This window comes from Diadema antillarum, unplaced genomic scaffold (assembly GCF_040938485.1).
Source record: "Diadema antillarum isolate AM-2024a unplaced genomic scaffold, OU_Dant_1.0 seq00000089_RagTag, whole genome shotgun sequence".
NCBI classification, from domain to species: Eukaryota; Metazoa; Echinodermata; class Echinoidea; order Diadematoida; family Diadematidae; genus Diadema; species Diadema antillarum.
The window spans coordinates 475,811-619,989 of record NW_027271179.1 but is presented as its reverse complement, the minus strand read 5'-3'; the positions used below and the strand labels follow the sequence as shown (position 1 = coordinate 619,989).

At 38.3% G+C, this 144,179-nt stretch overlaps 3 protein-coding genes across 3 annotated transcripts; 2 read left to right on the top strand and 1 right to left on the bottom strand.

Moving 5' to 3' along the window:
- The first annotated feature begins 69,468 nt into the window (after positions 1-69,468).
- On the top strand, positions 69,469-73,701 carry LOC139726565 (uncharacterized). Its single transcript, XM_071637557.1, has 3 exons — positions 69,469-69,622; positions 72,242-72,948; positions 73,552-73,701. The coding sequence occupies exons 1-3, from the start codon at positions 69,469-69,471 to the stop codon at positions 73,699-73,701; spliced, it is 1,011 nt and encodes a 336-aa protein (XP_071493658.1).
- A 22,804-nt stretch (positions 73,702-96,505) lies between these two features.
- LOC139726564 (uncharacterized) lies at positions 96,506-106,518 on the top strand. Its single transcript, XM_071637556.1, has 2 exons — positions 96,506-96,623; positions 104,212-106,518. Exon 2 carries the CDS (start codon positions 104,296-104,298, stop codon positions 106,516-106,518), a length of 2,223 nt encoding a protein of 740 aa, XP_071493657.1. The 5' UTR covers positions 96,506-96,623; positions 104,212-104,295.
- A 6,055-nt stretch (positions 106,519-112,573) lies between these two features.
- LOC139726563 (uncharacterized) lies at positions 112,574-138,570 on the bottom strand. Its single transcript, XM_071637554.1, has 4 exons — positions 138,175-138,570; positions 115,062-115,272; positions 114,491-114,493; positions 112,574-112,833 (listed from the first exon to the last, which is right to left on the bottom strand). The coding sequence occupies exons 1-4, from the start codon at positions 138,175-138,177 to the stop codon at positions 112,574-112,576; spliced, it is 477 nt and encodes a 158-aa protein (XP_071493655.1). The 5' UTR covers positions 138,178-138,570.
- Positions 138,571-144,179: the final 5,609 nt, after the last annotated feature.

The window sequence follows — 144,179 nt, the reverse complement described above, 5'->3', positions numbered from 1 at the left end:
CAATCATCTTTGCTCTCGGTCACATTCCCATGCCTGTGTTCTGGCAATCATTTCCGTGAAGAGCTAAAATTGAAACGTCACATATCTGAGATCCCTAATGTCATTTCGATTTTTTTTTCTATGAATCATTGTAAACACCACTAAACATGCCAGACTTGCTCGGGGCAAAGTGGCAATACGGATACAAGCTTAATAAAAGGGAAAACTGTGACATTTCGACTTTATAGGCTGCGACAAAGTGAAAATGTTTCTCTTTATCTGCAAAATTGAACAACAATTTGTTGGCAAAATCCACACAATAATCACTGTTGTATGTGTTTTTGTGTTCTTTTATTCTTTTCGTTTAAAATCAGTATTAGTCACAGCTTTGTCACCAAAGCTAGGAGTGATAAATCACTCTTAGCTGGTATTATGGCTGATAACAGAATGGGCTAGAAATCATCCTAAGAGTAATTTGTAACATTGCTCTTCCTTCTCTTCACCCTCTTTCTCTCTTACTTACTTTTTATCTGGTAAAATAAAGACATATAGGAATCATTATTTCTACTCTGCGGGGCAAGTCTATTCAGTGATTAATTTCAGTTTCCTTGGGTTGTAATGAAGTTCTTGTGTCCGCAATATCTATGCCTAGTGAAGTCATTGCACATTCCTCTCTAACTCAAGGTTTCACAGGTATGGGACTAATTAAGAAACTCCATAGTGCTGAATGACTCAGAAGCGACAACGCTAACATTTTCCATTTCGTATATCCTGGTTTGATTGTCAGACGGAGCGTTTCGGAGGGGTGGGTGGGGGAGCCCCCAACCAACTAGAGAAATTACTGCGTTGTTTTGATTGAGTTGAGCTAAATTTTGTTACATAAATCATCACCAATGTGTGAAGTTCTAATGAGGAATATAACTATCAATGGATTTCACTTTGCTAATTCTTCTTCGGAAATATAACCTAGGCGTCGGGTATGATACCACAGGCTTAAGCATTAGAGTGTTGACGTGCTTAATCATGCAAATCATATGTTACGTTCAATGTATCTCTTCATCTCATAGTGTACTATTTGCCAACCTGGGTAATTCTGGATACTAGTATATTCTAATATGGGTTAGGACTTGACTGCCTCTCATCGTGAAATAAATGCGAATTGAACTTTTTACTCCCATTCATATCACCATACCAATGTCCATAAAGCTAGGTATAGGAACAACAAGTGACCAGGAATTCCAAATTTATAATCGACAATTATCTTAGGTAAACGATGGGTAGGTCGATGTAAAAATCCCCAACATCTCAAGGTTTCAGAGATGAAGTATACAGTTATAATTGTTTTATCACAAGGCACACGTTCGATGTATATAGAAGATGGTCTGTGTTTCAAGGAGCTTTTGTTTTTCGCGAAGATTTAGGAGATCGAAATTCTCCCCTCCCCAATTGAGGACTTCGGGATATTATGTAAGCTAATCACATTTACTATCCTGGCTATCATACATGAAACACATTCGATCATTCCTTTTTGTTCTTTGTTTTTCTAATACACATCCACTCATATTGCACACATACAATTAACATCGCTTGGTTAAAAAAAGAGCAAAACAAAACAAAACAAAACAAAAACACCTGCCGATAGTTCGAAGGCGCCACTTGGCATTATATTGCTTTGTGTTCGGCTGTGATGTTACTATGTGTCGTACATCTTTCCTATGCAAATTGGAATAGCTAGAATCTCCAAGAAGATTAACAAGCGCCTGACAACTTTTGTTCCGCTCATTAGTGAGGAAGTGACTTGTAATAACCTCTCTGGAAGTTTGCTGGCAAAACGATTTGCCAGTGTAATAACCTTACCAATTTCTCCTTATGTTTTTCATGTTGTATTTGGAGAGCAATAGGAACCAACAAGGGACATTGAATAATCAAAGAATCAATTAATTACTCCAAATGCGATGAGATTCCCTGCACTGGTGCAAATTGGAGTTAGCAAAGGCACAATACTGGTGCAGACACTTTATTTGATTCTCTGTTCTATAGAATGGAAATTTAGAATGCGAATGTCATAGCCCACTGAGAAGAGTTTATCAACATTGTGTATGGATGTACTAGGATCATTTTTGTCTAAGTTTTGCAATCTACTTGAATTTGTCGTCGAAACATCCTCCTCAAACAGCACAGCAATAACGAATACATGAATGATATAACAAAGCCTTTACCAGCCTTTTATTTGTCTTGTTTTATTTTATGAGGAATGACCACATTGACGGAATTATATCTCAAAATTTGACCTGATCTAAACATTTTATCAAAGTATGCTTATCATCCTTCATATGCAAAATATTATCATGTATTTTCTTTTTAGAGCTAAATGTAATGTCTTTGGTTCAAAGTAAATGCTTAGAGTATACAGATCAGTATCTGCTAGTATTGAGTTCATGAAATTAGCAGCATCCCGCGTATAACAGCAGTGCTAACACTACAGAGGCTAGGGAAAAGATAGGGTAATAAAATGATTTCAAAATGCAACAGATTAGCGTGATATTCATAAAATAATCTGTAAGCTATACAAGTAGTAACCTTTATCTGCTTATGGTTTCAAAAATAAACGAATTCATGTGACTTGTTATATATTGAACGAGTGTCCAATGCTAGAGTGAAGTTGGGGTTAGTTTTCATATAATGCCATTGTCAATAAACCTCGTATCAAGTTACCTGACCGATATTTGATGCACTTATAGGAAATTCTACAATTGCAACCTGGAAAGAGATGTCAAACCAAGTGAAGATCTAACTCGCATTGCAGAAGTGCAGGATACCAACATGGCAAGTTAGATATGATAATATTTTAGGGAGTCTGAAACTAACAACCAGTGGACCGAAAATTTTCAAAACCACGCGTCGTCAACGGCGACGATATGGCACGTGGGGTTTACCCTTGTCCCTAATTATCATTTCGTTTCCAGGGCCATAGAAACGTTTACCCGTCCCTCCAACAATGTCCAACAAAGATTTATCTGAAACTCCTTGCCAAGTAAATGCGCTGACTATTCGAGTCGTAATTTCCTTTCTTTTCTGCACTGATGACAAAGCAGGTTAGATATGACCTAAAGTAAACTAAAGAACTGTAAATGGAAGAAGCAGGGGCAAGAAAAAAAAAACACTTTTCGCAAACCCCTGACCACTTTTAAGGACAAGACAAACGAAACCATATTACGATAAACAGTCTCATCAAAGTAAGTGTTTATTCATCAGCAGTGTATGACAATAGCGACTTTCACATCGGACAAATCAATTATCGATGTAAATTGAAGGCGGGTGGAATAGGTTTGCTCAACATGAAAAGGCACGACTCCGGGGAACGCGGGGAAAGAAAAGCAATTCTTGGCAACGAAATAAGATATAATGTCAAAATCAAGGTGGATAAGCGTGAGAAAGAAAACAGATTTTTGAAAAAATAAGGAGATGTAGGGTAGAGCGGAAATATCACATAAGGCAATGATAAAAACCCAGAAGAGAAAGTATGGATGAGAGAGGGTAAAAAAGAAAGGAAGAGGGAGGTTAGACAGAAAGTGAGAAAGTGTGTGTGTGTGTGTGTGTGTGTGTGTGTGCTTGTATCCGAATCTTTATGCATGTCAGCAGATTCAACGAAATCGGCGCAAAAATACATTAACATTCTAAATTACGGATTTACCATTGGAGGGAAAAGTTATACTTGCTTAAACCCGTTGACTACTACAGACCACCCTCCTTCTCATTGTGTATACCTTCAAAGCATATCATAGTAGAAACGCTACGGAATATCATCATTTAAATCAAGATTAGCAATCGTTCTGAACAACCTGTCCAACAGTCGACCAGATGAGTGCCATGGCCAGAGCGGTGTGTCATCATCTTAGTTATACATACACCGTCTGCTCTTTGCCTATTGGCGGGAAATATGACTAGGATGATGTGGTCGGAGGTGATGGAGCGGATTTCACAAAATAATTCAGGATAGTTTCGATAAATCAAATGGATAATTTGAATTGCTTCTGACGGGATTTTATCATTAACGCCTGTGCTAAAAGTAGTGGTATCATATTACTTGGCAGAAAATTGAAATCAGATTTGAACAATCCAGTTGAGAATACAAGAGAAATTTTATCCCGTGCCTATGATTTCACATATTGATTATAGATATTGAGAATAAGGCTGTCTCGTTGGCAGGGTGGTTTAAAATTAATTTAGTATCAGTGGTATAATTATTTCTGTTGTTTCAACCCATTACTTGTGAACCAAGATTTACAATAAACCCTAGACAACATACATGGTATTACTTATGACCCGTCATCTCTTTGCAATTTGCACTCATCAAATTGGTAGGCATTCAATCCGAGAAGCTTGCAAATTATGTTACTTGACCGGAAATATGAAACCCTGGTAAATTTTTGCTAAACATCCGGAATTTGACGTTTTATTGCCTCCTGTCAATATTTCAAAGCCTAAAATGTCTCGAAATGATTCTACTGCCCAAATTACTTTATTTCAAATGAGGACCTCATAGATTTGTGTACAGGTCAATTGGAGACTTTTGAGATGACGCCTTCATTACCTCAGTTAATTTTCATTATTTTGTGTGGATGGGCCTGATATCACCATTTCACTCAGAGAGAAAGGTGAAACTTTGAATCCCAAGACATTTTTACCTTAGAGGCATTATCTACCATTTGAAGATAAAACAAAAACCCAGCTTTAGTGCGTCAAAATAGTTCTAAAATGTGAGTTACGGACAGAAACAACCAATGTAAAAAACTAGTCAGTATTAACAATGTTAAGTGTTGTTCAATATACAAAGTGAACAATGGTTATAATAAGATTGTTGATAGAATAAACCGTGTACAGTTATGGTTTATTAAGAAAAATAGTGATATCTCCTTAATTTTCAGGATTTATTGCGAAATGTTATACGTTAGGATGTTTTGTGATACAACTGACCTACACATATGCATCACATGTGATAACTCGAACATTTTTAAAATCACTGCTCCCAATGAAAAACAGTACCTTTCATTACGGTTTTTTATAAAACTCCAACTATTCTGCTTCTTTTATTTTTGTTTTATTTTCTTTCATCTATTTGAGTTTTTTATTTGATCATAAAGTGAAATTGCACTCCAAGCATCGTTAAATGATGCAAAGTGATCTAAAAGAGGACCAAAGACACTTTATGGGGGGGGGGGGGGAAAGTATTATTTTTTTTGGTTAAGAATTGTTTTCTCGTGTTCTCAAAGGTCATGATGACTGGGCAATAGAAAAGGAAGAGCAAAGTAACACAATCAATACCTGCAGCTACAAACGCGGATGCGTGCGTATTACTAAACTAAAGTGACTAGTAATGTTCCTTTGAATGAAAAAAAAAAGTTGCTTACTATAAACGATAATGTGCGTGATGATAACATTCGTGTCGAATGAAAAGCTTGCTCCAACTCCCCACGGTATTAGTATACGAGACGGGTTTCTCTAGGATAGAACCTTATGATAAATCATCACTGTCAATATACACTGATGCCAGCTCATATAATGATTCCTTCTTCCGCGATCCGCTTTCCCTCTGCTGTCGCCAGGTATCAAATTTCAGCATCGGGGACAGTGAATATTCATTCCCGTTTTTGCACAATATCTCATGATCAATGACTCGGCGAAATCTTCAAAGACTCCCCGCGATGAGAGGACATGGCCAGCGCGTTTTCACCATGGCAGTGACGTCACGGCGAGAGCAAGAAAACTGACGGCTCACACATCCGATATTGGTGTTTCTTTTAATGGATGCTAAAGAGTGACCCTTCTCTCTTGCACCCCTCCCCACAATCTTAATAATTCTCTTCAATGGTCTCTACTTGGGAGTACCTGTGACATTGTCTGCTATAGACTTGACACAAATTGTGAAGGACTGACTTAACACAAGAAGTTAAAAATAACATGTGGAGAATTCAAGGTCACAAACCCCTGAAAACAGAAATGAAATGTGTTATGAATTTCCTTTTATTTACTTCGAATTCCCACAGCATTATGTGTACAACTCTCTCATCATTAATGACAAAATGTTTTCTAAACAGATTTTACATCTGTCATATCCCCCTGCTGTGATGTATTTGCTAAGGTTATTTTGAGTTCCATCCAAGCAAATCATATCATATCTCCTCCCTGGGATTTTCGGAGAAGAAAGCCAAAGTTAATTAGCCGATACTGTGATTGCGGACAACGCGAAAAAATAGTTTCATTTTTATAATCTTTTTGATTGGTCCTTTTATTTGTTTATTCTTCCTTTATCGCAGATCTACCCATATTTACTCTTTTTCCTGTTTGATTTATAACGTCTATGCACGCATCTTTTAGCAGTTATTCTTTCTTGCAAGACCTCACTATTAACTCTACACTCTAGAGCGTACACTTTGAATCTTTGATGAGAATGTCGTATATATATACTTATCAAAACAACGCTTAATTATTGCTGTTTAAAAGATGATTAAAACTTACCTGACCTTCTTTTTTGCCATGTAGCGTGTGAATTGTTTGCAACCCCAGATTCGTTTCAATAGAAAATGTCCATAAAATGGTAATGATGGTCGGTGTGTGTTACGGAAAATAAAAGTTACTCGTCAATTTTGTTTTACTTCCTAATAGCGCTTATTTACATCAGCTTATCACATTGAATTCCTCTTTTTTTCGATTTGGTCTCCTGAAAATGTACTTTATGGTAGAATCATTTTCCTTCTTCTACTACACTTGTAGGACATGATTCTTTTTCTTCATAACGTCGTAAAAATCGTGAGTTTTAATAAAATTTCTCAGTCTGTAGTTATACTTCAGTTCACATATTGTCACAAAATGTTTTTTAATATCAAGATTTTTTCTTTGTATTTTGAAATGAAAACGACGAACACGAAATCTTGTCTTCTGTATAGAGTATGTAGAAATCTAATTATTGGATAAAAGCGTGAATGCATTATAGAAATTTCTCATAGATGCAAGGAAAAGGACATTAGAAAGGGAGATGACCTTAAGAAGTTAATAAGATTGCATGGCAATGTCTCGTCTTCAGTTGACCGTGTCTATGAAGTAGGTGTCCATCTAAGTTACGAATGACAAAATATTTACGCCATTGAAGTTGTATTTGTGTCATCATATTCTTGGCACATGCTAAGTAGGGAGGGCGAATTAAGGGAATTGGGTCCAGCCCGGATAAGGCTTGGTTCAGAAGACGGAGACAGGCTCAAAGGCTGAAGTGGGTGTCTCGTTACCAGGCGGGGAAGTCCTGGAACAGTGACCACAAAGTGAACAAACACCACATCGACACTCCGTCATCGCCGCCCTTCAAGCTGCCGGGAGGGACCTTAGTGGATCAACCAGGGGGTCGGTACAGTCTTCTTGCAAGGAGCTCCGTGTCCCCTGCGACTAGGAGGCGGTGTGAGAGGTGAAGAGTACACTATGGGTGACGTGATGGCGAGCATAAGAAGGGGTGGTGATAAGGTGGGGTGGGGGTGGGCAGATGGGAGGGGATAGCCGTATCAACCACTTCAACGCATGACTTAGAAATGCCAGGATGATATCGACCAACATTAAGCGTTGTTGCAGAAGTATATGAAACACCTGAAGTGCACTCCTGTTCACTCCGCTCCAACTTCATCATAAGTATTCCTTGACTGTCTCATATGACTTGTATGACATGAGTTCATATATTTCATTCATCGCTATGATATGGTATTGTATTTTTGTTCAGCACATAACGGCAATGTATCACTTCCCTACATCTTTCGTAGAGCTTTCAAGTTTCCATGATTCCCTTCCAAGTCATGTTTTTTTTTTTCTTTTTTTGCCAACAGGCCTAACATTGTTGGTCATGCACATGCAGCTGCCGTCTGACCCACAGGAGCACCCCGTCCAAACAAAGCAAAGTTTGAATGGTTTCTGTGCCCATCACAGTTTTTTTTTAAAAATATTCACAGGCATCAACCAAGGTACTTCTCTTGGCAGATGTTCGGCATACTACTGATATCACCTTTGCAAAGCACCGAGGACATTGAGATTGAAAGTGATAATCAAATTTTCCCAATTGCGCTGATATTCAAGCCTTATAAAGATGTTTAAATGTGAAGAAAAAAATGTCATACATATACATGCAAATGTCTAAAGTGTGCCGTTACAAACAAGTTTTGTAGCCAAAATCGATGCATGAGTTTCTGAGAAAAGTGTTCTGGCTGATTGTCTCGCGGTTATCCCAGACTTCTATTTTTTGATTGTCTTCTTGTCTTGTTTGTCTCGAATTTGAACTGTTGTTGTATATTTCTGATAAATCCCACGTACCCTGAACGGCACAACAATCAGTTTGTTCTGTGATTAATCTTATCCTATCGTTTTCGAAGCGAGGAGCAAAAAGTCTTAAAATGCGTAATGAACATTAGACTGTGGTATGTCATCGCAGCTGAAGACTGGCTTGGCTAGCACTCATCGATTGCAAAATATTCAAGCGCTCTTTTCTCAAAAACTGGTTCGCCTTTCTCCTCGTGCGGTTGCAACATAATCGCGGAGATTTGGCGGCATCCGAAGCGGCCTGCGAATTGAATCGTTTTACAAGGGGCTGCTGGAAAACTGGGGCATGATTAGACTCCCTAATCTTGAGCGTCTTCCAGGTTTATCTATTGGCTGAGCGAGGGGTAACCTAGAGCGCACTCAACGCCCTGTAGAAAATGGTAGATGAACAGTAGGGATCCTCTTTGTCGTTCAAAATATGCTTCGTCACAAATTTGAAACCTTTCAAAAGGATACAGAAATAACAAACAGTCAAAATGCCCTCTTTAGGTATACTTGGAAGTTTGGTAGAAACATTATTAGAAAGGGTTCTTAGTTGTCACATTTGTGTTACCTCTTGTATTATCACAAACGAACAGAGCTCAAGAAGAAAGAGAGAAAGAAAGAAATGTATTCATCGACTCCCATTTGCAGTCATCGCTTTGCATTGGTATAAACAACTCTTCAATGTTTCATGCCCAGTATTGCTACTACTGTCATGACTGCAGGACATACAACTTGAATGTGTATATCACAAGAAATGATTGCAATGATGTGCAATATTAGCGTCAGGAACTAAAAAGTCATTTGACGGAATGACGTGTTGCTTTTGATGACCCGACACTTTACGCTCACCTCAAACCAGCGGAATATCATTGACATATACATGTGCTGCGATAATTTCTGTTTTCTTCGTATCTTCGTTGATTTAGTTGTGTCTGTTCTTGACGTTGGCCGTCAAGCTGTTTATTTGGCCACGATAACCTACACTCCAAAGGCTATCAATGTCAGGAGATGTCTACAGCTGCTCTGTGGGGTAGGTCTTATACTTCCCCCTCCATGGCGAAAGGGATCAAGTCTTGCAAATTCTGCAATAGAACATGTTTCTTCAACGATTGAGTTATAATGACATAACTTTTATTGGTTGATGTTCCTTATTCCGAACGTTCGTTTATCCTAAAATGAAATTAGGGCGGTTATTCCGAAGGTTTGTTATTCCGCAACACATAAACTCCGCTTAACTAGATGTTCATTAATCCGAAAATAAATAGGACTTTTTAAATCGAACATTTGTTGTACTATTCCGAAGGTTCGTTAATCCGAAAGTGATATTCATGGTTCGTCATTTCGAAGGTTAGCTCGTCAATCCGAAAATGAAAAAAGAACAGACAAAAAAAAGTTCGTTTTAGGTTGTTTTCTAGCAACTCCACCTCGTGCAAGGTGAAACAATTCGAAAATTTGAATTTTGAATTTGAATTCCTTTCAACAACTCGAATTTAAACTTCAGCTTGAATTCATTTGTTTTACGTGACCACCACGGAAGCACTAAATGATTGTGAGGAAGCAACCACGGGACCAAGGCTTTTAAGTCCACTCTTAAGGACTAATAGGCGTTGAGGATAAAGTGTCTTGCCTAGGGGAACAGCCATTGCAGCCAGGGATTCGAACCAGTGACCTCGGGAATGATATGGTCTTATGCAGTATACCAAGCTTCAACAATTTCATCTTCTTCAGTCATGCCAAGGAGGTTCAAGAGAATGGAGTCACAACAGTCTTATATCTTTTGCTAGATGTCCGATACCGCCACTCGAAAATATTTGAAGAATGATTCATATGAGATCTCTCGCACGTATAGGAAGATAGTCGACTCGTGTCTCATTGCATAATCACCAGCCACTTTCTAGGGAAGATATATCTTCATGATTGTAATAAGGCTTACTTTTCACTATCCCTACTTATAAAAGATAGGTGATATATAATGGTAAAGACACGGGGATGAGTTAATAGAAATTGGGCAAAAAGTAATGAAATAAAAATGAGAATTACTCAACTGGGGATACCCGGGCACTAGCTAATCTGAAATATCTATCAATAAAGGATTATACTTGAAGAAAAGAAAGGAGAGAATACCGACACGCTGGTCACCGAGGTCATCCAGTCCAAGCTGGGTTATAGGTTATAGGACTTACTGAAACTTGATTAAATGATTTTTTTTTTCAGTTGAAGCTTATAATTTAGATGAATATAATCTATTTTGTAGTAATAGAATTAACAAACGAGGTGGTGGAACATGTGTATATGTTCATAATTATTTACATGCATTTATTAGACAAGAGTTTACAGTTATATCTGAGTCGTTTGAAAGTATTTTTGTTGAGTTAGTGAATAACAGTGCTAAATGTAAAAAAAAAAAAAACCAATTGTTGGTGTGGTATATCGTCCCCCGAATTGACGGTAATATTGATATTTCTTTCAATGAATTTGCAAATTTGTTACATAAGGTAAATCCACGTGTACGTAATTGTTTCATAATGGGTGATTTGAATTTAGATTTAGTGAAAATAGGTTTAAATTCCAAAAGTGATTATTATTTTATTTATTGACATTTTGTATGGATTTTATTTAGAACCTTTGATTAACAGTCCCACTCGGATAACTGCAACCTCTGCCACTTTGTTGGATAACATATTTACAAATGTTAATATTTGTACTCATTCAGGAATTTTGATTAGTGATGTAAGTGATCACCTGCCAATTTTTTTGTATGTACTCATCAATTGCCCATTGTACAAATAAATCATTTCCCATTTATGTAAAGCATAATATTACTCAGTCAAATATGACTCTTTTTTTAACACATTGAAAAATGTTGAATGGGAAAATTACATTAGTGAAGGAAGTGTTGATTTTAAGTATGACAGTTTTTATTGCAAGTATTTAAAGATATTTATGATGAATGTTTTCCTTATGAATCATATAATTTTAAGAAGAAGAAGAATAAGAATCCATGGTTGACTAAGGATTTTATTAAGCTTTGTCGTGAGAAATTAAGTTTGTATAAAAAAATATCTTAAGAAACCAACCCCTTATAGAAAAGAGGTGTATAACAAATTTCGGAATTATGTTACACTTCGATTAAGGCAAGCAAAAAAGAAATATTTTAATGAAAGATTTCATCAAGTGAAATATTATAATAAATCTACATGGGATATTATCAATGGTCTTTTAAAGGGTACAAGAAATACCAAAAGTAGTTTAATAGAAAGTGTTGAGATTGGGAATGAAAAAATAACAAATAATAAAAATATAGCTGATATTTTTAATGATTTTTTGTTAGTATTGGTAAGAAACTGCAGATCAGTAAAGATAAGAGAAATGAGAATTCATATGATAAATATTTGAAATTTTTGAATAAAAATAGTATATTTTTAAAGCCAATATCTGAAAGAGAAAGAATAATGATAGTGGAGGAAATAAAAAGTACTGTAAGTTCAGGTGTAGATGGTATAGATATAAAAGTAATAAAGTTTGTAATTCCTGTTGTATGTGAACCATTAAGTTTACTTTTCAATGACTGTATGTCTGTTGGATTTTTTCCATCAAAAATGAAAATTGCACGTGTAACACCTATTCATAAAAAGGGAAACCATAATGATATAAAAAATTACAGACCAATATCGGTTTTAACTATATTTTCAAAGATATTAGAGAAATGTATATCTAATAGATTGAATGAGTTTATAGATAAACAAAGTGTTTTGATAAAAAGTCAGTTTGGATTTAGAAGGGGTCATACCAACAGCCACAGCAATATCAGATCTTGTGAAAAAAATAAATGATGCTATAGATAATAAAGAATATGCTTTAACAATATTTATTGATCTTACTAAGGCTTTTGATGTTATAGATCATTTCATTTTATTACAAAAATTAAATTATTATGGTATACGGTACGTGGCCCCCCCACTCAAACTTTTAAGTAGTTATCTTAAAGACCGTCAACAGTTAACTGTAGTTAATGGAATTGAATCTGATACCAGAACAATTAATTGTGGTGTGCCACAAGGATCAATATTAGGCCCTCTTCTCTTTTAATATATATAAATGATTTACCTTTATCAACTCAACATTTAAGTTATGTTTTATTTGCTGATGATACCAGTGTATTTTGTAAAGGCTCAGATCCAAGTAAAATGTTTGATATTGTTAATAGAGAATTGCATAATATTAGTGATTGGATGGAAGCCAATAAGTTGATATTGAATATAGCTAAAACTCATTACATTTTATTTGGTATGCGAATTATAACAGATCACAATTTGCAATTGTATTTCAAGACTATGAAAATAGACAGAGTTGTAAGCACAAATTCTTAGGAGTAATTATAGATGAAAGACTATCTTGGAATTATCATATTGATCATATAGCTAGTATTATATCAAGAAACACAGGGGTTTTGTATAAATTACAGTATCTTCCTAGAAATGTTCTTAAAATGTTATACTATGCTTTGATTTTCATCACATACTAACTACTGCAATATTTTATGGGGTTTCACTTTTAATATGAATATTGACCGAATACATAAATTACAAAAACGGGGAATACGTTTAATAACCAATTCATTTTATGCTTCCCCCAGTTTACCTCTGTTTTTAGAAACAAAGATATTACTCATTCAAGATTTAATTTTATTAGAGTCTGCAATATTCATGTATAAACTTAATAATAGTCTTCTTCCTGATGTATTCTCTGATTATTTTACCCTGAATAGGTCAATTTATGATTATAATACCAGAAATGCTCAGAATATCCCTCTCCCATTAAATCGCACATCTTGTACGCAGTCTTCAATATTTTGTAAAGGTACTATTTTATGAAATATTTTGAATATAGTTTTCAGGATCTGTAAGACCGTAAGACAATTTAGAAGATTATACAAACAACATCTTTTTGATGCAATTCAGTTACAAGTTGATGAATAGTTGAATATGGAGTTTTCTTCTTCTTTTCTTTTCTTTCATATCTACACGTATCCGGTTTTTTTTTATTGATTTCAAGTTGTGAATCTTATCGCATTTTGTATTTACGTTTGTTTCAATTCAATTCAATAACTCAAATGATTATAAATGATTACACATATTTACATCACAATATTTCTTAAGGGATCATTTTCAATAAGTCTACTTTGTGCTTCTCATGATTCCGCCACTATCATATTTGACACCATGTATTTTTGTTTGTTTGTCTGTTTGTTTTTAATGCAAAGTTTGTAAACCAGTTATGAAAGTGGAAATAAATGAAATGAAATGAAATGAAATGAAATTATTCCATATCAGTTTTATTTGTGGGAAATGATGAATAAAAAAGTGATAAAGCCGGCTTTCCAGGATGGAAAACTTTCACATAATACAACTCTAATCTACACTTTTCACACATTTCTGGACGGGATTGACATTTGTTTTACATGCTTTATCACTAAGTGAGATTTTCATTTCATTTGATAAATAAACAAGCAAAACATAGCCAACATTATGTTAACGTTCAAAATTAATCTTCAGATAGCTCAGCAAGACGGCGGCATCGAACATCGATCATCAAAGACACAAGTGCACCTGTGGAATTCGTTTGTACATCGATGGAAAACTGACAACTGTTTGAATAATTACAGCCAGTTGGAACCCCAACTCTTAGACCTCCTTGGTCATCCAAAACGGTGATGAACGACCTCTGCTATCACAAGTTATCACTTGCGTGTACTCTGTGATCCTAATGCTAATGAAAATCATACTAATGAATTCATTGTCAGGAAATTATAAAAGTAACTAATATCAGAGGATATTAGAGCTAGGTTATGGTCATATGGATTTAAAGACAATATAAAGTTTTGGTACCTTAAAAGTTTCCCTAAGTTTCCTTGTCTTAGTTTGTGTTTCAGGTTAAAGTACCTTTCATATAACTAGCACTGTGAGACTTACTCGCCCCAAAGTGCTCTCATGTCTTAGTAATCATGCAATAATGGTTTCGTACAATACGTGTATATTGATTGTCGCAGTACCGCGTCGAGTCAAACTAACGGCTCGTTCGAATTTTTCAGAGCCCGCTCTGCTCTGGTACGAAACCATTATTGCATGATTACTAAGACATGAGAGCCCTCTGGGGCGAGTAAGTCTCACAGTGTTAGTTATATGAAAGGTACTTTAACCTGAAACACAAACTAAGACAAGGAAACTCAGGGAAACTTTTGAGGCACCAAAACTTTATATCTTTAAGTGAGAGCTAGACACTTTCGACTTTGCAAGTTTCACAAGTGATAGAAGCTCTGCGTACTTCGTAACGCACATTGACAAGCTACTTATGATTTTGCGTCAACTCCACTGAGGGCGTAGTTGGTCGCAGCTTTAAAGGTAAAAAACGCATCGCACTGCCTCAATTGTCGTTCAACAAAGGGGAAGTTTTCAGTTAAGTCTATGATGCAAAAGTTGTAGTACATCTTGATACTGCAGTTGATTTTTCCGAATATGACCCCAACATACGGCCTGCGTCATAAAAAGGTTCAATTGAAAACGACTAACAGACCAAAGCCTTACAAAGTAGTTATTTTTTCCCCTCTGGTTCTGTAATTGTCGAGTTTACACTGAACTTTCTCTAATCCGCGAATCCAAGCTGATTGAAGAGTAGACGGCAGGTGGAGAGAGTTATCGAAAGGTTCGACGGAGAGATAGTTTGTTTGCAAACCGACATAGTGAATACATTACCAGGGAGGTGAATCCCACCCCTGGATATTACAGAGGGATGGGGGGAACACAACTCGCTATCAGAAGACGCACAGGGTGGCAACCAGCAAAGGCGTGTCTACTGCTTAAACGTTAAAATGTGACGTTACCGTTTTGCTGCAAAAAAACAGAGGTCAACCAAACACAAGAATAGACAAGAACATTCATAACAAAATATTTGTGCTTTTTATAGTCTGTTATCTACCTAAAAGAACTAACTGGTGTATGTTAAAACTCATGCAGAACTGAATCCTGGTGCTGATATATAAAAAGGGGGTGAAACGGGAATTTTAAAAAATATATATAAAAAAGGAAGCAAAACCCTTTCTAATTTTTATGTCAGTGAGATAAGATAAGTGTGGCGTGCAAAAAAAAAAACAACAACAACAATAACCAAAAACAAGGGATTGTTTATCATCATCAGCTGCACAGTTCAAGATCGATCGAAAAAACATTTTTTATGATACACCTACAGAAAAAAAAAACTTTCCTACGTACAAGTGCATACTAGCACTCGATTTGTCACTTTGTGTTTGCTGTTTTTTGCTAGGGGCTCAAGCACAATTTTACTTTAAAGGAACACAAGTTGGGATCTTTTCTACTTTATGACTAGCCCTTGGCAATCACTTAAATCTATATTTATTACTTCTTTCATAAATACTTTTCCGTTTTGGACGTTCGGCGCGATACCATGAGGTTTAAAAGTACAATTCCATAAGAGTCACACCGGGATGTAAAATATTGACCTTATCATGCAGTAAATATTCCTTGCCAAAAAATCCTCTTTGACAAGGAATTAACTATCTTTTAAACGTTCATAAAGGAAATGATTACATTTTAAAAAATAATTATGAGAAGTACAATCATTGATACAATAGTTCAGAGTATTATCTATCTCTCAATATTGTCCATAATTCTCAGCAGTCATGTCTATGACAAAGCATACGATCGTCCATCGCGTAGCACTAGCGGTGTGTTCAGACGTGACTTGCTGCTCGTTTTCCGTCATCAGAGAAAAAAAGAGAGGAAGAATTCATGAGGAACAAATGCAAACGCAGAAAATAAAAGTCCTTTCCCGATTAATACATTCCCAATCGGATTACATCAAAAAGGATCTCACCTGGTGTGAGCTTGGTACAGTGCACGAGTTTATCCCACCGATCTTACATTCTTTCGACGTGATCTCCTGACAAGTATTCTAGCGTGGTTTATCAACCTCTAATCACTACATCGGCAAAGTGACATTGTACCGAGTGTTAGGGCTAACCCCAAAGACGACTTCTGGTTTTTGTGATTATACGTCTAATACCACGATGCTTCGCTGGTCTGCACATCCGGACGGTCGCGGAGAGTGCGGTCATTGAGAAATCTTGGCTTTTCGGCGTGACAAATGGCCGCTGGAATGTGAAGGCAGGTTTATTGTAACCACTGCGATGTCAGCAAACAATTCAACAAATAGCGCATCCAATCGCAACGAAAGAACAAATGTTTTATTCCAGTAGGCAAACAGCTATTTCACAATCCGATAAAGCATTGCTTTTCCCATTTATTGTTAATAAACTTGTTGTTATCCTTCCTGTGTCAGTGACCCATTGAAAGTTCTCTCAGGTCCATTTCACACACAGGAAGTAGCAACGCGATTGAATGCCACAGTAAATGATAATAAGGATGACAACTATGAAACTATCATTGAGCCATATAAGCAAACAATAAATGTATTTGAAGATAGCTACGGCAGCAATCTTTTAATTGTTGCCTACATAATTATATCAACTACACAGATTATCACATGGCTATATACTATACTGGTAAGGAATATAAAGCAGTAGCTTTATGTATCGGAACACAGTGTATCCAAATTGTATACCTTTGATTTATCGTAGCTAAAGGCCACGTTTCAAGTACTAGGTTAAACCCCGCCAATCCTACGACTGGTATATTGTTTAACGCTTGCTATATCACTGCATCACCTTCAGTGGTCTGGCGGTTAAACTGTCCATAGGTGGCTCACCCCGAACCTGTCGTGGCGCCTCTAATCTAAACTGACACAGCCGCACCTCCGCGCCTCTTCGCCAACAACACCCGATACCCCATCAGACAATTGCTCCGATGTTCTCCGAAGTCCTCTCGGGAATGGCTCCGATGTCTTCCGAATTCCCATCGGAAATAACCCTGTGATGATAATCGTTAAGCTCGCTGTCCGACAGGGGTTAATGCCCTATTTGGGATGACCCTCGGTAACAGATCGCTTTGACAGTGTTTACGGAACGAGGCGAAGACAGGTGAAGAAATTCCCCATAAGGATTCAATGTGTGAGATTTTGTCAATTGAGGAGGAAATACTGGTCATCAGTAGATCGAATATGGAATTGTTATATACGACGTAGGTAAAAATCGCCGCTACAGTCATATGCCAGGGAGGCGTTATTCTTTCATTTCCCCGTGATCAGTTATATTGTATACCGAGAGTGATATATTGAGATATGGATGTACAGACACACGAGTACATAATTATTACAAAGACTAGAAGATAGCGATATTTCAACAGACAAGAAAAGTTATTAGAGACAGAAAGATATATTAATAAAGAGCAGAGAGAGAGAGGGGGGCGTGTCTGTGTTTGTATGTGTGTGTAAGGGTGTGTGTGTGGTTTTCTTTTTCATTGCTGATTGTAGATTGTGTTTTTACATTCAAAATGAATGTTTTTGTTGAGTGAAATTATAGAAATCAAATAAAGATTACTGAAACACGGAGCTACGATCCCGGTCAAATCATCATCATGTATCTTGCCGATGACCGATCATCACCCTATATCTGACTCAACATATACCGACTTCCGTTCTAGCATTGCTTTTTACTGCTCATTGATTGCTTGTTCGCGGAATATCCGGCGAGTCATTCACTGATCGTGAAGAAGTAAGACAGTTGTTTCTTCCTCCTCCTCAGACTCTGCTGCCAAGTTGGGGGCATTATACCCGAGGTTAAGACTGCACTCTTTAAATCATCACATTGTTTCTCCATCTAGTCTTGTAAACATGTTAAAAGCTTTTTCAGATGGAGCAACTAGTAAGGGAATTAAACTTCACCCATCAAAGTACGCTCTTATAATATTTATCTCCATCTGGTATTTCTTTGCTTTCTTTACAGGGTTGTTAATGTATCAAAAGTGCTTTGCATTTTCTCTCATTGCGTTTTATCTACGGAAGAGTTGAAGAAATAACTTGATCTTGAACTTGAAAAATATGTGCATGTATTTTGAAGTGAGACCATTCACCCCAGTTAAGATCAAAAGCAATAGTATCACAGTCTGGAACGTCATTTTTAATTTTTGTTTTCAGCAAATGATTGAGATAAAGAACTGTCAAACACAAAGTCGGAGAGTGATCAAACATTCAATGAATATGAGGCAATGACAAATAACTCTGAAAAAAAGGTGTTTTTATAATGATGGATAGCATGATACACGGAAATCCGCCGTGGTCGTATTACTTCGAATGACGAGCAGAGGGATTTATTTATTTATTTATTTATTTATTCATTTATTTATTTATTCATTCATTCATCAATTACTAATTAATTAATTTATTTATTTATTCAGTCATCATTCGTTTATTTATTCATTCATTTTTTCCATATCCAGCAAAAAATGCAAATATTTCACAAAAATTGAATACATGAATTACATCACAATACACAATAAAAGATAAGTTTACAAAATATTTTAAGTATACGGAAATGCTGGAAATGGGGATGAGGGTTGATATACAATTGTAACTATAGATAGCCAAGATTTTTTAAAACTTTTTGTCAAGTCAGTGTATTGAAAACTTTCAAGAGTCTTGTATTAAATGAGATGATAATAAGATAAGATTCTAAATGGGTCAAGCTCTGCTTCATATAGTCAAATGAAAAAGTCATATGTAATGTTATTGGTTGCCTAGCAACTGTCACTGAATGCTTGTAGTTGGAAAGTCAACTCGAACCTGTCCAGCTTATTTGACAGGTCTGCATTAAACTGGAGCACCACAACGTCCGTTGCCAGGATCGAGTTGACGATGTGTGAATTATAATTAGTCATATCATAAGGTTGCCCATTCTCCTCTCTCTCATGTCACTCTCAATTTGAGATGAGGGTGGCTCGATGAAGTGCATCAGCCAATTACGTAATATTTATGACACAAGATGGTGTTCGGTGTCATCAATGGAAGCAAAGCTTTGACGCACTGGAGGAGCCCGATATGATCTTTCCTCGAATGCTGCCGATCCTGTTCCTCTAACTACGCTCCTGGGCACCGACGTCACTTGTACAGCGTGGGTCAAGAATCCACCGAGAGATGGAATACCGGTTACGTGATGATTACGTCTATGAGCTGAACTTGAGTCTCTCCCTCGTGCATACTTTGAAATCCGCCGGTATTGTGAGGGAGTATTTTCACTGCTTTAAGTAAACAGTGATGAAAGCTATTGCCTATCATGTTGAAGTATGTTGCATAAACGCGCATCTTTCAGTCTATTTCAAACCAGAATAGCTGGTTCTTTACCATGGTCTCGTAGATCACATTATACAAAGCGGTATGGCGTCGGTATAGGCAGTCCGAAGGGTAGAATGAAAACCAAACTGAGCACTGCTTTCTTTTCAATAAGTTGATAATACGCATTCAGTTGCCACGATAACTAATCATTGGGTCTATTACCAATGAACATACACGCAAGTATATATCATGCATTATAATTATATAGGTCGGAGAAAAAAAACGTATCTTGAGGTACGACAAGGATCTGCCATGTTCAGGGAAAATCTTTTTCACAGTACAGCCTATACAGTCTTCGCTGATGTGTGAAATAAAATGCGGTTTCGCATCCCAGCCTCTACTTAATCACACAATATTTCCTCAGAGGATTAGCGAAATGTTACGCTAGTCACAAGTGATTTTCGGCAGAGAGACGAAACAGTGCCCTTGTCGCAGGGATTTCAGTCCTCTGCCCGTCTCCAAAAACAAAAACAAAAAAGACTATCATCAGCTATGAAGGCTTCTATTTCAAAATGATTTCAATTAAGTTCTCTTTTCCCCTTCTTCCACTGATCTCGTTTAAGAACCAAGACGTAGTTCATTGCACTGTAAGAATTAGCACGCAATCATTAGCATATAAATCTGAACACTGGGCATTGTGATTGGAAACTTCGAAATACCCCAAAATGATCTTGAGGGAAAGAAGTCTTTGGAAACTAGGCCGTTATACCATACCGCCTTAGACGTTGACGGGGGAATATAAGGCGGACAAAATGTGACGTGGTGTGACGTTGTATGATGTTAAATGAAGTTGGGAGACAACTTCCAACGAAGGACAACTTTTACTGCTACACTGGCTCGAAAATGTTTTCTTCTAGCCTACGAGTCAAGTTTACGTGAAGATAGTTCAAGCCAATGAACTTTTGTGCAAATGTTGCTGTGAGAGATGCATGAATGCATGGTTGTGTTTTTGGTTTGTTTTTCGAAGAAGCAAGCTATATTGTTTATGTGCCAAACTATAAGAATTGTTTATAAACATTGTCTGCATTGTGACTTTCGGCAAACCCTTTCTTGAAACCAAGATCGAGCAAGGCAGATTATTGCAGTGCAAAATGTCAATTTTGCACATTTTTGATACTTTCCTATAGGTACACCGTGTTGGAAGAATTTAAAGTTCTTTTCAACTATGTCCATATTTATCATCAAAGACGCCATCATTTTAGGTGTGTTCATTCTAACATTACTCATTCCAATTCAATTCAATTAAACTTTATTTTCATTTCCATTAAATAAACATGCAGGGAAAATTATATACAACGCATTAGCAGAACATATTTGTAATAGTTTCAAAAACGTAGGTTAACAAAATACATGTGATCATGAGTAACAACATAATTGTATTTTTTCAGGTATGTACATATGCATAGTACAAATTAGATAAGGATGGGAACTCATTTGAGACAAGGACAATGAAAGCACAGACACACCCTCAAAGAAGAGTTTATGCAGCTTTCTTTTTAATAGAGCATCAACCTCCGTCTGCATGGTGTGGTTCCATTTAAATCTTTCCTCATTTTTCCGACTCGCGTACACAGGGTGGAAAACACATATGACCAAGTTCGTTTTCTTTGCTTTGACTTACAACAAAAAATATTAAATGATTATTTAGATATGACTTAGACATCGCTTTTAAAAAGAAAGTAGAGTCATCACATGTGCTCCTCATTTGTGTCCAAAAATATATCTATAGATATATATTTTCCAACACGGACGTACGCCTTTGGGTATTTCGTGAATAAATCATTTTTTATGCTAGCTGCTGCTCAAGGCGCTCCCGGGTTCAACGGTGACGATGTTAATGGACTAATTTCTTCTGAAAACAAATACAACTGTTCAAATGACAGTTCTAATCGTTGCGCCTGCTGATGAACCGAACCAGACTGTTCGTTGTTACGCGAATGTTCGTATATATACCTGAGCGACGATGTGAGAGGGAAAATGAAACCATGTGGCATATTGCTCTCCTATTAAAGAGTTAAAGTTCATATTAATCGAATGAATTGAGATAGCGTCTTGCAGATAAATGGAGAAGTTCCTGTGATCACTGATAATGTCAAATGAGTTTCAATATTCATTATGCGCTGATTTGTTTTATTTCTTCGTCACCTTTCTCTGTCGCTTTCTGTCTCTCTCTTTATCTCGCTGTCTGTGTCACGTGGCTATTGTATGACACATAAAATGATCGATTTACAACTTGTTTGGTGTGGGTGTTGTTTTTTTTTCAGACATTGAGAAGCAGAGGAGGGAACGAATTTACGTGGGAAAATTTCATGACTTCAAATAGTTGCAATAACTTTCACTGAATTATGTGTTTGTGTGTGTGTGTGTGTGTGTGTGTGTGTGTTTGCAAAAATCAGTCTTTTATTTTAGGTGGAAGTCAGTTCTTTCATTTTATTCATACGAATTGTAAAAAAAAAAAACAACCACCAAACACACTTAAAATGCACTACATTCAAGACAGTGAACGCATCATTAAGATATGTATTGAAAACCGTGTGCGTCTCAAGAATGTTCAAGACTCTTCCACTGACTTAATGATGATAATAGTCGTGGATATTTACGTGGCGCATTTTCCACTGGATACAAAGTACTCGTGAAATACCATTCTACAAATGTCTTAGGGTCAGCATTGAAGTTTAACAAAAAATGTACAAACTATAACCATGCAATTGCAGTGCAAGTTCAATGAGTACAAGATGTGGATAAAATAATAGAGTATGATACCACGGATGAAAAGAATAGCAAAGAGAATGGACAAGCATAACTACATTGATGATGTCCGCTCTTATTCATCCATGAGTGACGGAAAATAGCACTGGGTATCAGATAAAAACTTTTGATAGTAAGGGGATGTTTTCCTTGACGCGACCTGGCACTTCGCCTAGTGGGCGTCTGTCTGTCAGTGCATTGTGGGTTTTAAGAAGAATCCCATTCCAATGGGGAAGTGGTGGTTAAATGCCCCAACATTTTATTCGTTACTAGATTTATTTATGTATTTGCTACTATTTTTTATTCATTTTTGGTTCAGTGACAGGGTCACTGAGGTGAGGGAAGATATCCATCAAATCTGTCCTTTTTAGGAAGTCGCATCAGCTTTTTTTTTTTAAATGTATTTGTTCCACGTTATCTTTTGCATTTTTAGTAAATGCGGCAATTGGAATTACGGCGTTTGTGGGAGATGCGTCATGCAATGTGTTATCTTGATGTGACAGAGTAATAATGAATAGCAGAATGACGAACTTTAGAAATATGTGAGGATAAATGTTACCGTAAGTGATAAGCTATAAATGGTTCCAGCCAACGACTCTTTCTCCGTGTTATGTGATAAGGTAAGAAAGGAAAATGTATGGAATCAAGATTTCAAACACAAAGCATTGTTGTCAGGAAGAAGCCGACAATATGATGCGAAAAATCAAAATTATACCTTTAAAACGGAAGCAGTCATAGATGAATCAATGGAAATGTCTTCCGACAATTTGATCATCACAGCCGCACTGAATAGGCTCACCTCAAGAAGTTTCATTAAGATCTGAAAGAGAGGAGCCAGAGATATTAAGTACGTCTATCCTCACAATGTGCAAATCTCCACCCTTTCTCGGCCAAACCAATAAAAAAACAAAAGCAGCGTAAATCTACAAACTCGTCAAGCCCCGGCCCTCCCCCTAAAAAAAAGAAAGAAGAACAATCCCCTCCCCCCCCCCCCAAAAAAAAAAAAAAACAATAAAAGGGTAAAACCAAAAAAGAAATAAAAACAGCCAATGAGAAACATATTATTCACATAAAATATCATGCGCTTATACTTACAACAATTATACTCTTTTTTTTTCTGTCGTATGCCTTTAAGATTGGAGCACTTCAGCACTCAAGACTTAGATGCATAGATAATTTACAGATGACGCGCCTCTCCATGTTTAATTTCAATTAGGGTCAATCTAACAATCGAGCAAAACATTTATATAATATATTTTATAAAGTATCAGGGTATGAAAAATGATACAGATACATTCAAACTAAAAGATTCACATTAACACCAATGGCTCAAATGTCCATAATTTTGATCATGATGGAACTTATTTAAGTATAAAAGTTATTTTCCTGGAACACAGAATGATATTACATGTACTCCCATATTTTCTTGAAAAGACGCATATTCTTACAATGTCTCTGTTCTCAAAGTACATGGAACTCTCGGGATTCCGTCACTAACAAAGTAAACTTCTTTTTTTTCTCTCTCTCTTTTCACACACATTCTCACGAAATAGCGCTTTCTCTTGAAATTTATATACGTTCCCCGCCGCTGTAGGATGGTGTGAATTGTATACTATATGTTATCGTCTGCCAAATAAGAGGCAGAAGAAGAGCTCGATGAGAAGTATTTAAACAGGGAGAATATGACCAATGAGGAGGGGGAAGGGGGGGGGGGGGCATGGAACTATCGACTGCTTGGTAACCCAGGAAATAAGAAGTGACAACCATAAGATAATGACATCACTTTAGAATAAAATGACTAACACCACGATGCCAATGCCGAGTCCCGCCTTCCGATATGTTGTGTCGTGTCGTGTCATTGCGTCCATTTCGTGGCACTGAGATTACTATCAGTGTTTTTGTAAATTGGCAGCTATCCTTTCAGCACATGCATTATTATCTTGTTTCCCATGGCCGAGTCGCGGAAAGCGAGGGGGAAAGCACCCAACCACCGGCCCAATCTGCCCCAAAGGTATGCGTGAGACTTGTATCTCCACATGTTGAATTGATGTCGGGCTTAGGGAGTGACATCAATCAACAGTCCATACCCATCTTCTTTATATAAAAATAAAAAAAAAAAAACTCATTTGAATACTCTGGATTCACGGAAGCGAACTTGATTACCTACTTTTTATCTCAAATAATTCAGAAATCTCAAGGCACATCCCCCAGGAAAGTTGGTCAATGTCATATTTTGTTCAATAGTATGTGCACAAGCTTATTGATACCTTTTTAAACTTTTGTGACAGAAGAAAAAAACAACAACCAAAACCATCGTCTTCACAAAGCATTGACTGAGTCCACTCAAGCTGAAAACGGAAATACTCACCTCGGAAAGTTTACAAATAAACAGGCAAAGCAACATATATGAAGTGATATATCTTCCGTTGACAAATTTGCAAATGTAGACTCATGACACTGCAAAACAGATGTAAAATAACCGTAAAACAAGAAAATACTTCTAAAAGAAAACCATCGCAACCAGACAATAGGGTCGCAAGAATGTTTGCGAATTTGATCCTATCTGACACTGATGATGATTTGTGCCCTCCTTTTACATATACAGTGAGAATTCCCTTTCCTGATAAGATTTACTTGAAAAGGGGTAAAGTTTGTGCTCGTACTGTTGTAAAACACGATATGGGGATGAAAGAAAAGTTTTGTTACTGAAAAATCACGTTCTTTTTAAGTGCATTAATCTCCTCTGTATAAATCATCCGTTAAATTTTATGAATACTTTTAGAAACCACAATATGTGTGTGTTTCTTTAGACTCTTGCGAATGATGGGAATCTGAGAGTGTTACTTTCTCTTTAGAAGGATCTTATCTATTGGCCGATGCGCTTCTAATGGTTCTAATGGTTCTTCAGGTCACTGGCTATATGGCGACCTTTGTTCAAGTTCAAGAGGACAAAATCATTTTAGTGATATTCATACTATTTAAACCTTGTTTGTTCGATTTCGCTCAAACCTCGTTAACCCGAAGCTCTCTTAGTTACTTCTGAATTATTCAGCATAATCTTCTCATTTAAATGATTTCCCCCTTTAAGATTAGTCCACTTTCTCTTATCCAAGTAAACAGGTGCCCTTAACCTGTCCTCTACTTCCATTTATTCTAGCCATGGGATTATTCGATTAGTCCGATGAGTAAGGAGCTGACGAAACGAAACATTTAGAAAACACATGTTATCGTTAAAATCGCCGTCCATCAGGCAAATACGCCTGGTAAACAAACCGTGTCCAATTCATATACATTAATAATTTTTTGGTCCTAAAATTCGGATGTTGTTGTCAATTTGAATTTCGCATCATTAATGCGAAACGTATTGCGTAGATGGACACAAGTGACCCTCATTTGAGCTGTAACGCGGGCAATGAAAACACAGCCATGATCGGAAATATGACGATGTCAGAACGGGTGTTTCAATCGCAAACACCCCGGGTGGAGGACGGTAAGTGAACACCGTGACACTCCCCATTTCGTGTCCGAAAACATTAAACGCACAAAACGCGCACACACATACACATACACACTCACACACGCACACACACACACGCACAAACAAAAACACACAGACACACAATCATACCTATAGGTTGTGTTTTTGTAATAGAACAAAAGAAGCAAACATAAATGAATTGGAATGTTAACGATGGCCTCACATTTTCCAGTCATTTCAGTGGGAAGTGCGTCCAGGCACGTACCCCTACCGTCAACTGCCGGAATGATGCCGGCCCAGCGGTTCGGGTATTCCACCGGGCTCAATTCAGAAACCTTAATCTTGTCAAGACAAATTAAGACTTTCCGCTGAGGACGGTTTGTCACACTTATTTACGGAGGTGTTGATGTAAAAATCGCATATTTTGGTACAAGTATTCTCATGACGTTATTTCGCGGCCATTGCCAGTGGGCTCTCTATAGGCGGAGATCCTGGTTGTTGATGAAGAATTGATTAGAACTATTGCTAATTCATACATCATAACTGAATATATACGAGGCTTCTAACATTATGGACGCCTTCACCGAGACAGTCTAATCCAACCTAGCGTGAGACAAGAACTTGACTTTCCCGAAGAGTAATCGATATTCCGCCGATATATCCGCAGTGACATCTCCTTCTTATTACTTCCTTCAAAATTGGGCAAGTTTTATTCTGTTTATCGGGTTCTGATTGAGGATGTGTCTTACTCTTGTTACTCATTCATGACTCTTTGTGATGGGTGATAATGGACATACCTTGGGGGTAAGATATATTGTGCCTGATTCTATTAGCTAAGTCACCTCCTTCCAAGTCGGAGATGGGTTGCCATGGTTACAGCAACTCATGGTATGGTCGAAAAGACAACTCGAGGCAAGGCGAGGATGACGCTGTACTCATAGTCAAGTTGAAGGGCTCAACGTGTAAGGGGAAATGATTACCTGCTGAGTTTCCCACAGTGGCACATGAGCATAACGATGTTATATATCAAGATAGGTGCATATATTGTTTCGAGTAATTGCCACGAAATGAATGAGGGCGGTCGAAAACGCGTTTTAGACGAAAACTCGTAGGTCATGTTTAGTCATTTAGGTGCACGATACAGCACACCTATTATGATGCACGTATAGTGTAATTTTGGATTGACTATAATGATTTCTGAAAACACATGGATTTTGATTGAAACCACTGCAAAATGTCATTCCTTTTCTTTGCACAGCTTCTGTATAAGAAAGGATCAAACGGAGATAATCAAACATCTCAAAGGTTAATCAAAGGTTAATCAAAGAGGTTTAGTCAAAATGATACCTTGGATTCACTGAGGACGCAGCGGTATATGCGAGATGACAACTGGCTAGGTAAAAATTCAGCTATAAGTAAATGAATCGTTGACGAGAAACATCCGAGTTCGGATATTTTAATTCAATAAGATTCGAACAGATAAGATTATACGCCTTCATGGAGAAGCAACAAAAAGACAAGAAAAGAAAAAAGTTCAAATGCGAACGTATGACTGCAATCTTGGCAGGGTGGAATTCATTAAAAACACCTAAAATCGAAACCAAGCGCCTTAGTACTATTATTTGCAGGAGGGAAACGCCTATTCCACCGAAACCCTGCCTAGAATCTTTGTAATACAAAGCCATTATTCCGTCACCACCTTGGGAATAAAGATTTGCCGGTTCCGTGCGTTAATGATATTGCTCTTATATGTCTGTTACCTATTAGAAAACAAGACATTGTGCCAAGGTTTGCCATGGCCGATGCATCTGAAATAAGGCGTGTCAGGAGGATCCACCTCGAGACAACAAAGGAGTGGAATATCTTTCCATGTGTGAATAATCCACTTTCCCTCTCTCTTGGGAATAGATCACTGTTGACTCTCCTCGTAATTGGCTACGTGATATCCACGCTGTGCCTTTAATGTGCTGCTCATAGAACGCTAGATTAAGAATATGGCGATAAACGACCACGAAGTTTACCTTTCACGGGCTTTCATCATTCATGTTACTGGTTTAAGGAGGCGCGTTCTCTCGTTTGTCTTTTGTCTTAACGAAGTGTGTTTACAATGCTGTCGCACCGAACCTCCTAAATCGGCGGCAATTTCCGAGTAAAGCGAAACAATTTGGACAAACGCCTGCATTCAAAGTATGAAAGACGATTCAATGCGTGAGAGAAAGAGAAAGACAGAGACATAGCTAGCAAGTTTCATTTATATTGTGGAGGTGCCGCGGCCGAGTGGATAACAGCGCCCGTCGTGCATGGGTTCATGGGTTCGAGCCCATGCAAAGCCCGACACGTTGGCCCTTTAGCAAGGCACTTTCCCCACATTGCTGCTCTCCACCCCCACATCAATGAAAAAATGGGTACATGTACTCGGTAGGAAGAGAGTTTTATGTTGGTTGATCAGAATGTGCGCGTCTGTAAAATGGCGATTAGCTGGAATGTTCCCTCGGGAGTGGAGAGTGAGCACTGTCAGCGCTGAATGGAAATAACGTATCCAGTGACCGGGGTTATGATGTAAATTCTGAAATTCTATATAAAAACTAGTTATTGTTATTATCATTATTATCATTATTATTATTATTATTATTATTATTATCATTATTATTATTATTATGAATAATAATAGTCATGATAATAATAATAATAATATTACTATTCTTATTATCATTATTATCATCATTATTATTATTAGTAGTAGTAGTAGTATTATCATTGTTCTTATTATTATTATTACAATAACAGCATAAGTAATTGTAATAGTAATGATTATTATTACTTTTATTGTTATTACAATTATTATTATTGTTATTACCAGATTTGAATTTGAAATCATGACAATTTATGATGAATTTTTATTACAATTCATAATCATTCATAAACATTATATAAATCAAAAATTCACATCATTTCATTCAAGATCTTTTAATTCTCATATGTCACCGAGTTTATGTCACCGATTATCGAAGAAAATTTACAAGAAGTGATGAAGCCATCAATTAACATATCTTTCATTTGTTCGTGTACAAAAGTGAAAATATATGCATATGTATATGTATTTTACCTTCTGAAATTTAGCATTGCCAGGTTATTGCAAGACAACAAAGATTTGTTTCCAGGAATACATTTTTTTTTTCAACTGATTAATAAAATATTTGAACATTTTTGAACATTTGAACATTTTTTTCTTATTTGAAACTTCTTAAAAGTTTGCTGTCCTTCAAGCCAAATTGAATATGGTACAGGCGGGATTGCACTTTGCTGAAACATCACACCGTATCAAAGTACATTTGCTGTATGAATCAACAATAATAGATAAACACATTTTTTTTTTTTTTTTTTTTTCTGGTGGGATGCATGAAGCCAGGAGTTCAGACAAGTAGCGATGAGTGATTATGCTCTCAAGGATAAAGGTGCCTTTATGGTATTTCTCGAAGAGTGATAACTTACGAACTTCTCAATCCATATCCTGTCTATTTTCACTACATGCATCGTTTCTGTCACTCATGAAAGTGAGATTTATGTTTATATTACTTTATTGTGGAAAAACGAATAAATTCGAACTTGAACTTGAGCTTGAACTATCCATTTTCAGTATCTATACTGGGTTGTCAAAGATCTACCGGGTTACAAACTTTCATCATTTGTTCACAATTTGTTTGCTTAATCTTTACCTATATTCCATTGAGGAGAATTGAACGTTTTCAAAAGTTTGAGAAGATACACAATAAATAGTATTAATATCACGAAAGTTCACCTCCCTTTACCAGCCTTAACACATGTTTGGTTTCATGTTTTAATCATTGCTAATGTCTTCATCTGTTATGATGTAAACATCCACTACGTAAGGAAAGCAGACGTCGTTATCATTATCACTATAATTGTCATTGTCATTATCATTATCATTACCATTATCATCATCATTGCCAGCATTATGATATAATCAGCAGCATCATTAGAGATCAACTCTACAGTAATGGATGCATATTTGTAGCATGATAACAACTCAAAATCAAACAAAGAAGAAAGACTAGCATCACTCTCCACGGGTACACACAGGCATGAAAGCAGCTCTCTCGATCTGCGACGGTTCATCAACTCACGAAGGAGAACCATCATGGTGACTATTAAGTAATAATGATGATGATGATGATAATAATAATAATAATGATGATGATAATAATAATAATAATAAAAAAATAATAATAATATAAAACAATAATAATAATAATAATAATATTAATAATAATAATAATAATAATAATAATAATAATGATAATAATAATAATAATAATAATAGTAATAATAATGAAGCAGCTTACATCATCGTGCATGTGAATTACCTTCCCAATGTCACTGTTGATGTTATTATCAGTTTTATTAGTACACTTTGCCATTATCATTATTGTCATTAATACTATCATCGATATAATCAATATGTTAGAGACGCCCTGTGCGAAAAGTAATACGCCTACATTTTAGTACAAGTGCAAATATGTTCGCACAAATCTAATCTTGAACAAAATATTAAATGTTTATCTCGGGGTTGTTTGGGGTTCTTTTCGACTACTTTTTCGTTCATGTTGCGAAATCTTGGTCTGCTGACGATCATTCATTGATGCTCAGTCTATGCAGGTTAGGGCTTGTCATCATATTGTTTGGCATACTGACTCAGACGAGCCAAATAGTCGATGGGTTCGGACTTTATTGGGGGGGGGGGGGGGGGGAGGTTACTACCAAAAGGTTATATCCACTTTGGATCAAGTTGACTTTGATAAGTCTAGTGAAAAAAATCGAAATGTATTGAAATCTGTCATAACACTATAATATTGATTTGGCAGTTTTACACACCTTTCCGGAACTTGCACTTACATGGTAAGGATGTTTATTGTCGAATTGTTGTCACGGATTCAGCTATAACCTTCCCCCTTTATAGAGTCATTATTGAATAGTGAAAAAAAAATCCTGAACGATTTGACGCCTATGATCGAACTGCTTCTCTTGGGTATATTTACCATGAAGACATTCAGTGAAGACGGTGTGTAAGCGAAATGGAGACTTTTGAGACCATGACATGCTAACCTCATTTGATTTGCCTTTGTTATAGAGAACCATATCACTATTTCGAAATACCACAATTCCATATCTTTCTTTTGTTTTCTATCAAAGTTCAATAACAGGTGAATTGTTCTGTCTGCTTATTCTTCAGTCCATTCTTGAAATGGAATGGAGTTTTACTGAATCAGCATACTACAATGTCATTGTTATCATAGCCTGCTGAAAGTATCCCATCACAATGTCACCAAACTTTAAAGACCGTTCTATTCTAGTTTCAAAATAACTTTGATGCTGTCTTTTCGTAGCATTTCATTTATGAACGTCAGCATGAGTAGCGAAATATGCAAGTGTATTGATTTAAACTATTTCCCGACTCGTTGAAATAAGCCCCTCCCCCCCCCCCCAAAAAAAAAAGACGATTGAGGACATTAATTCACATTAGTAACTATTTTTTTGTCTGTAAAAACAAAAACAAACAAAACCTTGTCCGGTTAAATGTGATTAAACAGCAGCGGCACGCTAAAGACATTGGTTAGGGGTCATGGTGCAGATATGATATCATGGCACACACAAAAATGCATAATGGTGAAGCAATCTTAAATCCCACTTTCCCTCTGAGTCCTGTGCTATTGATGTCTTACGCGTTGAAATTCAAGAAAAAGACACCAACAAAGTCTTCCTTTTCTGCCGTGTTTCAGGCGTGATGCGACGATGTCGGCCTAAAGATTCAATGCTCACATGATATTTCAGCGGTTAAAGTTAATCTCAAGAAGTGGAAATCTGATGATGATTTTTCAAACTGTATAGTGCGTCATAAGCGCCTATTGTGGATGCATTTCGCTACCGAGTCTCGGGGCCGGAAGTCCGGGAAACGGAAACGGAAGTGAAAAAAAAAAGCGGAAGAGTCTCTGTGAATGTTAGAAACTGGCACAGTGTGGTTTGTTAAAGATGACCGGAACATAGTTGCAAATTCTTAAGTTTTACAAATTCGTATTACAAGTGCGTACGTGACCAACATCTGTGTTGATTCCCTTTTCTTCTCTCTGCCGAAGGGGGTAAGAATTTTCAGGGCCAAACAATGACCGTTTGTGAGAGAAAACACAATTTTTCCTTTCCACCAAGACCCTCCTCACTCGTCTTAAACTTTCATCATGTCAAAATCCAGTTTGGACGATCTGGGAGGGAAAAAAAAAGTGTAGTCTCCTGAAAGGGTGCAAAAGGATCGTTCAGATCCTCCAAGTTCTCTGCCAGCATACCCGCCGTCGTGTGTGTCCTCTTGTCAACGGTTTAAGTTTCGCAAGGGATTTGTAAAAGTGAAGGGAGAGAGATAGGGAGAGGGAGAGAAAGTTAGAGAGACAGCGAAAGAGATAGGCGCATGCGCTGAACGAGGAATATGATTGGGCACAGACCACGGCCAGCCCCCGCTGTGTGGCGAAGAGGCTTTGCGGTGGCAGATCACAACTTTTTGTGGCTAGCGTGTCGTTTCCTCCTTCTGCTCAAGTCGTAGAGGACATGAAGAAGGCTTCTTTCTCCAGGTATCTCTCTCCCTGACTCTCCCTGTCTCCTTCTTCTCTTTGCGTCATAAAGCACGGCTGCCCTACGCACGGAAGTAATAGTTCGCAGCGCGCTTTTGCCGTGGACACTTAAAAAGCTCTCTTGGAAACTTTCACTCAAGTTCGTGCTCTGCCACTACGATTTGCGCGAGCCACCCGAGCGAGCGTGGTTCAGAGTTGGGGAGCGAGCCGCACTGCTGGGATCGTCCATCTCGGACTTGGCACAGCGCTCTCTGCACAGCTAGGGATCAGATTATTCCGGCCAGTCCAGTCCAGCGAGCCATGCGGATTAACACGGCAAGGACCACAGCCACACCTCTCTTCTCCCATTGCGATTCATTATGTTGGACCTGCCAAAGGATATACTTCTAACGTGGAGCAGAGTTTTCGGCGAGTCAAACTGGAACGGGGATTCCCTTGAGGAGACCGAGTACGTAATGCATTTTTTTTCACTATTCCGCTACAAATTTACGTTTCCTTTGAGCATGAATGACTTATATTTTTTCCCTTCACAGATCGTGCATCGTTTTTCGCCAAGTTCATTCCTCGCGTGACAATAGCACCAACCTGTCTACTCTTATCACATATCCCAGGGCTTTGCATTACGAACCCTGGATAATATTCTGCCTCAAGGGTGATAAAGCTACCAAACCACATGACTTATCCCATGCGGTTTATGATGACAATGACAACGCTTTACTACTAACTATACAGGAGACAGCTGTCTATTTACTTTGGCGACAGCAGGTACCTGCAGGCCAATGTTAATGTCCATACCTTGTTTCTCTCATCATTTTGTACTTGTATATCATCGTCATTCATATATTACTTTCTCTTCGCAATTAAAGAGTGCACTCGGTGTGTTTGCCCAGTCTCACAGAAAGAATGTTTTGTAATTAAGTTTATAAAATCAAACATGAGTGATACCGTTACCATGTCCATCCCTATAGATCTGGCGTAATAAATGTAATTGTTCTAATATTTTCTGAAACGAACATCTTACCACACAATATTTTGTCAGTAACCTGTTTCAGATAAAGGCGTTGTGGAAAAAAAGAAGAAGTTTGATCCCCACCAAAGGCAGATGAACTCTGTCGAGATGAAATGACTGACCGCAGGGAGATGATTATGAGAGTGACTTAGTACTTACTTACCACCAGTATTATAAACATGCTAAACTCTCAAGTCTGTGGCTGTGATAGCAGCAGATCGGTGCCAGACTTACCCCGACACTTGCCGCCTGGACAGGCCAGGTCATGTGTTGCCGGTATAATGCCCGTATCCAAAGTGTCTGTACTCTTGATATCAACCAAACAGATCCTTTAATCAGGATACAAGGAGAAAACAAAAGACACATATCAGAGGCGCAAAATAACGTGTTTTTACCCTTTACAGCGTATCGGTGGCATATTGTACACATTGTCCTTGTCGTCAGCTAGATATTGTTTTGCAGTGTATATTATGACCGACAAATACATCAACAGGCATACTATCCTTTAAGTTTAAAGGTACAGTTTACTATTTGGAGCAGGGATTAAAAAAAGTGTTCAAGATATCACATTTGATGCATATGTGTAGGTCAGTTGTATCCTAAAACATCCTGCTATGTAAACATTTCGCAATAAAGCCTAAAATATAAGGAGATATATCACTTTTTTCTCACTAAACCATAACTATAGACGGTTTAGCCAGAAACATTTGTATTACAACTATTGTTCACATTTTGCATATTTAACAATTCTTAACATTAATCATACTGATTCAAATTGTTACACTGGTTGTTTCTATCCATAACTTACATTTAAGAACTATTTTGAAGCACTAAAGCTGGATTTTTGTTTCATCTGCAAATGGTAAATAATGCCTTTAAACGAGATTCAAGTTAACACGTAGTCACCCCACCTCGCTCTCGCCTCATTTCTTTGCGGTAAGTGATACCCATTGTCTCACCTCAAAGTCAGGTTCTCTTCATCAGGTCAAGGTAGCTCTTTGAAAACTGACCACACCCGTTGCAGAAAGTGGATTAAACTTCTGCCAAAAAAACACGGGAGTGCTACAATGGGCGAGAATGTAACAGACTGCTTTGCCGGGTTATAACACAGCTTTACACTTTTCGTTTGGGTATCATGGAAAGATGGCTATGGTGGTGTGTGTTGTGTGAAAGTCTAGGTTTGACACCTGACAGAAAGAGAAAGGGTCTTCTCCCAGGTGAACGTCCTCACGGATATGTCATCTTGTATATTACTCCAGCATGGCATATCAAATAATACAGACAATTGCACGGAGATTCCAGTGCTCCTGTTTAAACAATAATGGCATGTAATTTATATGACAATGTGACGAAAACTCGTTATTGAATAGGCCTACACTTTCCTCTGCTGTGGCTTCAAACCATATCATTGAAATGATACAATACATAATTATGTCACATTCATCTGCTGGAATATGTTGACTCCCTTGAAAAATGAAATGTTACACCCATGTTCTGTCGTGTTCATCTTTTATTTGTCATTTTCCCCCACCAATACAGATGATTGATGATTTCATGATTTATGATGCTACCGCCTTACAACCTGTCAGACGGTTTGTTCATGAAATCTTGAAATTTAGATTTATTTCTTAATTTCTACACAATGAATGAACAAAAATGTGAGGCGATTTGCTTTTTCATATCAACTGTTCAAGAACTGTTGTGCAAAACTTAGCAAAACTTCAGAATTTCATATCTTTTTCATAAGTTTTATCCGATTTCATTTCATTTCTTTATTTGTCCAAATTATGTGAAAAATTTTGATCAGATATTCACGGTTGTGGTTGTAAGTATTAATCTTTCTTTTCAAACCAACGTTGATTGGTACGGAATTCCCTTTTAAGGATGCTTTATATTCATTTGTTTCTTTCTCTCTTCCTCTCTTTTTTTTTGTGTGTATCATTTACTGGTGTCTGAACTGTACATTATGTGTTGAAATATTTTCGCCGATTTGCACAATATCCTTTAAAAATCCTAAAAGTGTACTTTAGGTTTCAATCAATATCAATGACGTTATTATTAGTGATTAACAAATAATGTTCTTTTACGAGGTCAATTACCAATTCAAGCGTTTACCATGTTTTTTGCTTTACATTTTTTATCATCCCTGTCCTCCTAGTCAATCATAACCAACTGATTCCAATCCCTGCCTGCCGAGTTAATTTAGACAAGCAAAGTATTTCTTTGATGTCGGCTATGGCGTATCTATTTGTTTATTTATATTTTTAGGACAGGAATTCAGAGGTCGAACTGACTTGAGATTGTGCAATCAATAGGAACATACCAAGAAATGTCCTGAATTTAAAGCTATGGAAGGCAACATGGGGGGATTTAAAGTGAGTACAGGGATATTACCCAGATGCGTTGATTAAATATTCCATGCTGGTTTATTAGTTTGGGCACACTGTTGTCTGTAAATTATACGTACATGTGAGACGAATAGCAGATATTCTATTTGGCAACATGCGACTACAATAACTTGCGCCGTAGAACATGTAAATGGAATGTGACGATGAATGACTGACGACCCAATATGAATGACGAGACTGACGTAGGAATTTGATTTCCAAGATCGAAAGTGATTTAAAACAGCGAAAAGAAGAAGGAGAAGGTATCTAATAAAACATTACAATACATTAAGGTTATTGCTATCTATCATGTAACCCATCTCATCACAGTAGTCGTAAATACCATCGCCCACATCCAAGATTATTCCAGTGATGATGAGGAAAACCACTCCCTCTTTGCGGTTATTATCACATACCCCTTCTACGTTTCATTACGAACTTCGTATTTCATGACAATTGCAACATAGAAAAGTATTTCTGTTTTCACTCATCTGTATTCCTGTTTCCCATGTCTTGACTCGCTTTTTCTCCCCCATCCCACCGGCTGAGTAAAATGGTTTATCGTTTCTTCCAAAAATTTCGACATCTTTGCCCCCCGTATTTACTTTCGCCTTTTCCTGTCACGTGACTTCTCACGTTGGTGATGATATACGCTCCTCACTTGTCCCAGCATGCTCTACGACTCTTCACAATCTTTTTTTCCCCCTCAAGATGGTACAAGACATCTCTCGTGTCTATTAAAGGACTCAGCGTTTGATCTTCGTTAAGAACTTTCATTGCTTATCAAACTTACACTGGTACAATGATTATTCCAGCGCCCCTTACATTGAACGCTGAAATATTTTTGTTGATGTAAATGCATTTAAATGCATATCAAAGAGGAAATATTTCGCATTTCGTCGGTCGAGTAGTGTCGAATGAAATCAAGATTTATACGATTGAAGTATCTCATATAAAGTATAACCAATTCATCAGATGAAGGGTTAATATTCTGTCATAACATTTGTATTATTACAAATTGCAAAATATGATTCCTACTCAAATTTGATTGTGCACAATATACACTCTAGATCGCCAGAGGTACCTCGTTAAAGGTCAGCAAAAGACAATAATTACATGATGGCAAATATGCTGACAATTTGAGTATTATAACTTGCCTGTAGATCGACATGTAAAGCAGCTTGGCGATGATACGGGTAAACAGTGAGAGACGTTTTCAAGCGGTAAATTTGGAGCAGTGACTTAGCGACTTCTGTTGCCTAATTGTTTCTCCCTCGCCACACTCCTTGGCTCCATGACTTTAGTCCTGGCAGTGCGAGGGGCTTCTTGCAAAACGGTTTGCAGTTATTGCATTTTTTAGCTCTGCCTCCTCTGGCAGGCGTTGGCACGTCAAGATGTGAATACAATTTTGACATACTATTGTGACTTTGCGAAACCTTTTGATGTGCATTTCTAGTGGAAACGTGTTTTTTTTTTTTCAACACCACAAGTTGGAACTTGTCAATGTTAGTACTCAACCGATAGTATTCCAGGTGATGTCATCCGATTGTCTTCATTCAACTGATATTTTTGTTTGTTTTTGTTTGTGAGATGTTAGTCCAGGGGAATATTCCTTCACAACATAGTATAACAGTTATTTGAAATGTTCCATAACGATAGAAGTCGGGATATAGATAGTACAGTGCAAAAGTCATCAGGTCAGGCACAAGTCCTCCTTTAAGTCGTTTCACGAGCTGAAGTTAAGACGTCTCCCCCAACAAGTACCGAAACTGTGAGAACGATACTGCACTCAGGGGACTGACGCGAGCCGCATAAATACGACGCGAAACCTGCGCCTCAGCTCCCCGCCTCCTGAACACTGCCGAGAGCTTGTTGTCGGCAGGAATTCGCCGGCTCGGAAATCAAACTCGCCCCCAACTTCTCTGTTTTGTTCTGTTTGTGAAATATGAATTACATTTTTACCTAATTGTGCTGACCAGGTTGAGATAAACAAGTTAAAGGAGAAGTCACGTTGACGTATGTCTGCACCACAGAATGTGAGCGATGCGTGTGAACGCTGAAGACCATTTTTATTTTGTGGTAGAATTAAGTTAAAAGTACAAAATCTATGTCGTTGAACGAAAATAACCGAGCCAATATGGATTAAGCAGAAGATTCAGCAAATCAATCGGTTAAGGAAAAGTTTTGAAAAACTCTCGCAAAGATGGTTTTGACTTGAATTGATTAGTGAAGTAGATGAGAAGGATGGTAGTAGACACGGAAAGCTACTCATGAATTGAAAAGTGTGCAAGCTTTTACTCAGCATGTCATGGGCCTACAGAAAGATGAAATGACGCATACATGACACAGAAAATATGAACTTCCCTTTAATTTTCAAGACATGAGTGAGCAAAAATCGCCCTCAGTACGTATTCGTGACATGCCAGTTGTCGAAAATTGAAATAGAGAGTGATTTTTTTCTTTTTCAACTGTGTGAGCATCGTATCCTGACAGCAAGACTGCAACAGCTACACATTGCGGACATCATTTCGATTTTCACCCTGAAACCGTCACTCTTTTTCGATCTGCTTTATAGATCCCTTAAAATGATTATTGTTTTGTGAGAAAACTTGCAAGCATGCCAGCCTTTACACAATGATGTGTCGATGTGATTTGTCAGGTGCTCTACTGCCTAGTTTGCAATAATCGGTTGTTTCTCTACAAAGGCGCGAATTAAGACCTACGTCTTACAGTATTGACTTCAAGTAAAATTGTTCGAAAGTTTCAAGGTGGATGGGAGGGGTTGACGTTTTAACTACTAGTATGTTGTTCAATTGTTCTGCCTTTATAATGTTTCATCACCTTAACTAGTGTGATGAGGATGACGACAGGCAAATGTGATGCACGACGGTCGGGAAAGTGGGAGGGGGGCTCCCGAGATATGGTCGAGCCTAGGAGAAAAGATCTAATTGTACCTCAGCTATAATTACTAATTCTTTAGTGTACGTCATTCTTGGAAATTTATGCGCCTGGCTGCCAAGCCTGTGCGTGTACAAGTAGCAAAATTGATATCCAAATCAACACGGAATCATAAACACGATTGGGAGCTAAAGGCGCCGTGTGGCGGTGGTATAGGTCTGCGCGGGGAATCGCTGTGGCACGGTGCCACAAAGCTCCGGTGCGGCGGAGGCACTCTGCCCTTTGGAAGGTCCTAGGACCAACTGTCGACAAAGTTTCGTCGACATATGCTTTATGGTGTCACAGTCTACAGGATATGACGAAGACATAATTATTTTGAAGTTAAAATGATCTTGAAAGAAGAAAAACCCCCACACAAATACTTCATTACCCGAGGGAAAAGTCAACGAGAGCAGTGAAGAAGAATTCATATCAAGGCGAGAGTGAGAATTTGATGACTTCTCACATTGTAGTTCCCACATCGAAAGCCTCATACTGTAAACACAATGACACTAGACGAACAAAGCAGAGATTGGTATGAAACCGAAGAGGTATATTCTTCTTATCTAGCTCGTTGATTGTCATTCCACACAGAGTGTGTTTAGGATTAAAGATATGAGATTAAAGCAGAAATGAAAGGAATTATGTTTGCCCGGGTGGTGAAAGAATTATTAGGCCTATATGATCTACTTTCTAGGGCATATTTCTAAGTTTTAGAGGGTAAAAACTTTCATGACTATTGAAACGACTCGATGTCGTTATTTCGGGGAAGAACTTTATTCCTTAAATAGGTGCGTATTTCTGGAATCATGTGCAAAGTATGTTGTCAAGAGATAGATGTTTTGAGTTACCTGAGCATGAGTATGATTTCATGATCCTCATGAGTATGATCCTCATGAGTATGATTTCATGAGTTTCAAATACAGCTACTACATTAATAAAGAGCAGCTTTCCGTTGTCGTTACAATATCACTGACTTGTACACAGACAAATGAAATCATCATACATTTCAAATTAGTGGTTGAGTAGATCTTTGTTTTATTTGTGTTCCATTCTGTTAATCTCACCAATAGTAGAGATTTGGCAACCATTTCGTCTCTGTACGGCTTTGATAAACTCGCAGGTTGTATATGTGTATAGAGACAAATCACTTACAGTCTCTATCCCACTCGACCCCCACTCGTGTAGAGGTGTGATGATTAGGCACGAATAATGAATTGATTTGATTAGTACACTGGCGGAATGTAATGCACTCTAGCTGTATACGGAGATATGTCCAGAGAATTCTCTCTCCCTTTCTCTCTCTTTCCCTCACTGTTTGTCATATAGTGGAGTTTGAAATCAGCAAAAATCTGATTGGGTGAATTTGCTGAGAGGAAACGTAACGATAATGGAGCTAACGAATGTGGAGATGTTTGCGATAAAAGTCTGCACACTCAACGATCAACACCCAATTAAGAGCTAGAGCTAGGACGACAGTATACACAGTGAGACAGTTCAAACAACAACAGTTGACTCTACAGCACTGCGAATTCATGATAGCTGCAAACGTGTGCGGCATCAATACATATACACACTGCACTTTAGAGATAAAGTCGGACAGCATGGATAAAGAAACTGCCACAAAAACAACGTTAAAATTATTACAAAATACAGAAAAAACAATTTTGACAATACTCTTTCATAAATAAATATCAATAAGCCATAAATTCGAACACAAAAAAAATGTTTTTTTTTTTCTACACTGAATCGCACTTTTTAGAGGCTAAATGATTTACCTTATATATGAGTTATAGTTATTTACCATTTGGTCACTGAAAAATGACGTAGGCACTCAAAGAAAATGACGGAAATGTGATATAATGGCATCAAATATATTATTCAAATAACGAAAGAAATGGTGTTTGGCCGTAAAGTAATTTCCCATGGCATACATGTTTACAATGCTCTAGGCAGCTTCATTACAAATTGTGCAACTATATTTGACTTTAAACATGACAACTTGGTAACTTATATAAACTTCACTTACGACAATCTTTAACACCGTTACAGACCGTTTCCTTTCCCAACGCTTCTGTGCTACAAGGACATCTAGGCTTTGAAAATTCGCGTCTGTCATGGATTGGAATGAAAAGAAATGAAAAATGAGAAGAAAGAGAGAGAGAGAGAGAGAGAGAGAGAGAGAGAGAGAAGGGGGGTGGGCAAGGGAAGATGGATCCTCAATGTCATCAAGATAATGCATACAGGCAGACTCAATGGAAAGTTAACTTGGGAGCAACTATTTTTGTGCGTTTAATAAAAAAGGGAGAAAAAAAAAGAGATGTCCGGTGAAAATTGATACGTGTTTCCTACTCACCCTTCTGCATCCATCCCAGTCTCCGTTATCATGGCCAGTCTTTCTTCCTCATCCCTCTCGAATCTCTCATCCGCAGTCATAACTCTTCATTTTCAGAACCACAACATGAAATTTCATAATGGAAGAGAACAAGCAGACGTTTAGAAATAATAACTCACATTTTGTGATTTCAGTGTTTCATCTGAGGAGCAGGTGGATGTATAGCACTTCACAGTCACGCGTGATTCGATGCAAGGGAACTCTGTTATCCATGGCTAACCAGGGATTTCATGCATTCTTTGAGGGTTTTAGAGGATGAACAAGGAGCTTAAACACGATAATCCCTGATATCACTGCATGTAGAATTCTATGCAAGCTCACTTTTTTTTCTCAATGTTTTACGAGATGGTAAACTTATTGAATGATGTAGAAGCAGTATTTTACAGGTTTAAACGCAAAGTGATTCCAGCGGTCAAAACCGTCTACAAATATAACGCGTCGTACAAACAAAAATGACAAAAAGAGGGTAAGAAATGCATAAAATCCATTGTCATCATGAAGGATACTAGGATGGAAATATGGCATAAACCATCGGTCTTCTACAAAGTTTATACTAGCCGCATTTGTTTTTGGTTAATTAGGACTGGTTCTGTTCCCAGAGCCTCGCCAATTCCTTACGAAGCTATGAAAAACCACCTAGTGCCGTATTAAATTCCTTTTCGCCGCAGGTATAGGTGGAGGGGAGCGTTGTGTGGCCAGGTAAGGAGGCTGGAGGTGGGTCATGTTCGAAATAAACCAGCCCTGGTTCACATCTGGCAGAAAGGAAAAAGATCACTCACAAATTTAGGGAAACATATCTCGACAATAACACTCGTTCTGACCTTTCACTTTGTTGTTACTTTTCTCTCTCTCCAACTCGTTCTTCACGAGAAGGCATGGACCAATAGAGACTGAACACTTGACCGGGAAGCTGGCATGTGCTCTGCTTGGGCACTGTTGATTTATCCTAATTTATGAAATAGAAACAACTGAGAGGCAGAAACGAAATATGTAGGTCATATTTTGACAGAAAAGCAGCTTTTGTTTCCCAATCGCAAGCGTTTTTGCGTTTATTAGTGAAGAATGGGAGCCAGATTGAAATTGAGCGATAGACGTTTTTTTTTGTTTGTTTTTTTTTTCCGCTGTCACCAATTACTGCATGGGTACGTTCTGCTGCATTAAGTAGTCTGAAGTAACTATATAGCAGTAAAGTTATAACAAAAAGGGTTTCAACGGAAAGATTATGCCATTGAAATACGGGACTATGACGTCGACAAGAGCCGAGGGAGATCTTTCGTCAGGAGCAGAAAAGTCAGATATTAAACAAAACAACACGCAAGGTATTATATAGATCACACCATAATTATTAAAAAAAAAATGAAAGTGTTTGGGGATGGGAGAAAAAGGGTGGCAGAGGTTAAAAAGTAGAGTGAAAGTTGAGAGTTGAAATACATTTCCACACACATCAACATTTATATCAAAATTTTGATGAATAATATCAGCGTTTATGATTGACAAAAAATGGTGAATAAAGACATAACTGTTTCTTGTAAACTGGATTCTTTAAATTCTCATAATGTCCTTAATCTCTCGGGCGTGAGCTGAAACCCTAGCATGTAAGTCAATCTGAACATAAGTATTGTGAAAAAGCTCCCTAAAACTAGCAATAGTAAGAGTGCTTTTCAAATTGAGAAGAGACTATCATAAACTAGCCTAAAATCTTAGTTTAAAGAATAGGGAGAAGGGCACACGGTATACAGTATAGACAAAGCATGAATCACGAAAGGTCGTCTGCCAGGGGCACATTTTAACGCGCACAGACGTAATCAAAAAGTGATAATTATGCAATTAGTTAATTAGTTGATTCTATCAGTGAGTGCGTTGGTGATGTGTGCGCTCTCTCTCTCGCACGTTTTGATTGACTGTGTGGCCATGGCGTCACAGTAGCAAAGTTCTGTGTTTTGCACATAATTCCGTTTACCTTCTTACTTGATTCTGTTTTGCTTCCAGCTGAATTCCCTAGAGCTGGGCATGAAAGACGCCTGGAGGTCGTAGTGTCAGCTGGGAAGTCTTTGGATTAACACCTTCCAATTGCTTCCTGAAGTAGCACAATCATCCACATTGCAAAGGTGTCACGTGACATAATTATTATATATGGAGGATACGTCTCCTATATCACTCACTTGCTTTATCTCTTTGCTCATCTATTTCTTTCTTTCTTTCTTCCTTTCTTTCTTTCTTTTTTTTCTTTCTTTCTGTCTGTCTGTCTGTCTTTCTTTCTATCTTTTTTGTCTTTCTCCCCCTTGCACACATGCAATTAACCACTTGAACTCGGCCTGTGTCTCTCTGTTTGTGTCTATATGTTTGTCTACTTATCCAAACATATTTTTTCTTCAGCCTCTTTTTATGTGGTGTCTATTTCGTCCCCACCGAACTTTAACACAGTTCAATTTGGAGCAAGAAATCAGTACCATACCAATCATTAGGTGTCAAAAGAACAAACAAGCAGACAAACAAACAAACAAACAAACAAACAAACAAACGTCTTTGTCTTACGTTAGAAAATTACCTCATGCATGTCCCATGACAGGAAAAATATCAATGGCCAAAAAACAGTCTCAAAAGTGTATTTTTTTTTGGTCGAAAGTATGATTCGAATTTCTGCAAGAAGAAGAGAAATCTTCATTGAGAACAGTATTCTATATCACTGCTCCTAGAATCAACGCAGATATGCTTTTTTTCTGCCGTGGCAGTTATATTCTACTACATTAGTGTACAATGATGGCGTGATATGCTGTGTCATTTACCCGTTCCTTCCCCAATAAATTTCTTTGCCTTGCTTTTCAGTTATGACAAATCTATTCAGCCAGCTATAACGCCGCTAGTTCCGGATTAAGTTTAGAATCCGACAGTTAGAAGATATGCTCGTGGTAACTAATTTCCGGAGATGGAAGCAGACTGCAAGTGGAAAAGAAGTGAACAATAAATTACGTCATATCTGACGATATCATCTCGGAGCGCTGTGAGACAGAATTGAAAGAACTCCTGCTCTGTATACATATCCCACCAAGAACCGGACGAAGAAAGTGTGTATAAATTCATTGTGGGAGTGAATGTTATCTAATCATGCCCAAAATGTCTCCAAAGGCACGCCAGGGGAGACGACACTCTCCGGTTTACAACTGATATCATTTAACTCCAAACGTGAAGAGGAAGAATTTGCGTCGCCAAGAGAGACATACGGGCTATTTGGCTAATGCCTAGATTTGCTAAATCATCGCGACACATCGATAGTTCCATGGTAAAGACCGCGCGATACTTTGTTGACTTGCCCGGGATCATGAGAAGAGGGATATTCTGAGCCCGTTCGTTTATATCGCTCCAAGTTATCTGCAAAGTCTAGATAGTAACAAACCTTTTTCGAACTTTGAATGTAATCATAGTAACGCTTCAACTGGTTATTGGAATTTTGATTTAATGTCACTGTCTGTTTTCATTCGTTTTTCTTTGTTTTTGTTACTTTGTTGTTGATATTTTTTGCTTATTGCTTTTGTCACTTCGTTCCTGCTCACGAGTTCATAGACAGCATTAAAAGCACCATCGACCAATATTGAATAGATTTAGGTATATGATGTTACCACGTTTCAGTATAGAACAATGCATTCAAATGTAGCCATATAATGTAATCATATAAGCGTCGTTGTTATATCAAACGGAAGAGATGCAACTGCTTTAATCTTTTTAATTTATGTATTTTCTTGTTCTGAATGTCTGCTATACATGATAGATTAAAGGAAACCGAAGCCCCCACAATTTTACTAAGTGAAATCAACAATATTAGTCGAACAAATTAGTGAAAATTTGAAGGGAAAAAATCGGACAATTGATGCAAAGGGTACGATTTTCTTTTCATAAGTTTCTGTGCCCGTCATCGCTGGATAAGGAGACTACTACGATTCATGACGGACACTGGAAAACAGTATAAAGAAAATACAGGGAAAATTTAACACATTTCATTTTTCTTCCATGACGAAAGAGCACATGACTTACCTCTTTCAGGAAGCACTGGGAATAATGTTACCCTTGACAATAATAACATGTCAGTAACAAGTCGATAGAATGTGTACATTTCATGAAAAATGCAATGTAGTGAAATTCCCTTTATATCTTCTTTACATTGTCGTCCAAAATGACGTCATTAAAGTGTGGTAGTCTCATTATCCAGCGATGACGGCACCGAAACTTTAAAAATTCATAACTTTTGATCCATTGTCCGATTTTCCTCAAACTTTCACTGATGTGCTCTATAAATATTGCTACTTTCACTCAGTACACATTTGTATTTCGGTTTTGGTTTTCTTTCAAAACAAAACAAACATACAAATAGTACAAACGTATCTGAGTAACAAGAAAAAATCTTTGCTGGGTAACCCTCCCCTCCCCCCCCCCCACGCACACACACACACACACACACACACACACACACACACACACACACACACACACACACACACACACTCACATACACGCCTTTAGTCAACGCAGCTATATACGTACAAACGAGGAGGATTCGCAATCAGCAGACGAAATTATCAAAGACAAAACCACCGGACAGAGGAAAGATTGAACTTTCACACGAGCCAGGCGCCCTGGGCCAACCGAACGTCTTAATGCTGACTTCCTCCAGTGGTTGCAGCAAAAGGAAAACGGGTAAATTATCAAGAATCACCTCAACCTACCCTAAAAATGCTTCCAATTAGTCGAGTTAACCGTTTCGGACGTGCGCTAAAACCAGCTGAGATCGATGTTGACATTGTATCATGACCTGATGATTCGTACTAACGGATATTTTTTTTTCCTTTTTTTCGTGCAATCTATCTTTTTGAATCTTCGAGGAAGAGTTAGCCAACATTTGATACTGAAGAGTCCAAGATATGGATTACAATTTAATATCACCAATTCTACGTTAATCATATTACAAACCAAATACAAATAGATAAAAGTAAACTTAAAATGAAAACACTTGTCATTATTATCTTCTACAGTCAAAGTAATTCTAAAAGTAGAACGACACTGCTGAGACATATTTTTTGCTTGTTTGTTTGTTTGTTTGCTTTTTTTTTCTTTGTGCAATGAAAGTGGATTAAAAATGCTGGGGGTGGGGTAACTTTTTTGCATTCCGTGAAATGATGGGAAAGTTTCATTTTCCTTCCTTTGGCCAAAAGCCCTCAAAATTACATTTAAAAAAATACTCATTGTTGATGATGTCACTAAAACAGTTTAATGAAAGGAAGCGTTGTCTTCAACATAAACGCATAAATGACGGAATTATAGTTTTCACCTTGCATAATCATGCATTTGATTTCACATAACAATTTACATCGCAGAAGAGTATGTAAAGAATAATATCCACCAGACGGGCCCGCCGCGTGCCACAAACGGAGCAACTAACGGTGTAGGGCGCCATCTGTCAACATCGGAAGTAAAGTCTTAGTTTGCGAGCTGCAACCCGGTCGTTACGCAGCAGAATTTGCTAATAGTTTGGCCTTTGGAAAAGTTACGGTTTAATCCGTTGTCATGTAATGTCCCGAGCATGTGAGCCATTCCTGAAAGACGATCACCTTCGTAAATTATGATTTCGCAACGATTTCTCTTAATCCGGAAGTGGTTCCTAGACATTATATACGAGCTAGAGAAAGAGGTAAACATCCTTTCGTCCTCCGACTCTTTTTGGGCCACAGCGATTCCAAAGCTAACCCCACCCCGCCCTTAACATGATCCTTAACAAATGAAGGTGATCTAATTCAATTAGCTGTACTTAACTCGTTGAAATCACAAAATTATCTAAATTAACCATAACATCTGCCGAAATCTAAAGAATCATATTTTATCTTGAACTGGATTATGAAAAGTACCTCTTTCATGTGTTTATTTTTCGTTTCCTTTCTTGTTACAGGGGGGGGGGGGGGTATCTATCAATTGTAGTGCATGATCGATATTTTTCGATACAGCAAGTGGTACAAAAGTTTTGAATGTTAACTTCATACAAACGTCCATGAAAAATGAAAATCGAAGTCCAATTAGACTAACAATCTTTACCGTTAAAACAAAGTAATATGGAACCGCAGGCCGAAGTAATCACCGTTGATTAGGAAAAAAAAATGTTTAAAGTATCGATAGATACCGAGTTAAATAGCAACAAACTTGTCAAGCACAATAATTACATTCCTCCTAAAATGTTCTGTTTGATCTAAGATAATACAATTTACCTTTGCAAACTGATATGGGCCTAGATCGTTTTCCCGGCAAATTTGGCGCTGTAAACATGCAGTTCTCACGGCACAGACTGTATAAAGATTTCTTGCAAGTCTCACATGTCTGAAACTTAATGTTAATATACTTTAAGAATATCGCCAGAAAAGTAATTAAATTGGTAAAAAAAAAAATGTCCATTGTAATGTAGGCCTATGATTTTAACAAATTCTTAGATCATATAGGCTGTCATACATAAAGTAAAACCTAGCAGACAGAATGGTGGTATTAAATCAAAACAGGACTTGCAAATATGCAGTGAAATCTAACAATTCCATAACGTTTTCTTATATCATCTAGTCTCATTTTAATGAAATCCCTACTACTCTTTTCGTATTCCTTATTTTGTTTATCAAAATCTACTTGACAATTGACAATTTTTTGAATGTTATATCAGCTGACAGATACTTAGCCGTAGTATCAATAAGCAGGAAAACATCAGTTTCTGTTGTTATTGTTGTTGTTGTTTTTGAGAGAGAGAAAAGTTGAGTAGTCTCCGTCGAAGTCTTCCTATTACATTTCATTCTCTTCGGGTGTGAGGATGATGAACTGGGGCTGAAGTGCAGACTCGTCTGTCATCGGAGAGATACGATCGAAGCTTCCTTTGTTGACGGTCTGATTCCAAATGTTAGTGTCGGTGGCAGTCGGCATGTGTGATAACAGCCCGCGATGATAGCGATTTTCTCTGATTCATGCGATGATTAATATCTCCCTAGTTCTCCCCATTCCCTCTTTCCCTCCCCCCCCCCACATGATATTTTGTTAAATCAAACTTGCATGTGTGGCAACCACCTCCAGCAACGACGACATTATGGCGCTATACGTTTGTGATTGTTGAATAATAATGCTGATTTATTTATGACGAAGAAGCAACGCTTGTTTCTTTTGTACACATATCCACACACTGCTCTGTGACAATTCGAATTAGCGGTAAAATTCACCAATTCCGGACAATAAATCCACTCCGAAGGGCCGGCAGTCCTGCCACTGAAGCATAGTTTAATTAGGATGAGTAATGTTTCTTTCTGTTTTCGTCGTATCATTTTTTGAGGGGGGATTACCCCTTAAACCAGACTTATAATGTTGCATAGAGAGACAATCATTTTGTTAATACTGTACAGAATTCACCCTTTATGTAGTGACCGTTCTATTGTGACATTCACGCTTTTGTATGTCTATGTCAAGCAAGCGTTATTTGAAGGAATCTAAGAATCGAAATGTACATACACTACTCAATTTACTCTACTTCACTTCACTTTACTTTACTTTACTTCACTTTACTTTAAGTTAATTTACATTTGAAAGGTGGAATGACCGTCGTCATAGAGACTTCAGCGCTTCCTCAGGTTCATGATTCATTCATGGTTTACTCTGATTGGGGAGACAAGCTGAGAAGAGCACCGTCCTTTCGCGAGAAGGATTAGAGATGTCAATTATTTTGGCGGGAGTTTTGGTCGCAGAGGCCACAATCTGGTATTTCACCTTCTCGGGGAGCTCTCGGGCCCGCTATGTTTTCATTCAAACGATTAATAGGAAGTGGACGGTGAATTCCCTCACAGTGAATAGCTTTTAATGACGCGGGTTAATTTGTTTGTCTTGTTATCGTGGTGGCACATGTACATATGCGCGGCACATGTCGCACTCAAGTTTTTATTATCATTATCGTTTTTTTTTTTTTTGGCAAAGTCATGACCAAGAGCGTCCCGACAAGTTTAATCTGTTTGACTCAGACTAAACGAAGAAGGAGATGGAGGAGAAGATGAAGCGAGGGATAAAGAAACGAAAAGGGGATGAAAATAAAGAGGAAATGGGCAAGTCGAGGGAAGGACATAGGGGGAAATAAACTAGAGATTAATGACAGGAACCAAAGGAGGAAGAAAGGTAGAAGTATAAGTCAGAGGTGGTGGAATCAAAGGAGACAAGCAGAGCAACGTAAACGCTCGGCCATGACCCGTTTGACGAAGTGGAAAATCTTTACTCAGCATTGAAAAGATGACAATGTTCGTCTTTTCTTTCAAATGTTATATCAACTATTTTGAATTATTTTAATACATGAACGAATGGGGACATAAGGGAGACAATGCATTGTCGTTTTCATATAGGGGTTGGGTTACGTTACGACGCTGAACGACAATGTCTGTGAAGTCATGACCTTACTGCACGAAGTACACTCGAATCAATTGTGATCATAGGTGACAATATTGTTAGTTTTGCCCTCTATCTACATAGCAATGAGCATCACTCGGGAGTACAAGACGAAATTGACTGAACTATGAACGCATTTGATGTCACTTATCGGATTACCGAGTACGGTGTCCGAAAATTACCCCAGTATGCGAGGGCGACCTCAAGAGACCAAACTTTGGGTGACAATGACCTACCTTTTCTGGGGAGAAGCAGAAATGGGAGGATATCAGGTTTCGCTCGGTTCGACTCGAAAAGTGATCGCTCAATTCCGGATTAATTACAGATGTCTTGTTGGTGACAAAGACAAATGAACATCTATAGGGAGAGAACAAGTGGTTAGTAATGTTTCCAAAGATCCACGTAAAAGCCCAAGTCATTGACCAGACACTCGTCTTACTACAATCATCTGGCCCGTATGTCCATGCAACCTCGGCTAACGAAGGACTGCTGTGCAAGAATATATATCAGAGGAGATCGTAATTCAATTTAGAGTGAGAAAGGGCTATCATCATTCTGCTAAGTTAATGAAAGCCTGTTACTGTTCCATTGTTTTTGCCCTAATTATTCGCAGGGGCACGAAAGCTTTTCTTTATTCATTCTCAGCGTGATTAGCTGATATATCTTCGACCTTGCGTGATTAGCTGATATATCTTCGACCTTGCGTGATTACTTCGTTTGCTTTCTTTGCCTTGTCACGGTCGGCAGGTATGTTTATGACCCCTCTTGGAAGAAAGAGTCATTTCATGTTTAAACTGTGGCACGAGGGACGGGACAGCAGCCCCCAGGGTTGTTGAGAAAACTGACCGGCTAGATTAAGGATTTAAAGACAGACGAAATTAGACCTTTCCATTTTCACAATCGTGATGCGAGGAGTGACAAAGAGAACAAGCTAGCTCACTGCTCGTGACTCGATATTTTGTTTGTCGGAATGATTTCTATTTGCTCAATTATCTTTGGCTCTGTTTTGATATTGTTGCTGCTATCCCATGGTCAGTGCAGTTCTAAATGTATGAGTTATTTGCCAATTGTGTCATTGAAATCTGTCCATGAACACCCAGCCATGTTGTATCGCTCAATGTGTCAGGAGATACAAATTATTCTGTTTACTCGGAACTCCCACCAAGGTCTATGAAATATGAATACACACTTGAGAACACTTATGTAACGTGCAAACACACGATGACGCAAAAACATAACCCCCCCCCCAAAAAAAAACAAAAACAAAAACAAAAACAAAAACAAAAACAAAACACACAAACAGACAAAACCAAAACGACACTTAGGTAATTTGTCAGAAACTATACAAAATTTCTAGCTAGGCTCAGGGCAGACTGCAAATTAAATGCATTATTACAAAGGCGCGTCATTCCTTTCATGTTCATTTCATAAACTGAACTAGTGTTACTTTTAGGGATTTATCAAGTGTTCCTTGACAGTTTGTAGGCGTCAAATCAAAGCCATGGTAGACTGGCTGACTTGAAAGAAAAAATACAATGTGTTTCTGGGTGTGTCAGTGATTTTTTTCTTCTTCTGTGAGATATAAAGTCGTCTCGCGTTAGACGGCTTAACACGAGATGACAGTCTGGAAACAAGTGAACGTGACCCTCTTTGACAGGTGATGTCGTGACAGTTCGAGTATGACGTTTGACGGACAGTGCTGTCTGACTGCGATGCCAAGAGCGTTGACTAATGCAGGGCTGTCAGTTATATACCGCCGACCCCGCTCGGCTACAGAGTCCGGGTCTGACTCGATGGAAGCGTTATGTCCCCTGCGTACGGCAGCCCATGACAGGGCTACTGTGAAGATGAGATAATTCCTCGCCATCTCGACGTTTTAACGTCCGAAAAGAAGAGAAGGCGAGATGTCAAATCTTGTCTTCTTGACTTTTAGGGTCCGAGAAGGAGAAAAGACGAGATCTTTAATCTCTTCTTTTTGTCTTTCCGGACACGATAAGTCACGAAGACGAGATTTCGGATCTCTTCTTCTCACCTTCTCGGACCCGAAAAGGTCGAGAAGGCTATAGGAATTATCCCGCATTCTCGATGGTATATATACAAGCTTCCGTACCCACGCAATGAGTGATCTGTGCCGCCGTGAGTCGCGAGATGGGAGGGGCACTAACTAGGCGTGAGCTGCTTGCTCGCGAGCCCCTGGGTTTTCAGAACAGAACTGATGAACGTACACTTCCAGCAGTTTTACAATACAACAGAGTAGAATCAGGAGTGTTCCTGTCCATCCGTCTTTTCCTCATTATTATCAGATCAACAGTGAAGTGAGTATGAACGATGAGACGTGAGACTGAAGAATTGCAACCTATAAGGAAAACAAGGGGGAAATAATCTCCTGCTTGGCATTTATATCAGTTTTTATAACCACGGCAGACTAAAGATGTATCGATCGTGAGAAGTGGGTGATCTTTGTTTTGTTTATAACTGAAAATGTTGCAACATTGACGAAAGAACACGACAAACAAAGGAATATTGTTTTTAAGACAGCTGTGCATGTAATTGAAGACATTGAATTGAAGACATAGAACGGTTGTAGTTGCTTTTACTCTCATTTTTTCTTAGCTCTTCCTCAACCTTGTCTAGACTTTCAGCTGACTCTTCGTTTAGTATTCAATGTGTCTGATCGGGGACGATGGTGCGGGCTGTCACTTTTTTTGAAAAAGAAAGAAAGAAGAAACAAACGTACGAACAACAACAAAAACTACAACAACAAAGCTCGTGTTTAGATTTGCCTTTCGGGTTTGTTTTGGGCCTTGTTTTGTTTTGTTTTTGTTTTTGTGTTTTGCTTAATTCACCTCCACACCACAACGACGTTCTCATTAGTTTGACATTTTTCTTCTTCTTTAAAGGGTGTGTACAGTTCTGGTTGAGGCGAGGATTTAGCGAGATATTCAGGAACCACTCTATGAGATGTCAAAGAGCATGCTTTTCTAAGGAATATCAAAAGTTTATTTGATGAAAAGCGGTTTTGAAATGGCTGAGATATCCAAAAAGAAGGTGAAACAAAGAGATCTCGATAAAAGGTGTGGCTTGTTGCCTTTTATTATTATCACTTTTTTTGATATTTCAGCCATTTGAAAACCAAGTTTCATCAAATAGACGTTGAATCCTTCTTAAGATGACATGCTCTTTCATATTTCATAAGAGGTTTCTCATTATCTCACTTAGGGATGTTCAAAACATGAATCCCCACCTCAACCAATACTGTACAGTCCCTTTAAGATGTCTAGTTGATGACACGTTCATCGTCTTTATTATTGTTGTTGTTGATAGCATTCGTCATTTCCAACTCAGAGGGTATCATGACCTGTGAGGAATTTCACTGAATGTATGCTTACTTTAATTTCCATCTATTCTCATGATAAGGGGGAGGGTACAGACACAACAGAAAAATGTATCGGTTATCTTTGAAGATTTTGGTTTTGATTACCAGAAGAAAAAAAATGGCTGAGTTTCAAGCATAGTCAAGGCACATTTCTGTACTGAAATCATAAAACGTAACTTATCAAGAAAGAAAATGATATTCCATAGAAAAGCATGACCTCTCCCAGCCACGGCAATGGGTATAGAACTGGATCTACCCAAATTGATCTTGTTCTAATGGCATCCATTATCGATACATTTTCCGCTTTATAAGTATTTACCCTGTAGTTCGTTCCCCGTCCTCAATCCCTGCTAAGCCTACTTGACTAAGCCTGTTGTACCAAATGCTGATCTGAAATATGCAAGCTTGTACCTGGTAAATTTTTGGCGGCTTGTGTGATTTTTTTTTTTCTGTTGTTAAATCTGAGTGGTAAAACAGCCATGCTGACACATCCCACACACACAGCCGCGGTTTTACTAACAGGATGTATTAATGTTGGCTCTAACACAAAATGTGTCTACCTCGGTCAATACCATAACAAAAACTGTAGTCTCCAATTAGGCGTTTTTACCGCCTGACGAATTGCATCAAGGGAGAAATAGAGAAAGCGTCGATATGTGATAATATACATATATAAATCTCTCCTAAAAAGCATCATGCCAACCGACGAATGTGTTTAAAAGAGAATTGTCGGGACTTGCTATTATTTTACAGAAGGGTTGTGTTTATTTTTTTTTTAAACCTTGTTGAATACTTTTTTTTTAATATACATGAAGGTGGCAAGTGAACAAACCTCGTTAATACAAAACAGCATTAAAAATGAGATTGAAGCTCTAAAGCCTTCACACACCCTTCACGCACGAGTAGCGTTAAAGTTAGCGGTATTTATCTCGCAGCATGTGTATTGTACCATCGTCTGTCTCGACCTATTTCCCCTATGAGTTTTCTGGTGAGTCGAATCCCGAGTTTAGCTTGCTCATCGACACTCCTGTCTCCCGAGACTCGATTGCGTCCTGGCGCCACGTCATGAACACTCACTTTGCCACGGGCGTGGATTACTAATGACGGAGGGAGGCAACTCCTGAGGTTGCCCCTACCTTCATTCTCTTAAAGGCACAATTTACCATTTGCAGATGAAATAAAAACCCATCATTAATCCTTTAAAATAGTTGTAAAATGTGAGTTAGGGATAGAAACAACCACTGTAAAAATATGAATCCGTATAATCGATGTTAAGTATTGTTAAATGCACAAAATATGAACAATAGATATAATAAGAATGTTTCCAGACTAAACCGTCTATAGTTATGGTTTATTGAGAAAAATATTGATATCTCCTTATATTCTAGGCTTATGAAATGTTATAGGGTACGATGTTTTGTGATACAACAGACCTACACATATGCATCAAATGTGATATCTTGAATTTTTGTTAAAATCACTGCTCCCAAAAGTAAACAGAACCTTTAAAGTAGAATGAATAGAAAATATACGATGTATGTGGAATGAGGGAATGCAACAATATACTAGTATCACACATCAGTGAGGTTTGAGGAAAATCGGACCATCCGTTCAAAAGTTATCAATTCTTACAGTTTGGCTTGATGAGAAGACTACTAAAGTTCGTGGCGTCACGTATGTACAACAATTTAAAGAAAATGTAGAGAGTTCAACATATTATTTTCACTTTTCTAGCATAATGCATGAGAACTTGTCTTGCCTTTTTCAGAAAGCAGGGAATAATATTGCCCTTAACATTTATGTCAGCAACAATTCGAGGGAATGTGTATTTTCCTTTAATAACAAAGTTTGTGGAATTCTCATTAAATGCTATTTATATTGATGCACATACGTGAAGTCACGATTTGAAGTAGCCTTCTCATCCAGCAATTTGATTGCTGCAACGAAACTGAAAAAAAAAAAACAAACAAATAAGCAAACAAACATAATTTGTTAACGGATTGTCCGATTTTCGTCAAACGAATATTTCTGCATTCACCCAATTCACATAATATATTTGGGTGTCATCCCCCTTTAACCCGTTACCTGCAAGATAATGCACCTTTTGCAGATTCCATACTCGCCATGCTATAATTGTTTCCCTCGGAAACGGCTTTATTTAGGTTTCAAAGGAGCACTGGTCTGATCCTGGCCCCTCCCCCTAGGAAAAAAAAAATTTGTGGATCCGAATGTGATGTACTTATTGATATTCAAGATATTGAATGAAATTATCCAGAAGTAACTTTTCATAAACCTTCAAAGTCTTCATTGCCATGAAGACCTCGAATTAACTAGAGTGATTTTCTGAAACGAATAAATGATAATGATAATAATAATAATAATAATAATGATAATAATAATAATAATAATAATAATAATAGATAATAATAAAAATAACAATAATATTAATGAATTATAATGATAATAATGATAATAATAATAATAATAATTAACAACAATATTAATAATAAAAATGATTATGATAATAAAACACGTAGGAAATTATGATGAGACACGTCAGCCAATAATATATTGTCGCACTGTACAGTGCTACAATATCAATATGTCGCTGCCATCTCAGATATACGTGAGTGAATCCCACCACATGATGCGAGATTCTGGCACTCGGAAATGCCAATGGGCAGTAACGATCTATAGGGGATAGGCGTGGCTGGCAGTAATTAGCGGACAAGTTCGAAATTTGCTGCGCGGTAACCCGGTTTTACCGCAAAACATGCAGTATTGAACGTGACTGCGTTATCTGTGATTGTCTCACGCCCCGGGTTTGCACACCGAGTAGTCTGGCGCTTAATTCGGGGAGATCACCTCGCATTAGACAGACGTATCCACGGCAAGTCGTTGAGGGAATCACAAAGTTTTGATAAGCTTTGGGCAATCTCGATCAGAGTAGCTTGACGCACTAATCTGGGTACTCACGGCGCTCGCAGTGTCTTTACTGGGTTACATTCTTCATATCATATCCCCAATGACTAGACGTCACATCAAGTCAGACTTGCTCTTTCAACTTTCTGTTTTGTTTTTTCTTTAACTCGTCTTTTGTCTTTGTCATTCCCAAAAGGGAATATAATTGCATTATACTATATATTTCGTACATATATACAATATTTTGCTTGTACACACTTTTGTATCGATGATGCTCACGTCTTTTTCCATTTCAATTTGAACACATAATCTTAGTCTTCTTCTTTTATGTTCAAAAGTTCCTCTTGATATTTACCTCTCTCTCTCAGCCCACATTAGAGATGTACAGGTACAGGTCGCAACCCTTCGGCTCACTGCTTTCAGAGCTTGAGTGAGGAGCGTTGCTGTCAGTGACAGATAAAAGCATGATCTCTCGGTGATTCACCCGACTCACTCTCTCTCCCTCTTCCTATTCCCGGTCGCTGACATTTCGACAAAGAAAATAAGATAAAGAAATAAAATAGATATAAAATAGGAATAATAGTATAACTGTGTTTCGAACAAAATGGTGTATGCAAATATGTGATGCACGTGCCAAAGTCTTTGCCAAATGGAGATGTACGTCCCTAGTGAGGAGAAAAAGTGCCGAGTGTGTTCAAGAGTGTAATCTTATCTGCATGCAATTTGTAGTACTATCTTATGAATTGATTAATGCCTGAGGCCCTTTAATGTTATATTGTTGTTTTGTGAATTGAGCTGTAAAATTTACAAATAAAATATGCTTTCATAGATATATGTTTGTAATGTTAGTTTATTTTATAAGCAAATTCTTCGTGTTATGTTGTTTCACTGTGTAAACTTCCTCAATTCGCCCATGGTAGTTGCTTTTTTAAACCATCAACGAATAAGTAAATGAATGAATAAATAAAAAAGGACCAAACAAACAATGAAAGGTACTGCTGAAGATCTAAATGAACTCTTTGAAGGTGGAGGGATATGGGGGGGGGATGGGAGAGCCAGAGAGGTTTGGGAAAGAGGAACGTCCTTTATAACCAATAAAAGGAGATAATCGAGAGACGATCGCTCGTTTGATATAAGTAACGTAGATGGAGTAGGAGCCCAAAATCATTCTGTCAGGGGAAGTCTTTATCTTCTTGAGATTTTTTTTTTTTTGGGGGGGGGGGAGTTTTCCTCGAATGAATACATTGACTATTCAGACTGACCAACAAAAGCAGTCCGCAGTGTAGTTCTGTGTTCTGAAATCAATGACCCGTCAATTTATCATCGGACTTTCCAGAATAAATTGGTCATGTTGGTACAGTTTGTGATCCACAGCCAATTGTTAAACGGCTCCATTGCGTATTTGCAGAGTGCGCATACGTAAGAGTAAAATCATCATGAATAAAGCAAGATTCTGAATTCTAGTAAATTCATGGGCAAATTGCCTGAATCATTTCTGTCGCAAATATATGATATGATATATATATATATATGATGTGATCACCAAACATCATGAGTTTGATGTTCCTGATATTCAGGCCAATTTATAGTCTCTGTTTTCATTTCTGCTGGCAAATACAGAGATGTAATGACAGAAAAAAGGAAACAATGGTTGAAAAGAACACTGCCGCTTTATGAGCGTGAAAACAGACGAAGAGCCCAGACACATGTTGTTAATGTCAATAAAGAGGTGTAGTTGTTTTTATCACTACCACAAAATTGTTTCCCGTGGTGTCAATCAATGATAGAGGAGTCTCCATGGGGACAGGTGGCTGATTTGTTTATAGAGCAATATTGGCTGTGATGATCCAGATTATGCAAACTAGCCTGATCACTTTATCATTAATGTAAACATGATACTCCCAGACGCCGCTTAAGGTCACATTCAGAGAGCGTTTGATCGATTATTGTCACATGATGCACGAAGACCGAAGAATAAGCCCGGTAACCATGGCAACACTCGCAAAAAAGATGGCGACTTCCGGTCTGCTGTCAGGTATCTGTCGTAGTGCATTCGGGAGCACCTGTTGCCACGTGTGATATGTGTCAGAATCAATTCTCCTGTCTGGCCTAAAATACTTCTCCTCGAGCAATTATCACGTTTTTCCTATTTTCTCTCCCCTCCCCCCATCTCCCCCAATCTCTCCCCCCCCCCCCTCTCTCTCTCTGTCTCACTTTTCCTCTCTCGACATACTGATGGGTGCTATTCACATGCTCGGTCTGCCCCTGATCCAGGGTCTCGTCTCTTGTATTGCAGATTCTATCTTGTCTATGACATTTGACTGCCAAACATTCTGTCCGGCAGAAATATGGCGTCACAATTTTGAGGCCGCCATGAGTTCTCCATGAGTTCACTCAACGTTTTTTAATTAAGTGCTCGTAATAATTTTAAACTACAATGCCATAGAGCTAGTGTTGAATAATGATAGGAACAATAAAAGACATGTATGTGTATGTATTTGATTATTCATTTATTTGTTTTTTAATTATCATTTAATGATTAATTTGCCTGGGGTCCTATCGTCGCAGTGGTCAATGGGATAAAACTACGTTCATTTACACTAAGTCTCCCATGATGGTTTGTCCCTGTGCTCAGGTTTTGTACTTTCCAGACAGTGTTGTGTATCCCTCATTTTTCATTTTAATACCTGTCTGAGAGTGATTATGTCTTACTAACCGCCATTTTACAGCAATGACAACAGTGATTTGGAAGTATTTAGCGGCAATTCCAGAGGGGCTTTCCGTGCGCGAGAGATGTGAAGAGGTATATAGGCCCAATAATCGGACTTAGAAGGAATTACTTTTGTCTCCGGCGTGCTTAGGTCGGTCTGAATCCATGCCATGTTGAGACATCGCAAGATAAAACCATTTGAAATGAAGTGTTGGAGAAGACATGACCTCCGCTAGTAAGTAAGCTGCTAGAGGTTGTTTCTATTGGGATGTGGCCAGCGATTCGTGTCCAGCTTAGCTCCTCTCTTTGTTCCGCTCAGATCGAAACCCCTGTTTGATGAAACTTTCACCCTATACCCCTCGCAGTACCAAATCGAAGGAGAGAAACCAGAGGGGGTCGCCAATATGTCACAATACAGCTTGTAATGATCTGTCGCAGATTCGAATACCCATCTTTGATTTCTAATCCATCGGATGATAGTCCAAAAACCATAGACGGATCACTACCCACACCTAAATCTCTTTTTCCAGCGCGCGTTCCTATGTCTCTTATCACCCCTTGGTCTCGATCCCCGTAAAATTCCCGGCTCTCTAGCTTTCCGCTTTGTACCTGGACAGAAGCCAGTAGAAGTTCTTTTATTTCAAAGCAAAAACACTCTAGAGCGGATTATCACTGCAAGCCTTAGTTAAATGGTTTTACGTCTACGTCTGTCGATTCGATTTGATTAAATTTCCAACGATGTTGGCTAGGATTTCGCCTTTTCCTGGTTGCAGTTGTTCGTTACTTTAGAGGACTGCATGGTGACTAGTTTCTCGTTTAAGATGACGTTTAAACGTGTTGAATTATTTTACATAAGATAGCCAGCATAACGCTACCAAAATTTTGATATGAAAGGTAATGTAGTATAGGCATTTGATAGTTTTAGTCATAGCTCACATGTTGAAAGCAAAGGATAGAAATACACAATGTCACGAACAAGACTAGGAGAACTGCACCATGCAGGTGCAATGGAACAAAATAAGCATATAATAACATTGTTACGAAGTCGGATTAATGATTATGCTCTAGGCAGCAAGCCTGAAATTTGCAGCGCTGTTCTGCGGCTTATAAAACGTGATAAGTCTCATTACTAGTTGAGAAACATCACAGTGTTGCTGCAGCTTCTGTACTCATCATTTCTTCGCTGAGCTAATAAGTGTGTGATACTGCTTTATCTGATGAATGCCCTTTAGGTTTATGTGAAGAATGGTTAAAGTTAAGAAATCAGACAACGTACATTAAACGTTTTGTGTGAGAATGTTGAAATGTAAAACCGCAAAAATTCCAATAGATTTAGTCTTCCGACATCAAGAGAAGATTTAAGATAGTGTGCATACCGCGTTACACTGTCAATCTTATTATCTTTCCTTTGAAATGTCCACTATGTTTTCACGACCACACTGCTCAATAGGATGAAGTGAGTCTATACAACTAGTGACGTCAATCAGAGACAGATTCAGACTGTTCATGGCAGGTGATTAGCTCAATTTATTGTCAGATGCCCTCGGTACCTGGATGTTCCCAATGCGATATGCGCATTAATTCTTAAGGGATCCCCCAAAATTTCCTTTGCAGATGCTTAAAACATCTAGTTCCTACTCATAACACGAACATTATATGTAGTTAAGTAACACATCAAGAAAGAATGACTCACATACTAACATAGATATCAAAATAAAACAAACAAACGTTTGTCTCGTTAACGATCGCCCCGTCACTGCACAGGCATGTCAACCTGGAAACGTTAAACTGCACATTACTTGAATATGAGACCATTCTGAAGCAAATAATTTTCACACAACAATAGATATATAATGTGCTCTTAAATGAATCCCACAAGGATTGGAACAATGATCCCCCAGCATTCCCACTGATTCCCACTGATCAGTTACTATCCATTCTCCCTTTAATAGCAAATGTTACATAGCTGTCAGAATTACCTCTTTTTCTGTTATCGCTGTAAGGTTCTGTCTAAATGCAGAAAAAGAATGACAGAGAGAGAAAGAGAGGGAGCCTAATGAATGTCCTGACGAGATGTTAAATCGACGAAATAGTTTAACACTCATAATGAAGTAACTTATCGAACGGCATACGCTAGATATTCAGAAAGAGCCGTTCGCACCTAGACAACGTATAGGCTTTGCTTTTACATGCGGGTCGAACGTAGACTGACCAACAGTTGTTCTTGAAGAATAAAATTTTGATGTGCTCACGAACACGCGCATCATTATCCAGAGAATATTAATCTCTTCAGACAAAGATACGTGTGACAAACATTGTAGAACCTAGGGGCCTTTTGGTGTAATACCTCAAGCACAGGTGTTCTTTGCTTTATTACGTTCTCGCTTGTTTATTTATATTTGTGTTTTTTTTTTCAATAATAAACAATTAATAAGTCAATGATACTATTAAGGATGAGGTTAAGAACGGATATAATTCTGACCATTTGGGCACTTTAGAGTCATGTGATATAGGGGCTTTATCACATGTCTGTGCCATATCACTTGGAGATATTATTCAACATTCGGAGCGTCCCCGGTTTTCACCAACTCACCTATTGTCAAACTGTCATAACTCTCTTATACCATACTGGTTCCTGAATACGCGTTCCTTGCCAGATTATAAAATTCTCATAAACCTATATAGACATTACACATGATTCATAAGGTTCCACTATGAGAGTGAATCGCTATAATTATAGCTGACTGGGTTTGTTTGCTTCTTGTTAGACTGTTTTATTCGTCTTCTTTTTTTCTTTCAAAAGTGATATTTCTCTAAAACTCGTTTAGCTTGTTCAAATTGTACACTGTAGACATGTTAGGTTAGCGGTGATGAAATTTATTTTGATATTGACCGTTATAACAGCACTCGTATTTAATAATAGTGATAGACCCATAATGCAATAAATAATGAATTACAATTACATGTATGCAGCGCTTTACACAAACGTTTCTATGAGCCTGTATTCCCAGTTTTTACTATTAAGAACATGTCTCGAATGGTGGTGGTTTAAAGTAAATGACTTGTATCATCCATAACATGCCGATTGACAACACTTGTACAACTATTTGATTTCATCATGTATCGTGTGGTACACACATTTCGAAGCCTAAGCGACCACCTTTAGAACTCCTATTGGTCTTGTCAGTGCATGCGACAAGTTATAGTTTAGGTAATATACACAGTTGTTGCAACAAACTGAAAATTTGTATAATTATGTCAAAAATGTTCAAATGTTTTCTGTTCGAACACTTGATGACATTCAGGGGTCAAATATCACCGGCTGCACATTGCACCAATGGGCTAAATAAAAAATCATGGCAAGTCAGTGAATCGTATAGCATGTCGTTTTGAATTGCAGTCAGTTTGTTTCTGGAAACTACTACCATTATTTTTTTTTTCTATGTCATTTTAGGAGAGGAGGCAACTACAGTCAATTGGAAGGCTGTCATCCACGTCAGAGAAATTGAAGCTTTAAATAGATTATCTGCAAGGAACATATTCTGAAAATGCCCTTATTTTATTATCATTATTTTTTTTAGGGGGTCCTGCTTTTTTAAAGCTGTCTTCGCAGCACTTAGAACATAACTTTCATGCGTTTGTACCATCAATCAGTTCTGGAAAATAGTGATCTTATATGTCTGAACTTTCACTGCTTAGCACTTAGACAAGTCATCAGCGGTAGCAAGCCGGTCTCTTACCACTATCGTTGTTTGTGAACTCCCGCTTAATAGCCTTGAATATACTCAAGAGATTAGAGTGGGACTGATGTAAATATTTGTTTCTTGAAGTTCACATCCGATGATCCCTTACCACTCTTCTAAGGGGCCTACAATGACTCGAGGAAAAAAATCAATCGGACGAAAGATTAAGCGTCTGTTGTTGTCTATTCAGATTCAAAAGGTATATGGCGATTGCAAATCAAAGCCTTGCGTGAGGGATAAGTGTTTGTTGCAGAAGTGTGCTGCCAATTGAATGATTATACAATTACTCACTGTCAACTGTACATTGTAGTCCACCCCCGTGTCCCATTGAACGAAATCAATGAACACTGCAGAAACCGCCATTATATGACATGCAATCATCCAATCTAAATTACAAAAAGAGTTCAAGGAATGAGCCTTGCGTGGAATGCTAACGCCAATACAAGTGTTACTCTGTGGAAGGCACCTTTCCCATTTACTTGCCTGAACACAACGCGAAATAGCAAAAGAATATGAAAGAGAGCGGAAACTGGGTGCAATGTCAGAAGGCCCTTGTGAGTATAGGATGGCATTACTATTGAGAGAATTTTGTGGAGCAGAATTGAGGAAACGACTGCTGTTTCGGAAGATCATCGAGTTTGGTCGAACGTTGGGATATTTCCCGAACCTGTCAGTCTCTTCTACCTAGTATTATACAGTCTGAAGGAGCACTTGTTACGCCTCAGCGCCCATTACAAAACGTTCAAATCGAGTTGAATTAAAATTCACTTAACAAAAAACACTCCCCGCTGTCAGATCGCCTCATACCTCTATTTGATAGGAAGAATAAAAACCTGGCAGATTCATCCATCCTGATCGAAGCTTCTGTTTGAAAGTTCCTATATGAAACCCAGGACAAAGGGAAGGAATCGAAGCGTTGACTTAATCCCTCCCTCGCTCCCCTCACTTTGCCCCTTTCCTTCGTTTCGGTTCTCTTTCCCTTTCTACCGTCTTGATAGAAACTTTGCTTCTTCTTCTCTTCTCTTCCGTCTTTTAGACCCTCTTATTGATGTGAAACGTAAATACGACGCATTGTACCCTTCCCGATCTGGACGTAATCGTATTATCCCCAAAGTTGGCTGCATTGAAATCCGTGTTTGTCGGGCGTCGCCAGCACCGAACCTCAGGACAAACCATTCGTTGGTCTTCCCCTGGTAGCCTAACCAAACCCTTTTGTTTCTTCTAGTTATTCTTACACACTCCACCATGTATAAGGGCGTGAAAAACAAGTTGCCATTAGATGTACAAACAGTCCTAATCCATTGGCTTCGTGTTTTCTTTTCAGCCACCGTACAACAGTCAAACGAGAAGACTGGGAAGCTTTTAACAGAATGTTGACCGAACACATTGGGCATCATGTGTGTTTATCTGTTTTTAGACGTCCTGATGATCAGCGAGCTTCGCGAAGCTGCTTCCGGACCGTTCAAGTGGGCGGTAATAATTATGTGATGGTAGTCGGAGATGGAAGTGAAAGGAAAAGACTATAGCTTTGGGAATAGTGAACTCAAGAGATAAATTTACTCTTAATCGGTTGTGTCCATACCAGTAGTGACGTCATCAGTGGGAAGAGAGACTCTACTGGCTCGGCGGCATTCCTGTCAGTGTCTTTGGTGAGGATGTGTTGTTGGCTTCACCATGGTGTCAAGGGTGTCTTCCACTAGCCCGCATCCCCATGCTAGCCATGCTCTTCAAGGTGTGATGACGTAGACAGGTGACGAGACGAGGAATTTTTTCAGAGAACTCACTCCTCTCTAGGAATTCGTCCTTCTCGGGCCAACCGATTCGGACCTAGTTTTCTGGTTTTCCAGGGACACGTATTAACACATACAGAGGATTATCCTATAGTCCCCGCATAGTTCCACGGATTCCGTCTGCAAACTTATGATTTAGGCTATGTTTCTACACTCTGGCCAGACCAACATTAGACTAGAATTGGTTCATGCGTTACATCAGGTGCTCCGCCGGGAGAGCATTACAACGTTTATACCGAGATCGAATACTTCAGTTCAATTGTTTCCTTCCTTCGAGGAAAGTATAGCCCTGGAATATTTTGTACACTGAATGCCGGGACGATTTTCTCAGAATTGTGCCAGTGTGGGAACCCACGTTGAGGAAAGAGTCGGTGAATTTTCTTGAATATTCGATCTATATTAACTCCCTTGGAAGTGGAATATGCTTGGACCTTCAACGAGAAATATGGCGTCACCAACAGACGGACCCTCTTTGTGATAAAACGAACTCCTTCGGTAAGGGGCCCAATCTTGTGACAATTATAGGGTAATTTTCCTGTCGTTTTCTTGTTTTGTCCCTTTATTATCCCCCACTATTGATTGACCCCGACTTTCACCATAACTGAGTTTGATATTTTGTCAATGATTATGCGAAAAGTGTTATTTATACATTATACTTGGACCTACTCTTACACATTGCACTGCTAGTTCCGTTAATGCACGTTGCAATTTCGTCGTGCCGTGCTTTCTAGAAAGTATGCCGTACAAGAGTTTTGGTCTGAGATTGAAATCTCTGCTGAATCAATCAGGTACTCTCAAGATCAATGTTCTCAAGGGATTGCTAGCACTTGAATAAAGATTGCTTTTTGTTCTTTTTTATTTGTCTTTGGTGGCTCCGAGACAATAATAATTTGCATTTATATAGTCAGAAACTGTTCTCTTCTATTTGATTTGGATAGTGATTACACATTCTGTTATGAATTCGAGAATTTGAGTACATGAGCTCCCTTACGTAGGCCATTTGCTGTGGGGTCCCAAATGTGACTGTTTACCTACAAACGTGTACTCGCTCTGGATATTATTTTTTACGTGTGCACAGTTTTCGACATTTGCAGACAGAGTTGCGTATCCGACATGATACACTTCGCAGAAAAATGTATCATGGGTATCATTGTACCCTTGAAAGTACTTTCTTGATTTTTGCGAGTGAGGATTTTCTTGACGCAGTTTTAAATTCACTCTTTCCTCTAACCTACTTCCAGTTCTCTCAACGGCACCATGGTATCGACAGTGTCGTCTCCCCCGCTCTCCTCCCATCCCCACCCGCCCTTCCCTTCCCCTATAAACCTCTAATCCACTTCGGAAGTTCGTATCATATTCGGCGTGTAATTCCAGGAGGCTTTTGATTAGCATTTTTCATCATAGTGAGTCTACTTGAAGCTACTTAATTATCGCCAAAGATACGTTGTTTTCGGGCTGACTTTTTGAGGCACTCTTTAAAGGTACCTGGAACGGTTCACTCACAAAACGACGAAATGACTTCGTTATTGTTAACATCACTTCGTTATTAACATAAATGATTACGTTAACAGTTTACAATTATGTTAATCGTGATATGACTTCGTTATCTCATTTCTGCAAACTTTATGTCTGCAAGGACATAGTTTTTATCAGGAGCTGACTCTAAAAAAACTCATTGTACATTCAAATCAATCAATTCATGTTATAAGTGAGTGAAATCAGATAAGTATGCCGGCAAAAGATGATGTCAGTCGATCTAAAAGTGTATCATCTTAAATGAAATGGCAAAACACGATAGGAGTGGATGTTATTTGAATCCCTACTTACGGCATTCATAACTATTGTGGTATTTGCTTTTCTCCAAATAGGAAAAGGTTACAAAGAAAATACTGCGAAATCACTTCCTAGCTTGATCAATGATGTTCGTCCCTCTGAATTCATCTTAACCGATCTGCCATGAACAAAGTCTTATTTTTGTCCCTGGCGCAAGTTTGATTTATAGTGAGCCCTCCTTTAATTCATCTTATTTGGGAGCGAAGTGCATTGACAGCGTGGGTTAGAGACGCAGTTTCCCGTGGCCGCCCCAAACCTGTCCATGCCGCGGAGTGTATGGGAGCGCCTTATAGCATTCAGCCGTCGGGTTCGGCTCCGCCAGGAAAAGGATGATCTAAGAATACGATGGCCCGCATTTTGAAGTCTGGTCAAACTTGTACCCATGCTTAAAGCAAGAAACTCTCATTTGGAAATCACCGATTCGGCTCTCAGACGGAAAAAATTCGCTTGCGACAATACATTTCAATGATACTCATAATCATCACAAATGTTAAGTTGTGATTATGATGTAACGCTTTCCCTTGGAAAATACATTTTCCAGCATCCTGAGGCTGCTGAGCTGATTCAACTAAGAAGGCTAACATTTTCATCACATACATAACAAACAAACAAACAAACAAACCAAAAGCAAACAAAATCTGATATGGTTTGAATGTGGTATATCATTCTGTGCAAATTTGCACACTCTTGGCACACTTGTATTACATGTACATATATTACTTCAATACAAATGCATCTTTTTGGAATATCACATTATATATATATATATATATATATATATATATATATATATATATATAATATAAATTATGATAAAAATTAGTCACTGCAGTCATGGTCTCTGGTATAGGCTATATTGGTTTGGTTCAGCATGTGGTGCTTTCAATTAATAACGATGGGGATTTTCTTTCCTGTGACATCCATGCACACTGGAACAGAGTGGTTGGTGGGCATATCATGATGACTTCTACAATGTGACTGAAATTTCATCTTACTCGTACAAAATGAGTTTAATTGCAAAGCTGACAAGCAGGTCCCTCTGAACTAGACATTAGCCATGTCATGTACGTATTCATTTTTATGGATAATTAGTGATCAGCGATGATAAGATTTGAAGTCTGACCGTCTGCTCTGGGTTGCTGCTGCATTTGCGTTCCTCTGTCATTTTACTACCTCCAATTATTATTGATGTTAATAGAGTTGATATTGAATATCGTATTGAATTATATTGATTAAAATTTCGTAGCAAAATTTCCCACTTGTCTGTAGTTTCTGTGCACAAGGATATATTTCTTACTCCCTTTTTTCAATCTCGAGAAAGACTTACCAGAGTGAAAATCACACGACACTCAACCTTTAAAGGATGTCGCTCTGACTTCAGTCAGGTGTAGGTGGATGTTTAAACGGACCGTACATAAACATGACATGGATGTGAGAATGCTGACGAGGCCCCAATTGGCTGTAATCACATATTTACCGTCTGGGTGTTGATCGCTCTCTCGTTCCTTGTAGTCGAGGTTGATTGGAAGGAATGCCACCAGTCCACCTCTTCCTCTTCTCTCCCGATTCCTCTCCCTTCCTCCCACTCTCTTCCTCTCTCTCTGACTCATGGTACAAGTCCTGTAATTGCATCATCCCATGTCGTCTTGAGTAAGTGCCATTCGTCAACATCATCGTTTTCGACATCGTCAACGCCATAAGAAAACATTCTCGGCTCGATTACCGACAAAATGGCGACGACGATGACCGACAATTGTTATTGAGGATGACTGGTATGGATTGTTGCCATAATTTCGTTTCTGACCCAGGTGCACTAACGTTCCTGTTCAAGGACTATAGTGATAATGGTGTTTGTTATGCCACATTGTTTCGCAAGCCCATGTCACCGTATAACTGTATGAATGGGTGTTTAGTAAAAGTTTCATCAATGGAAGATTCAGCACATATACAGATATAGGCTTATTCTAATTGAATGAGAAAACTTTGCCGGCCAGGATCAAGCAATTTTGATAGTCCATTGTTATCATAATGTTTTGTCCAAAGACTATCGACACTTCGGTCGGTAGGTGCCAAGAGTTTATTCTGCTTTCCCCAAAAACAATCAAGGATTGCCGCATCCCGCCAAAATGCAGAACCCCTCCCTCGTCCCTTCATAGCGTACTGCATCCCGCGTGCACACACAGCTTCTCACTGAGGCGCCTCATCAAACAACTTTTAACATGAGTGACTTGCACAGCAATGCGACGATATCTTAAAATCAGAGACTAACATTAATGGATTTACAAAAATTGTACTTTAGACAGACAAATGAAATAAAAGAAGATGAAAACATGGCAAATTAGATGATTCATCTATCTACTTCCGATCAGACAAGCGTATCCTGGCCGTATTTCCAAATTTCAAGAAACTTTGTCATGACACCGTCTGCGATGATCTGGTTTTGCAACCGGTTACAGAGTTTCCGAACCAGGAGCAAAATCGATTTTCAATTAAGAATCGGAAGTGAGCTCGTTTATCGAAGGTGACCTTGTAACATGATCGACAGAGCTTTAGAAAAAGTAGGGGAAGTGTAGCTTCTTACAGAAGACGATATGAGGATTCTAATATAGCAACCAGATTTCCGTCCACGCTTTCTTTCCCGGCGCACCTTCGATTCAATGGAAAGGGGGGGGGGGGGGGTGAATGGATTGATATTAAAGTGTAGATCTGTCTACTCCACTATAAAAGAGAGTCTTGTGGTGTGTTTGAAATAACGTTGGTCATGTACGTGGTGCTTGCTGGTCGCAGCCGCCGTTAACCTAGTACAGATTGTTGGTATGTTAAAGTACATTAAAGAGTTTCGTAATGCGTCCTGTTCGAGGATAGAATACCATCCTCTAATGCAAACTTTGGTGTTGCAAGCCGGTATAATCCAGGACTCTCAGAAAATGTCGTTACATAATTATGAAAGATTGTTAAACTTGTTTGCGCCGCTCTCATATATCACATAGCAATTAGCAATATTGTTATCTTATGATAAGTTGACGGATCACATTAATTGTTTGTTTCATCTACCGAATGTCGTGATATATGACTTATGAAATTCAAAGCTGTCATAACACTTTGCGAACAAAACCATAGTTATGTGTGTATACACATAATAAACCCATTTTGGGGTTTTTTTTTCGGGGGGCATTAGTGGCGGTAGCATACATAAGATATACATCCAATCTTGTCGATAATGTAGTGTCGCAATCAAAGGTGCATATTGAATATTCATCATAGCTGTATATTGAGAACTGACATTGATTTTTGCAGAGCTGGAAATATTGTGCTATCTATAGATGTCTTGACGTCCATCGCGAGATATCGACTTGTTCGTAAAATTATCCATACGATGTAAAAATGATAATTTGATGATTTTCATGATTATTTCGACTTTTCTGTTTTCTTGCTTCTTCAGAATCTGGATCATGGACCCTTGTAGGGTGCTCCTCTCACTGGTAATTTCGCTGCTGTCCGTGGCGGGACCAGCCTCATGCATCAGAGTGTGTGGTTCGGAACTCGCCGACGCTCTGCGATTGGTCTGCAAGGAAAGGGGCTACTATGCCGCCCAAACACCTCTTTGTAAGTAACCATGGCAATAACCAGACCTCTCTTTACTGTAGATGAGGTTCCAATGACGTCACCAAGCCATGTTGGGGCGAAAACTGCGTATGTGCTTGTATATATCTGTAAATAAACTGTATTATAATGTAAATAGCACAGTCTGCAAGAATCTTCAGCCTAATGAAGGAGGCAGACTTAATCAGAAGAAGCGTTGCATCCCACGTCCCATGATAGGCAGGCGGGTACTGGTATGCGGTACGCGTACGGCGCGCCAAAACAACGCGTTTAATACACACGTGATTTGTTCCCCACCCCCCCCCCCCCCCCCCACCCCCGGCAACGCGTCATTTGACGTCATGGAACTTCGTCTATTCGTCCTGCCTATCCCACCTCAGTAATGTTAAGAAATTCATTCCCATGGTTAGTTTGCAAGTAGATATTAGGTCTAATCCATTTTAACTTCTTATCCAAAGCAGAGTTGGTTAGTATGATCCCAAGAAGTAATGTTGATAACAAGCCCAGGCAAACTTGTCATGTGTTGTTTCGAACATAATTAATGACTACGCCCCTTAATCATACTGGCATCGTTCATCATTCCACAACGAGTCCTATCAGTTGTTAAATACCGAACATCAACTTGTGCAAATTCCTGCGGCGTTTCACTCACTATGCTCTGTTGATGGTGCATACTTATCCCTATGTAAAGGATTATTGAAATGTAAAACTCAGCTTAGAAGAGGGAAATCAGTGAAATTGCAGAAAATTTGCTTAAGACAGTCATCATCGATGATTTTTTTCACTGCTCGCAAAAATGTGACGTACTCGAAGAATCAACAGATTAGTCACCGTTGATAGTTCCGCCGCTATAAACGCCCCGCTCCTTGTGGCCGAAAGGTTATATTCTATAGTAGCCGTAAATGAAACGAGGTAACAAAGTTTACACAAAAAAAAAAAGAGAGAGGGAAAAATGCATGTCATCCGTTAGTTTTTATGGCAATCTGTGTGTTATTAACACACTCGCCCCGGTTCAGTGATGTTTTATTGGAAAGGGTCACCTTGATTCATGACACTTATTTCAGCGGGCAATCTCTCTCTTCCGACCCTATTCATGTTGCATCATTTTCTATCCCCCCCCCCACCCACGAGTTTCCTCGCCCGTTGTCTTCCCCCTTTCTGTGTCTTCCCCCTCGCCCGCCTCTTTTTATTTTCTTCTCTCTCCTATTCTTAATATTGCATGAGCTAATACGCCTCTTGTTCGAGCTATCTTGAGAGATCCCTCGCACTGCAAGTTTCAGATAATAATCCTAAAGTACGCACTCATGTCTTACTTTGGCACTCATATCACAATTTTGGTAGAAGGGACAATACATGGAGGTGTTATTCACACGACGTATCAATATTGAAAGATCAAACAGAGGCGGGCGAGAGCTATTAAAATATGAATATCTGGGCCACATTTCATAAAGAGTTGATGTGATAGCAAGTCTTGCTGGAACGACAATTGTCATGGTTACGACAAGAATCGAGGTTCCTGATTGGCTGTTGCTATGGGAAGTTGCCATTTCAGCAAGAGTTGCTATTGTAGCATCTTTTATGAAACTGGGCCCAGGAGTTCCAAATTTAAGCAAGCCTAAGACAACAACAACAACAAGATCCCATGCATTCGACACAGCGCCCAGGGAGTCCAGGGACTACCTTAGTAGTATCTTGATAGGATCAAAAATAACGTAGAAGCCATAGTAACGGTTAATGGCCGTCTTATTACAAGGTTAACGGGTGGCAGGTCGAATAGGGAAGAATCCCCGATCGGTGAATGAAAAAGGGAAGCACAGGAAGTCATTGCTGTGTCACCTTATTGAAATAGAAGCAAATCGAAGACACCGATATCGGCAAGGAAAACAAGGGAGGAGGAGGAGGAGGAGGAGGAGGAGGGGGGACGGGAAGGATAAAAATCAATGGTGGAAAATGACTCCTATTCTTTGTGCGAATAATTATGTTCCTAACCATCAACAGCTTTTTTTAAACGATATTTTCCGTACTTGAATTATTCATTGGAGCTAAATAAATGCTGAAGAAATCATTCAAACTCTGTATTTGCTCACGGTATTACGTGCCGTTGAACCCATTTGATTTTCGACACTGTACCGCGAGACTATTCCCATTCATCTCATCATGAATACTTCTCTCGCTTCTGTGCTTCACTTTATATAGTCTCGCATGGTAACTTTCATTGTATTAATGATTGTCTTTTTCCAAGTTTCCAAAGATCACGAACTTAAGCCGCTGAGCCGCCGAGACCTATTGTGCAAAACTGCTCACTAGATGGCAGCATTGCATTGTAGGGCAAAGGTATGCGGAAGAAGAAAGCTGATAAGCAAATACGATAGGGGAGAAAAAGTATATACAAAATCATATGTAGAGTCTTAGGGCCATTTAGATGGTATAAGATGTTTTTGAGTTATCTAATGTAAACCAAAAGCACATAGGCCTAATATTTAGCATTCATCTCTTACGAGTACATGTTTGATATTGACCGTTTTACTTTTATTCCTTTGTACTTGTTCGCTTATACGAACAGAGCGTAAATGATGTTTCACTAGAAACCAACTTTCTCTTCTTCTTGATTTAACTTGCCAGCTTCGCCGACAATACCAAGACATACAGCTGCAAGTTTCCTATCATCATCCATATCAACTGATCATCATCGAGAGAGACGGCGACCACGAACGGGATTGATTGTGACCGAGTGCTGCCATAATGATTGTTCCCGTGCAATCTTGGAAAGTTATTGTAACAAAAGGACCACAGAATCGCCCAATAAGTGCACGGTGGCGGCCAATGCGAACAACCACAGAACTGACGACTCGACATCACAACCGCAAGGCGAGTCGAGTGAAAGACTGACGGAGAGCAACACCAACACAGCGACAAATCTGGAGCAGCCTACTGCCGTCAGCTCGCCGGATGCATCCCCGTCGACAGGGGTCGAGCAACCGCCGTCGAGTGTCAATACGTCCAGTGTGGACAAGCCGAAAAGGAAGAAACCGAGGAAAGACTCGTCGGAAGGGCGTGGTACCTCCACTGTTTCGAACGGTGAGCGAGAAAGGACTCCAACAAGAGGAATGAGTAAGGAGGAGAGGAGGAGATTGAAGAGCGAAGAGAGGAAAGCGAGCCGGGAACGCAAGAAGGAGCTGAGTAGGGAAAGGCGGCGAAAGAAGAAAATCCAGAGGAAATTGGAGAGGAAGAAGAAGAAGCGGTTGGAGTCAGCTGAGCGTTCCCGCGGGACAGACATGCTGGGATTGAATGAAGAGACCACACTCATAAGAGAACCTCTGGGTGTAGATGTGAGTGTAATAAGGCATAGTAATGCATAGTAAAGCTAAGTAAAGCTTAATGCATAGTAAAGGTAACATCTCGAAAGAAGTAATAAAATCTTATTTTGCTCTTCAACGTTCAATTAATCTTGTAAATTTTTTGTTTGTTTGTTTGTCTGTATACATATGCTTTTGTTCAACTTTCAGTGCTTTTTGCCTTTAATTCAAAGGAAAGGGTCTTGTCCCCAGTGAAACCATTTTTTTTTTTCTGTAATAGAAATCAAAGATATTATTTTCTCTGCAACAGTTAAAAATAACTAAAATGTTGGTGTGGTTTTCACTGCAAATGTCGAACACTTACAGCAAGGACTGTTTTATGTTGAATTTCCACTCTCCAAGCGTTTCTAAGTGTTCATAAAGGGTAGTAGCTCCCATGAAAGAAGATTCTCTTTACTTTGTTTTGAGATAAAAATGATACCTGCAAAACAATGTATCTTGTCTTAACAGAGGAATTATGGCATTAAAAGCTTTTGCGCTGTCAACCTCATAGTTTCATTGTCAAATAATTACTCAATGAATGCTACAATTCTGATGATTCATGTTCTCTGTCTCATTGATTTGACAACCTTACAGACGCGGAGAACACGTTCGAATCTGCCAAGAGTGTCCAGAGAACTCTCCGTTGCTGCAACGCTAGCTCATGAGGCGACATCGGGCCAGTCGGAGCACGCAACACGACGCCGAAGGAATGTTTTGCAGCAGATCACCGATTTGTTTCTCTGACAGCTCCAGCGCACAATGAAAGCACAGTGGCGCGTTTGACGTGTGAACTATTCCTGTGTTTTCAAGCTACAAAGACAGAGTTGCCTACAATAGGGGAATCCGAGCAATCTACTCGTCTTCACTTTTCAGTAATGAGATTGACTAAACACGAGTGATGCTGAGTATGTGTATTCACCGTAGGACAGATAATGATTGCCCCGTGAAATCACTCCGATTTTGCCTGTACAGAGACCAGGTTGTAATGATGCGGACGCTAATACCGGTGGAAGAGGTGGCGTGGTTGTAAAACTGATGAGTCGCTGACCGACCGTGAGGGTAGCGCAAGATTAGGTCGAGTGCGTCGGAAGATGGAATGGCGTTAACTGTCGTCGTACACACGTGAGCACTACCCGTCCATTTGCAGCAATGCGAGAAAACAAATGATGACAGTGTGTCATAGGATACTTTCAGCGAAACTTTGGAGCTGTGCAAATCTCCTCTTTACGCTGCGTGGACTGCTACGGCCACATCTTCACCGAATCAAAGTCTGAATAGAAACAATTCTTCTAATGTAACATTCTTTAAACCGAAGAGGATGTCATATGAATTGTATGTGGTTCATGTGGGACCCCCGAATTCATTGAGAGACTTAGGGGTATGAAATACCCGAATATTGTATCTTTTAAGAAATACCAGGTGCGTTGACAGTCGAAGTTAGTTTCTTCGGAAAGACTTTAAATTGCAGTACCGAAGGAGAGCTGTCAAGCACATGACACCATTCAGGATTCAAATGTGCTGCACATGTCTGTGGTCTTACTATCATTTTCATTAGTTTATTTTTGACTGACTAACTTACTGACAACCAGGTTGGATGAAGTGAATCGGATAGCACGTGACCAGTCTGGGCATGCGTACTTCTTCAAGTCTCTCCCATTACAAGGACATTCTGTTTTCGGTGTTTATACAACATTACAGTAATGCTGCTGATTCAATTTTAATCTATTTATTTCACTGTGAACAAAAAAAAAAAAGTTTTTTTCACTCATATTTTCTCATTATGATCAGACAAAGTGTGTATTCATTTTGTCAAAGTTGACGGATTTCACCATTTTACAGTATAGCTCGTAAAATTGCACGTGGCCGAGATGTAGACGGCATCTTTTGATTTCATCATGCATTAAAACTCTTTGTATTTAGGAATAAAATGAATCGACGACGTCCTAATGAGATGGAGCTTTCTAACTGCCAATCTATTTATTATATCACCTACCTTAAAAAGGCCATAAACGATATGATTTCATAAGGAATCTAACTGTTTCACGATGGAGAGTTAATGGAGGTGCACAACAACGCTTTTACGAAAAGTCGCATCATGTAGACATTAACAACGGGATTCGTTTTATTCTATTATTTGCAACATTTCTTGTTGCTTTGTACAGACTATATGCCATTCATAAGTATTTCAGAGGCTGAGCTGTGGTATTTCAGAGTCCTGTATTCGACACAACGTGTAAATATTCCTTGAGGATGATCTTTACATTCTGATTTATTTTAACTTATAAGGCGGTGTGATTTACGTGCTTGTTTGTATTTATTGACAACATATTCTTTATTCAGTGAGTTTGATGTAGGAACAGGCTCAACTATTTAGCGAAGTCTATAATCACAGCATGGTAAATTCACGGGACTCTGCAATTTGTCTTAGCATGAGCAGGCATGCATGACAGTAATCGTAAACTTGCAAGCTTCAAACAGCAAAGTGCGATGCGACTGTTGCGTAATTGCACTAAGGACGTTCCTCATATTTGGCCGATATTCACTGAGGATTGTAGACATTCGATGGTTTACAAGTAATGGTAACAAATGGTAACAACAAATACAAAGAAAGAGAGAGAGAGAGAGGGGGGGGGGGAGGGAGAGAGGGAGAGAGGGGAGCACCTAAGATAGGCCCTGTTAATCATCAGAAGTGTCTATGTCATACATAATTATGCTATCGATATGAAATACCACACGAATTTTGATCATGTTCAATGGTACTTAACTAGTGTTAACTTAGTATTCATCTAAAGGCATGCATGAAATATCAACTTTCAGCTGTCGAAAGTTTAAGAACATTTTGAAACCCAAGGAAACCGAAACCGTAGAAGGACATTATTCATTTCAAGGACGAATAAATATTTTGTTTAAAATCACATTTTTGAACGGAAAACCTCCACTTGATTGAATTTTATTACGCCACAATAATAGAAGGAATACATTTCCCAGGAGAGTCAAAATTAATGTATATTCTTGACACTATGGCTGCTAATCTATTTAAACAAATGGGAGTGCAAGCGGTTTCTTCACTTTCTGACTGCCTGAGGTATTCATTTCGGAGATATCCTTTTATTCAGCACGTCTCATTCATCATTACAGTTCATACCATCAAATTATTCGTATTCACCATTATATAACTGTTGGTTGTTGTTTTTTACATTCATTGCCGTATTGCTGGTGATTCACAGAAAATGAAATCCTTGTGAAATGTTTTAATCCTATCTCTTAGGGCCTCCAAAGTTTTATGATAGGTATATATCCATTCCCCAAACCGGAATAATGTATTTGTTACCATGACAACCGTAACACTCGGTAAGCGTAGTGGGCAAGCATAACAGCTATATGTTATTTTCAGATGTAACGTACATGATATCAATTTTGACACGGAAAATTGATGACATTCTTTGCTCATACAGTTGTTTGCATTTCCGTTACTTGTCAACGATTACATCACAGTTACTTAGTTAAAAAGAAGTGTTAACTGAATTTTCCGTACAGACATGCGTAATGTAACTCTCATTGCATTTGATTAGATGAACATAATTGTTAAAATCTTTTAGTCAGTCAAAAACGTTGGACCTGAGACAACTCAGTTTCTTCTTTTCAGAAAAAAAAATGCCTTCAAAATTTATATACATGAAATAAGAATGGTGAAATATAATAGCTTGATTTTTATGCTTTCTGCCAACATTTTTAAATGGAAGTGATGCGATAAAACAATGACCAAAGAGTTATGCAGAAATGGATGCATCGCAAATTAACAAAGAGATTAGCGTAGAGTATTCTAGAAGTGTCACTGCCCTCCATTTGTCTTACGCTAAATGTTATGCATAAATAACGACTCAAAGAGTTAGAATGATAATAACTCAGCGACCAAGGTCATTATGGGCTATCTTGGGTAAGATATTATTGTTTTCCCTGTTTATATCCACGGAAACAGTTGTTACAATGAGCCAAAGATATGGCTGTATCATGCAACTGCCTAACGCACAAAACTCAATAAAGAGACAACCTACCTCGGATTTTATAAGTGGTCTTTTTACATAATTATACAAACTACGATGTCAAATATCTGTCCCAGATCAGACTCTGCTTAGGAAGGGAAGGAACTCTTTTTATAGTCTGTAGATTTGTTGGCTAAACTGAACATTATCTAGGAAAAAAGTCGTCCACTTGTTCTTTATTTAAATGCTTCCGTCTTTGCATTTCCAGTAATGAAATTTAGTCATATGATGCACAGATTAGTTTTGACGTGTATCCAGTTTTTGTACCATGTTTTCTATCGAATAACGTCATAGTCCGTTGTTTGAAAATGTTCGGCAATTGACCATGGGGAATCTCCAATTATAGAAACAATTATTGCAAAATAGATGTACCTTGTATCCTACGAACAGTCATTGTTGTATTTCTTTTGAGCACCACTGTAAACAGGAGAAAGAAGGGAATAAGATTATATATATATATATATATATATATATATATATATATATATATGTATTATTCCCTTCTTATATGTCATATCTATATTATATATCCCAAGCGAGAGAGAGACAGAGACAGATAGATAGATACAGACAGACAGAACTGTAAAAGACAGAGCGAGAGACGGGAGGGAATGAGGAATGTTATTGGTCATGCTGAGTTCCTGTTGTTGTTTTTTGTGGACGTGTAAATGCTTTTTTTTTATCGTTTATCAGTGCGATAAGGACGGTGCTTTGTTATGTCAAAATCCATCGAAAGAAATAAAACAATGTATTTGGACAAATTAAATGGAAAACATTCCAGGCAATCATGAATATTTAAACAAACAAATCAAGAAAATGGAGCATGTGACTTTATAAACAAAATTGTTAGATGAATCCTCTCAAATGCATAGTATTATCAAAATCGTTGGAACGAAATTAGAATAAGAGACTTTTTTCAAAGTTTTGAAAAAAAAAATGTGAGTATTCGCCAACAGAACTTTTTGTACCCACATTGAAGAAAAGAAAATAGGCAAAAACGTAGTAAAGAAGGTTGACTTCAACAGGCTTCTCATCCGTTATTATTTTCATTATTATACTTCACATTTTTAAAATTATATTAGTCTCTAAAGACGACATACATTATAATATCACCGATCATCATTTTTCGAAAAGTGTCAAAAAGCCAGAGAGAGAGAGAGAGAGGGGGGGGGAGTGAGAAGGAGAGAGGGAGAGAAAAACCACCAAATTTCGACCTACAGTACATTTGTGGGTCTTTTCACCATAAAATATTTGTTGCTGTTTCAGGTTGGATCACATGATGAAAAATCGTACAAGAAAAAGAAAGCACAACAACACAACACAAAACAAAACAAAACAAAACAAAACAAAACGCCAGAAACTGAAAACCAAGACAAGCAATGGCGGATCCAAGAATTCCATAAGGAGGGGGGGGGGGGGGGGGGGGGGGACGGGACGCAAAAATATTTCTGGCCCCACTTCCAGGTTAAGTCAATTGACAAGACAGGGGGGAAAAAAAGCTCATCCCCCTACCTCCCCCCATCTTCTTCTTCTTCTTCTTCTTCTTCTTCTTCTTCTTCTTCTTCTTCTTCTTCTTCTTCTTCTTCTATTTATACTCTGCATCCTTCAGTCCTGAAGATTACTGTCACTGACAAGTGTCCACCTGACAACCCGCAGTGTAAAATGCTTTGACAGTGCCAAAACGTAGCAGTTGCTGATCATCAATAGACCGGTTTATTAATAAACATAATCATTCAAATTTTATGCAAGTTTCTTAAGTCCTAACGTAACGACCTTTTCAACTAACACCTGACCTAACCACTTTGCATACATTTACGTCGTGAAGAAGTACCTTTGCCAGAAAGGCATGCAAAAAAATTTGAATATATTAGCAAACCAGTCTATTTGAAGGCACGACACCAACACAGTTCCAGCAAAAGTTCAAGCTACTTGTATCATGAATAGAGCCACTGACGTTGATGTATGCAGGAATTTCTCACAACTTTCATGTACGTTGCTGTAGTGTGTTGAAAACTGAATTATGCCCCAGTCACACAGTGCCTCGTCCGCCGCGGATAGATACTAATGAGTAGACGCAAAGGGAACGCAGCGTGGACGCAGGCATCTGCAGGGTCGTATGTAGACGTAACTGTCCGTAACTATTCCGTAAAGAAACACAAAATGAGGGCGCCAAGCCTACGAAATTTTGAAATGTGCAAAATTTCGCAGAGCGACTCCACGGATGCAGCCTTACGCATGCAAGTAACCGTAACTAAATGTAACTATCCGTAACTGAATGTAACTGTCGGTAGCCTGGACGCAGACCATCCGCAACCAAAAAAGAAAGAAAAAAAATGTTTACCTCCCGTCCATTTGCGTTCATTTGCGTCCACCGTAAGTATCCAAAATTAACCGCAAGTTAACGTATCACAACACTTACGACCGCTTACGGACATTTACGGACAGTTACGGATGCTACGGACAATTGCGTCCTTTGGGATTATCATTTTCCTCTCCCATGGGAATAGAGACTCATGGTAAACTACTAAATACACCACCCGTGTTGCTAAGCTGCAGCGCATTGTATCTGAAGGAATACTGCAACTCAGTCGGAGCGATGGAGTCTCAGAACGGCTGCATGGTCAAGTTATGAAATTTCTCCCGCAAATGGTCAATTTAGGTGGCACCCATATACAGATGACATTGTTGACCCCTGGTGCTGAACTTATTTCTCTTGCACTCTCTGAATGTATGTTATTCGAAAAAGGTAAATATCTTGGGAAGGGAATAGGGTAGCAGCATGTTATTTACTTTTCTGGCCGAGGAGGATGTGGGGCAGCGATAAACTATATAAAATGAGAACGACTGTATTTCTATAAAGTTTTAAAGGGAATGGCTAGTAACTGATCAGTGGGAATCAGTGGGAATGCTTGAAATGATTGTTCCAATCCTTGCGGGATTCATTTAAGGGTACATTATATATCTAATGTAGTGTGAAAATTATTTGCTTCAGAATGCTCTCATACCTGCTGGTGGAACACAGAGCACACAACTCTTGGAGAGCTCGTTCATTCCGCGTGGCTGCTGCAAAGATATGGAATGGCCTTCCACAGTCTATCCGTAGAGCTCTTACCACAGAATCTTTTAAAATAGCCCTCAAGACCCATCTCTTCAAATTGAAAAACTAGCCAATGTGTAAGAATGTATGTTTACACATTTGGAGACAATTACTTCCTGGAACTGTTTCTTTTTATTTTAACTGTCATATCACAAGCGGTGCACCCATGAAATTTAAGCTGAATTATGTATTTATTTTGGAGCAAGCGCCATGAGCGCCTGACTTGGCGGATACCGGCGCTATACAAGACTTCATCATCATCATCATTCAAGTAATGTGCGTGCCTGTACACTGTCGGGCGATAGTTAACGGGCCTTTAACGACCGCCCCGTCGCTGTAAAGGCATGGTAACCTGGAAACATTAAACTGCACATTACTTGAATATGAGGCCATTCTGAAGCAAGTAATTTTCACACAAGAGATATAATGTACTCTTAAATAAATCGCACAAGGATTGGAACAATCACCCCCAGCATTCCCATGCACTGACTCCCACTGATCAGGTACTCGCCATCCCCTTTAACCACTTTACATTCTATGGAATGTGTATTACATTTTTTATTTCATATTGTGGAAATGGAGGGGTGTTCTAAAGTCCGGATGTTTATTTTTCATATCTGGAAACTTATCAAGCATTACGGTAACTTTATTATATCAGTCTCCTTAACATAACGCAGTAGGTCATGACTATCCATGCACAATTACAGCTAAAGCAAAGCTTGTCTATTCCATGGCTGTAATGTATTCGTTCCGACTCTATTGTTTAACTTATCGATCTATATTACATAATACATGTTACATATTACATTGATGATGTATATATTCATGTTTGAGTTGCACAAAATCAATTCAAACTTAAAAATTTCATTTTTCCCCTATTGCTGTAAAACAAATTAAAGGAATGCGAAAAGTCTTCACAAGTTGTACATGACATAACTTCAGCTTTTCCCTATTGTACAATATAAGACAGTCCGATATGTGATAACCTTCTTGTCATAATACTAACTGAGCAGGGATCGTCAGAGAAAACCACATTGTCCATGATTATTCATAACAATCTGTAACTATGCGTAACTCTCCGCAAGTATTCAGAAGTATTCGGAAGTTTACGCAAGTCGAAAAAACAAACTTAATAATGCCCCAGTCACACAGTGCTTTACGATGGATTACGTCCGCCGCGGATAGATACGAATGAGTGGACGCAGGGGGACGCAGCGTGGACGCAGGCATCCGCAGGGACGTATGTAGACGTAACTGTCCGTAACTCATCCGTAAAGAAACGCAAAATGACGTCGCCGAACCTGCGAAATTTTGAAATGTTCAAAATTTCGCAGAGGGACGCCACGGACGCAAACTTACGCAAGTAACCGTAACCAAACGTAACTATCCGTAACTGAACGTAACTACCCGTGGCTTGGACGCAGACCATCCGCAAAAAAAATTTACCTTCCGTCCGTTTGCGTTCGCTTACGTCCACTGTAAGTATCCGAAATTAACCGCAAGTTAACGTATCACAACAGTTTTGCCCGCTTACGGATATTTACGGACAGCTACGGATGTTGCGGACAATTACGTCCTTCGACGTTTTCCGTTTTCCACTCGCATGGGAACACAGAGACTCGTGGGAAGGCACACTACTCCTGTTGCCAAGCTGCAGCGCCTTTACCTGAAGGAATGCTAAAACACAGTCGGAGCGGTGGAAAGGCAGAACTGCATGGTCAAATTATGAAATTTCTCCCACAATTAATGGTCATTTTAAGTGGCACCCATTAATATCATGTATACTCATGACATCGGTTGACTCTTGGTGCTGAACTTTTTTTTTTTCTTGTACTCTTCGAATGTATATTTTTGAAAAAAGCAATATTTTGGGTAGGGGATGGGGATAGCATTTTATCACTTTTCTGGCCGGGGAAGGTGTGGGACAGGGGCAACTATATAAAATGAGAACGAATTTAGTATTTCTCTATAGTCTTACCCATGCACTTTACGCTCCATCGAATGTGTATTACATTTTCTTTTTTGATAATAATAGTAATGATAATAATAATAATAATAATAATAATAATAATAATAATAATAATAATAATAATAAAGGACATTTATATTGCGCAGCTACTATAACAATATACTCAACTGCGCATTACAAAATGACATGCATACAAGAAATTCAAACAGAAAATACATTACTTCAAGAGATGACTTAATATTGTACTTGGGTGTGGGAGGGGTGTTTGAAAGTTTTGATGTCTTTTTTTTCTGTAAATTTAATAAACATTGCTTTATCATAAATATCTCCTTAACATAACCCAGTATAAGTCATGAATATCGCTGAGCAACGACAGCGTAATCACAGTTTGTCTATTCCATGACTGCAAGTAATATTTTCTTACTCTAATGTTTAACTTTTCGATCTAAATTGTATTTTATTTGTGGTATAGTGATGTTATATGTGACCCTGCACCACAAAACACACAAAACGTCGAAACACATGAAATTTTAGTTGAGAGCATATTCTGAAAGAGCAGACTTTAAGCTTTAAAATGATGTATCACTCAAATCAAATGGACTCTCCTAACCTATCTAAATAGTGGGAAGAATGCACACACTCAGGAAAAGTGTAAACTGAGAAAAGAGCCTCTGAAGTACAGTGTCTATTCAAGCGCTTTATCTTTATCAAGCCGTGCTGGTTGTGCGATGAATGGGACAAAAAACAAGATGGAAACCACCGGACTAACAACAATTAAGGGATTATCAGATTAAACTGAAATTGATAATAATGATAATAATGATGATAATAATGATAATAATAATAATAATAATAATAATAATAATAATAATAATAATAATCATCATCATCATCATCATCATCATAATAATAATGATAATAATAATAGTAGTAATAATGATAATAATAATAATAATAATAATAATGATAAGGCCTTATTTACCCAGGGTAGCCAAGTCAAGATCGGCTCGGTTGACCCATTTAACCTATTTTCAGTCCTCACACAAAATCAGTGTGTGCGACTTTTTGTTCGTTTTGTGATGCACGGTCACATAATTATATTCTTTACATTTATGACGTTTATTCATATTTGAGTTGCACAAGCAAAATTCAAACTTCAAGTTCAAAATTTCATATATCTTTTATTATTGTAAGGCAAATTAAAGGATTACGATTTTTTTCACAACTTGTACGTAATTCAATTTCAGTTTTCCCCAGTGTACAATGTAAGACAGTCCAAAATGTGATAACCTTGCTGTCATAATACACTGACTTAGCAGGAATCGTAAGAGAAAACCAAATTGTCCATAATTATTAATAACAATCTGTAACTATCCGTAACTATCCGAAAATATCCGCAACTCTACGCAAGCGTTCAGAACTATTATGTGCCAATTCGTAAGAATATCCGCAAGTGGACGCAAGTATTCGCATCTGGTCGTATCTGTCCGTATCGCCCGCATTTTTTGCCGGCATGTTTTGTACAAATTTCTGGTGACGGCAAAGGATCCGCGGGGGTCCGCGGAAAAAAATGACTCTTTTGGACGTAACGCCGGACGCAGAGCATTATGTGACTGGGGCTTAAGGTGTCAATTCGTAAGATTATTCGCAAGTGGACGCAGGTGCCCGCATCTGATCGTATCTGTCCGTATCGCCCGCATTTTTTCCGTATTTTTTTTTTTTTTGGTAAAAATTTCTTGTGACGGCAAGGGATCCGCGAGAGTCCGCAGGAAAAATGACTTTTTTGGACGTAACTCCGGACGCAGAGCATTATGTGACTGGGGCCTTACGCCAGAACAAACGGTAAATACTGATCATAACAATAAGAATTTCAACACGAGGGAATGTCGACCTGCTTCATCTATCAGAACAATTCGAATTGTTTCACTGCAATCCTGGGCCCTGTTTCATAAAAGATGTTAGGATGTCAACTCTTACTGGAATGGCAACTTTCCATAGCAACAACCAATCAGGAAGCTACATTCTTGTCGTTACCATGACAATTGACATTCCAGCTGAGCAAGAGTTGTTATCATATCGACTTTTTATGAAACCGGGCCTGAAGTTCGCAACTGTGCGTTTCCTAAAGGCAATCTATTGTATATCACTCAAAATTAGACAGTCTGAATTTTCAAGAACGCATGTCTAGCCAACAAAATAGATGTAGGATCTAATCCCCGTCAACAACATCTAACTAGTTTTTATATTTGAAATCAAAATTAATGATATCCTTCATCTAATGATTTTTCTCATTGCTTCTCTTATATCTCTGATTATGATACGACATACAGGGGCGGATCCAGGAATTCCGTAAAGAGGGGGCGCCTTTACAAAATTAAAGGGGGGGGGGGGCGCACCCCATCCCAAATGTTTCTTTTCATTTCTTTTGTTTTGACAAAAAATAAAGGGGGGGGGGGGCCGACGCACCCTGCCTGGATCCGCCACTGGCGTCGTAGAGTAACAACAGAAAGTGACAGAGTCCACTCTATGCTTACATGTATATGCTACGGCATTAAGACAAAACATAATTATAAAAGTCTCGTCGGTTTTGGAAGATGTTTTGTGCTATAATCACACTGAGAAGGGTGTTGGCACCTTTTATATGAATACATCTCATCACAAGCACGCTTGAACAGGAAACAGAGGGACATAAACGAGAAGCATAAAGACAGGGAGCAAAGGAGACCAGAGATATAGAGAATAGGACGCAGGAAAATGACAGGGAAATTAAAGTATAATTTTCGTTGAGATGGGATTTAGATTTTAACTTTTGCTATCTAGTCCGAGATGAGAAACAACTCTAATATTTGAAATATTAAAGAGCATGATAGCCAAGTATGTACAAGTTCATTGAAGATGAAAATATTTATGTGGCTTTGAAATGGCTGAAATATCCAAAGAGAAAGAGGTAATAATAAAAGGTAAGATGCAAACCACCTTTTATAGGACCACTTTCTTTTACTTTGTTTTTGACAACAATAACACTAACATTAATATATGTTATAATATGTTAATTTATAACATGCAATTTAAATGTTTCAATGGGAAATTCAAGATGAGATAATCCAAAGAGCTTGTAAGTTGCTTCATGTAATAGACTAACGGGTGTTATATTTTTGAATGGACGCATGGAACCTACCAGAGCGAGTAATTATACGATCCGGAACTAGACAAAGATTTTTTTTCTCTTTCCCAAAACTCTTTGGCACAAAATATTCAACATATTACCCTTCTTATCGCGTGCTGCTTTGCCGAGGTTGTGTAATGGCAGAAACAGAAACAATGACAATGTATTATCCCTCCACAACATCGCATCCACCACACGATTTCTCTCCTCACATTTTCAAGCCCCCTTTTTTGTTTAATTTTTGAACTCAAGTAATCACATAACAAAACATACTCTGCCTAATTTCGAGTTTCTGTTTAAAGGGATGCCGGTATATTTTGGTTGCGATGTGGCCTTAGGATTCTATTTTTTGTTGTTGAGATAATGACAAACATCTTACGAAATATGAAAGAGCATACAATTCCAAAAAGAATATAAAGTTCGTCAACGAAAATTGGTTTTGAAATGTCTGAGATATCCAAAAACAAAGAGGCCCTATCTAATGATCGTTTTTATCGTTTTTAGAACAATGAGTGCGCAAACGTTCAATTCTTGGAATGTCCTTGTAACGCCCAGACACTATTGGAAGCTTATGATTGAGGCAACGAAAACGTGTTAGACATTTCCTATTATTTTCATTAATACGAATCAGGTACTTTTCAAAGCATAATCGGTGCTTAAAATTCTATAAACAGTGCATTGATTGTTTGGCTCAACATCACTGTGCCTCTCCTGCTGACTCATATCTTTAATTTTTGTATATACTATTCTTTTGAATGTAGATAAAGACAGGTTACTTGCTTGACTCTTCCACACGTCAGAAAGGCCTAAGCTATCGAGAATATTCTTCACTTTGAGAATCCAACCCATCTGATTTTTCCCTTTCAAAAAGGAGAAAAATTTAAAGCTATAAATGATGCTTGATAATTTATCTGATTTCCCATTTACGAGACGATACCAGAACATTAGCATTCGACTAGTGACAGTTTTTTCTAGTTTGTAGTGCCCAAGTTCACCGTAAGTCATACAACTGGGAGTTCTCTTGTTCAGACCGAGCAATTCTTTACAGAACTTCAAATAAAACGTTTCAATTTGAATTACGTTTTCAAAACCCCGAACCTCACACCCATTCAGTATTGGCAATATCAATTGATTAAATAGCTCAAGTTGAATATCGACAGGTAGACAAAGAGATGCGATTTTGCTCTTCATGGAGTACATAGCTCTTTGTGCTTGAGTTACTTGTTTATTTATAGCTTTTTTTGAAGCTATTGTTGTAGTTGAAAGTTGTTCCTAAATTCACGTACATGTGTACTCATCAATTACACTTAACGGTTCATTGGCAGAATAAAACTTCAGAATATCTCTCACTTTTCCTCTAGAAAAAATAACGACCTTCGTCTTCGTGGTATTAACAGTAAGATGCCATAATTGGCAATAATCAGAAAGAGCGTTAAGAACATCTTGTATATCATTCGCACTTTCAGCAAGTACAATAGTATCGTCAGCGTACAAAAGAGCAAATAGATTCATATAAACATCTATTTCTTTCTCACAAAAGCAATCGTGAATTGATGTAGATAGAGAGCTCAGACCATTGTATCTCTCGTAAAAAAGATACAAAGTCATTCAGGTACAGTGCAAATAAGATTGGAGACAAATTTTCACCTTGCCTTACTCCTACGTTACTCTGAAAAAAAAACCACCGTATGAAAAGCAAGATTTAGAGTTGTCATAAATTTTGATTATTACAAATTGTACACGCAACAATTTTCCATCAATCCCGTTCTTCAGTAATTTAATCCAAAGCGAACTTCGATCAACTAAATCAAAGGCATTTTTATAATCCACAAAAGCACAATACAATTTTTTTTTGTAAATGTCAATCAACAACTGCGTGCAATGAAGAAATATGATCCATCGTAGAATATAACCTCACCGGAAACTCACTTGAACTTCACCAAGTAGATCATAAGAGTCAATGAACGAAGTAATGCGTTCATTTAGAATAGCAGTGAATAGCTTGCCAACGCAACTTAAAAGGGTGATATACCCCTCTAGTTATCAGCAGCATCAGGTGAGCCTTTACCTTTGAACAAAGGTTTAATCAAGCCTACCACCCAGCTTGAGGGTATAATGCCTGTATCAGGCACTACATTAAACAGTTTGGTAACAAGTTTCAAAAGAGATTTAGAACTATTCTTTAACAGTTCGTTTAAAATCATATCATCCCCAGGAACCTTGTTATTTTTAAGACGTTTAAGCTGCTGTATTACTTCAGTTCTTCGATTCCATTAATAATTCATACCAATGCCATAATCAAAATCTACGACATCAGTATTCGAAGCTTGATTGTTTAAGCTTTTAAAGTGTTCAAAGAAATCTCCTATTGAAATATCTGAAGACGCTGTAGTTCCTTTTGTTTCTACTTGTAATATTCCAGTAGTCTTTGGGATTTTTACTTTTCAAACTACTTATGTTAGTATGTAGGTCAGCAAAGTACTTTCTTCTCTTTGATCGTACAAAGTTTCTATAACTCTGGCCGATTGCTCTCTTTACATCCATATAACCTGATCTATTTTCTCGACATGTTTTTAATTTGCATGAATTTTTTCCTATATTTTTTGCACTCTTTGTCAAACCATGGCTGTGATCTTGAAAGAGTCGTTAAATATGCGATTTACTCTTCATTTCGTGCAGCATTCCACATGAAGAAGCCGCATTAACATACACGTCTTGCAATAGATTGGTTGCTCTGTCGATGTCCTCTTGACCAACATTATCAACATTCATGGACTCGATAAAGGAATCTAATTCGGATATAGCAAAAGCGTTCAAACCATTTACAACTCAGACTTCCTATCGTTATTCCATTTAATCCTTCTCATTTCTGTGTTATTATTGTTATTACCCTTCACGGAACTATCGACCGTATTGTCAATACTCTTCAAACAAGGAACAGTTGACGTTTTTGCATGGATACTTAAGACGATCGGGCAATGTTTGTCAGACAAGAGTTCATCAAACATATCCACATAAAAGTTACTGAAGTTCATAAACAGTTCAGATGAGGCTAAAATTGCGTAATCAATGGTGCTAACATCTGCACATGTATCGCTACCTTTACCTTGATCATCACCAACTCTACCGTTGACAATACGTAGATCTGAACATTTACCCAATTCTATCAATAAAGATTTGAATATGTTAGCAAACCAGTCTATTTGAAGGAACAACACCAACACAGTTCCAGTAAAAGTTCTACAGACTGGTATTATGGATAGCGCCACTTACGTTGATGTATGCAGGAACCGCTCACAACTTTCACCATGTAGTGTTTTGAAAATTTAGTATTTACGCCAGAACAAACTGATAACAAGAAGAATCCCAACACAAGGGAATGTCGACCTGCTTCATCAATCAGAATAATTCTAATTTATTACATTATTTCACTGCAGTCCTGAAGTTCGCAACTATGCGTTTCCTAAAAACAGTTTATTGTTTACCACTCAAAATTAGACAGTCTGAATTTTCAAGAACGCATGTCTAGTCTACAGAATAGTTGCAGTATCTGATCCCCGTCAGCGACAGCTAACTACTGTAGTTTTTACCTTTGAAATCAAAATAATATCTTTGATCTAATGATTTATTTCAACGTTTCTCTTACATCTCTTGATTATGATACTGCATGGTAGAGTGACGACAGAATCCACTTTATGCTTACATGTATGCTACGGCATTAAAACCAAAACATAAAAGTGCCGTCGGTTTAGGAAGATGTTTTGTGCTATAATCACACTGAGAAGGTTGTTGGCACCTTTGAGTTACATCTCCTCACAAGCACGCTTAAATATAAACAGGAAACAGAGGGATATGAGGGAGAGACATAAAGAGACTGGAGGGAGAGAGGGAGCAAAGGAGACCAGAGAAAAGAACAAGAGGATAATAGAGAATAGGACGCAGGAAAATTACAGGGATGTTAAAGTATAGTTTTCGTTGAGATGGGATTCAGATTTTAATTCTGCTATCTAGTCTGAGATGAGAAACAACTTACATGTATATGAAATATTAAAGAGCATAATAACTAGGAGGATTTACAATTTTACTGAAGATGAAAAAAAAAATAATCGGTTTTGAAATTGCTGAAATATCCAAAAAGAAAGAGGTCCTAATAAAAGATGGGATGGGATGCGGTCAACCTTTTATAGCACCACTTTCTTTTACTTTGTTTTGATATTGATAACACAAACATTGATAATGCTTTATGATAATTCATAACATGTAATTTGAATGTTTCAATGTGAAATTTCAAGATGAGATAATCCAAGGAGCTTACAGTCATGTTGCTTTCATGTAACAGACTCATCAGATGTGTTTCATTTTTGAATGGGCGCATGGAACCTACCAGGGCAAGTAATCATACGATTTGGAACTAGACAAAGAAATGTTTCTCCTTCCCAAAAGTCTTTAGCACTATTAGAGTGCTTTTTCACCAAATTACCCTCCTTATCGTGTGCTGCTTCGTCGAGATTGTGAAATGGCAGAGACAGAAACAGTGACAAAGTCGCGCCCTACTTCATAAGGTCACTGTAGGATCTCTCCTCAACATCGCATTAACCACACGACTTTTCTCCTCACATTTTCAAGTCCCCTTTTTTGTCTAATTTTTTGAGATCAAATATAAGGTTACAGTTCGTTATTCTGAAGGTTCGTTATTCCGAAGATCCGTTATTCCGAAGGTTCGTTAATCTGAAAATGTGATAAAGTTCATAAAAGGGAACCCGAACCCAAAGAGCAATGTGGATTGAGTGAGAGCAGCATCATTAGTAGAGCACATTAGTGAAAGTTAGAGGAAAATCGGACAATCGGTGCAAAAGTTATGAATTTTTAAAGTTTTGGTGTTGGAACCGCTGGATGAGGAGACTACTAGAGATTATGACGAATGAGTTGACAACAATATAAAGAAAATATAAAGGGAATTCCACAAAAAAAATCACTTTTCTTGCATAATGAAAGAGCACTTGACTAACCACTTTCAGAAAGCAGGGGGAACAATTGCTATACCCTTTACATAATGTCAGTATCAAGTTGATGGAATGTGTAATTTTCATGAAAAATAAAATTTTGTTGAATTCGCTCTATATTTTGTTAATATTGTTGTCCACACATACGTGATAACCTTTAGTAGTCTCCTCATCCAGCGGTTCCAACACCAAAACTTTGAAAATTCATAACTTTTGCATCGATTGTCCGATTTTCCTCAAACTTCCACTGGTGTTCTACTAACGTTGCTGCTTTCCCTCAATCCACATTGCTCTTTGGGTTTGGTTCCCTTTAATGCAAAAATGAAATAAGGTTCGTTATTCCGAAGGTTCGTTAATCCGAAAATCAAACAAAGTTCGTTATTTCGAAGGTTCGTTACAGACCCTATTTCATTTTCGGATAAACGAGCCTTCGGAATAGCGAACCCTATTTAATTTTCGGATAAACGAACCTTCGGAATAACGAACCTTCGGAATAACGCCACAAATGTTCGGATTAACGAATTATTCATAATCAACGAATCTTTTTTCATTTTCGGATTAACGAACTTTTGGTATAGAGAATTTGTGTGTTTTGGAGTAACGAACCTTCCGAATAAAGAACCTTCGGAATAACGAACCTTTGGAGTAACGAAGAGCACCCAAATAATAATAATAATATATCAATTTATAAAGCGCAAAAGCCTATAGACATTTATTCTTCTGCGCTGCAAAAGCTTCTGATGTGCTTAGTAATAACGAACAGTTAAATGAAAAGATGTGTTTTGAGTCGTGATTTAAAGACTGCTACAAATAATCATATAATAAAACATACTCTGCCCAATTTCGAGTTTCTGGTTAAAGTCGGACGATCGTCACCCCTAAATTGGTGCGTTATTTCGTAATCTCCCGAACGACCGAAGTTTGTGCACGCAATTTCGCAATGCCAGACTCGGTGCTATATCCATAAACGTGTGGGACAATGCTGCCACTGAGACACATGTGTGTGTGTGTGTGTGTGTGTGCGCGTGTGCGTGTACGCATCATACACAAATATTGTGCCCGCGAGCTGCGGTGAAATTGAGGAGAGAGGCCAGAAGACGCGTGGCTCTTTTGGCCTCTCTTAATGCGCATGCGCACTGAGAGTGTGCGTCCAATCGGAAGCTCTCGAGGCTCGGGCAGCCATTTCGGGTCAGGAGATTTGTAGTCTAAAGTGTTGTTCGCTGACCCATTGAGCCAGCGCTATTCTCATTCGGTGTCACTACACTTGGTAAGGAATGGGGAAGGCCAGTGGCGTACCGTGGGTCAAGACTTTGAGGGAGAGGGGGGCACCTCGTGGAAAAGTAATTTTGAGGGTGTGTATGCTTGTGCGTGCGTGCGTGTGTATGTGTGTGCGCGCGTATGCGCGAGCGCTGTCAGTCTGCAAACTTAATGGGGACTACAATACATAACCAGGGATGTGAATGACATAATGGAATGTGATACATTCCACAGCGCAGTCATTGAGAAACATTGTAAGTTTTCCTTACATGGATTATGGAATGACGGTGTGAAACGACAAATTACTGGCAGCAACATCAGGAGAATTACATAACAATCAAATGCGAGCGAGCGGAGCGAGCGAGCTTGAAAATTTTGACATTTTACAGTCCCCAATGCCGTTTGCAGCTATATTTTTTCGCTGTGGAAATTAAGGGGGAGGGTGGCGCACCGGGCGCAACTGCTGGCAATTATTGGCAGCAGCATCAGGAGAATAGCATAACGATTAAATGCGAGCGAGCGAAGCGGGCGAGCTTGAAAATTTTGACATTTTACAGTCCAAAAACTGCCGTTTGTATACCTATTTTTTTTTTTCGCTTTGGAAATTAAGGGGGGCGCAGAGGGTGCAACTGCTGGCAATTACTGGCAGCAACATCAGGAGAATGGCATAACGATTAGATGCGAGCGAGCTTGAAAATTTTGACATCTTACAGTTCAAAAACTGCCGTTTGTATCTATACTTTTTCGCTTCAAAAATTAAGGGAGGGGGGGGGGGGGGGGCGCACCGGGCGCAACTGCTGGTAGTTACTGGCAGCAACATCAGGAGAATGGTATATAGTCCATGGGCCAAGAGCCGAAAAATGGGTTGTTGGTACCACCCGAGGTGGCAAAACCTTTTTGGTGTCATTTTGTTTGTCGGACATAGATACGCTTATCAAGCTATGATAGCATTCCCAAATGAGTAGCTTAGTCATAATAAATGAATTTTTAACCAATTTGGTCTCGTTTTTATATCCCTATACTTCTGAATCGAAACTAACCGCTATACAAATACGAGCATTGCCTTCTGTATATCCACAGGTGTTCAGTTGTAAACGCGGTGCTTAGTCTTTATTCAAGGCAGCGAAGGGAATATCCAAAGGGTTATGATGTCCAAAACTGTCACGCGGTGCGCTTAGTCTTTATCTAGATCCTAGAACAATGTACCGTTATCATATCTAAAGTTCCTAATTATCTATACTGTTTTTATATCACCCTCTCAACACATTGGCGTGGTATTAGCGTTTTCAAACGTAGCGTTTTCACCGGAAAATGATAAATAATTGAAAAAGACGCTAAAATTCACGAGAAATTAATTTTTTGTTGTTGTTGTTTTTAGATAAAGGGATATACACTGTATCATAAGCTTTGGATGTTCTCTTCGCCGTCTTGAATATTAGACTAAGCGCTGTGGACATCATAACCCTTGGATATTCCCTTCGCTGCCTTGAATAAAGACTAAGCGCACCGCGTTTACAACAGACACCTGTGAACATACAAAAGACAGTGCTCGTATTTGTATAGCGGTTGGTCTCCATTCAGAAGTACAGGGATATAACAACGAAACCAAATTGGTTTAAAATTCATTTACTATGACTAAGCTACTCATTTGGAAATGCTATCATATCTTGATAAGCATATCTATGCTCGACAAACAAAATGACACCAAAAAGGTATTGCCACCTCAGATGGTACCAATATCTGGCCTGGCCCATGGACTAATAACGATTAAATGCGAGCGAGCGGAGCGAGAGAGCTTGAAAATGTTGACATTTCACAGTCCAAAAACTGCCGTTTGTAGGTATATTTTTTCGCTTTGGAAATTAAAGGGGGAGGGCGCAGAGGGTGCAACTGCTGGCAATTACTGGCAGCAACATCAGGAGAATGGCATAACGATTTAATGCGAGCGGGCGAAGCGAGCGAGCTTGAAAATGTTATTTTGAAATTCTACAGTCCAAAAACTGCCGTTTATAGCTATATTTTTTCGCTTTGGAAATTAAGGGGGGCGCAGAGGGTGGAACTGCTGGCAATTACTGGCAGCAACATCAGGAGAATGGCATAGCGATTAAATGCGAGCGAGCGGAGCGAGCAAGCTTGAAATTTTTGACATTTCACAGTCCAAAAACTGCCGTTTGTAGCTATATTTTTTCGCTTTGGAAATCAAAAGGGGGCGCCCCCCCCCCCCCCCGGATTCGCCAATGGGGTGTCGGTTTATGTTCATGATTGGGGGAGGTATGACCAGCGACGGGGCGTCGAAGTGACCAAGCGGGGGAAGGATGTCCAAAATCTGCACTTTAGAGCATCCCCTAATTGTGTTTGTGTGTGTGTGTGTGTGTGTGTGTGTTTTATATACATGGAAAAGTTAGGAAATATTCCAGATCAAGTCTTATTATTGGCAATGCAAGGCATTTTGATATAGATTATAGTATGTAAAGCAACACTGCAATATCAATGATCTAGCTTTGATATAACGAAGCGTAAGGTACAAAGGTGTACATTCTACATCACATTGCGCAACATTGCAGAGACTCTTTTTGCCGTTTCGGATGTTCTGAGTACACTGCGAACATCCTGCTTATATTCAGAACGCCAACCAGGAATCACGCTGAATCACAATCTTTTGTCGGCTCCGGGCTTTTTTTAACAGTGTTTCACACTATATACCTCTTTAATTATGGTTAAAAGAAATCTTAGAAAAATATCTTATTTCTTTATCACCCTTTCATGTCGATTTCAAAAGCAGTTTACTAACTCTTGAATGATACCATTTTGTTAAAGGGAGTGTACAGTACTGGTTGAGGAGGGGGTTCATGTTTTGAACATTCCTACGTGAGATAATGAGAAACCTCTTATGAAATATGAAAGAGCATGTAATTTTAAGAAGGATTCAACGTTTATTTGATGAAAATTGGTTTTCAAATGGCCGAGATATCCAAAAAAGAGCAATTCTAATAAAGTGTGGGACCCACACTTTATTACGATTGCTTTGTTTTACTTTATTTTTGGATGTTTCAGTCATTCCAAACCCTATTTTCATCAAATAAACTTTGAATTCCTCTTAAAATGGTATGCTCTGTACTATATCATAAGTGTTTTCTTGGTATCTCGCAAAAAGTTAAAAGCCCAATTCTCATCTCCACCAATACTGTACTATCCCTTTAAGTTTTTTTTTTTTTTGCCAGCGGATGGGGGGAGGGGCACGTGCCCCCCCCCCCCCTGTAGTTACGCTACTGGGGGAAACAAACAAACCACTCGCCACGATTGTAAGGCTTTAAAAGGATGGCGTAGTTTTGGCTGCGATGTGGCATTATAGAATTCGAACTATTGTGTGTGTGTGTGTGTGAGAGAGAGAAAGAGAGAGAGAGAGAGAGAGAGAGAGAGATAATGAGAAACCTCTTACGAAATATGAAAGAGCATAATACAAGGAATACAAACTTTATTTGATGAAAATTGGTTTGAAATGTCTCATATCCAGAAACAAAGAGGCCCAAATGAAAGGTAGGACCCACCTCTTTGTTTTACCTTCTTTTTTATACATTGTCCCTGGTGTAGATTTTTTTTTCTTTTTGTAATTTCGCTCGATAGGATATGAGCTGCATTATGCTTTCATGAAAGATGGAGTCAAGTAGAAATAAATTAATCAAACCGTATCATAGAATGACGTGTATTAATACATAAGTATATGCCAATTGAACTGAGTCGGAATGCAATGCGACGTGTGGAATCTTTTGCAAGTGATGAGATTGCAAGTTTGATATGCCGCACCATATAGGCTCTACTGTTTTAAATGCATTTTTTCCACCTATGTCGTGTTTTTATAAGCATAATTGAAAATGTGTGTTGTTGTATTTTTAAACTAATATGCTTACGTTAGCTTACAAGAATTTTTGTTTAATTTCAGATTCACTTTGTTTCTTTGATAATGATACTATTACAACAACAGTCGATTGTTTCTGTCTCTTTCATACCAAAACCTGCATAAAATAAATATTTCAATAATTTATTATTTTTCATTACACGAAACAGAAAATTGGCGCTCTGCCCAAACTCACCAGTACATTTTCATTTTTTTTCTGTAGAAAACAACTGCACCTCACTACATGGTGTTTACCATTTCCCTGATCGCGTATGTGTAAAACACAACGCATTGCAACCACTTATCTCTAGATGTAACAAAATTAACGGTGCGTTTATCAACTCTTTTTCTCGGCAGAAACAGGTTTTCCAAACGGCTGTCAGGGAATTTTTACGAGATGATAAACGAAGAGCTGTTTTGATAATGGGGTTCGGAAAGCCTTTCTGAAACAGGTTTCCGAAGCAGGTTTCCAGAAACCTGTTATTAGAAGCCCTTTGAAGTGAGATAAACGCAATAAACCTGTCTTGAAACGGCTTTTAATTGTACTGCAGTTACGAACGAAAATGCGCAATGCAGCTGCGCAATGACAAGGCTAGTTTTCGTGTTCGCGATGAGTTGATAAACGCAACTATTTTGGAAGCCGTACTTCTAAAGGGCTTTGGAAACGGCTTTTGAAAGCCATTTCAAACAGGGAAAAGATGATAAACGCAGCCAAAGATCCATGCATTTCGATAGAGATCATTCCAACCCACGTGTTCCAACCCTACTTGTTATAAGAGACATTATAGCTCGCCCTCTGTAGGCAGTGAGTAGGTAGTCCTATACATGTACGTGCACAGTACGTATTGCATTTCTTTGATGGTGTTGCAAAAATAAAAGAGAGTTCTCAGTCAATATGTACATGTTATTAAAAAAATGTAGAAGAAAATCGAGAATAAATATTGTCTCATCACACTTCCTAGCGATGATGTTGACTTCTTTAGAAGACACACATGTATATGTACATGTACATGTACATGTACTTGGTTTCAGCTGTTCGTTTACGAGTACGAGCACTGCGAGTGCAGTGATGCTCTAGTAGAAGACTTGTCAAGACACTGAACGAGGATGCAGTCCATCGTCACCTCGCACGTCGTACATGTATTTGACTACTGCGGGAAGCAGCCGGCAGAAAGTCGAAATACTCTACGGCTTGTGAAAAGGGCAACCGTAAAATGTTAGCTGAAACACGAAAATGTAAGTAAACCTCGCACTTCTGTAAAATAAGGCTGCATACGGGTCTAAGGCAGGGTCTAATACTATAGGAAGTCCGACGTGTTATTGTACAGGCGACGCGCTCCACTATTCACTGTTCACTATTCAGTGTATACCTGTTTATAAAGCCCTGTCGCTGTATACTGTAGTCGGCTGCACACGGCGTCTGGTCGGGTTAGGCTACTACAGTACCAGGGAGGTGAACCTGCTACAGTACTACTTACTGTAATCTGTGCACAATCGGTGACAAATGCAACGGCGTATCACGTGCAGCTTGTGTACAGTACGCGTACAGTACAACGGCAATGGGTACGCCTCCAACACATGGCAGCAGTATAAAGATACATTGTAGGACGGTTCACTCCGTGTGTTAAAGGGACTGTACAGTGCTGGTTGAGTTTGGGATTCATGTTTTGAACATTCTTAAGTGAGATAATGAGAAGCCTCTTATGAAATATGAAATAGCGTGTAATTTTAAGAAGGATTCAACGTTTAACTGATGAAAATTGGTTTTCAAATGGCTGAGATATCAAAAAAGTCATAATAATAAAAGGCGACAGGCCACAACTTTATTAGGATATCTTTGTTTCACCTTAATTATTTTGGAGATCTCAGCCATTTCAAAACCGATTTTCATCAAATAAACGTTTGATACCCCTTAGAATTGCATGCTCTTTGACATCTCACAGAGTGGTTTCTGATATCTTGCAAAACGTTAAAAGCTAAATCCGCACCTCGACCAGAACTGTATACACACCCTTTAAGCTGTGTGCAAGTCCATTCAAATTGGTGCAGAATGCTGCCCTGCACAATAAAGCGTAACTAGCGTGGTTCATTATATCTTATAATTAAATTTACAAGTAGAGTCTACTTTTGTTTTATTTTATTATTATTTTTTAGAAATCTAGAGGAATTGTCCCTCGCATAATACATGCGCCCAATCTTGGCAAACTGCTCAGCAGCTTGATGTATCTAAATTGTAACGTTAGGGGAAATCCAAATTACATACTACTTTGTTTGGTCTAACTCTAATCCCACTTTGCTTAATGTCCCACCCTACCATGGTCTATTCACTTAAAAGAATTATTTATTTCTTCTTTATACAAGTAGGGCTCTGTTGCAACAAAGAAAAAAAATGAGATCAAACATTAGTCAGAAAATCAAACATAAGTCCTTAAATTCTCACTTCTTATTTGCTGATACCTGGCTTATCAGATACAATTTCTATTTAGTTATAAATCTGATAAATGTATATGTTTCATTGCAACTTTTAGGATGCAACAGGGCCAAGTCCTGACAGTTCTAAAGATAAGTAAACAGCCATATGATTTGGTATAATTGCCATGTTCCCTCGCCATATCTTTTGTTTGTCAAATTAATATCACAGAAACATGCAAGTTATGCTGAGTCGAGGGGAAGGTGCATTCCAATGTCTTTTGTTAAACATTTCAGTACTTTAGCAATGACTGACAGATGAGGTCATCTGAGGAATACTGGTTTGGAAGGATTTTTTTGTGTGTGTGTGTGTGGGCGTTCCCAAGTAATTTGAAGAAAAACAGAAGAAAATGTCGTTAAAGATATATGTAATGTTTCTAGATATTCGTTTCACCGCAAAAATGATGTTGAGGGTATCATAAATCAACGCAAATCAACATGCATTTGGATTTCAGGGCTCTTTAACTGGCCCGGAATTCTCCTTGAGTTTATGGTGTAATTGTCGTTGACATATTTTGTGCATATCTCGGTCATTTTCCAGTTCGATTTTCCCCAAATGTTCTATCGGTGAGCAGACTGTCTTTCGAGTCAGTTATCACCGCTTTTACTTTGATGATGTCATCGTAGGGAAAATTTCAAGATCTGCCGTGTTCACTTGTTATATCTGCGGGAGGTGATTATTCCCCAATGATTAATTTACAAGACATTGGAATGCACCTTGCCCTAGACTGAGCAGGCCCGTAGCCAGGGGGGGGGGGGGGGGGGGGCGTCGGGTGCGTACGCACCCCCCCCCCCCAATTCTGAAAGGTCCACTTTTTCATAATAACGGTTTTTAGCAATTCTCAAGATAACAATCCAAATAAATATAAAGACACATTATATGCTACGTAAATGTGGAAGAGTACGTTTAACAATGTTAAAAATAATTGTACGAAACCCTTTTGTTGTATGAACCATCGGATCGTCCCCATGCACACAAACACAAATGTTGTGTATCAATTTGTGCGAGCTATTATTATATTGGCACTGCATGCCATGGCCCTTGGCGCGTGTGACCGGTGTTTTTTTTTTTTCCACTGGCCGCCCGAGTACGTGCGATTCGTGGATGGCATTGAGGCTGACACTTGCATTTTTTCACAGGAACAGAGATAAGTGGATGAAAATCTAATAGCCTCAAGTTTACATATATGATAAAAATTAAAGAAATTTCCTCGAAATTACTATAATCGAAAACCTGAGACATTTTATATCTACGTCTCACAAAGATATAGTACATGTATATATAAGTACATGTTGGCATGATAATGCCTGGGGATAGATTATCATGTCAACTATTTTCCATTATGAATGGATGCTCCAATCAAATTGTGAAAAGGTGGTCATGAATTAGCATTTCTTACGAACGATCAGGAGAGACAAAACAAAATGAAAGGCCTGTCTTACTCCAGTTCTCTTGTAACACTCATTGGGCCATTATGCATGCCTAACGAATTATAATAGCTGCTTTTTCTAGCCCTTTTGCTAGTACCAACATTCGAGAAAAGATCATCTATCAAGTAACTGTACGATCTCCGTGCATAATCTAATGCTTTTAAACACACTTGCCTACTCGCCTTCAGCTGGCATTTGCTTACGGTTCCAACAAAAGAATTCACCCGACCCGTAAGAGGGTATGAGAGAGAATGGAAAGTGCTGAGCTATGAAGTAAAATGGTAAAGTAAAAAGTTTGTCAGATAGTATTACAAAAGAAACTCATTCTTTTTTGTTTGTTTATTTTATCATTATTTACTTATCTCTCTTCTAACTTAAAGGTAGTGGATCTCTTTGCAGCCCAAATTCGAAAATGGCTAGAGACAGCTAGTAACCAAATATGCTACTATAATTTAATAAATAAGAAATAACCATTCTAGTATGTATCTTAGTGTGCACAGTAAGACAGATCAAATCAAATAGGAAAACATCTGAGCACTAAGCCTGAGGTCTGAATTTGCACTCAACTTCTTCCAATGGCTAACGGATGTTTTTGAATTTCACTGACCTCCAAATTTCACAAAGAAAACCTTCTTAGCATGATGGTTAATATGACATTTGACTGATATTGGAGATGTTTGCGAATCGGATCTACTACCTTTAATATTATTAAATCTAAAATGATTATTTGAAAGTTCGGAAATGCTGGAAATATCCTACCACAAGGAGGCAAAATATAAATGGTTCACATTTACAATTCATTTTGTTTAAAAAATTTTCTTATTTATTTTCGTTTTTGACAAACTCGCATACCAACGGCTGATATACTGTATAGTAAAGTGAATGTTTCATCTTCCAAACAGCATCCAATGGGATGGAAAACTCCAACTGAAAGGTGGACACCGTGACCATACTCGCTAAAGAAAACGCGTAATAGGGGTCGTTTTTTTCTCACGGATTAGATGGAAAGTGTGATGTACGAGCGTATATAATCAAAGGGTATCAAAAAGGCCGAAATTTGGGAAAATGGTATATTGTTCAATTATGATGAAGTACTTCTTTAGGGAGCAGGAAACATTTAAGGAATATTTGTTTTTAAGGCCCGAAAAAATCATATGATCATTACTCGTTTAGGGGCCATTTTGAAAGTCCATGTATGAGCATGGTGTCCACCTTTTAATTGTCGCTACCCCTCCCGGGACAGTATCAAAGGACCGTTTTGTTAATTAACGCAATCCCCCCTTCCTTTAAAAATCCTGGCTTCAGGCCTGCTAACGCGGGTATACAATAGAAAAAAAAAAGTTAAAACAACACCAGGAAAATCACTATTCTCAATTTTGCGGCGCGCTACGCGCACAGAGTCTCGAACACAATTAAACTTTGCAACTTCCTGGCAAAATGAGTTTTTACTATTTCCTATAGATGAAATACCGTAACGCGATTGCATGCAACAGACAAAAATACAAATTTCCTCGAGACTTTAAAACGTAATTAAAACAGTCAAAATTTACAATTTGCGGCGCGCTTCGCGCGCAAATTCTTATACAACTTTCGTAGTTCGGTCGTCCAAAGAATATATATATATATATATATATATATATATTTTATATAATTGTGTGTGTGTGCGTGTGTGTGTGTGTGTGTGTGTCATCATTGGTATTGGTACCGAAGGTCCGTTTTTTTAGTGACCGCACCCCCCCTTGAAAAATCCTGGCCACGGGCCTGCTGAGCATAACCTGCATGTTTCCCTGGAATGTAAAATATATCAAATCATAATTATCAGTATCAACTAACATGGAAACATACAAGTTATGCTCACTCTAGGTAAAGGTGAACGATCTAAACACTAAACAAAAAGTAAGTTCCCCCTAAAACAAACCTGTGTAATTCATGAATCGGGAACCTTTGAGGAAATCTGAATACAGGATCATGTAGCTGTAGTTCTCGGCTACCTTTCATGTGAAATTCAGTGGATATCACTGGGTCACGCTTATGGCAAGCCGTTTGTGTAATAAGTCGATAAACACTGTTTTTCACTGATAAACAGAGTTTATCAGTGAAAAACAGTGTTTATCAACTGATAAACACAGTTTTTCTTTGATAAAATGAGTTTATCAAATGATAAACACAGTTCTTCTGATAAACTGTGTTTATCAGCGATAAACTCTGTTTATCAATTTGATAAACTGAGTTTATCACTTGATAAACCGAGTTTATCAGAAAAACAGTAAGATTTACATATGGTTGGTTTTGAAGACTTGTTCAGCGTCGTCAGTGGATAGAGCCTAACAAGTGAGTGCAGATGCTCCCCAATCTGTGTTATATTGCCATAACGATCGCATAATAGTCAACCAACATTTTAAGCAACTATCATCACCGTCACAATCATCAACACCACATGAACAACAAAGGCCACTACATGTTTCTCACCATAATCAATATCTGTCTCCAGACTCTCCATGCGTATGTGCAGAACTGGAGGATATTGATGTTGAACAAAAGTGAAATTTGGTACCATGTCAATGATTGATTGCATTTATTTTCCCTTTGAGTTAATGCATGACTTCACAAAGATCAAGAACTTAATGCCAAAATTAGTATTCAGTAGCGAGAACAAAGGCCCGAAGATTTAATTTGCATAATTTATCATCTCTGCTCCAACAAGGTGATTTCATCGAACTAAAGGCAGACCAATTTCCCCACGAATACTTCGATATTTAATCGAAGGTAGCCATGGATTATAAGGAGGGTTTCCGGCACCATGTACCCTTTGACGTGTAAAATTTTGAAGGAATGTCAAGGATCACTGAGACATTAATATCGGTCCTAAACGCAATAATGAAATGTTTTTCAGTTGATTTTAAATGCAGAAGATCAATGCAACACCTGCTTGATGGTTTTAATATTAAAAAGATAAATCATTGTTTCATAATGTGATTATTCAACCGTAAAATAAACCACATTGCATGCAAAAGCCATTGCTTTCAAAAGCATAAATTCCTCCTCTTCACATGAACTTACCACGGGGATTATGGCCAAACTGCCAATTTTTCATTATGTAGGTTAAAAAAAAGGGTTTCGAGGCTCACGTGATTATTGAAGCGTGACTGAAATGTCAGGTGGTCACTGATATGCGTTTGGGTGTTAGCACAGTATAAAAAAACATCATACAGTTGATTTCAGTGCGCAAAATTATCGCACTTCTGACTGCACAATTTAAATTGTTATTTTTCTTTTTTTAATGTGCTCATTCAACCGTGAAATTACATGAATTGAGTGTTAAAACTGTTCAACACCCGAATGCACTCTCAGCTGGTAGAAATTACCACGAGAAACATGTCAAATCGGCCATTTTGGTAATTTTCACCCCGTGTTCACTCAACCGTGAAATTTTGTGCACAAGTCACATGGTATGATAAGAAGCACATAAATTATACGTTGCATGCCTTTTTATCCTGGAAAATTGAAATTTGTTCCGATATCACCAAATTAAAGTTGCAAAATTGGGCTTGTGAACTTCAAAAAGTGATCATTTTGACTTTAAGTCATGCTCACTCAAGCGTGACCCAGTGATATCCACTGAATTTCACATGAAAGGTAGCCGAGAACTACAGCTACATGATCCTGTATTCAGATTTCCTCAAAGGTTCCTGATTCATAAAATATTGATGTTTGTTTTAGGGGGAACTTACTTTTTGTTTAGTGTTTATAATACACTGCGCTATGAATATTAAGCGAAAAAGAAGGAACTCTCAGGTTGGATTCGACCCTCCGTCGCCTAATTCTATACATACTGAGCTGCGGCACTACCACTGAGCTGTCAAAAACCAGTTCAAGCCAGTGACACGATGATTTTGGAACAAACACTCAATGCCTCACCTCTCTTTCAATTTTTTCTCTCTTGGTCTTTGCTTTTAATTCATTGGCCATCAGAAAGGCTTATCACAAATGAATAAAAGGAGTAGATTTCTTGCGGGGACAGTACAGTTTTATAGAAGGCTTTTGTCTCTCCCGCGGAGCAAGAGCGAGACAGACAGATCTTAGGCGTCATTCTTCCGTCGTCCTCCTCGTCGGCTGCGTCATCAACAATTTGGTGTATTCTCTAGTTTTCCACAGCTTCGAGCTATGTCTATAACAAACTCGCACCACATAACCTAAAGATGCCGGTCAAGATTGAATATGGGTGAAGTCCGACAATGTCAAAGGTCAAATGGTCAATGAACTTGCTCTGATAAGCACTGTACTTACAGTGATGATGTGTACTCTATAACTTTCCACAGATTTTAGCTTTGACCACCAAACTCACACCACCACTATGATATAACAAGATTCCGATCAAATTCAAATATGGGTCAAGTCCGTCAAGGCCAAGAGTCAAAATGTCGACAAACTTTTAAGCACTAACAAGCACTGTACATATACATTGTAGTATTGTGGTGTCTTCTCCACAACCTTTCATAGCTTTGAGCTATGACCATCAAATTCATTACCTCATGTACATCACCGAAAGGTGCCGGTTAAGTTCAGGCACTCGGCAGGAATCATCCTTTATTTATTAAAAATCATTTTAAAAATGCCAGCTATGAAGGTGGTGCTTATAAGATTCCCCTGAGGGCAGAAAGCTCAGGAGGACCTCAACAAACAAAATTCCAACGATCATCACTCCGGCAGGCGTAGCAGCATGTATTGTTGTACGTTAAAATCCATGACAGTTGGAGCTTGAATCTGAATGTCATAATATCTCAGTCCGATTGTATTATGCTTAACATGAAAAATAATCGTTCACTGTCGCTATCATAATTCTCTTTTTTTTTCATGTTTCCAATATCGCTATCAATGAGCTACTGTGTAATGATATTGTTGTTTTTTTTGTCGTTCTGTGCAGGAAAATTCTGAGGATCTTTAGCAGAACTGAATATGTCTGAGTTCTCATGATCTATGTTCCTTGCTCGTGTGAGAGGACAGCGACATGGATATCACAAAGACTATCGTAAAAAGGAAACGCTCCAAAATGGAAACAGCCCTGCTAGACATTGCACTGCATGATGACGGCAACACCAGTGACGACGGGTGGTTAGAGGACAGCGATGATGAATGGTGTGTGAAAAGGAACAATAAGGAAAGTTCGGACGAGTCCAATAATAGCAGTGATGACTTACTTTCTATGGAGGCCGATAAAAACTTGAAACATACACAAAATGCACAAGATGTGGTAAATAACCTGGCATGCCCGAAGATAGTGCGAGTATACAGTTTAAGCAACACAGGAACACAAGAACAAAGAGGGCGGATGGGGACTGATACTGATTATGCCGTATCCGAAGACACAGGTACAAGACCGTCACCGCACTTTTCAGTGCAAACCACAGCAAAAGAGTGCAGAAAATCGCCTGATGATAAGGATGTCTCGCACAACAAATCGAAAAGAATCCAGTTGCAACCTTACCAAGGAAACTTGTGTGGAGAAATTACGTCACCTTCTCAGTACAGTGTCGATGAATATGTCAGTAGAGTGTTGCAGTCCATGTGTTCCAATCATAATGAACAGATGTTCTTAAAAGGTCCAGCAAGTTTGATGAATCAAATCACAAGCAAAATCAATGCAGAGTGTAAACACATGGGTGTATTTGCACGACCGATACGACAAACAACAGAAACAGCATGTGTACAAGAAAAGACTGAAATAATGAAAATGAAGGTAAACGAAGGTGCACGCGAGTGTACTAACAGACGGTTGGCACAGGTCCAAAAAGACCGCTCTCCACATCGATCCCGAGCACATCATGGAAGAACGAATGATAATGATGCCGCAAATTGTTCGAATACATGTGAGAACACTGAGTCTCGAAAGACCCTGCGGCAGTATCACTCTAGAGTTGATAACACATCGAACAGTCCTGATGAAAAAATGTCATTAGGGAAGGTTTGTCCAGATGTATCTGAACGGGGTCTCCACCGTCACAGTACAGAACGATGCATGTCAAGGAACGCGGACTCTCAAAAGAGCCTCCGACAGACGGATAATTCTAGACGTAAGGACGCATCCAACAGTCCTGCTGAACCAGTGTCATCAGAAGAGGTGTCTTTCGGTACGTCTAAAAGGGTTCGCCTGCGTGACAGTAAAGAACGATCCATTGGACAACTAGATGATGGGTCACATCTGTGTAGGAACGCAGACTCTCAAAAGAGCCTCCGACAGACGGATAATTCTAGACGTAAGGACGCATCCAGCAGTCCTGCTGAACCAGTGTCATCAGAAGAGGTGTCTTTCGGTACGTCTAAAAGGGTTCGCCTGCGTGACAGTAAAGAACGATCCATTGGACAACTAGATGATGGGTCACATCTGTGTAGGAACGCAGACTCTCAAAAGAGCCTCCGACAGACGGATAGTTCTAGACGTAAGGACGCATCCAGCAGTCTTGCTGAACCAGTGTCATCAGAGGAGATATCTGTCGGTACGTTTAAAAGGGTTCGCCTGCGTGACAGCAAAGGACGATCCAGTGGACACCTAGATGACGGGTCTCATCTGTGTAGTAACGCGGACTCTCAAAAGAGCCTCCGACAGACGGATAATTCTAGACGTAAGGACGCATCCAACAGTCCTGCTGAACCCGTGCCATCAGAGGAGGCGTCTGTCGGTACGTCTAAAAGGGTTCACCAGCGTGACAGTAAAGGACGATTCATTGGACACCAAGATGATGCTGTACATCATCGTTGGTACATTCAATACCCCAAATTAGGTGACTCTAATACGTTCCATGTATGTGTGAATACAGCTAACAGTCGTGATGGAAACACACCTGCAGTTGGGCGGCCAAAAAAAAAGATATGTCGTAATAAATTGGGACAATTCGTTAGATGTCGAAAAGCAAAACAAGGAGCGGTCATCTCAGAGTTGAAGCCGTGTATACATTCTCATCCTCAGCGTGAAACATATAAACAAGATAATGAAGCTCGGCTCCAGTCATGTCATAACGATATTTGCGGATCACCGTCACAGGGTAAGGTCGAAGATATCTCGCGCATTGAAACAACAGAGAAAGTGCAAGAACTCCCTAAAGATGTCAAAACGGACGTTTTCGCGGTTGCAAAGGAGGGACATGTGCGGAAAGTCTCAATCAGAGCAGACTCCCTTTTCTGCCTCACTTTCAGACCGCGCTGCGCGTCACTTAACGGAAAAAAATCGTGTTGAAACAGGAGTATCCCGATCATGAATTAGATACACACAAAGAAGATAGTGCGCTTCTGTTCAAGTCACCTCATAGCGGTATTTGCGACGTACCTTTACAGAGTACTGTTGATAGCATTTTGCGCAGTGAAAGTACAGCGAAAATAGAAGAACTCCGTCAAGTTATTAAAGTCGAAAATTGCGAGTTGAAAATGGAGCAGGACTTATGTGAAAAGTCTCAATCAGAGCAGAATGTCAGTTCTACCTTACTTTCTTCAAGCCTGAATCCATGTCATTTGACGGGAATGGCTGGGTTGAAACAGGAACATCACTGATGTGCTCCACAAGATGATGTTTCCTCAGCATGGAGTGACAACTCAGTGAGTAAAAGTAATTGGAGGGAACCACTTCAGGTTAACGGAGACGCAGTCTTACCTCGAGAAGAGGAGAAACGTATTATGGAAGAGCAGACTAAAAATCAGGAATTGTCTTTGGGGAAAAAAATCAAAAATCAAAAAAAAAACCTCATGAAATACTGACCTTTTCTTTGGTGATCTAGCTGAAACTTCGCCGTATCTGATGATATAAGACGCATTCACATACATGTAATTATCACGTTCATTGCAATAATCGGTTAGAGCTAAAGTCAAATAGGTGTAAAATTGTAATGTATAATTAAAAGTCATGATTATTTTTTTTACGCACATGACTTACTGTAAATGACTGTTGGACTGCTGGCATACTTAACTTTTACAATCAGCGCTGTAAGGCTGCTGTACACACTGCTTTCTTTTGCATGCATGATCTTTAGTTTCTGTACCTTTTTCAAATCCGGTTCCTCAAAGAAGATCCATTACACTTGTTCCACATTTGCCACAAGCATTGAAGGAACATGATTTTGCAGGGTAACAATTCATCTCCGTGAGATTTTAGAGAAGTCTGATACCATCTGCAGCAAACACTGCCAGCACCCTATATTACTTAGTACGAGTGCGAGTAACACATCAACTCTCAATATGTCGCTGCCTCGGTGCACTTTTCTGTTACAGTCCCTGACTACCAAGTTGTGTGTTCCGTTCGTTTTTTATTTTTGTATTTTTTGCAATTTTGAAGAGGACGTAAATTTAGGTATTATGTGAAGTAAAGGTATAATGTGTGTATAATATTTTAAGGCTTATTAGGGGTTTTTAATACATATGCACAAAGCAATTTGCTTTCAAATCACACACACACACACACACACACACACGCACACACACACAAATGTCGTTTGTCGTAGTCTACAAAATGATCAACTGTCTCGTCCAGTAAAGTTTCTCAAAATTTAATTGACTTGTCAATTTTCCTTATCGAACAAACAAGTCATGTCAGCAAAATGTGATGAAGGAACTGCACTAATCTTTTGCATTTTTAGGAGATGCATTATCAAGTTTTGTTATACATTGTACTTGTATACATGTTTCTACTTCCATGCAATGCAGCACTACCTGCATTTGAAAAGAGAAGGAAAGCAGTCTACATAGAGAATCAACTATAGGCAGTTGCGTTTAAAATACAATGTACATGTAAAGCAAAATACAGAATGTACATGTATGTTGAAGGTATGTCAAAATCTTGCTGGATGCCTAGCTCCGTCAGTCGCTTCTGCATTTGAAATGTAACTACACCTGTACAGTTTAATCCACCTTCTGTCATCTCCTATTACAGTGCTATAATCATGGTTCTGTGCTCCCGAACATCCATGCGGCAGAAAACTGATGGGCACCCATATCTGTATAATAACCTTGCCATGTCAAGTACAACACGTATATTATGACTTATCCATAATATGTATTGTGCGTATCGGTTGTCATCGCTATACATGTATACAGTACTGATTCAAACTTGTCTTGTCGCTATATAGTTTCATTGTAAAATTTAAGCAGCATGTCTTTTTTTTTTTTTTTGGGGGGGGGGGGGGGGGGCTTATCGTAACGTAAAGGTTCTGTAGTTGAAGAATGATGTTATTTTGTGTATAGTATACATGTACATATTCGTTATGTTTTGGTACCTCCGCTACGAAGTGTTGTCGGAGGCATTCTGTTTTCGGCTTGTCCGTCCGTCCGTTCTTCTGTCCGTAATCTATTTTGTCGACAGCGTGACTTAAGAACCGTTGGGAGTGTCGAGATAAAACTTGGCATATTATTACAGCTGTATGTATCATGTATGAGTGGACGAAGTCGTACCTTGTAGCTATGGATGCACACGCTCAAGGTCACCCGTCAATTTGAAACCTCACTATTTCCCCATATCTTTGCAATGCCTGACAGTATTTTCATGAAGCTTACTGTGTACATAAGCAGGGTACCTTGTATTACAGTTAAAATTTACGAGGGAAAAGTTTTGGGCCATGTATAGGGTCAACCTCAAAGGTCAAAGAGCAAGTTGAAAGCATCAAAACAGACAAACAAACAAACAAACATTGAGCGGACGGTAAAATTTTAGGCCGAAAATCTGAATTTTGCTCCCGGACTGATAAGACATGAACTGCTACAATTCTTGACTCTTGGCTTCCAACTTCCACTGCAGTCAGACCAAGAGGGTTTTATACATGGAGTTCCAACTGGCTGTGTTATTCAAACAGTTGTCAGATTTCTATTGATGTACAAAAGAATTCCACAGGTGTACTTGTGCCTTTGATGATCGATGTTCGACGCCGCCGTCTTGCTGAGCAATTTTAAGATTCATTTTGAACGTTATCATAATGTTGGCCATATTTTGCTTATTTATTTATTGACATGAAATTTCACTTAATGATAAAGCATGTAAAACAAAAGTCAATCCCGTCCAAAAATTTGTGCAAAAGTGTATATCAGAGCTAAATAATGTGAAAATGTTTAAAACTGTACCATCCTGGAAAGCTGGTTTTATCACTTTTCCGCTTAATTTCCATATATGAAACTAATATGGAATAATCTTCAAGTATAATTCTTTATTGATAGATATCAGATTAGTGCCCGGGTATGCCCAGTGGATAAATTTTCATCTTTATTTCAGCATCTTTTGCTCAATTTCTATTCGCGCATCCTCGTGTCTGTATTGTGGCCCTACCTTTTTTTAAGAAGGGATAGCGAAAAGCAATTACCATCGCAAAGACATATCTTCCTTTGAAAGTAGTTGGTGATTATGCAATGAGACACGAGTCAATTGTCTTCGTATCTGCGCGGCAATCCTGTTTGGCGCATGCTTCAAATATTTTTGAGCGCCGGCTTCGAACATCTAGCAAAGGAAATAAGACGGTTGTGACTCTATTCTCTAGAACCTCCTTGGTCAGACATTGATTTAGTGCATTGCGGGTACCACCTATAAACTCGTGGTTTTGCGTAAGAGGAAGCTATACCTCGTGCGATGTAGAGCTTTGGCGAATGTGATGAGAAAATACAGTGGGAACTCGATACATGTACTAACAGAGTCTGTACAAACAGAGTCTGTCATGTAAATCGCTGTGCAGTATATCTGTGCCAGTATTCTAAAAGCTAACAATATGACTTAGTTATTGTATCGTTGTGACCCTCGAAAATGTATTTTTTTTCATCAGTTAATATCATTTCAGTGTAACATGTTGCCTTCAAGCATGCTTTCCAAATACTGTATCAGAATAAATAACTTTTCATTTGAAATCACGTTCTCCCTCGTAATAATGAAACAAATTGAAGCCATCTATATTCGTTGACATAAAACAATAAATCAAGCTTTATTCACCAATTTCTTGTATGCATCAAAACGATTCCACATCCAAGCAATAACTTATCAAAAATATAACGGCCTTTCCAGAATGAGGCGAATAGGTATAACCCGTAACGTATTTTCAATGTCACGAAATAATTTACAACTTCATTGCATGAACATCTACATCAAAATTCATGGCATAACAAAACGGCCTTTTTACGTTTATAGATTTCCACAGCGATAACAACTGATTGGAGAGTGGTCGTCTATGCCTATATCTAGGTGATGTCCCAATATGGCATCTGCACAAAATATTGGATGGTTTCAGTAGCCATTAGCAGAACATATCGTGGTTCAAGTCCTTTGAACGTGAATCTTGATGGGTGAACAAGTAGTGTCGTAAAGCACCATGTCGCTTGCCTTCATCTTTACCCAAAGATACGGAAAAGTCATTCAAACTTCAGCTACCTTATACAAACTATGATAAATGAGAAACTAAGCTTTCAAGAAATGAGATGTCGTCTGTAAGTGAACGATATGCTGTACACCAAAACGACTCTTGGTCCTATGCCTGAATACCATGGTTCCACTATTAGACGAAGTTATACACTGTATTTTTGGCTTTTTGCAGCCAGCGTAAAGCAGACAGGTTATAATGCAGTCCATGAAGTTAAGTTCTAGAAGAATTCCAGAGGAAAACCCAATATTGGTCAAGTTCCGTTTCATTCGTTCCCCAACAATAGTAGCCGTTATTTTTTACGAGTACTGTACATCATTACTTTCAACAAGCAACACACGAGCCAAGCGAAATCAGACGTCACTTTATTCAAACTATTCGCGTGCACGTGACATAAATTTTTGATTATGATTAATTTCCCCAAAAGTAAGAGGGGAACCATTCCTCGCTAAAACACTGAAAACTTGAAATAAAAATTGATTCATCAATAAGTGTAACCTTTTTTTCTCTTTTTGTCCAAATCTCTTACAAAATTGCTTACCCGTCACTACATTACTCAAAATGTCCGATCAATGTCAATACAAGTTTGTGGTAATGAATCATGCATGAATAAAGTACCAAATGTAATCCTGCACAAAACCAACAATAAGTCGCCAGACATGGATTTTTAGTTAAGGGCAGATTATGAAAGTATGTACACACTCTTCAAGCTTTAAAATGAACATAGATGGACTCTCCAAGCTTATCTAAGTACAAGTACTATTGGAGAGAACGCGCACACTCTGAAAAAGCGTGAACTGAGAAAAGAGGCTCTGAAGTACAGGGTATATTCAAGTGCTTAATCTTTACCAAACCGTGCTGGTGCTGGCTGTATGGGACAAATTTAATAAGTAAACCACCGCAGCAGCAACTTTGAAGAAATTATCATTACAACGTACCTGGAATTCTGTCCATGATTAATGTCAACTTACAAGGCGTTAGCATTCTCCTTTCAAAAGTTATTAGCGTTGAAAGTAAAGGGTGTTCAAAGGATTTTCAAGAAATGAAAAATGACATATCGGTCACTCAACTCTACTACAAAAAAAAAAGGGTCAGAGAAAGGCTGCTGAAAACACACTTTCCCATTCATTGTATGACCCAAAACCTAAAAATGGTTGATGTAGAAGAAGAATAGCTCTTTCAGAAAATATAGAAAACACGAGATTGACTTGGTTGATCCATTCACCTTTTTGGAGTTCTCACGTAAAATCATGAGGTGAGACTTTTTGTTGGTCATGTGATGCAGGGTCACAAATGTTTACGTCATAATGAATTGACAAATTTATGTAGTCATAATTTATGAGTACTGTCGCAAAAATTATTTCATAACAAATAACTTCATTAACATAAACACAAGCACTGGCACAGTACTTGGGAAAATCTTCACTCCAAGATATTTTTTTAACCTTCCCAATTTCATAAGACAGTGGTTACAGAATAAGGGTCTATGTCTATACTGTGTTGTACCGCTTGCATATAGTTAAATGCTAAAACAGGAATAATCACACTGAGTGGGTATTCACGATATGACCCCATACCTGAACCCTTCTCACATTCTGTACGACCAAAATAATACTCACAATTTACTGAACGTTATGACAGTGATGTTTTACTGCAGTAAAGTTTACGAGGGCATGAGTGCATTTATTTTCGGGTATTGTATCAACTGGACGAGGCTCGTCTTTTCATGGAGTTCATAAAGTTACTTTTACTTATTAACGGCTTTGTTCGGTGTCAAATTTGAAATCTAGAATCATAAAAGTGCAGCCCTATTTCATCGCATTCTAGGTTATTTCTTTTTTCCCTCAGAAGCACCTATCGAATTGATACTGAATAAATGAACTGAAACCTAGCTGCCGTGGATCTGAAATGTTACTACTGCTTGGTACTAGGTCTGCTACGTGTTATGCTCTCAGGAGTCTGTGAAAACCGCCCACTCCGCTGCCTCTCCTCGCAGCAGTACAGGATCATTTCCCGCGGCTCGCAGGACGCGTTGCAGCACTCGCTGACAAATCCGCGGTGCCCGCTCCTCCTCTCCACGGAGTAGAGCGTGGAGTCCCCGCCGAGAGAGGGCGTATGCAAAACTCGCGTTGCCGATCGGAGGAAGTGCGCTGCGTTTCGTTTGTGAAGGAAGGCTCTGCGTGGAGTTGAGAAAAGAATGAAAAGAGAACATTGACTTGGATTTAAAACCATCGTTCAACAATATTAGGATTTTGCTACGCAAGAAAATCATCATATAGGCCCTATACAAAGCAATAATGATGATTCAGCAACTACAACTGTACTGTACACGTACTACCAACAGTGGACTGTCCTGCATGTTCGACGTCTTAGGGATGGTACAGCAGTATTGGTGGAGATGAGAATTGGGCTTTTAACTTTTTGCGAGATACCAAAAAACCACTTATGATATAGTACAGAGCACACCACATTAAGAGGAATTCAAAGTTTATTTGATGAAAATCGGGTTTGAAATGACTGAAACATCCAAAAACAAAGTAAAACAAAGCGATCGTAATAAAGTCACTGGGTCCCACACTTTATTAGAATCGCTCTTTTTTGATATCTCAGCCATTTCAAAACCAATTTTCATCAAATAAATGTTGAATTCCTCATAGAATTACATGCTCTGTCATATTTCAGAAGAGGTTTCTCATTATCTCACCGAAAAATGTTAGAAACCTGAAATTAGGTCTCAACCAAAACTGTACGATCCCTTTAAAGTGCTTTCTTTTGTTGTTTTGTGAATTATCGACTTACGGTTGAAATTAAAATTCTCTAATTCAATCAATTTCTGTTACCGCTTTGAACAAGAGACATTAAATTAATTATTCACCATTTACAGATGAAACAAAAACCCAGCTTTAGTGCTTCAAAATAGTTCTGAAATGTGAGTTAGGGATAAAAACAACCAGTGTTTATCAGTATCATCAATGTCAAGTATCGTAAAATATACAAATGTAAACATTGCTTCTATATGGACTAAACCGTCTACAGTTATGGTTTAGTGAAAAAAATTACTTGTAGATATATTTTCTCATATTTTATTGCAAAATTGTTATATGTAGCATGTTTACTGATACAACTGACCTATACACACATATGCATCAAATATGATAAGTCGAACGTTTTTTAACTTTGATATTCCTTGATATGTTAAAAGTGAGATATCTATAGAAAGGTTTTATTTGTCTTTATCTGATGACGGACGTACTTCAGATTGTTCAAAGATGGCGTTCAGACAATTTTTTCAATGAAACTCTTCACATCTTATACTCGTGAATATATTTTATCATTATTAACATTTCATTTGTTGATCAATTTCTTCTTTTATTTTGAGAGAGTCGTACAGACAGACAAACAGACAGATAAAGAAAACTTTCTTACAGCCGTGCAATGTTTCTGTAACTAAACCATGTACGGTCAAACGGGCTTGGCAGAAATGTGCTATTTAACGAGTCTTGGGCAATATAGCTTTAGATAATACTAATTTGCTGAACAAGGCATAGGGAAAATGGCGAATATGACATAAAGGCGATGTAATACAATACATGGACATTACGCTTCGATGAAAAGTGACACTTTGTTGTTTGACAGTTTGCCGCTGAACAGTGCAGGGGGTGGGGAGATACATCCCACCTATCTTATTCACCCTATACAAGTTTGCTGGAAAAGAATGTTGTATTTCATGGTGTTTCACAGTCCTTTTCACTTCTTTCTCTCCTTTCGATGGCAATCACTTACTGCAAGACCACCTGAGAAAGAATTCCATTAATAGATCCTACCCCTGACGCTCTTTACGGCTATCACATTTGCTTCACTTAACGATGAAAATTAGCACGCGTCGTATCATAGCTGAAAGAGTAACCCGACTTTTGTATAAAAAGGAGCATTCCTTGCATGTATCGTGTTTTTAGAATGGTTAATGCAATTTGAGTCCCTTCAAAAAGGAAAGACTGCTGTGAATGTTCTTAAATTCCCAGTGTTCTGTGTATTCCGTAGCAAAAGATAATTTAAATGCAACAACAGTTAGCATTCACACCCCACACGTAATTTGTGACTGAGTACCATCAAATGTGAGAGAAAGTTAGACATGGCAAATGCCGAAAAAATGGATTCGATCACCATGCTGGCGGCGGGAAGATGGGGGGGGGGGGAGGTTGAGTTAGTGTAGGACTTGTCTATTATTTCAACGTTATGAGTAACGAAATAAATTAACTCAAGAAAATGAATGGTTCTGAGGTTGTTTTTTTTTATTACAGACGTCGAACATTGATTTGAAAAAGCTCATTATGATCTCTTTTTTCTCAACCCTACCACTTTATTACATTCAAAGCAAAAATTGTTCACGTTGTCTTCTTACTTGCTGGTGTATATGATGATTTCGATGAACCTCGTTTGTCGAGGCTGGCGTAGCAGCTATCGCACATTGACATGATGGTCTGGGCGGCCCGTCCGCAGTGCCATCCCTGACCCGCCGCAACACAGACGCACAGCAACAGAACTGCCACAGCGACCACTATCAGCTTGTTGTTGGAAGACGCCCTCATTGACACTTTGCCCCATTCTACCATCTGTACATCAAATGGGGAGAAAGTGAGGAATTTAAAACCGCTTAAAGTATCATGCTCCACATCCTTTTGAAAAATTATTGACAGTTCTAATTTAAAAAAAAGAAAACAGTACAAGAAACTTCTTATGATATCACTTTCAATGCGTTAGATACCTCGCTAGCAAAAAAAAACAAAGAAACAAACAAAACAAACAAACTACAATGTGTAAAGCAACAGGAACCATTAAACATGCCTTTATGTATAATGTGTTCAGCCCAATAAGTTAGTGCAGGGTTCCACTTTGTGCATGAGCAGAAGAAAAAAAAAAGTCATATGTACCAACAAGACATACTGGCTTTTAAATTCGCTGAGATAAGCACCTGTGATCATGATGATGCAATGATTAAACATGAATAGAATAATCCTTGGTGTTGGCAAACACGTGCACCTGACAGCAAAAGTAGTATTTGGAATATCGAAGAAAAAAAACAAACAGACAAAAACGATGGTCAATACATTTAATTAAAAATAATGAAATGGATTTCTTCTTTGTTTGAATATGACTGATGAATTCCATAAATTGTTTCGTCGGGCAAGCTCCTGCATTTTGTGAAACAATTGAAATGCCAAACCAACTGAGATAGAGAGAAAGAAAAAAAGTCATGTACCCATCATGCTTACATGAGCCAACTCTGAACTTGCTCGTTAGCTAAGTGGTAAAACTTACAAGAAGTAATAACAAGTATATGTCTTTAGCTCTGGGGGCATTTCCTGAAGCGTTTCGTCTGATATTTTCTCTGACAAACTGTTATAAGCTATCATAATCCTTGCATTTGATTGGCTGAGAGCAAATTTGTCAGACAAATTTGTCAGACAAAACGCTCATTGAAATGCCCCCCCCCCCGATTTCGCTGATTTTGTCGGCAGTGTGTTCTTCGTATGGATTCTATGCTCACTCAAGTTTTCTATAAACGAAATGCTTCGACGTATTCCTTCCTCACGTGTAGGCCTTGAAATACGTCTTTCCATCTGCAACAACCCCTCCCACCATCACCACTCCGCACACACACACACACACACACACACACACACACACACACAAACAGCGATGCGTGCTAATTTATCATGCGTTATTAACCATGAGAACACGCGACCTTCCAGAATAGATCAATTTTGTCTCCCTCTCCCTCTAGAGGGAAACAAAATGGAAGAAAACACCACCTCAATTTTCACCCATCTGCTTAATAATCTCTTGCTTTCATTTAACATAGATCAACCCAGACTGTTTCTTGCATCGTTATTGTATTACAGGATTGCGGTGTCAGAACTAGTGACTCCTAAATCAATTCAGACGGATTTCTTTTTCGTCGTAAATATAGTAACATGGCATCTGAGAGAAATCAGGAATACTCATATATTTCTGGTTTGAAGCAAAAGGATCACAAATTCATAGATACAAGAAAAAAATCTGTTTTACGTGTATGTGCATGCATAATGGCATACACTTTATGCAACTATGCCTTCACACAAACACATATTATGTGAGATATATATAGATATATTGATGTATATGAAGTTCAAGATCAGAATAATGATGCAGATAAACATAAACAGAAAATGCGATATATATTATACCCAATCTGCACAATCATTATGACTGCGTTGTGATATTGTACCCAGTTTATTAGTCATTATTTTCTTTTAATCGTTGACATTAACGCAGCAATAAATTTGCTGCGAGGACTGCCATTTTTTTTGGATAAATTTAATGTAATATTATGATAATTGAAAAGATGAATAGATAAGACTCCACAAGTTTATGAAATCACAGACAAGTAATTGAAAAAAAGAAAAGGAAAAACAGCTTTTTTGTCCATATATCTCAATCACAAAGGAACACGTTATCGTTGTTATTGCATGCAAAACAGTCCATTAACCGCCGGATGGTGTGAGTGGAAACAGTTATTGATTACGCCCACGCTCAGAGGCATGACAGTTTGGTGTCATAGTGTAGTCGCGTCAATATTCGAATCTTGGTATAGACCCGATTGAAGATGGGTGAAAGCAGACTCGAAGTGATCAATGAGCTCCGTAGTCAGGTAAGGTCAAATTCCCCTCAGGTGTAGCTGGCTGATTGTAGTGCACACCAGCTGTATATGGTGGGGCTACTTAGGAATATCTCAAACATGGTAACACCTGCTCTGATCTACAATTTGATATAGTTGGCATTCCGGAGCCACGGCGAACAACTCTCAAAATAGGAAAGACAACCTCTGTATTGAAGGGGAGAAAATCGAAGAGTTGATTACCATAGCCGCTCGAGGACATTTTCACGGTAGACTGGGATGGAGTGGTGATTATGGAATAATCATTCACAATAGAGAAGCAACTTAATCATTCACAACAGAGGAGCAACTTGAGAATAAGGAGTGCGGGAATAAGAAAAAACTACACCGAGTGAAGTAGGCAAATGTACATATATTTGCAAATTGTAAATCCATTTTCAATTGACTCTGTTTTACAGATTGTAGCAGTAAAAATAGATTAAAATATCGAATATCACTCAAATGATATGACCTGAAAATTTCGTATCCAATTGAGAGAGAAATAGGCCTACACAGCCGAGGAAGCATCCAATCTGTGCATTATGGGTGAAATGGATTATGAAGTAACAGTGACAAGATGAAGCATATTGTTTGAGAGAAAATATTATAATATGGTGTGCTGTTTATGTACTTCATGAAGTATTGCAATACTTAAAGGGTTGCTACAATATTAGTGGAGATGAGGAGTGGACTTTTCACTTTTTGCGAGATACCAAGAAACCACTTATGAAATAGCACAAAGCATGCAATTTTAAGAGGAATTCAAAGTTTATTTGATGTAAATCGGTTTTGGGATGGCTGAGATATCCAAAAACAAAGTGAAACAAAGCGATCATAATAAAAGGTGGGTCCCATATCTTATTAGGATTGCTCTTTTATAGATATCTCAGCCATTTCAAAAACAATTTTAATGATATAAACGTCGAATTCTTCTTGGAATTACATGCTCTTTCACATTTCGTAAGAGGTTTCTCATTATCTCAACAAAAATGTTAGAAACCTGAAATTTAGTCTCAACCAAAATTATACAACCCCTTTAAGGTATTACTACAGGGTATACTAAACAAAAGGATGCGACTTTCCGTAATCTCATAAATGATATAGGTACACCTTTGATGTGCATTTGGTTGCATGCAATGAACATGTTTACCCAGTCGTAGGTTACACCAAACTGTGACTTGAGGCATGCAGACCTGTTATTAGGCAATTCAGAATGATTATGTTGAAGCACAACTTATACATATTGTGAAATGGCAAACATTTTGGATTTGATGTTCATAACTTTCTTTGAAATAGTCCTTAGGGTGATATGAGTGAAATGGTCAGCGGATATAAAGAAAAGGGAAAGAGATGAGGTGATGAAACTGCTGAGCAGGATTAAAGTATTTCACATTGGGAAACTGACAAAAGGCAAGCAAACAAACAAACAAACGAACAAATGAGTCTTTAGATCATTAATACGTGAGTCTTATCATCATTTAAAATATTGTCAATTACAGAATATCACTCCTCCTTAGGATGTATGTATGGCAGATATTAAAACAGGAAGAAAGTTAAACTAAATCAAATCGGACAAAGATGATCAACAGCTTGCAGCGAAAACACTATCATTTCGATTGTAGGTCACTTGGTACGACTGGACACCTTTTCCCTTCTATTTCAGCTTAACTGACATGTAATCCTTGCTTGGAAATTATTCGTAAAAGGATTGACTATAGAAAGTACCATGGCATTGATGTGACACAGTCAACGGTTCGGGTAACCAGTACAAAGCAAAAACCGGGTGGCGCTTCAATTGATGACCTCTTGTTGATACGCAAATAGAAACTGCGTTCATGCAGGCCTCCATATAGATAACGACTCTGCCAGCAAAGGGCTTGGACAAATGACGGCTTGATAGCAGGCCATAGGGGATCATTACAGAGAAGACAAGGATGAATAGGAATATTGTAGGTCAATCAAGGACAGATAAATCTATATTACGTCATTATCACTTCCGTTCCTCGTAGCATTACACCTGCAGCTATTCATCCTTCCCTTTCGTTCTTACCGTGACGTCACAAGAAAGGAACTCTTTAAATCAATTGGGGGGGGGGGGGTGTCACACAACTTTCCGGTTGCTGCTCGCAAGGCAAAAATGTACACAAGTAAAGAAAGTAAGCTTAAAAAAAGAACACGCGGCGAGGAATCTCGACTCTCGGTTGAATTGATTAGCCCCGCAGTGTATGGTAATACGTTATCCATGCCGTGTAACGAGTCGTTACTCAGACCTACATAATGGGGTGTGCATTGATCTTAGCCTAAGGGAATTGGGGGGTTCGGAGATTTGAAGCCCTAGTTGCTTGACCCCTTGTTGCGGTAAGGCACGATGGTGTCAGCTTGACGACATCGAAATTATGATCTTTTTGACAGCGAGACAGCGACTGTGTGTGCTCTTTGCCAAGGAAGAAGATTATCGGAGAGAATCAGAGAGACAGCAATTTTCTTATTGCATGAAAGCCTACCCTAGGTACTTGTAAAAAATTTTGTTTATAATGTGCTTCTTCGCTTTACATTATTAAAATGTCTTTTGTTTGTTAGAGCGAGTACAGGGACCTACTTTTGTAGTAGGTCCATGGTGAACACAAGGGGAATCACCTGAAATTTTATTCCTCCTTCTCACCCCACCCCACTTTTTTTTTCATTTTGCACGATCGATTCATGAGGGGACTACATAGAGTAGACAAGAGTACGTATTGTGCATATTGTGTATGAACACTCTTCATTTTTGCTTGCCTTTGTTTCACATATTGTGTTAGTTGTGCACACGTCATACTCGTGTATCCACAGTTGTGGTTGGCCCTCCATCGCTATACAGTGGGTAAACAATGGCAACGATCGGTGTTAAGAAAGCTGAGCCATTTTATGGCTGTATAGGCCAGTAGAGTATTCATTGAATCAGCTGCCAGCTGAAAACTGTACCACTGTTCATACGGTTATCTGGTTACAATTCGTTATTCCGACTGTTCATTATTCTAAAAGTTCGTTATTCTGAAGGGTCTTTTTTTTCGGAAGGTTCTTTAATCCGCAAATGAAAAAACAAAAAACAAGTTTATGATTCTAAAGGTTCGTTAATTTGAAAACGAAATAAAGTTCGTAATTCCAAAGATTCGTTAGTACGTACACCTTTTCTTCTTGTTTTCTCATTTTCGGTTTAACGAACCTTATTCCATTTTGGATAAACGAATATCTAGGCAAACAAAATTTGTGTGTTTCCAAATAATGAATCTTCTGAATAGTAAACCTTACTAGTATTTTATTTTGAGATCAATGAAACCTCAAAATAAGGAACACCATCCATTCAAACTTCCCTCTTCTGTTCTCAAGACTTTCGCTTTGAAGGTTAATCAGAGTTCATTTTACACTTGGTCTTCGACGTCAAAGTCTCATAACTAATATTGTATTATCATTACAATTACATTACTAATATTACTACTACTACTACTGCTACTACTACTACTACTACTACTACTACTACTACTACTACTACTACCATCACTATTACTACTATAGTGGACTCCCGTTATAACGAAATCCTCGGGACCGGCAGTTTTCTTTCGTTATATCGAAATGTCGTTATAACCGAACAAGTAAACAATAAAAGATATAAAGCCGATAATTTGCGACCTGGATTTTCATTTCGTTGGAACTGGAATTTCGTTATAACCGTGTTCGTTATAACGGGAGTGCAGTGTATATTGTTACAAATGATAAGAATGGTCGTAATATTTTAGGTAATGAACACTGTGAAATGATAATATCAGCAGTGGTAATAGTACAAAGGATTTCAATAAATAAAAGGGGGCCTCCAATATAAACCTGATCATTCTACTCTCCCCCCTAAAAAGAGTTGTATAGAAAAACTGCTGAAAACTCATTTTTCCCCTTTGTGTTATGATCCCAAACTAAAGAAAAAAATGTAAAAGAAGGATAGCTCTTTCAGAAAATATGAAAAACTCCACCCATTTCACCTGTTTTGAGTCCTCCCGTAAAATCAAAGGGTGCGACTTTTTGTTTGTTTTGTGATGCATGGTCACATAGCTAATTAACACTGTGAAATGACGATATTAACAGTGGTAATTCGTACATATAGCGATTATGACAACGTTGTACGATAATGCAAATATTAACACCATACTCTTTTTTCGTTTAGGTAGGGCTGTCAGGGTAGCCTCCTAGCAATAACACTCCTCATCCAGGGAACCCTGCCTTCACCTAGCATTGACAAGTAGCCGTGCACACGTGTAAAACGAACTTGTTGGTAAAACATCTTGTCAAGGATTGGACCCTAAGCTTATTCTGCGTAAGAAGAGTCTGTAGAACCTCATCCCCACCAATGAGGTATGGCCTTCGGGTTCTTTTTACGCTGCTATAATTACATTTTCTGCTGTGTAACATGAAGAACAAAATAATGATTGTATTTGAATAACAGGACTTCAAATCTGTAGTCACAGGGATGAAGATACTGATATTTTCTGATCTGTTACGAAGTAGATATTTGTGTTCACTTTATTCAGTGGGACAAATTGACGAGAAAACTAAGTATTAAGTACATTCAGTAGGCGTTGTACAATGGTATGAATGTGGTTAGTATCAAGTTCAAACATGGGATGTTTATTGACTGTGCCCTATTGCTAGCGGGCATTTTAAATCCTGATTGATCATGAAGCAAAACAAACAAGGCGAACATTTAGAAATCAAAGCCATCTCATCCATACGAGACAGCCCTATAGATCATGGAAAGGGCGAAGGATGAGAAAGAGAATCCAAGAATTAAAGAAAGTTTGACAAGAATGTGATGTTTGTTGTGATGGAATGTGTCATTGGAGAACCTTCTTTCAACCCTGGATTTGTCTAATCTTGTCACATACACAACTCGCACATTGTCTCTGCTGCATGTTAGTGCATGTTATTACGCAAGTGCCGCTCAACTTGCAGCATTTTATTATTCCGTGGTGAGTGTCTTCTCCTCTTTGTTCCGGCGGAAGTTGAAATATGTGAAAGAATACGCGTTTTTTTATGACTGATGCAATATCGCCAGAGAAACACCTGCTTCGATTCCTGGAAAACCAGCGAGCTAAATACATTCCTTGGTATCACACGCATCGAATGAATTATCGAATACATGGATATAAATAGATTTCCTGGTTTGTAGAAAAAGGGCAGGGATCTGTGACGCATGACCATATCAAAGACTAGCCATACATTATTATACAATTGTATCTTCAGCCACTCCTTCAGCCCTGGACAGCCTCCCAGAGTGCTGACGAGGACTATCAAAAATAATGACCAAAGTGTATTGACAAATGATGACATCGCAGATGAGATTAACTTCGCCGATGTTTACAATGTGGCTGGTTATTCCTTTGATCAGTCTTGATGCTTTGGATATCCGACGTAGAAAACCAGGCTAGCGCTGAAACGGCAGATCAGAAATGTACAATGTTTCCCTCTCGGCTTTTATTTGGGAAGCAAGGGGAAAACAGCATCTCAAAACAAATCTTTATATCTTTCGAGTTAAGAAAAACTTCCAAGCTTTCCAGAAGAGAAAGTGCCTCGACGAGTTCTCACATAATTATGTCAATTATAACTTACCTAGGGCCTACTACGAAATAGGTAACTAAGAGATGATTTCAAACTTTTAAGTAACATTCACTTGTCTTCTTATTGGTAATTGCTGGTCATAATTTAGCATTGTTTATACCAGCTGCATTACAGACAGGGAACATGAGGTACGTGCTTGCATTGTCAAAACATATCCCTTACCAATCTTGGTAATTTTTGACACAAATGATAAATCCCACATTCTCCCTTGACATTTGTCTTGACCCTGCAACCTTCTTTTGCTAATCTCACCTACTCTTCGGATATGATCACTCAGGTATATTTTTCATAAGGGAGAGAGAGAGGGAGAGAGAGAGAGAGAGAGAGAGAGGGAGGGATCCAAGAACAGTCTCTTACAAGCGGGCACACGCTTATAAGAGACACTAAATTCGTAGCAAAACATAGTGAAGCAGTCTGAAGACACGTGAAAAAGCCGTTACCTTCACTGGAAGCTGCACACGATGTTCAAGTGACTTAGATGGTACCATCAAATGTCATACAGTGACAGTTTTATTACAATCCAGTTAAAAAAAAAGTATCAGCTATGATTGCAAATGCAACTCAAGTGATTATATTACTGCCTTTAATCTCTAAAGCCCTGGTTTGTTGAAAAGAAAAAGAATATGAAGACTTTTTTTTCTCATTCAAACCGTTCAGGTACAACTCCTCTAAATAAAGAGTCATCGTTGCTGAAGTAGCATTATAGTAGATATGATGTCAAGACATCATCCATTCCTTTTTTTATCTTGACTTCTATAATCCAAGCGGGGTTATGTGTCTAAAATGATCGGAGATTTTATGGGTTAATTAAGTCATCTCCTCGCTGAGATTCCACATCATGGTGTTAACCAATGAAATCTCAGGGTCCAAAAAATGTACATAATTTACGTCTATGTTTGATCTCGGATTACTTTAAATTTCACCGGTGTTCATATATGTATAAAAATGAACACAAACATTGAGATGATATCTCTTGAATTGGAGACAGTGGTAACTTTAAGATCAATTAGAAAGATGATTTCTGTTCGTTGATGGATCAAATTCGGAGCAAGAGAGAGGGTTCGAGTAAATGAGAACGCCGAGATTTTTTTTTGTTCGAAAGTATGACTAAGTAATGCGTTGTACATTACAATTCATGGCACATAGGTCTGAAGGGAGAAAGGTGTATCATATTCGCAGGATGGGGCGAGTAGGCGTGCAACATACGCCCACTAGCATGTCTGCGGAGTTATGATTGTGATGAATGCGTCTCCTAGCTTCGTGAAATTCCCAGCAGAAAGTTTACACAGTATATGAAGTCATAGTTCTTTGAAATACCAACAACCAGACTGATTCAGATAACTGTTGCACGTAAAGGGGGAGAAATTCAAGCTCTGATAAAAAGAGACGCTGTTTCCTGGGAGATTACTGTATTCTTGTCTTCACATTGCGATCATAAAATACTAAATTTGATTGACCTTTTCGTTAATGTATCGCCCCTTGTGTCCAGACGTGACAAAATGGCCGACACTTGAAAGTACACTTTTGCCCAGTGTTAATGTCCAGCGTAACCCCTGGTCATAACCAACATGGCGTGTAATTCTCTAGCAAAGGGACAAAAAAGGGGATGGAACGTACCAACGTTGATGAGTCCGTGAAAAGACATTTCATGAGCGGTAATTTCGTTTACATTGTTTGTGAACTAACAAGTAACAACTAACAACAACGACTTTGCGATGAGTTTATCGCTGAAATGTAGAGTTTATTCTTTAGACGATATATCTTTTAGGAGAACTGGTAAAACGTTCTCAGGACCCTGCAACAAAGTAACTCTGATACCAGTGGTATGAAATGAGAGAGTTAAAGCGAAGCATACAACCTTACACTGTCATAAACCGGAACATAGACCGTTTACATGCAACGATCAAAGTGAGATCGTAACAAGAGTTAAAAAGGAAATCACTGAACGATGTATCAAATCAATGTTTACCATTGTCTCTCTCCGAGATGCTTGTCGTTGTTGTTTGATTTCATGGTGTGTGTGGGTTTTTTTTTTTAATTCTAAGTGAATATATACGCAAAAACTTGATTATTAAATCTCTTTACCCCTGGCTGATTTGGCAATGTTTCAAATGAATATTCACTATTTTTCTTTATTCATTTTTCCCTTTTTTTCGGATTTGAACCTATTCAGGAAGTTGATCTCTGTAGTCATCGTTCAGTGGGCACAAAGCATCTCGCTTTATGCATGCTAATCTCTGTTCCAGCCAAGAAAATGGAAAACTCGAAACTGGTTGCTCCGGCACTAATGGAAATTCATGTCACTCTCGGATAAAAACAAACTTACAAACACACACGAACACTTGAATTTAAGTTACAGCTGTATAAACTATACAGTCACGTCTCAGATAAAAAACAATAAAAATAATTAGATACATTTAGTTTAATACTCAGAATCTTGTCAGAGTTAAAAACTAAAAGTGTCTATGATTCTCTTAATTTTTTCTATAGAATACAAAAAAAAAAATGCTTTTCAGTTTGATTGATATAGGGGGAACACACAAAGAAAAGCAGTCTTTCGCGATAACGTGATCAGCATAACGTGTATGCACTCGATTCGTGTGTCCAGAACGCCGTTAATGGAGACGTGTGAAATTTGGGAATTGAATGCACAATTTCACAAATTTAGAAGACCTGGTAAGGAGGGGAAAATTGATTGATAATGTAAAATCGAGAGTGACTAACTGCCAGCTTGTTATCAAACAATTACTTGAAAACGAGCTTGTACGTGTGTATCATATGAGTTGATATTGCCTCCGAAGATCGCGCATTGAAAGGTCATTTATTCATTTCATACACAGAAATACAAACATACACACTTTTATAAGAGGGCTTGTCTGTAAGCTTGAGATACCATGGTTGTCAATAGCAGAGGTTCATGAACGCCCATTTCAGATGGTCCGCGTTTATAATGGAGGAGATTATACATTATTTTTGTCCCAGTGTCATTAATGAAAGCAGTTGTTTAAAGGCCATGCAGACAAAAATGCTCGAGCGTTTGTATACTGGACGAGGGAATGTTTGAAGTCAATAATCTAAGCTGTCTCATAGCCCTCTTCCAAATCTAACACCATCCAGTTCATTTTTCATGTCGGTGGCATGGTAAGACGACATTTGCTCCTACGGCAATTGCTACGATCTTTGATATTTTCTTCAAAGACTTAGTGTTAGGGTTAGAGTTGTGATAGGGTTTTTAGGTCTAGTTTAATGTGAAGATTCGGACTAGGGTTGAGGTTATGTTTGTGAGTGGAATCTATGTTTGGATTAGGGTGCAGATATTTCAAGAGAATTGTCGCAGAAGCAAAATGTCGTGGAACCCAGTGGCACACAATGACCCTGATTATAGCTGTGATAAGTTTGTATAATGAGCTGTGGCGAGGGCTCACACACGCTTGGCCCAAATCGGAACCCAGAGGCCATTATGGCTTGCAGAACATATCTATTCCCACACCTCTTAAGATTTCCTTAAAATTCGAGTTGTTTTGTTTTTTTTGAACAGGATAAACGTGGTTCCTCCGAAGCACAAATTGCCACCATTTTTTGAATGAAGAAGATTGTCTCGCTTGTTGTTTCATGTTTTATGTATTCACAGTTTAAAATGAAAATTGAGAACAATGTCTACCATAACGGATGAATGATATCTTAAGATGATAACCACTTACAAAAGATGAATAGGATCACATCATTGCTGGTGATTTCATCATGTTCATACAGGGACCTCTACTAACTTCAACCTTAAAGGAATGCCAGTCATGGGTATTTTCATCACACGTCATTGTCTGTATGTCTGTATAGTGTGGGTGCGTGCGGGCCTATATATGTATGTGTGTGTGCTCGTATGTCTGTTCGCGTGCGTGTGTCTGTAGGGCGCAGGTGTCCCCGGAGGACATGGCTATTAAGAAAAACAATTTACACGTCAGTGAGATACATTAGCGACTTCTTGACTTTTCGAATCCCTCTGCCCCTCTTTTTTTCTATTCTTTTTACCTTTTTATCTTGAAACCTCTTTTACACTTAATGCATGTTTCTTTAGGCAAATGCATCTCTGCAAGTGTGTGTGTGTGTGGGGGGGGGTGTGCGTGTGTGTGCGTGTGTGTGTGTGTGTGTGTGTGTACGTGTTTACCTGTCTTATCTAGATACGCGGCGAGACATCAAACTTCAATGGCTTTTCTAAGGTATGTCAGGACGTGTCAGACAATATTGAAGAGGGCACTGAAATTCCTGTGTGTTTATATTCAATTATTTCTCTAGTTTTTGTTAAACAAAACGACCTGTCCTGAGTTGGGAGTAGCGCACTTCACGGAGTTTCGATTTGTGATTACATAATTGTTATAGCAAAACACATTAGTGCGATAAGCTGAGTGAAAGAATGAAATATAAGACAAATACACACGGGATACCGTTGTGCGAAATGGAATAGACAGGTCACGATGGGATTCTTGGACCGGTGTTCAAACAGAATAAAACACACACAGAGAATGACAGTAATTATGAAATGAAACTCTAAATAAGAATAATATCGTTTCACAAAGTTTCACAAAACAGTGAATGTTTGGTACAAGTAGTAATTGATGTATAATCGTCATTATTATCTACTACTTGACAAAACAGATTCTTATTGGCCTGAACATGATTCACATCCAGTTACAGAGTTACAAAGTCCAGTTACAACGTCCCAACCTTAACTCCGTGGGGGAAAAGGTGTTGCAGTTTCTAAATTGACGACCCAAAAAAAGCATGATTTTCATAATATCACAATCTGTTTTGAGAACAAACGAAAGAGGGAATAGTAAAGGGATAGCCGCATCTCATTTTCTCGTTAGCTTGTAAGGTTATACAGGCTGTGACTAACACTACCATGTGTAAACAGATGAAGCTTTCAATTCACTTTCTTATACGCTACAAACTTTTACCGATGTTAAAACTAAAGATGGATTGATGTTAAGGACCCATCAGAGATCGCTCACGTTTTCAATGAATATCTTATTGATATCGAGTTAGCTTCTAATTCTGATGTTGACGATTTTACTCATTACATTTCTGAACATTTTGAATCATCCATATCCCTCCCATCATGGAAAATTAAATTATCAAAATTGTGCCATCTTTTGAAACCAATAAATCTTGTGGCCATGATAGACTAAGTGTAAACCTGCTTTAAAGGGAACCAAAACCCCATATATTAATTTGAAATTAGTGTAAGTAGCAATATTAGTTGATCATATCAGCTGAAGTTTAAGGAAAATCGGACAGCTGAATAATCATCTCCCCATTGATTAATATGTTCAATCCTTCTTTTATTTTGGGAACATTTCCAGACGCCATGAAAACTGGCGAAGTAATTCCAGCATTCAAAAAGGTTGATCCTGCTTAAGTTGAATATTATCACCCAATCGTCAATTTAAATTGAAAGGATAGGTCTTGAGATTCTTTTTAGATGCATCAATAGAAGGTGCTTGTCGAAGAGATTTTGGAAGGCTATTCCAAAGTTTTGGGCCCATGTATGAGAAGTACGATCCCCCAACTATACTTGATTCGAGGTACCTGTAAGTTTTGTGAGTTCGATGAACGGAGATTTCGTGGGGTTTGGTGAAGATGAAGAGTATTTTGAAGGTAGGCAGGGGCAAATTTATGCAATGTACGGTAGACAAGAAGAAGAATCTTGACGTTAATACCTTTTTTTTCTACAGGAAGCCAGTGTAAGGACCGAAGTATTGGGGTAGTACGTGTATTTTTCTTATAATCGTCTTTACAAATTTCTGGTCGATAACAACCTCTCAACCCAAACCAATTTAGCTTCAAGAAGGACTTTATGTTATAAATCGAGTATGCCATAATGCAGTTAGGCGGATGAAATCATTAACAACTTGTCTGATGAAGATCAAACTATTTGATTTTTTTTTATTTAGACAAAGCTTTTGCTACAACTGATCATACAATCGTAATATATAACTTATCAAAACTAGGCATAAAAGGTATTGTCCTTTCTTGGTTTGAAAACTACCTTTCTAATCGTACACAGTTTTTTAATAAAAAAAAATTCTTCCCACAATGATATCACATGTGGTGCGTCCCAGGGTTCTATTCTGAGACCCATCCTTGTTCTCAAATAATGGTGATATAATAAATTCATCACATTTTCTTAATTTCATATTATTTACTGACGACACAAATACATATTCCGTTCACACTAATCCACAAACACTCTCATTAACATTCAGAATACAGAACTGGCAAAAACGCAATAGATTGCCATTGAATGTATAGATACGATCTGTACTAGCATATGCACCAATTCTAAATCATTCACATATTACTTCTATTGAAAGTGTTTCTGTCTATAAAAATAAAGTCTATATATATTTTTTAAACCGTAATCCTTGACCTGACCTGCAAGGAACAAGTTCATGAATATGTACTTCTATTTCAAATAGGATTGGTATTCTTTGGAAGTTTAACCTATATACTAGCTAAGAAATAAGTCCTTTAAATGTGTATAACACTCTTGTTTTCACATGTTTACCATATGTAAATTACTGTGATACTATGTGTGGTATAAACTTTATAAATCTAGAATTGATTCGTGATTTCTATCGCAGGAAAAAGTTATTCGAATTTTTAACGAATTCTGCCGTCAATGTTAAGGTCATAATTATGTATGTCCCTAGCTGTCTTCGTCTGTCTTTATCCTTGTCTGTGTGTCTGTCTGTCCTTTTCCTTATCTCTGTTTTGTATCTCCATCTATCATAATTTCGTTTATCACTACATATCATATTCATTTATGTCAAGGGCCGCCACACTCCACACAAGTTCTTTATTTCTAGACACGCGCCCCCAGCATGTTCAAATTGATCGTATCGTTATTAACTTTCACTCATGTACATCGTTTGCTCGAAACAAATGTCATTGAACTGAACTAAACTGAACTGCCTATTTAGCTCATACCAATCCTTTATTCAAATAACTCACAATCATAGAAGAACACAATCTTTGCCCCGACAAATCTGCTTTTTTTTATTTCCATGTATGCATCAACAAATTACTACCTATTCTTTTTATTCATCTCAAGCTGCAATGTACACTCGTGTCCCACACGCCATCGCAATGACTTTTATTTAACTAACCCAAACTCCTCGCCCTTAGATGTATGCGACACCACGGACCAAATAATTCATTCCCTCCCCGAACAAATGAAATCATGCATATAGTTTTCCCTTTCAAATCCACTATCATAAAGCACAAATCATATCAAATTACGAAGATTAGTTGGTTTCTGACTCCTTTTAGCATAAGTTATTTTGGGTCACTCTCCATGAGTCTTTTCAACATAAAACCATTGAGTAAACACAACTCATGCATTAAAAAAGGCACGTCGTACCGCATGCTAGTTGAGCACCACAACTCACCGCACCTTTTATAGCTAAACTATCTACTGTTATCAGCGCAATAACGCCAGAACAGCGGATAACCTGGCTTCTCTTTCGCTTCATATATACGATATAAATAAGCTTATACTTTTTATCTTTTTCAGATTGACGTCTCTACAAGCTGTTTGCTTATTCAGAGACAGCGTTTTGCATCCCCATCCCACCAAAGCACTCTATTGTAATTCAGTCAGATCACCGTTTGTTCCTCTGTCATGTCTATCCTAAATAGCTCTGAATCAACACAATAGATCTTTTCATTCTGTTATCAGTCTATCGAACACGTAACTTGATCTATGTTTGAATGTACCAACAGTACGTCTCATTGTCTTGAAAATGACTCTGTCTCATTAGGGATATATATTATGTTCAATTCAGAAAACTATGACTAAATGTGAATATGCTCGATTCGAAAACGATAACGCAAACATATACCATGCTGTTACTCTCTCCATCATAGAGTCAATATGATCAATGACGAATTAAGCTTTAAAACATAAGATAAACTCTTTCTTCGTGAAAGTCTCTCTAACTCTATACCCATTATCTATCTATTTATTAATTCCCTGCCTATCATATATCTACTTATATATTCCCTGTCTATCTATTTCTATTCATCTATCCATCCATTCATCCATCTATCCATTACATCTATCTTTCCTTTGTATTGTACACATTTCCATCCGGAATTTTAGTGCTGAATCTAAGGTATTTTGGATCGAAACCAGAAAGTGTATAGTAAGTATTATCCTCCACTTCCTTAAAGATCTCTGATGATAAACACACAACTACTAAAAGCAATAGTCATCATGTAACGTCGTGGTACAAAATGTTTCAAGTGCAGCCAAATCATCCAGGTTGACCAGGTAGACTTGTAAGTTGTGTAATGATTATGAAGCACTGCTGTTTTGCACGATTTTGTTTGACGGATAGCTACCATTGTACATGTTGTATACGTTTGAATTGCATCAAAAGACTCAGATTGCATGGTTACATAAACTAGAGAGTCCGTTCAGTCTATTCATGGTGAAAGTCCATCTTGAAGAATTCCTGGGTATAGACAAAACTATTGTAATTTCATGTTTCTACATCAAAAATATCTCACTGATCAATAGCTATAGCAATTATTCCATGGGTTATAATTTTATATGCATAAAACGCATAATGTGTATATCTGAGCATCTGCTAGTGATGATGATCTCCTTCGTTTCATTTAAATTGTATCTTATCATTGAACCGCATTAACGTGAAATCTCAAATTTTCAATATGCATAAAATGATAATGCTCGATGATGAACAATGCCGCACGCTTATATCAATCATTTTACCTGTTCCCAAGACTATTCCCACTATTACATTCGTTAACTTTGTTCAACTGACTAAATGTTATACATGTATTCATGTATGTAAAGAGGGATAAATGAAATAAGATCAGGTCAAATCAAATATCATTCCACGCAAGAATAAGGAAATAACTCCCACAAAATGATACGAAAAACATCTTGCTAGTAGGAGTAATGCAAGAATGAATCCAATTAGTCATAAAACCAATCTAATTTATAATCTAGAATATAACTGTAGAAACAGAAGGTACACGAACACGCACACACACACACACACATACACACACACATATATATGTATATATATATATATATATATATACATATATATCTGTATATATGTATATATCAATAGATAAATATATATGTATTTATATATATACTACGTAACTGCATCCATGCCTGCAATTACAGTTAAGACGATAGTAAAGGTTATTATAGACAAGGATTTCCTACACAATATAGGACTGACTTTACACATAAAGTTTCATGACCTCGTTTTACCCCGGTCAGTAGCAATCCTCAATAATTTGCTGCAACTATCAGCACCATGGGAAGACAGTGCTTCTGTTATTCCACCCGGCATCATCGAACACTTTCGCCCAGATCCACGACGACGTCATCATTACCAACATATCTTGCGCCCGCCGAGGATTTTCGACGCAGATCACGATCAGGGTATATTTATCCCGCGCCATGTTCCCTCGTCATTTTTCATTCCAAATCTTCGAAAGCTGAATGGGATAGTTTCCTTTGTTCGCTCCACCCACCACGCACCCGCTACAGCGTCTCGGGGCTCTAACTCTTGCGGGGTATGGAGATAACCATTTGCCAAATGGACAGAGAGAGAAAAAAAAGTCGTATTCATTAATTTCTTCCTCACAAATTCCCTCTAATCGATGCTAAAAGCTAACAGAGACGAGATTTACCTAATAAGAATGAGCTTAAAGGCACGATATTGAGGTCTGTTTCTCATTTTAATGTTTGGATGAATTTAATAGAGATTTATCTGTTATTACGTTATCAGTTGATTTATTCCACTGCCACAACAACAAGTTATAGGATTTTCTTAAATTACGTAGTGTCTACGTTGTAAACGTTTATTGTTGTTGTTGTTGTCGTGTGTGTGTTGGGGGGGGGGTGCGTGTGTGTGTGTTTGCGTGAGGGTGGGAGAGATGGGTAAATGGAAAGTGATGATTGGTATCATCGCAAAGACTAACGGTAAAGATGAATACATAGGTCTATATGTACATTTAGTATAGTAACAATAGCCCTAGGTTGCTTCTTTTCCCAATTAGGCTGATATTCCCTGCAGGGTGAGCATTTGTCATTAGAGGATGGATGAATGAATAGATGGATGAAAGAAATTTTAAATTGCACTGCCTGTCGATTTGACTAATGAGAAAAATTATTGTTCCTTGAACTTTTTGCGAACTGGCAAGAATGCTTACCACATACTACATAATATCATCACGATTGCACAGGGGAGATTATGCAAGGCTGGTGAATCTTATACAATTTCACCGCAGGCAAGTGATGTAATATCCATTGTAAGCGCATAGAAAGTAAATTCTAATTAAAAAAGAAGAATGACAGCTGTAAGAAGTTTGGAGAGTGATGACAATATCTAAATGTAGGTAGCCCCCCCCCCCCCCCACACACACACACACAAACAGATACCTTTGTGTGAGAACTATGAAACACTTAACTTACAACGAAGGCGAATATGTCCGTCAATGAACATGAGGAAGCAGACAGTATTGAAGTTACGCATCCTTGGACGTTCCAGGGAGGTGTTAAAGAGATGGTGTGGCAACTCTTCGTAATTCATGCATACACATGTTTGGGTTCAAGGCGTTACAATGGGATGTCTAGCATTCCACTACGCTTCTAAGTCATCCTCGGCACCGCTCTAGTTGCAAGACGAAGTTCGGAGACGAACAACGCATTTCACCTTTCGTTGAATAACAAGCTTTATTTCACCGTAAAACTTTAAATGAAATACTCTAATTGATTTAGAATAGTTTAGGAAAGAATTCAATATCATAAACATGTATTTCTAGTTTCTTCGTAATGCGCAAATCGAAATGAAATGAAAATTAGGCCCTCTTAAAAACCTATCAAGTTTCTGTAATGCGCACATTTCCGCATGTTAGTTTTCTATCTTTTAATCTGGGATATTTTGATCTTTCAAATGAAGTACTCCGCTAAAGCGTGTTCCAGCGTGCTTTTAAACTATTTGCTGTTAAAATTGTCAGTTTTACACTGCATCTTGATTCGCTGCTCCAATTCAAGGTACACAAATTCACTGTTGCCATCACATTGAAAGAGAGAGCGAATTGCAGTATGGGCAAGTATTTCTAGATGTGAAAAAGCTAGTCCCGATTATTGATGCTCTCTTTTGTCAAAGCACATGAGTAACACCTGTAGTTGAACGCATAACTTCTCGACGGTGCCGCGCATGACTTTAAAGGAGAGCGGTAGTTGTCTCTCCTCTAGCACCTCCCTGTCCAGCCTCTACACCATGTACCAGCTGGAGTATCTGTTAACTCATTCCCTACGGAAACTGGGTGGCCTTTGTATTAAGTCTATGGGTAATTCAGAATTCAGGATGGAATGGGTTAATGACAACGAGAAAGCTTCAAACAGTCATTGTCATCTATAGGCCGCGAGGTGGGGTTGGGATGGGGCGCGAAGGGGAGACTAAGAAATTGTGCCAACGTTACTTTCTACATACAATCAACGGGTCCTTTAAGAAACACACTTGCCAGTGTGGGGAAAGTGCGATCACACCTTTATTTGTTTACAGCACTTTCCGTTCGCTGAAGTAATTACATTATTTTATAAATAATCGCAGGCATCAGTGATCATAGAGCAAAGAGGCTGTACTAAGACGATTGTGAGATGCAAAACGAAGAAGAGGTAAACATACTCTGCAAAAAATTGAATTCCTATTCGAACGAGCTACTCTCATGACTTGGATGTGATTGAACCTTGCCCACGTGCATCTCACACTCCTCGTAAGTTAAAGGATGATGCGTTGTAAAGTGCCTCATGGGATGGAAGGAGAATGTCACACACCCTCCATGACGACCGGCGTAAGAGTTAGGAGATGCCTCGATTAGTATAGCAACTGATCTCCCAGAGCCAGACTTTACGCCTTCTCGTCTGCATCTCTGTTGGTTTAAACGAGACCTGACCTACTTAGCGAGATTTCCTGGGCTTTTTCTCTTTCTTTTTAAACCATTTAGTACCATGTCCATGTGTCTACGCCTGAGTATGTGCCCATGTGCCCATGTGAGTGAGTGTGTGTGTGTGTGTGTGTGTGTGTCTGTCTGTCTGTCTGTCTGGCTGTCTGTCTGTACAGAAGATCCCCATGCTTGTCTATATAGGGTATAGGGTCCCGTCCTATTTTTCGTGGTAGACTGGTAGATGAAAATTACTTTAACCTGGGTAGGACCCCACAATGCTGTGGGAACCTGCACATTCCAGAACATCTTTACAGAGTGATTAATTTTTAACCTTTCTCCTAGCTGTTACCCCAAGACATCATTTGGATTACTTTCAACAACAACTGTCTTTAACTCGTCATGGGTTTATCAAGACAATGCTATCATTTAAAATTACCTATGAGATAGGATTCGAAGGTACTTTAGAATCGACGAAGCCACATCATAGCTGTTTTAGCGAAACATGGAGTAGGGGATTTCTCAGGCTCAAGTGAGTTCATTGTGCTCCAAGTTTACAGTTTAGCATGATTTCCTCTAATTAACCCATATCGGGCCATCTACGGGATATTCCGTAGTTCGTCCGAACGCCGCAGGGGCCACATACGGAATACCCCGTAGTGAAAAAAATGGCTAATGAATGACGTCATTCGCTTCCGCTGAGTACTATGACTATACTAGGCATTAAAGGCATCATGTTATATACCATCTTAAAGAGATTGTTTTCCTCTTTCAAATGATATATAACTTGTCTATGTTTTTTTTTTTCATTGCTTGCTAATGAAGAGCGATTGTTTGGAGAGTTGTCTGTCGGCGTGTGTGCGCGAACGGTGCTGGGCTACTTAGGTGTTTGTTTACATAGGCATCGAGAGTGAAGCTCTACCAGTATCATTCTTAGTAGGTTTCTAAACTGGAATTAATATTTTGAGTTAGATAAGTTCATTCATTGCGTATACTTTGATCCTCATAACTTCGGCAGAGTTCCTGCGTGCTCCTAGTTCTCCTTGAAATGGTGATGAAGACGATGAGGAGGAGAAGGAGATTAAAGGGATGGTACAGTATTGGTGGAGATGAGAATTGGGCTTTTAAATTTTTGCGAGATACCAAGAAAACACTTATGATATAGTACAGAGCATACCATTTTAACAGGAATACAAAGTTTATTTGATGAAAATCGGATTTGGAATGACTGAAACATTTAAAAAAAAAGTAAAACAAAGCGATCATAATAAAGTGTGGGTCCCACACTCTATTAGAATCGTTGTTTTTTTTTTTTGGATATCTAAGCCATTTCAAAACAAATTTTCGTCAAATAAACCTTGAAATCCTCATAGAATTACATGCTCTTTCACATTTCATAAGAAGTTTCACATTATCTCACCAAAAAAATTTAGAAACTTGAAATTAGGTCTCAACCAAAACTATACAATCCCTTTAAAGCATAAAGAATTGAATTTATAATCTTTATGATACAGACTATAGTGATGATGATGATGATGAAAATTGTATAACATCACAAGCATAGTTGTTATCATCGTGAAATTAACGCATTTGCTTCAAGGAGAGATGTATATCATCAATTAAATAATTTGCCGTCCTCGGATTGATATCCGTTTTTTGTTTCGTGCATAGAACAGAACATAGTAGTAGCTGTAAACATAAATTATCCTGTGAAGACGACTAGTGACAATGTGCATGAAATCATCAACAAAGATGTTGAATTTCTTGAATCTGGAAGTAGTAGTGGATGAGTGATTAAGAGATTACCACCTGATGAAACATTCCCACAAAAGAAAAAAAAGTAACAGAGTTGATTTCTCCACCACTCTGCCGTAAGATATCTATTTGATTTAAATGATATCATTTGATGTCTTCCAAAAAACACTCCGGCAATGATAGGAACCATAACATAAACTACGTATTTCAAAAAGAGATCAAAGTAGAACTCATTAATTGCGACAGACTCATTCTTTTCTTTTTCCTGTTTTCCTATGTCAAACTACAAATACAAACCTTCTGGAACCGAATAAAACAACAATAACAAATGACATCACTCATGTTGAGTTCAAATTTTTATGTTGAGAAGTTATCATACTTTGCTGTTATGTTTCTAAATAATTTTTTTTTATATTGCTAAATTGATATGTGATTGTTTTTATATTACAGTCTACGTTTTTAGCATGACACTACTATAATTACTCGTAGTAATTACAATTGCACTTCTATTATATTCGTAAAGCGTTTTGACAATGACACCGAGATGAACAGTGCTATATAAATTCAACATTATCCCTTCGGGAACATTAGGTATGTGCCGTATCAAAATTTTAAATTAAGCTGTCTACGCGTAAGAAAAGATAATCAGGCCTACGTTGTTTGCTTATTACGGCTAAAGCCATAGCATGAGGCTGATAGACATCACTTACCAAGAGCCCGTTTCTGTGAAACCACAACGACTGCAGATTTATATCAGAGAATAATGAATAACGCATATAGATAAGATTCTGTGGTAGTAGATATATGCCTCAGGACACGGGTATAATTTTACAGAGGAATATGAAGAAGGGCTCTTAAAAAGTTCGAGGCCTCGGGGCAGGTTTGGTAGGCAGGAAACAGAATGTAAGAAGGTAGCAACGGTTGGAAGCAAGGGCGAATAAAAGAAAGAAAATGACGGGCATGAAATATCCCATCAATATCTAACTTCGGTCGTCAAGACCTAAAGTTATCGTAGTGATGGTCGACGGTTCAGTAAGCATTAACCCTCTTGCTAACCCTTTCTGTTTCAATGGGTCAAATATGCACACATGTCACACACAAACCTATGGACAGGTAACTAATGTGGCATACAAGTGGTTAATTTGAAACATGACTATGAATGACACAAAAAATAAAATACCATGACTTACAACGAACCGTTTATAGTTTTCATTAGAAATTATCCTGAAAACCGTAAAGCATTCTCCTTAACTGATTTTATCAAGGTAAATGACTCGAGATACTCGACTCACATACATTGATTGACACATGAACAAAGGAATCATACAGCGCACAATACACAAACTATTGTATCAGTTCAGTGTTTCTGCGAAAAAGGTTACGTACAAAAGAATATCTTTAGATATGACAATAAATACTATCTTACCATCCTGGATAACTTCGGTTGCAACGGTCCTTGTGCAGCAGTCAACGTGCATCCAGGCTCAACCTTCTCAAGTTCTATTCAAACCATCAAAAACGCAGACTCAGAAATGACGATATAACCCTGTAATCAGCGTAAACACAACGGAAAGCTTCGTGCTACGTAGTACCCCTTCAGCGATGCGAAAATCAAATCAGTCCCAGACCAGCTGAACAAGTGTGCAGAGAAACCTTCTTGTAGTGTTTCGGTCTTCTCAGTGTCGAAAATTAAAATAAGACGCAAAATTAGCAGAAATGAGAACTGGCAGTACACAGCGTGTCGTCAAAACATGTTGTCTAACTTTAATTTGTTTCTGAGGCAAGACTTGAGATTCCCGAAGTCAACGAAGCTAACGCCTTGTCCAACCGCAAAGCATCATAATGACAATTGTTTGGTTTCGCCGCTCCATTTAATCACAAATCTGAACGAGTGTAGTGCGCGTGCGTTGGTGGCTCGCAGCGCTCTAGTGAAGAAGACACAACCCCACCCCACCCCCTCCCCCCCCCCCCCAAAAAAAAAAAACACGAGTCACTTTTTCTTTTTTTTATTATTTGAGGGGGTGAGAGAATTGTTTGCTTTGTGTAAATGCATTTTCGCTGTATACGCTACAATCTTCATATCTTTTAATCCTCATTTCTCTTCCACGTCATTTCATATATCGAAGGGTTTATGATAAACGAGATTTGTTTTTCTGCCTATATATTCATCTCATGAAGGATATTCGCATTCTTTAATGCTTTTTTCCCATAAGAATTCGCTATGGTCATAAGAGATGAATTTAATAAGTTTCGAGTACATGAGATCACCAAATAGCAATTGAATTCAGTTTGTGATAGACAGATCACTCTGATCTTGATTGAAAGTGTAGTTGACAGAATATCAGAAGACTGAGTGAGAAAAAAGGACATGAGGAAACAAAACAACGTTAATAATGAACAATGAACGAAGCAACGTAATGTAATTCTCTGCGAAGCATGGCGTGGCAAACTATGAAGGATGAGATGGATTAGCAATACTTTGGTTCATCTGATGCAGAAAGCTCAGAGTCTTAAAGGCTTGAACTTGAGCATACAGTATTGTGTTTTCTTCGTCGCAAACAAATATTGTAATGTTGCACTATAGTCCTGTCAAATCTAGAAAAAGTAGATTAAAGATAATAATTATGTGACTTGCAACAACTATGTAGGGCGTAGAATTATGAATCTAAGGTATATCATGTTCATATGAGTAACTACCTTTTGTTTTGTTTGTTCTATCAGTCCTGCTTATTCAAAGGGTTTCCTGGCTCTTAACACAATTCATGTCATTGTTCTTTTCGCACTATGCACCACTGCGCATTTGTTTTTCCTGTTCGGTCAGTGGTAACTGGATTATCCATGTATTTCATCGTTTTATGTACATTTCTGAAGCCATTATCCTCGTCATGCATATTCTGTTTAAGATAGTGGCCTCCTGTATTTCTATTGCACTTAGATTTAATTGATTTGTCTCTTGAACAGCAGGCCAGACGTGAAATCTTAAAGTTTTGATATGCATTTAATGACACCTGCTCGTCTTCATATTTGCATTATCAAGAAAAACAATGCTCTACATTTAAATAAATCATTTAACTGTTTCCAAGTATTTCCACTGCTAAATACAACTATAACTCAGTAATTTTGTTTAACTAACTTTGTGTTATTCTTGTATGAAAAGGGAACGCAGAAATAAATGTAAATTGAATCAAATCAAATAAAAAAATAGATCTTGTATTCTATGAGTGAAACATTGGAACATGTTACAGCACACGCATACAAACACACACATTTCAGTGACCATCTTCCTCTATCATAAAGGTATCTGCCTTTAAAAAGGACACCGGTTACCTATAGAGAAATCGATTGTGTGTTACGAGAACGGGTCAACTGCGCATTAAGCATATACGAGATTTTATCTGGGAGACAACAGGCTAAATGAAGACGTTATTCCAAGCTCAATTAAGGCGATCAAACCTAGTAAATTAGTTCGGCGGATCTCTGTCAAAGATTGTTGAACTTTGACTCATATAAGGACCACTACTCAAAATATCAATGCACCGCATATTAACCGCGAATAAAAAAAAAAAGTGATTGCTGACAGTACTGACAACTTTAAGTTCTCAAATCAAGAGTCTCCTGTCTGTATGAGTTCTTAAAGAACGTTTCAAATGACTTTGGGAAATTTTCCTTTCTGAGTTCAACACCCTTAAAATCCCTAGTATATATACCACAATCTTTGTCTCGTGATGCGGTATTGTCAGGACGAGCGTGTTTTTCCCCATTTCATTTTCACTAACCATTGCTAATTCGCAAAGAGAACAAATCGCATGATGGAGCAGAAAAAATAGCAACTTCACTATTCCCGTTTTTAGGATTTCTTTGAAACTGTCAGGACTCTTTTGTATACTGTGTGATTTCTAGTTTTAACAGTTCTTCATCAATAATGAAATAACTAATTGAACAACGAAGTTCAAACCGTTAAATCGGTCGCTCATTCTAGCCGTGCCTTTGTAAGAAAGTAACTCCAAGAAATAACAATTCCCCGTAGATTATAATACGTTTGTTTACTTTAACTTTTGTCATTAGCATAGCCAAAGAGCACATAGGTGACTTGACAGAAAAAGAATGAGGTCATCCCATGATGCCGACACCCACGACTCATGTGGCCCACAATTGACACTGAAAAAAGGTCCATAAGTCATACAGCCCATTAGCACGACACTAGGCAAACGAGACCCATAGGTCCGACAGTAGGCAAATAAGGCCCACGAGTCAGACACTAGGCAAAAAAGGCACATAAACCCTAAACTTCTCAAATAAAGCCCACGAGTTTGACCATAGGAAAAAAAAGAAAGGTCCACGAGTTCGACATTACATCACTTGGCTATAGTGTGTCGGTCTCGTGGGCCTTATTTGCCTGGTGTCAGACTCGTGGGCCCTGTTTGCCTTACTTGCCTTGTGTCCAGCTATAGTGTGCTTTATGACTATATATAAGGCTGTATGACTCGTGGGTGTCGAACTCGTGACGTGAACCCAAAAGAATGTGTATACGACTAAAATGCATACGATTGTACCCTTCATAATCATTGAGTGGTATAAATCAAAGAACAAGTAAACAAACAAACTTTTATAAAAGACGTTTCCTGATACAAACAACTTCCCGTGAGCATAGCACATAACGTACGCAGCACAGCGACACATTGTTTCAGTCTCAACGAAAGAGTGCACTCAGAGGACCAGAAATAAATGAAAAATAATCAACACTGATAAGATACCTGTTGTTCTCTTGCTAAAACGTAGTTTACAACACTGCAGGTAAGGGCTGAAATAATCCCTCAGATACTATGAACTGAACCCAAGAACAGACACTTTCTATAATTATGTCATATGTTTGACTGTTTAGTAAATGATTTAGGGTTTTCGCACGCATGGCTACTCTTCATGTGCAAGTGATGATGACGGTTCCATGACATTTCCTCCTGCGACAATTGCTCCCATGAAAATTCTGTACGCTAAGCCAAACATGAATTCGATCCACAAGCATAACCCTAACCCTAATCCTCACGTCAAACTTAATCTAAAACCCTATCACAACCCTAACCCTATTCCATAAGTCCTTGGAGAAAGTATCAACGGAACAACTGTCGCACGAGCAAATCAGTTCTTCCAGTTTGTTTATTGTTGAAGTCATATATATTTATGAAATGGTATTGCGCATTTGTTTTGACATCTCTGTTAGATGTGAAGATACTAATATGTATTCTGCATACATGAACTAATAATTGAAAATAATGTTGTTTGACTTTTTCAACATAACTTTAAAGTTCACTTCTTAGGATTTTAAGACATGAATAATTTAGAACACATTTGCAGGCATGAAATGTCCAACCCAGCGAGATGAGGTAATATCTAATTGAAATAAAAATCAATGTTGCTTTATTTCCATCCCACAAAAAGTAATACAAATACATTATTAAAGTATACATCAATAACTCAAACAATCATATCAATTTGTAAAAAAATACAAATCACAGAGTTTGATACAAAATATATAAACGAAAGAATATATGACAGAAAAAATGCAATGTAATGATGACAAAAAAAAAACCCATAGATGATAAAGACCTAGAAAAAAAAAACAATGCGTAAGAGAGACAGAAATTTTGCATCAAATCAACTAAAAGTTGGCACTAAGGCTTTGTCCTTCCGATGTTAAGCGCCATCACCGATTTACTTGCCTTGACGGTGTTAACGCATTGTCTCCTCTACACAGCGACACATAAACGGTGCGACGCTGCGCCTGCAACCGCTCAACGCCATCGCGTTGGTGAATAGTTTGCCTTGCCGTGAGGCACATGTAACGCGAGCAGTCCAAATGTTCGATTTCTCCCATCTCAGTGGCCCGGTTTGTCCCTCTGGGCTGCCTCCCATTCTGACAATGATTTATTTTCTTCAGGTAATCTATGCTTATTAGATAAGATAAGTCAAATGCGTGACCGTCGACACCGCGGGAATGACACATAAAACGAGCAGCAGCCATTTAGCTGCAGCTATGACGTTACGAAAGTCACAAAATCGTGAAAGTGTTACTGGAAATGCAGTCCTAAAATGCATCAACAAATTTATGCTCACCAGAGCGATGCATTGGTGACCATTTTAGAGACTTGCGGCAGACAGATACATTGAAATAAAAGCAGCAATAAAGATGTGAAGAGAGCGCAGATTATGCAAGTTATGAAGATGTTTAGCTTTGTTGAAGACACATAGAAAACATACAACGGCCACGTTACAACACAACATAAATATGGGTCATAAAATATATAGAAGATTGATTAAGAAGTATGAAAAAAAAAGTCGCTTGAAAAGAACAAAACTGACTAGAAGCGGCACTCGTGTAAGGTTTTTTGTTGAAATTATTTTATCAGATAATAAGGTCTTTAATTCGCTTTCGATGCCATTATACGCAATCAAGTGTAACTGCAGTCGCGATGGTTATCCGCACAGAGATCCTACATTCAAATGATAGTCATTACAATCATGACAATGAAAATATTAACAATGATGATACAGTATAGTACTGATTTAGATGCCACGTACTCAGTGGAGGATGGGAGGGGGGCATCGGCCGCCCCCTTTACTTTTGTTAAAATGAAATAAATGACAAGAATAAAATGAAAGGGGGCACGTCCGCTCCACATTCTATTTTTTTTATTTTGCCCCCCCCCCCCCACCCCACCGCCCTTTCCGGAATTCCTGGATCCGCCCCTACTAATACTCTTACTACTATTACTACTGCTACAACAACAACAACAACAACTACTACTACTACTACTACTACTACTACTACTACTTACTACTACTACTACTACTACTACTACTACTACTACTACTACTACTACTACTACTACTACTACTACTACTACTTCTTCTTCTTCTACTACTACTACTACCACTAAGCATTGATAATGAAAATTAAAACAACATACCTGTAGTTTATCTATGAAGGGAAGCCACTTTTAGTAAGAAACTGTTTTTTTTTTTTCAGACAACCGTAACACTCAAAATCATTTCCTCAAGCATTATCCACACATACACCTTGGCCAAAAGGGGCATGTGAAATCTTGTCCAGTGATGTGCGCGCCGGGTAGGCCCTATACAGGACTTGAACTAGGGGTCTTTTACTTGAGCATCGAGAGTCTGATCCACTTTGTACTGACAATATGCACTTGACACACATTAAGCAAGAGTTATATACATCCCCCTGCACAAGCTAGTTGCGTCGAGTTTAAAGTTACGAGTTTTTAGTCAACAATCGAATTGGAATTAACTTGTGTAATATATAATGAATGAATGAATTAATGAATAAATGAACGGATGAATGAATGAATGAATGAATGAATGAAGCACAATCCTTTTAAGGATGATATATATTATGTGATATCGTATGAACTG

Excerpts from the sequence above, each read along its gene's own strand:
- LOC139726564 (XM_071637556.1), top strand. The coding sequence starts at position 104,296 with ATGGATATCACAAAGACTATCGTAAAAAGGAAACGCTCCAAAATGGAA.
- LOC139726565 (XM_071637557.1), top strand. The coding sequence starts at position 69,469 with ATGGACCCTTGTAGGGTGCTCCTCTCACTGGTAATTTCGCTGCTGTCC. Across the intron at positions 69,623-72,241 it reads TGCCGCCCAAACACCTCTTT|CTTCGCCGACAATACCAAGA; the intron begins GTAAGTAACCAT and ends TTAACTTGCCAG. Across the intron at positions 72,949-73,551 it reads GAGAACCTCTGGGTGTAGAT|ACGCGGAGAACACGTTCGAA; the intron begins GTGAGTGTAATA and ends ACAACCTTACAG.